At 57.6% G+C, this 115,687-nt stretch overlaps 6 protein-coding genes across 10 annotated transcripts; 4 read left to right on the top strand and 2 right to left on the bottom strand.

Annotated features, from left to right (window-relative positions):
- Positions 1-5,354: 5,354 nt before the first annotated feature.
- On the top strand, positions 5,355-22,411 carry MIER2 (MIER family member 2). The gene is given in 15 exon segments (XM_086627654.1): positions 5,355-5,375; positions 9,958-10,045; positions 10,591-10,739; positions 11,500-11,625; positions 12,286-12,394; positions 12,397-12,408; positions 13,069-13,178; positions 13,853-13,922; positions 15,444-15,610; positions 16,355-16,415; positions 16,418-16,435; positions 16,535-16,629; positions 17,434-17,666; positions 18,574-18,710; positions 19,554-22,411. Coding segments are annotated over 15 exon segments (1,860 nt in total). The 5' UTR covers positions 5,355-5,366; the 3' UTR covers positions 20,030-22,411.
- A 3,876-nt stretch (positions 22,412-26,287) lies between these two features.
- PLPP2 (phospholipid phosphatase 2) lies at positions 26,288-31,409 on the top strand. The gene is made up of 6 exons (XM_086627597.1): positions 26,288-26,398; positions 28,813-28,964; positions 29,314-29,591; positions 29,785-29,842; positions 29,996-30,172; positions 30,274-31,409. Exons 1-6 carry the CDS (start codon positions 26,347-26,349, stop codon positions 30,409-30,411), a joined length of 855 nt encoding a protein of 284 aa, XP_086483723.1. The 5' UTR covers positions 26,288-26,346; the 3' UTR covers positions 30,412-31,409.
- A 9,102-nt stretch (positions 31,410-40,511) lies between these two features.
- Positions 40,512-52,610, top strand: LOC104383712 (transducin-like enhancer protein 1). The gene is made up of 20 exons (XM_086627878.1): positions 40,512-40,535; positions 41,178-41,326; positions 42,021-42,084; positions 42,569-42,613; positions 45,715-45,777; positions 45,952-46,026; positions 46,665-46,860; positions 47,347-47,363; positions 47,607-47,711; positions 47,854-47,898; positions 48,186-48,341; positions 48,651-48,780; positions 48,871-49,055; positions 49,129-49,205; positions 49,499-49,748; positions 50,923-51,170; positions 51,417-51,564; positions 51,647-51,797; positions 52,186-52,262; positions 52,503-52,610. Exons 1-20 carry the CDS (start codon positions 40,512-40,514, stop codon positions 52,608-52,610), a joined length of 2,313 nt encoding a protein of 770 aa, XP_086484004.1.
- Positions 52,611-54,297: 1,687 nt separating this feature from the next.
- Positions 54,298-70,666, bottom strand: TLE2 (TLE family member 2, transcriptional corepressor). 4 transcript variants are annotated; one of them, XM_086627851.1, is made up of 20 exons: positions 70,637-70,666; positions 70,436-70,533; positions 69,666-69,729; positions 68,269-68,313; positions 66,264-66,326; positions 65,959-66,033; positions 65,321-65,495; positions 63,914-63,930; positions 61,044-61,145; positions 60,740-60,784; positions 59,336-59,476; positions 58,121-58,262; positions 56,820-56,980; positions 56,354-56,430; positions 55,767-56,016; positions 55,341-55,588; positions 55,083-55,230; positions 54,850-55,000; positions 54,646-54,722; positions 54,298-54,561 (listed from the first exon to the last, which is right to left on the bottom strand). In XM_086627851.1, the coding sequence occupies exons 1-20, from the start codon at positions 70,658-70,660 to the stop codon at positions 54,454-54,456; spliced, it is 2,211 nt and encodes a 736-aa protein (XP_086483977.1). In that variant the 5' UTR covers positions 70,661-70,666; the 3' UTR covers positions 54,298-54,453. The 4 variants fall into 4 exon arrangements, with proteins under 4 accessions (XP_086483977.1, XP_086483976.1, XP_086483978.1 ...); XM_086627850.1 differs by having other exon boundaries at positions 65,321-65,498; XM_086627852.1 differs by having other exon boundaries at positions 65,321-65,498; positions 70,436-70,521; positions 70,637-70,660.
- Positions 70,667-80,213: 9,547 nt separating this feature from the next.
- Positions 80,214-88,699, bottom strand: TLE5 (TLE family member 5, transcriptional modulator). Of its 2 annotated transcripts, none has more exons than XM_086627854.1 (7): positions 88,636-88,699; positions 88,034-88,131; positions 86,509-86,572; positions 84,072-84,116; positions 82,531-82,593; positions 81,068-81,142; positions 80,214-80,444 (listed from the first exon to the last, which is right to left on the bottom strand). In XM_086627854.1, exons 1-7 carry the CDS (start codon positions 88,660-88,662, stop codon positions 80,226-80,228), a joined length of 591 nt encoding a protein of 196 aa, XP_086483980.1. In that variant the 5' UTR covers positions 88,663-88,699; the 3' UTR covers positions 80,214-80,225. The 2 variants fall into 2 exon arrangements, with proteins under 2 accessions (XP_086483980.1, XP_086483979.1); XM_086627853.1 differs by having other exon boundaries at positions 80,214-80,447.
- A 14,104-nt stretch (positions 88,700-102,803) lies between these two features.
- GNA11 (G protein subunit alpha 11) lies at positions 102,804-115,315 on the top strand. The gene is made up of 7 exons (XM_086627784.1): positions 102,804-102,940; positions 107,302-107,486; positions 109,023-109,177; positions 110,204-110,332; positions 111,763-111,892; positions 112,648-112,801; positions 114,495-115,315. The coding sequence occupies exons 1-7, from the start codon at positions 102,805-102,807 to the stop codon at positions 114,683-114,685; spliced, it is 1,080 nt and encodes a 359-aa protein (XP_086483910.1). The 5' UTR covers position 102,804; the 3' UTR covers positions 114,686-115,315.
- Positions 115,316-115,687: the final 372 nt, after the last annotated feature.

Here is a 115,687-nt window from a genome sequence, read left to right on the forward strand (position 1 = left end):
ACCGCCTCATTTAGCTCCCTCCTGGAGTCACCAGCTCGAGGTGGCACGCACGCAGCCCCCAGGCAGCGTCTGAGGCTGCTCCCTTGGCAGCAGGGCAAGGCGGAGGGTGTTTGCAGGGGTGAGTGTGCAGGGGGGTACCCAGGAATGTGTGCGTGTGCAGGCACAGGTATACGCACATGCGCATGGCCTGCGTTTCTTATCAGGCTTGTCCCATATCTCCTTTCTTGGGAAAGGTTTGGGGTCAGATTCTGCCCACCAGAGCCCACCCTGGACCATGCCTTTGGCTGCAGGGCAGTGATGTTGGTGAGTGTGAAGTGGAAGCGGGGATTTAGACGGCTCCGGATGCCGCTGCGTCCATCCATGTACACACCAGCACGTTTATTCTCTGCTTTTCTTTGCAAGCAGCAGTTACAGTCGTTACTTACACAACACTTCAGTGCAGGCAATTAGGTAGGGAAATCACGGGATAGAAACTTGCCCTCAGCATGTATTTCAAATACAGGAACTTTACCAGATGCAGGATCAATGCCACCAGCACCAAAGCAAAGGGTCTGTCGGAGAGACTGGGATCGGGGAAGGCCAAGAGGGTATTGCGTGATATGCCAGCGAGCTGACAGCATGTCTCTGCTGTTGCAGGAGAGGCTTTGTGCGGCTTTGCCGTTCCCCTCGGCTCCAACTCCAGCCGTTATCGCACCAGCGGAGTATGCTAGGAAAAAGAAAACGTGCCTTGTCCGTTCTCTTGGCACTGGCCTTTTCAGAAAGTCGACATCTTGAAAGGATTTGCCATCCCATGGCTGGATTATTTGGCAGACTGTGCCGACGCGAAGGCTGCGTAACTGCAAACTCTTGGCTATTCGAACTGCTGTCACATTACATCTTCCAGCCTGTGCCTGTGATGTCATCCTACATCCCAGCACACACGATGGCAGCCTGGGTATTATCTGACTTGTGGGACTGATCCCTGGTGTGCAAGCCCGGCGGCTGCATCGAACTGCCCGCTGCCATGGCAGTGCCACAAAATCAATAGTTTGTCAAGAGGGTACTGAAGGTGAATACAGAAAGTTATGGATTGTTGCAGGAGGGAGGGAAAAGAAAATACTATCCACTTGGGATGGGAATGCGGGCATGATAATTCTGGAAGCAGAGAGGCCCCAGCCTTGCATGGGAGATCTCTGCTCCAGACATCTTTCCAAAACCTCTCAACTGTTGGAATGAAGAATTTTTGAATTGGACGAGGCTGCTGTGTCAGGGCTGTGGTATCATCAACTCTGAGAAGGATAAGATCAGTAATAATTGGATGGAATGTTACAGGGTCCTTGATAGGACAAGGGGCAATGGCTTTAAATGGAAAGACGGCAGATTTAGATTTAGATAAGGAAGAAATTTTTCACTCTGTGGGTGGTGAGGCACTGGCACAGGTTGCCCAGAGAAGTTGTAGATGCCCCATCCCTGGAAGTGTTCAAGGCCAGGTTGGATGAGGCTTTGGGCAACCTGGAGTAGTGGAAGGTGTCCCTGCCCATGGCAGGGGGTTGGAACTAGATGATCTTAGAGGTCCCTTCCAACCTAAACCGTTCTATGATTCTGTGATTCTAGGGTCATTCCCCACAGGAAGCTCATCGCTGCACTGCAATTAAGAGTGAGTGTCTACCCTGCAAGAGAATCGTTAGCACGGGGTCAGCAGGAATCCCACGTTAAGAGCTGTCGGTGTCGCCAGGCTGTGTGAGACCTGCTCACCTGTTACCGATACTGCCCTGAGGTGACAGATGCCAGGACCAAAAGACATCCACTGTGTGATCCACAGGCTGAGGAAGCTCAAAAGGAAGGATGGCCTCTGTTTCACGAGCCGCTCCTACGGGACCGCTGACGCGAGCTCCGTAAGCCCGGCCTCACGCTTGTAAAGGGCTCTCGGGCACTGGTGGCTGATACAAGCATCAGGGACAGAAGTACCTACTTATGTCAGCAGGTATTGCACATATTTTTGTGAGCCCCGTGCAGACTATTACATAGTAAGTATTTTGACTGTGAATACATTACATTTGTGGATTGTGATGACATGAAGTGGAGGTCGGTCAGAAGTGAGGGAGGGAGAAAGGAAGGACAATAGGTATGAAAAGCAAACTCTAGGGCCACGACACATCACCTTGATCCACCCATTCTATCGACCGGCCTCACTCGGGCGCGCAGGCTGCCTTAACAAACCTGGGAGAGGACTGGGTAAATTGTATGTTGAATACACAGCTGACAGCACTGGTGGATCCTGAGCAGCACGTTTCAGAAGTATAAATGCTTGTCTGAAAACCTAAACTAGAATGTTATTTGTGAGTAGCATAGCTCCATCTAGCATTCATGAAAACTGATGCTTCTCTAAAGCTTAATTCATAATTACTTTGGTAAGTGTTAAAAGCTGTTCTTCTGGCTGTTAACAGCCACAACCAAGAGGAAACCAAGTGTTTCTTTATAGTCAAAGCTTACACATCCAGCTCAATCGCCTCCTCTGCATTTAGACCATCCTTCGCTCTGCAGATGCTGCCCTGCGGCAGGACGCATCCACACACAAACCTCTACTTTTCCTTGGCAGCGGTTGGTCCTTTCCCAATACCAGTATAACTTTTTTCCTGTCAAAATTGCTTTTTGAACCCATGAAATCTTTTTTATATCTACAACCCCTTGTGGCTGAAGATCCCATCGCTGAACTACAGCAGGTGAAAAAGTATTGCTGTTTGTCTCAGGGATGTAAAGATTTTCCAAGAAGCAGCATTGCTGACCAGGTAGAGCACAGGCAGAGGAGAGAAAGGAGGGCAAGACCTACGTCCGCCTGTTTTGCAGCCAAATCGACCCTGGATTCGGCCAAAGCCACTTCACCCTTCCTGTGTTCTGCCTTCGTCATCCACGAAGCAGCAATTGTGAACCAGCGAGCTGCTAGAGTCACGACTAATCACTTGCAAACACCTGGAGAGTCCAAGCCACCCTATTATTCCAAAGCCCTTTGGGTTTTTTTAAAGGCCTTTGAAAATTTTGAACTCCTGAATGTCAGACGCTAAACTCTGACTTACTGTGCTGATGTGGGGCTGCTTTTGCATCCACACTGGCAGCTCCGGTGCCCGGCACCACAAACAGCTGTGCCCTGCCTGAGTCTGGTGGTGGCTGCAGGACAGAGAATCGCTGCACCTGGTAATTCTGAGGACAGAAATGAACATACTGGGCAGTGGAAGTGGCTACTGAAAAGTGTTTCACCACTCCCTCACGGAAGCACAGCTGCTTGGAGAGACTCAGGCTGGCAGTTGTCACTGCAATCATCAAATGGGGCAGCAGAAGTTGGCATGGACACTGCTCAGGGTCAGTAGAGCTGAGCTTCTGCCACAGTGCTCAAATAACGAGTAGAGCTGGGCAATTGTCACAAAGATTTGAATTAAATTTGCTGCGATGAGTCCTTCCCTCCAAATATTCAGGAGAGCAAAGCCTGCTTCGTGAGACCAAGGGAAAGGTAATGCCAAACTGTGACCGTGAGTTCAGGCAGGAGCCCGCGCTCTCTGCGGGTTTGAGCACCGAGCACTCGTGCGGCGGGCACAGCGGTCGCGGGTAACCAGTCCTGTGGGCTGCCCGAACCGCTTCCCAGATCACGCTGGATATGCAGCAGACCAGCAAGATGGCTCCTGGAGCAAATTGTGAACAGGCAGAGAGCCCGAAAATTAATGCCACGGAGCAGCTGAGACTCCCCAAGTTTTGACCCCAAATCCAGACCTTTCTGCTTTTTGTGGTGACAAAACACCTGGATGCACTGTTGGCAGCAAGGCGAAAGCAGCAGGTTTTGTAGAAACTTCTCTGAAAGCTAGAGACAAGGTTACTTTTTTAATTGAATAAACAGCATCTGCTGTCTGTCAGTGCTCTGAGAAGAGCCAGACAGATCTGTGCAAGGGAACAAAGGCCCGTTGAAGTGCTCTGGTTCTCAGCTCAAGGGCCACCACCACTTCAGAAGCACTTGATAGCACTTTGCTTCCTGAGCTCAAAAGCATGAGCAAAACCCAACACAGAGCAAATTGCCCGGGTGCCGAGAGTGGAGGCTGCTCCCAACCACTGAGCACTGGGAAAGCCTCCACCCCGCAGCTCCACGGCTGGATCGCTGCTGTCAGGGGCTGATCTGGTCACAGCCGAGAGGCCTCGGCTTGAGCTCAACGATCATCTACAGGACCTGATCAAACAGTGAGATCTGGTGGCAAACGTAGTTGTGTGTCCTGCCAATCCCGTTGGCAGCTCATTAACACAAACCTTGAGGAAAGCGCTAGCCTGCTGGCTGTGGCCACAGGTTCCCGAGGGATGGAAGGGTCTCCTGGCAGGGTGGTTTGCTACAGGAACAGAATTAGAGGAGAACGAAGCGTACTGGAGGCATGTAGCTTGTCATAAGTCAACCAAACTTAAAAGACCCATCAAGCAGCTTCCATAAGCGCGTCTCTGGTGTCCTCCGAGCACACCACGGCAAGAAACCTCAACGCAGCGTTTACATCTCGGCCCTTGCAAGGCAGGGACCGCTCCTGGGCTACCCTGAACTCCCTCTTTTGTGACCGCCGCAGGACACACTGACTTTTTACCAAGACGCTGCTCAGGCAGAGCCGCCGAAGGTTCGTGTCCTGCAGGTTCGAGCTCGCTGACCCATTTATTCCGTACGAAAGCGCGGGCTGCGGGTGTGAGCGCTATTTTGGCCCCCGACGCGTGCCGGGTGTGCTTCCGCGGCGGGACCCGGCTCCAGGCTCGGCCCAGCGGGGCTCGGCACGGGGCTCTGCCGGGCCGCGGGCCCTCCCCGGGCCTCGCGCACCTCCCGCGGCCGCGGCCGGTGAAGGGGACCGGCGCCGGCGGCTCACGGGGACACCGGCGGCTCACGGGGACACCGGCACCCACCCACGAGAACCTCCCTGCTGCAGCAACCCGAGCCCCAGCGCGGGCTCCGGGGTACGGGAGCTGTCGGCCGCCCCGGGCCGCGGCTGCCCGTGTCCGGTGCACGGGTACCCGCTCGGGCTCTGCCGCGGGGCCCTTCACAGCGGCGGCCTCGGAGCGGTCTGGCCGTCCGAGCGCCGCCCCGCACGGGCCCCGGCTCCTGGGCCCTCCGTGCGGGGTACGGGGGGGCTCCGGGAGGTGACGGCAGCGGCGCCCGGGCTGCCGGCAGCGGGGAAGGGCCCCGGGCCCGGCCACCGCCCCCCGGCCACCGCCCCCCGCCTTGGCCCCGCCCCCGGCCCTGGCCCCGCCCCCTGACCGGCCCCGCCCCGCCCGCCCCGCCGCGCCCCCGGCGCTCCCCCGCCCTCGCAGGGCCGCAGCCAATCAGCGGCTGCCGCCGCATCCGGGGCTCGCGCCCCCCCCGCCGCTCTCGCTCGGCCATGGCGGAGGTGAGTGAGCCGCCGCGGGGCCGGGCCGGGCCTCTCCCCGCTCCCGGCCGGGCGGGCGCCCCGAGGGCTCCCCGGGCGCGGGCAGCCCGCGGCCGCCGGGAACTGGGGTCGTGCGGCCCCGCGGCCCGGGGTGGATGGGGCGGCGCGGAAGGCCGGAGCGGGGCCCGCCGGGACGGGGCACTCGGGCCGAGGGAGCGCGGCCCGGCCCGCGGGAGGCAGCGCGGCGCCGGGGGCCTGGGGCTGGGCGGGGGGCACCGGCGGGGGCGGGGGCGGGGGAAGGGGCGCCCAGGAGGGACCCGGCGGGAGAGCCGGGGCGGGCGCCGGGCAGCGGCACCGGCTCTGGCTCCCGCCGGCGCCGGAGGAGGCAGCAGCGCGGCCCGCGGCGGCGGCCGCCCTGTAGCCGGACCCGCAGGAGAGGGGCTCCGGTGGGCGCCCGAGCGAAGCGCTTACGGGGGCTTTGGGCCGGGGGCAGCGGGCGGGCCGGGGGGCTGGAGCGTGGCCGCGGTGCCTGCGGCCCGGTGAAGGGCGCTCCCGCCGCAGCGCAGCGAGCGTGCGGATCGCCGGTGGAGAGGCGCGGGGGCAGAGAGCGAAGCCGGAGCCCCGAGGCTTTAGCACAGCAGCGCCCGGCAGCGTTGGGGTCAGAGGGTGCGAAGGCTGGAGGTGAGTGCCAGGGCCTGAGCAGCAGCAGAGCGCAGAGACCGGGAACGTGGGAATGGCAGAGGGCTGGGGAAGGCGGCAGGAACGGTGCGGCTCGGTGGCTGGGACTGGGAGAACCGTCCTGCCAAGGCAGCAGGCACGCAACAGGGGCTTGTGCTCCGGTGCTGGGTCCGGACACCCTTGCTGCCTCTCCCATTGCGATGCCACGTTCGTTGTGGTGCAACGTGCCAAAACGTTACCACTGTTGCCCCACTGCACTTATGGTTGGTGATGCCATTCCCTGTCGGGTCTTGACACATCCTTGAAATATCCCCATCCTGTTGTAGTAATTGTCGTGGCACATCTGCGCTGTGTTTCCATCACAAGATCCTTGTGATGACCACGACATGGGAAAAGGACGTTGGGAAGACATCGGGGTAGCTGGCTGCGCTGTCGCAGCGTCCCGGAACACTGCTGGCTGCAACAGCTTCTGTTCAACAGCAGGGCTTCGCTTTCTGGGTCCTTCAGCGTTCCGTAAGAGCAAGGTGCCTTCTGGCCCACCTGCCGTCCCGTCCGGAACAGTGCGGCCTTCGCTGCCACCTTTGGTGCAGTGTGAAGGGTGCTGCATTCGTCTGTGCCAAGTGTTACTTGGGCACCTCGTTGGGCTGACCTGGCGCACGGAAGTGCCGCTGGCACACCGCACCACGCCACTGTTGTGTGCACAGGTCTGTCTTGGGGAGATCCAGGAGCCATCACTGTCTCACAGAAGAGGTTTGGACTGTGGAGTATCTCATCTGTGATGTTACAACGGTGTGTGATTTGGGTGCTGATTTTCCTGAGCAGTGGAGGAGATTACCTGCGAGTCTTGTCCTGTGTTCATGTTTTGCTCTTTCAGGTCCATAGCTTACAAGATGAATCCGTTTCCATCCATACCACTTCCCTCTGGCTACAGCTGGAGTTCACAGAAAACAGACGCATGTCAAGTAGGATGGAGAAGGCAAAGGAACAAGGAATGCTTCTCTCACTGAGCCTGAAATATGTGTTAAACTAGCTCAGGAAAACATGTTACTTATTAAAGTAGTAATGCTGGAAAGGGAAAGCTTCCTTCTTTTCTCTCACTTTCTTGCAAGAGTGATTTCAGCCTGAAAGGCTTTCGTAGTTCCCTGGACAAACAGTCTGCCTTGCACTGGAAAACAGCTTTGTCAGTGCAAAAAGCCCAGGCTCTTCCTCTGCCTGCGTTTTCTAAAACATGGCTGTTGCTTTGTTCCCTCCGCTCAAAAACTTGAGCCCAGAATTACGGAGGGAGTGCTGGAGACACCCGGAAATGCAGACGTGGGAGTGAGTAATTGGTGAACCCCTGTGTAACTTTTGAGAGGAAAGTTATTCGCATGCTTGAGAAGCAGAGACTAGTGGAAGGAAAGCAGCTGCTGGGAAACTTAAAGTGAGATTAAAAGAATTTAATCTTTTTACCCGTGCAATTAAGTGGCCCGTGGATGTAGAAGCCGTTTTTCAGCATCGTGCTGCACTGTCAAAACAAGTGGAGTTCACAGCTGTCGCCTCTCGTGGAGGCCAAAACTGTCACCAGGAATAAGAGCATGTACACCTCGGCCAAGAACCATTCTTGATCTGGAGACACCTGGTAGTGCCTCAGTGTTGCTGCTGTCGTCTTTCTGACGTATGTAATGCTGTCGTATTTTCTACCTCCTGTGTTACAGTTGAAGTGTCGGACTACAGCTACCTGACCTTCAGACGAAATAACTCCACATCGTGTGGCGTTGGCAGTCAGTGTGATCAGGAATATTCTCTCTGTCATCGTTTACACATTTAAGCCAGACCTGCCTTTCTCCCCTACTCCTTTGGCTTTTGTTTCTGTGGTCTTCTGGACTTGTAAATAATCTGAGGGACTGTTCTGTTTCATGCGTCTACGTTTGGCTGTGGAATGGGCCATTTACTTTGTCTGTCACTTGTTTCTTCTTTTCTCAGCCCAAACACAGCAGTGCTAGTTATTTTATGGTGTCTGCAGCTCACAGCAGTTCCTTCTTGCTCTAATGGCCGTTACTGCTTTGGGGCAATAAACTCGTGATTAGTTACGGAATTGTCATCCTGTCGTACTGACTATTACTCTTCATTTCAGCACCTGATCATTAATATCAGATCTCATCATTCCTGAAGTGTTCTTGACATCTCTTCAAGCCAGCCCATCCGCTGCCAACAGTTTCAGTCTTTGTTTTCAAAATCCTTTGTATACAGCACCGTATTGACCCCCGTGCGAAGGAGGCAATGGATATAGAGATCATTGTTTCAGGAAGGAGCGCTCAGGACTAGAGGGAGTAAGGGTAGACCTCACCCTTATCCTTCTCCTGAAACTGGGGTGTGTGCATGGAAGGATTTATCTGGGAGGGTTTTGTACTTGGTCCCGTTCGAGCAAGGCCCAACAAAGGGGCATTGACACTTTTCTGAGTGACGAAGCTATTCCCCAATATGACCATCCTCAAAATGGAGGCTGTCCGAATCCTTCCTGTCCCCTTCTCCTTTCATTTTCCCATAAACTCCTCCCTTTTAGTGCGCACGGTCACTGGGCTCTGCCTGCAGCCAGACAAAGTGGTCTCCAGTGGGGTTATCTTGCTGCCAATAATCAGACGCTCGGGGGTGGCAAATTGCAGCTCACAGTGTCGAGCTGGACTGGAGGCATGCTCTTTTCACCGATCCTGGTAGAGGAAGGAGCAAGAAGTTCACAGCTTCTTCACAGGTCTTTTACCTTCTTCCCTCTCAGTCCTTCTCCTACATGGCAATATCTTCTGCTGCCTTCCAGGCCAACCATATCTTAGTGGTAACGATTCCTAGAAAACAGCTGCTTCTCCAGTTGTTACGGAATTTGCAATATACTTGTGAATACCTGAAGGCACTCACTTGGAACCCAAAGTCTGGGTGGCTTTTTTGGTGTATACTTTGCTCTGTTGTTAGAGGATGAATTTTGATGTGAAGCTGTACTACGTTTTCAAGTCGTTAAGAGCCTCATTCCAAAGCATTGTAGATGTCCTGGCTCCCACTGAGTGAGAGAGGAGTGATGATGCACGGCTGAGATTATTAATGGCTGAGGATCGTAAAAAGATGTCGTTGGTGATCGGGGGACTGACACTGTGATTTTCTTCCGCAGTCGGATGCTCTCAGTCACCCAAAGGCATTGGATAATTACCTGCTTGCTCCCCACCTGTGCTGAACTTGATGAGCAGCGTTTCCGTGCACAGCAGCCCAAGGAGCAGCAGATGTTCTGGGTTGTGTTCCGGGCCTCAGCCCATACTGCTGCCTGAGCTTCTGACCGAGCACTGAATGCCAGAAAGCGGGTGCCTGCTCTTGGTGTCGACCTGTCTTGCCCTTTCCCACCTTGCCTGTGCCACTCACAGTCCTACCAGACTCCTTCGCTGCCTGCTCAGCTCTGAATTTCTTTGCTCACCCCTCAGAGCCTTCTGGACGCGGGGAGGCATTAGGGAGAAGCCTGTGTGTTGTGGCTGGCGGCCTCCGATTGCGTCTCCAAGGAGGGGTCAGTTCATAAAGATGCCGTGTTCAAACGAGCATGATGTGTGTGTGTAGGGTAAGGGCTTAGGGTCAAAGTCCTTGTATGTGAAAGTGTAAGCCGTAAGGATCTGAGGTCTTAAACTGATGAGAGGATAAATAATTAGTGGAGTGCTGAAAATAAAAGAGATAAAATGGAAACACCGCCGTACACAGTGAGGGACTGAGGGGAAGGTGATGAATCCGGAGGAGAGGAGCCCTGGAAGAGGTGCAGAATACACTTGACCAGAGCTCCTTTTGCACAGCACAGTTTCTAATGCAACCGTGTGTGTTTTTTTGTAACTTTTTGCATTTGCTGATCGGGTTAAGTGGCTGGAGGCGTGTTACGTTTTACAAAGAGATGTCTCAGCTGTATTTTTCTCTTTTCTCAAAGGCCTCGGTCGGCAGGCAGAGTCCGAGGGTGGTGCCATACCCAGCCCACAGTCTATGTCCTGGAGAGCCTGGCCTTCAGAGTGCAGCAGGTAGCTACAGTTCAAGTTTGCTTCTGTTTGTTGGTCTGTTTTCCAGAGGAAACAAGGCTCCTGTGATCAGCCTGTCTGTTCCCTTTTCTTTCCAACATTGTCCGAACCTGTTGGTTGATTCTCATCCCATTTGACACAGGAGGCAAGTCTTAAAGATGCCAAAGCTCCTGCAAGTGGCTCCATTTGCCTGTTCTTGCAGTAAGGGGTAATTATCCTAAAAAAAATGTCTCGGGCAAAAGAAGGGCTGCAGTGCGCTTTCACATGGTATGACATTAGCAAAGCCTGTCAGGAGAGACACATAAATACTATGAAAACCTTCAGATTCAGCTTTCGGTCAGGTGGGGGACCTGAATGTGCAGAGGACCAGGCTTTGCAGCTCACGGAGTGACTTCTTTCAGTTGTGTTCCCAGCCCCTCTCACTCCTTTCTGCCCCATCTCTTCCTCTGGCTTACCGTGGCTGCACACAAGGGAGGTCGTGAGCTTCGTTGCCTCTGAAGGTTTGGCCCGCGGTGGTGCAAGTGTCCAACTTCTTCTAATCCCTGCAGTTGTGTCAATGGGCTCAGCTGATCATCGACTGAACCTGGCGGAGATCCTTTCCCAGAACTATGGCGTACGGGAGGAAAGGGAAGAAGATGATACTCAGGAGAAGCAGAAATCATTAGAAGAGCTGGAGAAGGGTTTCAGTGCCCCTCAGGTAAAGGCAGGAAGGGAGGGGAAGGGAAGTTACCTGCTGGGTTTTCTTGTTCGCTTTACAGTTCTGGTATCAAAGATCTTTGTGTGAAACTCTGACTTGCTTGTTCAGCTGGCCGTGTGCCGTGTTCTGGTCCACCCATCAACGAGTCCTAGGTTTGCATTTGGATAGGAAGGAATGGTTTTGACAACAAGTGACAGCAGTAGATTTTGGTGTCTTCCTTTGCCAAGCAGCCACTCTGATGAAGTGGCCTTCACTCACCTCGCTGAGGAGCCATCACTCATTGGTGTGTGTCTGTTTCCCAGTGGAGGAACCACAAAGATGAGATGATGTGGTCCTACAGAGGCCTTGGTGGAACACAAAGCATGTTCTTGGTGACAGAGACTGTCTCTTCAGGTCAGGCACAAGACTAACATAGTGATTTGCTCCTTCCCTTCCTCGATATAAATAGGTTCTGCTGTCTGGCATCTCTTCACCAGCGTGAAATCCAGTATAAAAAATAAGTATATTTTTAAATTGCCCTTGACTGTATTGCTTTGGTGTGAAAGTTCCTAGCTTCTCTGTACCTTTGAGAAGAACAGGCTATGGTGGGTCCTGACAGACTGTGCCTCCTTCTGTACGCAGCATTGCCCCAGGCAGTTCAGAGCCCCCAGAAGAGCAGAGCTGCCTTGACTGCCTCTGCATATCTCTGTGTTCACTACAGCTGGTGTTGTACTCGGTGATTGTTCCATTCCTGATGAAGCTTTGTCCTCCTCTTGCTCAGAGCAGTGAAATGCCATTTGAGGAGCTGCTTGCACTTTATGGCTATGAGGCATCTGATCCCATCTCGGAGCAGGACAGTGAGAGCAATGATATTACTCCAAATCTCCCAGATATGACTCTGGATAAGGTAAGAGCAGCTGCCTGTGTATATGTGTTCTGTGAGCCTGTGCTGTCTTGGAGCTGGAAACATCTAGTAGCTCTTTGCAGGTGGGGTTTGACTAATGCTGGGGGAAGGGACCTGCCTAATTCTCATGTTCCAGTGAGAAACACCAGGTGCAGAAATTGAATTTAAAGAGTTTAGAGGTCACTGGAGAAAGGATAACTGTTTTTAAAAAGAACACTGTAAAAACTCTGTGGAATTTGGGTTACAAATCTTTACACATAGATGTGGACCTGTGGAGAGTCAGGGGAGGTTTGTATCTTCCCAGCTGAAGCCATGGCGCCTCCTGTTCTAGCTGAAGTCTGTAGAAAGCTTTTTTTTTTTTTTTTCCCCAGGATCTTTGAGATATTTGCTCTGGATGGGGCTCTACAGAAAGGGCCACTTGCTCGTCCTCTCTCAGGCTTCCACAGGAAGCCACTCGTGGCACTCATAGAAGTGCTTCTAGGGAAGATAATGTAGGGGTGCGGGGGAGTGTGAGAGGGACGTTGTCTTTGGAGAAGCTATGGGAGGGTGAGGAGATCTGTGGATGTGGCCGCCTTTGGCCAGAAATGCTTTACTTTAGGCCTCACTGCCCCCATATTTTTTTTAATTGAAAAATATTTTTCACTTTCTTGTTGTTGTTAAAAGGAACAAATAGCGAAGGATTTGCTTTCAGGGGAAGAAGAGGAGGAGACACAGTCCTCAGCTGATGATCTGACTCCGTCCGTCACGTCCCATGATGCATCAGACCTATTTCCAACCAGCCTGGCTGTATGTGTTGCTAATTTGGAAGTAATTGGTTTTCACTTAGATGTGATGTGCAGAACAGGGCAAGAATGATTTTCTTTATTTCATCACTAAGTTTCTTGACATCATTTTTTCCACTTTCCTTCTGGGGGCTGCAAATAAACCTGAGTGCCAAGGGTGTTACCGAGCATCGGACATGGTAGAGCACAGATGAGCAGTGGGACAAGGGGAGAATTGTCTTTAGTTGCAACTCATAACATTGAAAAAGTGAGAACTGTTTTGCTACCTGCTGTAATTGCAGCCTGTAAGATCAGTACCTGATCTGACTTCTCTAGAAGTGAATAAATCCAGTAGTACTGGTGGTGTGATATAGTGTGGCAGTTCCTAAGCACCAGGATACGCAGGAAGCCAAAGGCATGAGGAGAGACTCAGCATAAACTGATGTTGTTCCTCTGCTAGCCTGCAAAATGAAGGAGCCCGAGCTCCCCGGGTTGGCACCACCCATGTGGCAAGCATGCAAATTCTTTTATTTAAAAGGAGAAAATTAAAATAGGGGTACGTTGTCACTGAGGTGCATGCTGAAAGTAGCTTTAGGACAGAAAATAAAGGGAAGAAGAGGGAACCTAGAGCAATAGGAAAAAACCCCACATTTCATAACTACAGATCTTTTCCTTTCCTACAAAGCAAACAACTTCCTTGCTGATGAGGACAAAGAGCCCTGTTCATCTCCATGTGCTTCCTCCATGGCTGAGGATTCGGAGGAGGATTCCATCCCATCCAACGAGTGTAAGAAGGTAACCGATCCGAGCGCGTTGGGAAGGGAAGCCAGTACAGTGCGCCCGGGCCTGAGGGAAGCACGGCACCAAAGCGCTGTGGTACTTCCTCAAGAAATTTTCTTCCTTTTCTTTCTTTTGCTCAGTGCCTTGTGTTTTGTGGAATGCAGCGGCAGATATGGGTTGCAAGATGCTTTTTAATACAATCCTGAAATCTGTATCTGACATTATCTTCTGCTTCAGATATGGAGAATTCTGTGGTGCCTTGGTAAATTAAAACTGCAGCCTGTAGCCCCTATAAAGGTGAAATGCTGAGCAATATTCCCAGCAGGATTTACTGAGAAGGAACCATCACACGAAAGAGAGGAACAGACTTCCAAATTCATCCTGGTTGTGAAGGTTGCAGGAGAGCTGCTGCATTTCTTTATCTCCAGTCTTAGCTGTTTGCCATATATCTTTAACATTAAAACTATGTTAATGCATAAGACCCTCAAAGTGGTGTCTGGTTGGTAGTAAATCTTTTTACTACCCTATAAAATAGCCAGGGTTCCCTCGCAGTAATAGCAGCAGTGGGGACTTCCAGTGTATAAATGGGCCTCGTGGTGCTGTCATCCCTAAATCATGAAGTACACCGCAGTGCCTGCGTGGAGCATTTTCCGTTTCAATTCACCCGCTTCTCTGTGGTGATGTTTCAGGAGATCATGGTTGGACCTCAGTACCAAGCCACTGTTCCCGTCCTCCACTTAAACCGGCACGGTGAGAAAGGTAAGGCGACCTGCCTTGTGTATCCCGTTTGGATGGAGAGCTGCTGGCCTGGGCATCTGGTGGGGCCCTGGTTCACCATTTCTGCTCTGTGTCTCTGGGCTCGACACCTCTCAGTGTTGACAAGGCAATTTACAGCTCCACTTGAGCTAGCTTGAACTGCCGGTGTGAACGGGGCTGGGGGTACAGCTGCAGAAGCTACGCAGCTCAGTGAGAACCGGGTTGGTGGGACAGGTTCGGAGGAGGGGGTCTCAGCTGTAGCCAAAGAGGAGGAGTACCCTTCTGGAGATAGTCTGATTTATTTTTCTCTGACGTCTTCCTTAAGTAGGCAGAGTTACTTTCATTCAGTGCTCCCTGGAGCTGCTGAGTTCCAGTTTGATAGGATGTCTGCAGAGCAGACGGAGGCGCCTCGATGTGCAGACTGCGTTTGACGAGCGCAGTGCTAGCACCAGCTGCTTGAGTTTCTGAACAAGGTAGCTACCAAAAAGCCACCTCTTTAGAACTTCTTCCCTAGTTCTTTTATCCTAGCAGACACTGAGCAAATTAGTTAAAGGAGAAAAAAAGAGGTACTATTTCAGGCTTACCCAGTGTAGTTCTCAGAACTTTTCACTGCTACTTCATCAGTGCTCTCAGCATTCTGCAGTGAAGGACACAGATTTAGTGGGTGTTTTCCATAACCTGTATGTTCGCATCAGTGTGAGATGAAAGGAAACTGACAGTAGGTCCTGCAGGGGTCTTTTGTGCCCTATCTGTAGTTCCTCTGACCTGATTTTAGTGGTGCTACAGGGCAGAATAGTTGGTTCCTTTGCCTGTAGAAACGAATTAAGTATGGAGGGTGCTAATGTTCTTGTCTGAATAGAAAAATCTCAATATTTGTGATTATTTTTTTATTACAAAGATTTTTTTCTTGCTTTTCTCTGCGCTATTATTTTGCTTAAACGTTTCTCTGCATTGTTGTGCACTGTGTTCTCATGGACTGAGAGCCTTGAAAGCTGAAAGGGGCAAGAATCACTTAGTGATGCCGCGTGCTCCTGCTGTTCTGTGTGGGTGGAGGACAGGGGAGGGACAACCTTGTAGCTGCTTAGTTTTGTGTCTAGGACAAGGAGAGGGTCTCCAGCCTAGGCCAGGGTTGCAGCTCAAAGCTGCCTTCACCTCCCACTCCTTTCGTTTATTGTGTGCTGGGAAAGAGACCTTAGAACCTAAGTTTTTTTAGTTGCCAGAATTAATGAATCAAAGCAACAATCTTTAAGAAGATGGTAACAAAACCTTGTCAACCAACCCTTCTGAAGAAGTGAAAGCAAGCCAAGCCTGTGCTTAGGCTCTAAAAAGGATATAAAGAGTATTAAGCTTATCTGCCTCCAAAATCAGGAGGGAAAATGCAGGACCTTCACAGAGATGGTTGTCATCTCTGGTGCCAGGTTGCAGTACCAAGCAAAGATTTCCTCCCTCCTTCTGTGTCTCCCGTGCATGTGGAAGCAGGCTGTTTCTCAAAAGCAGCAGAATTCTCTGGTTAGCTTATTTCAGTGCTTTTTCTGTTAGCCTATGAGAACGAAGATCAGCTGCTTTGGGACCCAAACGTACTCCCTGAGAGAGAGGTTGAGGAGTTCCTGTACCGCGCAGTGAAGCGGCGATGGGATGAGCTGTCTAGCAGCAGCCTGCCAGAAGGAGAGATGGTGAAGGACAATGAGCAGGTAAGCGTGGGGGCTTCCTGCAGGTCCTCTCATGGTGCTGGTGCAACAGCGCAATGCTTCCCACAGAAGTCCTGACTGAGAGACCCACTTCAAAGGGAGTGAGACCTAACCCAGTGACCCTCTGCTCCTGCTCTGTGCTCAGTGAGAGCGTGCCTCTCAGCTGCAGCCTCAGGATGCTGTTCACCCTCCTGTTGGGAAGGCTGGGAAACGCTGCAGTGGATTGGACCACAGGCCTGTCTAGCTTAGTGCTTTTCTTCCAACACAGTAACAGATGTTTGTGGAAAGCACGTAACAGACTGGGCAGGTAGAGAATGGGTACTGTTTTGACTGTATTCTCGCAGTATCCCATACTATCTGAGCCAGAGCTTGCAGCAGGAACATCCTTTTGGATCTGTCCTCTACAGCATTGTCTAATTCTTCTTTGAAGCTACCAGAAGATCAAACATTTGGCTAAGAAACTTCAGAGCAGTTGTTTTCTCTAAGCTACCCAGGTTAGATTCTCACAGTGAGAGGCATACCTGTAATTTGCAGAGCTGTGGGTAGAACTGCATCTCTTCAGTCCCAGGATTTGTTATCCAGTGCCTCGAAAAGTGGAATAATCTGTGCTGGTGGTCGAGTTAGGGTTAGTGGCGAAGTGGCTCCCGGGAGAAGTAAGTTTTACGAGATGAACGTGAGTCACGAGCAGGTTGGTTTGTGGTGTGTGGCTCAGGTACGTGCTTTCAGTAGTTTTCTTCTGTTTCCCAGGCTTTGTATGAGCTGGTTAAATGCAACTTCAATGCAGAAGAGGCACTGCGAAGGTTACGGTTCACGTGAAGGTGATCAGAGGTGAGAGCCCCCCATGTTTGGGTTCTACCCCAAATGTCAAGGCACACGTAACTCTCTCTGGATTCTGTACGTCTCTTCCAATTCCTTTTTCTGCTATAGATGAACTTTGTGCCTGGAGTGAGGAAGAATGTAGAAATTTCGAACATGGCTTCAGGGTCCATGGGAAAAACTTTCACCTTATCCAAGCAAACAAGGTAAGGACGCTCACCCCTGCATCCCACTAAGACAAAGGGCAGGAGGCACGCGCCTTCGCACCAGAGCCTCCTGGTTTTGAGCCTCGGCTAACGCAGGAAGTTCAGGACTGCTGAGTTCCAATCCCAGGCTTTGTGTTGACTCATGCTAGCAGGTGATGGGCTGTTCACTGCCCTGCTCTGCCTTATTTTCCAGGTGGGAGAAGTCACAAACAACACTGACCTGCATGAGTGATGTCAGTTAATTACTGATTAGCCCTTTCTGGAGTTTCAAAAGTTCTTTCCAAACTCTCAGCCCTTGCAGTACTTCTGTGAATGAGTGAGTTGAGCATGTGGATGTTTTGTAAAGTCCCCTGGGGTCCTCTGGAATGAAAGATGCTGTTGTAGGGAGAGCTGGGCCCAGGACATAAGCTGCTGTGCAGGGAGTTGGCAGAAGCAGAGAGTACAGTTCTACCGCTGATTAATTGTGGGCATGTTGACGCTGGCCAGTGAAAATGGATGTAGGTTTGCTCTCTTGATGTTAAGTGTGCTACTGGAAGCGCAGGCAAGTCCTGCTCAAATGTACCATGTGTGAACCCACGCTGGGGTCTGCAAGAACAATTGTGCACTGTGGGGAATTCTTTCTCTGGCCGTTTACCACCATGGAAATCTCAGTATGTGCTTCTGTTCTGCAGCATAGATGTGTCCATAGCAATATAAATTACTGTAATGCACTTCATTTTCTGTGCTGATTAAATGGGAGAATAGTCCTTGCTCCACGAGATACATCTTGGTGCTCGGCTTTCCGACTGTGATGTTTCTCCTCAGGTCCGCACCCGGTCGGTGGGCGAGTGTGTGGAGTATTACTACATGTGGAAAAAATCAGAGCGCTATGACTACTTCACTCAGCAGACTCGTTTAGGAAGGAAGAAGTACGTCCTCCACCCTGGAGCCACGTGCGTGGAATATTCTCACACTAAAATTAGTAATATTAACCTCCCAGTGAAGATTCCTGCTGCAAAGCACCTCTGCTTAAAAGACTGCCCTTTCTGCTCTAGAATGTTTCTTGGGTGGGAGCGTGGGGGGATGCACTGGATATTCCCAGAACATAAACACTGTTAGTGTGGGGAGGGAAGATAAAGCAATTATTTGCTTGGATGTGGATTTTCTTGTGTCAGAAAACAGTGATTTGTTTCAGACAAAACTAAGGCTAGGGTCAGGTATTTAGGACTGATCGTGGGGAAATAACTCAGTTCAGTGAGGTTTTGGGAAGGGAGCTTTTTAAGTTCAAAAATACACGATTTCTGGTGGTTTAGAATCTGAAGTAATTTCTTTCCCTGCTTGCCACCCTTGGAGGCAAGTTCTTCTTGTTGAAATACATGCTAATAACAGAACATACTTTTCAAAAAGGCTGAAACTGAAATGTTTTAAAAGGTCAAAATTAAATACTTAAGTTGAACCAATTAAAAACATGAGATGAAGTCTTAGATTTTTTTTTTTTTTCTTCTGATGCCAGAGAGGAAAATACCTAAAATCTCAAATCCTCCAGGGTGGGAAAATATTTTCTCATCACTTGCTCTTTGCTGGCACACTGATGTTGCCACAACCCACTGCAGTCATTCCATGAAGCTGGCTGTTCCCTGGGGAGAGCGTTTGACCATTTATTGCGTTAGGGAAGGGCTGAGGCTCAGAGAGGTCTGGAGGGCAGAGCTCTGCTTTGGAAAGTTACCGAGCACGTTCTGGTTCATCATGGGCTGGTCTTGGCCACGCTGAGGCAACTGCCATCGCCTCAGTGCAGAGCCTGAACTGGGCTCTGCAGACCAAGAAGGGATGGACCTTCGTTCTACTGAGGTCTCTACAGTCCTGTTGCTTTATTTTTTAGTGGCTTTTAGTCTCAGTCACCGTTTTCCCTGCCTGCATCTCTCTGCTTAACGGGTGGTGGCAGTGCTATCTTGTCTTTCCCCACAGGGATTACACCGACAATGACTTGGACGGGGCTGAAGTAGAAAACACCAGTCGTTCCCGGAGCTCCCCACCAATTCCCTCTGCGACTAGCTGCCTGGATTCCCACTTTGGCCAAGATCAGCTCGCCATAGAGAGCACAGGTAACTCCCTTTTCTTCTGTCTGCCGTGGGGTAACTCGCCTCCCTCACGCAGCAGCAAGACCCTCCTTGGCCTTTCTCCTGTTGCTGTTTTCCAGCTGTTGCTCTTCTCCACGCACCTCGCCTGCGTGCTCGCCTTGACCTGTGTCACCCACCAGCCCTGGGCAGGTTTTGGTGTGAGCAAAGGAGACTCGTCTGCCTCCTGTATTTACCAGTAGTGACTTTTAAAAGAGTTATTCCTGCTTCAGACTTGGAGGGGTGGCCGAAGTCATTCGCAAACCTAAAAGATTTGCACTAACTTTGGGCACCCAAGTCAGGTGCTGCCAGTGCACTGACACCCAGGCACACGCAGCTCCTCCGGAGGCTGATTTAAGGCCGCAGAAGTCAGGCTGTGCCTGCAAACTGCTTTCAGAGAGACCTGGCTGTGAGAAGACTCACAGGGGGCCTGAAATAGGTTAATTCCCCCACCATCCTACGGCAGATGAGAGCCTTGTGTAGGCACCTCCCAGGGCCTGTCGGCATGAGGGGGCAGGACTTGGGATTTGTCTTATCTTGGAGTGTCTCTGTGAGATTTCCTTTAATTTCCATAGAAGCACTGATGGCCTCCCATCTGCTGTCTCCATCTTGCCTGTCTTCAGTACATGCTGGCAAGGATCTTGGTTGCTATAATAAAGAAACATTTGTGCCATCAAACAAATACTGTTGTGATTAGGTGAGACTGAACTGGATTATTGGGTTTTTTTGTACATTAAGGACTCACTCTAGCTTTCTTTCATGTTCTGTCCCCCACCCTTTCTCCCTCCCTGTATGTCTGTCTCCCACGCTTCCCTGCGGTGCGCGGTGCAGAGCCCCTGAGCGTGGAGAGCACAGCCTGCAGCCTGGGCAGCATGAGCGAGTCGGGGCAGGGCTACGAGTGCAGCACTCCTTCGGAGACAAATTGCTCCTTCGACCCCACGGAGGAGACGCCCTCAGGCGCCATCTCGGCTTCCTGCACCCAACACACTGTCGGCCCCTCGGAGTCGGGGCTCTTTGCTTTGCCGCCAGCAGGACCAGGACTTGCAGAGAAGCAGGAGACGTTGCAGAGCTCTGGTGAGACGATAACCATGGACTTCACCCTCCCTGCAGACATTAACGAGGGTTTGCCTTTACTTGCTGGCCCTGTGGATTTGGACAGAGACCCAGAGGCAGCGGTGGCCCCTGCGCAAGTGTCCTTATCGGTCACAGATTTTGGCCTCATTGGCATTGGAGATGTAAATAGTTTTCTGACTGCTCATCAGGCTTGTGCAGCACCTGTGGCTCAGTCAGAGCCGTTGTCACAGTGAGAGTCTTCAGTCACAAACTTGTCACAGACCCAGCAAGGACTTTGACCTGACTGAGTGAAATCCTGGAACTTCCACTGTTCCACAGGGACAGTTTGGAGCTGTTGGTCAGAATCCGTCTTTCCATCCTCCTTGATCCAAGGCTACAGTGAAACCAAACACCTTTCTGCTCCAGTGTGTTCTGACAGTCACGCAGAGCTGGTGGCTTTAGTAGGGGGGGAGTTCCATCGCCCCCTGTTCCGTTGACCATGTGTCACCCCAGGTAATGCCAGGCTGCTGGGAGAGCCCCTGCCCTCGGGACAGGGGAGATGTCCCGTGGCCCCCGTGGGACAGTCTGAGTGCAGAGGTGCTTTGGGAGCAGGGATGTGTCACCAGTGCTGCGGGGGCTGGGACGGAGGATGCGATCTGGAGGTCCAAGAGCTTAGGAAATCTGCAGGGAGCACATTCCACTCAAGTGGCAGGGCAGTTTGCCTGTGGAGATGGGCATGGTGATGCCAAAGGAAGTTGAGGAGTCGTGGCCCTTCGCCCACAGACAGTGTGTTGCAATAGGAGTCGTTCCCTTCCAGACAGCCATCCTGCACTCCTGAGCTGGGGCTTGTGGCAGGCAGGCACTCTGCTGTTTTCCAACCTCTCACAGCTGTGTGTGTCTTTCTGCCCCCTCCACCACCAGCTGCAGGTGGGAGGTGGCCGGGTCCAGCCTTTGGCAGAAGCATCCGGCCTTGGAAAGGGATTCTGCGTGGTGCAGCAGCACTGTGCACTGAAGTCCTCCTCACCTCCCCTTGCAGTGCTGCACTGTGTGGAAGTTGTGCTGGGAGTAAATGGAGTTTGCAGACCCACAAAGCAGCGTTGGCCCCACAGCGGTGCAGTGCTGCCGCTTCTGTTACTGGCAGTGAACGGCTTGATCCTCGCTGAGGGCTGCAGTACCAGAGGGTAGAACACAGATGAAGACGTCCGTCACTTCCCAGCTTGTTCAAATAGTTGGTCAGCTGTGGGAGGAGGAGGCTGCTCAGCTCCCGGGGCACCAAGTCCAGGACACTGGTGCTGGCAGTCACAGGCAGGAGAGCACACCAGTCTCTGGGCATCCCTGCCCCGTTCTACATCACAGAAAAGCTCTCTGTTTTCTGAGAGGAAAGTGTCTTTACTGCCATTAGCAATGTTTGAGGAGGTGACCGTGGTGGCCCCGTGTGGCAGAGAGGTGGCCAGCTGCTGTGCAGAGGGCCACAGCGGCATGTTTGTGGGTGTGCAGAGTCTGGAGCTGCTCAGCCTCCCGGCTGCATTCCGAGTCTGGGGTTTGCCACTGGCTTAAATCCACAAGTTCTCATTCCCCTTTTTTCCACGCAGGGAATGCTGTCTGCTGACTTGCTGGGCAGGCTCTGGTGCAGATGTTCCCTTCCTCCAGCCGTTTCTGCATTTGGGAAGGGGTTTGGGTTGAGGTTTTTTGCTTGTTTTGGTAGAGGCCTCCGGGCTGTGATCCTGCAGCTCGTTCTGCTGCCAGTGAATTTGGAAGATGACTAAAGCCATTAGCCTGGATCCTCCTTTTACCCAGCCCTGTGAAGTTGCGCTCAGCCCTGCAGTGGGAGCACGGACACAGCATCGGGCAGCTCCGTGGGATGACAGGAATCAGACCTCGTCTCTCTTCTGCCCGGCCCCAGCCCTGTAACGCCTCCTGCATTCGTAGGGGTTTGCTTTGGTCCCCGGCCAGCGCTGCTGCGCGCTGCGGAGCTCCAGACACATGCAGCTGCCTTGACCAGGCACCACTGTGTCAACGGGAGGTCTCCCCTCCAGCTGCTCCCAGTTGCTGGAAACAGAAAGCAAATACGAGTGCCCGCTCCATAGTGGAACTGCCCGGGCTGCGATTCCCCTTTTCTGGGGGAGAGGAAGCTCCTTGGCTGAAAGGAGAAGAGGAGGCAGGGTGAGAGCACGGGCAGCCCTCCCAGGGAGGGCCAGGCCTTGGCATCTCCTCTCCATCAGCCAAGAACATTCTTAGTTTTCCTAAAACCATTTTTTCTTTGGTTTGTTTCAAGCCCTAATGAAAGGAGAGGGGAGGCTGGGGGAGGCAGAAATGTCTCTTATTTATGTTCTTCAGTGTTGTTTACAGATTCGCATGGGGTCTTTCAACATGAGTGCGGCGCTTTTTTCCACATAACTTTAAGGGAGAGGGGTGGAAAGGGCTGGGACAGGGAGGGGGAGTCGCTTGGGGAGGAGGTTTGGTTTTGGTTTTTGTTGGGGTTTTCTTTTTCCTTCTTACAAAGCACATTCACTTTGAGCCGCTCCCAATGCTGGACTCTTTCCCCCCTTCCCCCCCCCAAGCCCTACACTGTGAAGTGATACTGCCTTGAAGACCCCTCGCCGTTATTTATTTAAATAAAACCTAATTGAAAGTGAGCCGGAAGCCTGTCGTGGTTTTGGAGACTGAGATGCCACAGTCCTCTGCATCGTGATGGCGGAAGCAAGAAGAGGGGTCCTTGCCTCTTCCGTCTGATCCTCCCGCCCTGGCTGAGTGTTCCATCACTCCATGGGCAGGATGCCTGGCACAGTGCTCGGAAGCTGTCGGCAGCAGGTGTTCAAGATCCCTAAGAGAGAGTACGTCCAGGGCAGGGTGTGTTGCTGAACGCTGATCTTGGGTCTGTCCTCAGAGAGTGCTGGAGCCCTGCAGGATTGCATCCTCCTGTCTTGGGTGCTACAATCGCCTCTTGGAACAGCCCCGAGGTCATGGTGCAGCTCTCGACCTGCTCGTGAGCGCAGCTGCTTCTGCTTGGCAAGGAGTATCATCATCTCAGGATGGGCAAAGAGCTTGTGCCTCCAGCCCGCCCTGCCAGGGCCAGGTCCGTGGTGCAGGTGGTCCTCACAGCCAGAGCACGTGTGAACCGCGCCGGCGCCTGCAGCCCCTGCCCAGGGCGTCTGGTTCTCAGGGTCCCTGCCTGACTTCCTGTACCTTGTAGCAGGGATGCCATCGCAACCCGGGAGGAGGCCTGGCTTCCTTGGCTGAATTCACCCTCCCAGTCCTGTCCATGGAGGGGAGGGAGGTGTTCGCTGCTCTTGCAGGTGCCCCCAGTCCTCTGAAACCCTGGCAGCCTTCGGAGAGCCCGTGGCAGCAGGAGGCAGGGGTCCATCCACGTCTCGCTGGCTTCAGCCAGAAATAACATCCTGGCAGTGAGAGAAATGTTCCTGCTGCAACTGCGTTGTAGTTTCTGCGAGAAGGTTCGTTCCTCACCACAAAGCCCCTCTGTTTTCTCAGAAATCCCTTCGCTCTGTTCCCGGCTCTTGCCTGGCTCTCGCCTTCTGTCCCAACGCCTTTGAGTGGGACACGGGCCTTCCATCTCTCTTGCTCGCAGATGGAAAATGCCACCTGGAAAACCAGCAGGAAAGGGGCAGCGTACCCCTCTGTTTGGGAGCTCTCCCCCCGCTGCGTCCCTCCCAGTGGCAGCTCAGCAGGGCTGGTCAAAACCCGCTCGGCCGGGCACCGGCTGGTGGTGCTGCCGCGTGCCGTGGCAGCGGGTGGGACTGGGCAGAGGGTGCCAGCTGCTGGGGCCGGGGCTCAGCTCGGCCGTTAGCTGCTGCTGTGAGGGGCTTCGGCTGTGCAGCCCCCCGGCTCCCCCAGCAGAGGCCAGGAACGACGGTGGGTGCAGCCCAAGGCACGAGGGTCGGGAGTGGGCTCCCCACTCCCTTCGAGGCCCTGGGGAGCGACAGGAAGGGCGGTGGATGCGCTCGAAGCCCTCGGGTGGGATCATTGTCCCTTGTCTCATCGCATCCTTTGAAATGCCTTTCCCGCCCCGCGTGACTGGAGTGACGGTTCCGCGGGTGTAAGATCAGTAGGACCAACACCCCCCGAAGGCTCTGCCGCCCCGGGGGCGTCGGGGGGAAGTTTCCTCTCTGCTTCCAGGGCGCAGGAGGCGAGCAGTGACCCACGGGCCCCACGCGCGGCCCCGCGCGGGTGCGCGGCCGCTGCAGCCGCGGCGCTTCGACGGCAGAGGGGGCCGCGGCTCCGCGCCGGGACCGGCTCCGCGCCCGAGGGTCTCCGCGCTCGGGGGTGCCGGACCTTCGTCCCCTGCGTCGCCGAGGCGCGGTGGGCAGTGGCAGGGCCGGGGGCTCGGCCCGCTGCGGCTGCACGGAGCCAGGCAGGGGGCTCGGCGGCCCCCAGCAGCCCCCGCTCCCCCAGCTCGGGCCCACGGGAGGCCACCGTCCCCCTCCCGTGAGCCTCCGTGCGAGGGGGCGGCGCGGAGACGTGGGCAAACCTCCGGCAGCGGAGGAGAAGGGTCCCGGGTACTTGCCGTGGAGCCGAGCATCAGCAGAGCCCCCGGGATGGGGTCCCAGCACTCACTCTGGGGCTGGGAGGGGCCAGGACCAGCGTCCCGCACGACACCTTAGAAAGCCCAAATGACGTTGAAGAAAATTTAACGAGCGGGGCCCAAATGGCGCCAGGCCAGGGCAGCATCGCGGGCCCCGCACGGCTCTGCAGGGCCCTTTGCCGGCCGGGGTCTCGTGCTGAGCAGGGGGGAGGCTGAGCCCCTCTGCCCAGCGCTCCGGAGGCTGAGCAAACAGCGCGAGGCCGAGCTGAGGGCAGGGGCTGCTTTTTGTCTCTGTGACACCCTCAAGTGCCGGGCTGAGCTAAGAGCAGCCAGTCCTGCCAGGCCGGGCCATTCCCGGGTTGCTCCCGCCACCCCGGCACCATCCGACAGCCACGGCACCCTGTGGGGCAAAGTCCTCCCTGCTCCGCGGAGACGGGCTGCGCAGCCAGGGAAGCAGCAGCCTTATCTTGCTCCCCTCTGCCCTGCTCCAGCATGGAGCCACATGCCTGCAGCACAGCCCAGGCCCCTGCTGGGCCATATCCTGTCGTTGCTGAGCCCCACACTGTGCCTCCATGATGGCCCAGCCTGGAGCACTTCCATGCCAGCTGTGGGGGTGGCTCAGCATGGCTAAGGACTTCTGGCAGCTGTGATGAGCAGGGGAGATTTATCGTCAGTGGGATAAAACCTGTTTTAAACCCCACATCTCCTCTTTGACACAGCCCGGGCATCCCATAGATGCCAGCCAACCTCTTCTCCTGCAGCCTCGGGGCTTTTACCAGCCTGCCACCAAGATTCGGGGCCTGTAAGCAGTATGTGTGGGACAAATCCTACCTCGGCAGCCCCATGGCACCGACAGGCAGGATCCGGGTTGGATCGGCTCAGATTGGAGCAGAGGAAAAGCAAGCAAGTGGTTCTGCCCCTCTCCTTAAATCCCAGGGCAGCCTGAGAGCGTTTCCAGCGCTGCTGGCTTCCCACAACAGCTTTGACATTCTCCACAGGCCACTCACACTGCACTTAAATACCAGCCCAGTAGCTATCATTTGGGTGGTTTCTGTATTATTTATATTTCCTTCCGTTCCTGACCAAGAGTCAGGCCCGGAGCAAACAGCCAGGCCGTGTCTGTCCCTGCTCCTGCCAGCGACTCGCTGCGGGGACCCACGCTCAATCCCCTCCTTCCGTCCCCGCTCCGGGTGCCACCAGCTCAGCACGTCCCCAGCTCCAACAGGCAACACCGGGAGCCTGTCCTGCTCCGACAATGTCTGAGGCTCGGGAAAACCTGCCCGGCGTTTCAGTGGTTAAATCACAGCTTAGGACAAACACGAGCCCTGCCTGTGTTTAAACCCGGGTGCTCTGCTCCCCGCCGGCCTCCGCTGCGCCTAAAGGCTCCCGGGGAACCCCCATCCCCCCAACAACCGGCATCGCGACTGAGTCAGCCCCGTATCTGCTCCGCAACAAAGAGCTGCTGCACCCCCCGATGCAGCCAGCGCTTTTCCATGGCCGCGTTCTTCCACTCTCGGATTTTTCTTTTTTTCCCCTCTCGGATTTTTCTTTTTTTCCCCCTTTTTTCCCTCAGGAAAGAAGTTCGAGGCTGGCGGGACACACGCGGCTCCCACATGCGGCCTCGCTCCCTTCCTTCTCCCCCTTCCCCTCCCCGCAGCGACGGGAGGCAGCCGCGCCGGAGCGGGGCGGGGAGACCGGCCAGGCGGAGCGGAGGGACGGGGGGGCCGGAGCCCAGGGCGCTGGAGCGGGGCCCAGGAAAGTGGCTGGGGGCGAGGGGGGGGGTCCGGGCCGCCCCCGGCGTGACCGGACGGGGACTCGCTGTCCCCGGCCCCTGCCGCGCCCCACACCTGCCCCGGCCCCACAGCCCGCCCCTCGCCTCCCGCCCCGCCCCAGCCCGCGGGCGGGGGCACCGGTTGCTGGAGCCGCCCCGTCCCGTCCCGTCCGCCCGGACTTTACCTCCCGGCCGGTCCCGCACCGTTCCGGGCCATGTGAGCCGCGGGGCCGGGCCGCGGGGCCGCCACCGGCAGCGGGATGGAGCGCAGGAAGGTCTTTGTGGTGCTCGACGTGCTCTGCCTGGCGGTCGGTGAGGGCTCGGTACCGGCGCGGCCGCGGCACCCCCGCTCCGGGCGGCTCCGGAGCGTCCCTGCGTATCCCCGACACCCCGCCCCCGGTGGGGTCGTGTCGCGGGCTGGGTCCGGGTCCGCGGGCGGTACCGGAGGTCCGGGGTGCCCCGCGCCTCCGCCCGGGCCAGACCGTTGCCGGTGCTGCGAGGCCGGGCCGGGGGCAGCCCGGACGGCACCTGCCCAGCCCCTGCCCGGGGCTCTGGGCCTCTCCGAACCGGCGCCGCTTCGCTCTCGGGGCGGCTCGGCTGGAGGCGGCGGGGCTGGGCAGGCACCGGCTACTGCTCCGGAGCTACCGGGCCCCGTCGTGGAGCTGCCGCCCCGACGTGGGGCCGCCTTGTCCGGGCCCTTTCGGGGGAGTCCGCTGCGTCCCAGGACCTGCCGGCGCCGGGCTCCGCGGCGCGGCCGAGGGGGAGCCGGGGAGCGTCGGGGGCCGGAGCCCGGCCCGGCCCGGCCCGGGAGGCGGCTGGCGGGGCCGCGCCGCGCTGCTCGGGGAGGGACGTTTCCTTCTGCCGCCGCGCTGGCTGCCTGCCCGCCGGCCGGGCCCTGCGCTCCGCGGGCGGCCGGAGCGGGGCCGGGGGGCTCCGCAGCGCCGGGCGGTTGGGTTCGGGGTGCCCCTTCCCAGTACCTCGACAGCCCGTGTCCCCCCCGCCCCCCGGTGCGGGCAAACGCCCTTTTCTAAAACTGACGCTGACAAGCACCTAATTAAGACGGGCTAAAAATAAAGGCCCAGGTCGTAATTTCAGCCTGAACCTCCCGGGCCGGGAGTTGCTTTCTTGGGCTTTAAGCACCAGTGGGAGAGGCAGGTTCCTGTTTTTGTTTGAGTCGCTTTTCTCTCTTGTGTGCCGGTGTCTTTTATTTTTAGGGGAGCTTTTTTTGAGGATGAAATTATCCAGAAGGAAAATTGGTGTCTAATTTGAGCTGCAAATTAACGTTTGAGGTGTACACGGAGGCGTTTGCAGACACCCCTGCGCCGGGCGGCCGGCTCCCCGCAGCCGGAGCGGGGTGGGAGAAGCTGGGGCTTGTTCCCAAATCCCTGGCAGTGCTTTTTGGCTGCTGCTGCCGCCGCTCGCAGGGAGCGGGGGGCGGCGGGGTGAGGCCGGCGGGCAGAAAGCTGCTGGTTTATTGTCGTTTTCCCTGCTCCCTTGGTGAACGCGGGAGGCGGAGGGTCCGGGCGTGGAGGGACCCCCCCGGCTGCGCCCGGGGAGGGGGCGCGGGGGAGGAGGGTGCGGGCGGGGACAAAGGTGTGTGTGTTCCCGGGAGACGGTGGAACAAGGGAAGGCGGAAACCACTGGGAAAGGCGGGAACCGGGAGCCCGGGCTCAAGGTGGACTGCGGGCCGAGGGAGGACCGCGCTCCCTGGGGCCTTTCCCCGGGGGAGAGCATCCCCTGGGCGGCTGCGCCCGTGTCCCCCCACGCCGGGTGCCTCCAGCCCTTGGTCCTGCTCTGGCTTCCCGCGGGGCCTCCTGGCTCTGCCCAGTTGGGCTCTGCCAGAGGAAGCGTCCCCTGGGCAGGGTCAGAGCGGCTGCAGGGGCAGGAGGTTCCCTTTCAGCGGGGGATTTGGCATGCCTGCTGCGCGGGGCAGAGACCCCCAAAACCCCTTTTGATCTCAGGGACGATCCTGTCCAGAGACGAACTCTAAGATGCCTGTGGCCAGAGCTGGGGCATGCTGGGTGGAAAAGCCTCCTTGGCTGGACTGATCCAGCTGGTCACAGCATCTCTCCAGAGCCCTGGCTGGGAGCCGGGGGAGAGGAGAGGCTGGCAGGAGCAAGGGCTGCCAGAGGGCAACGGTGGGAAGCCACCTGCACTGGGGTCCGACTGTGCCTGGGCTGGATCACCCACCAGCATCTCCAGGCACTGGCTCTCCCAGAGCTGGAGTGAGGGTCCTGCTGGGACCATCTGGGGCCTAGGGGCCGTTCCTCGCTGTAAAACAGGTTTGCAAGATGCCTGTGCTCGTTAATTCTAATGAACTCCATCCTCCTAGGGCGAAAGACCCTGGGGAGTGTGAGGAGAGGGTACAAGATCAGTCCCAGTCTCCTGCACCAGGCCCCGTGACTGCTGTGGCTGGGAAGGAATGGGGCAGCCGTGGGGGCTCTATAGGTGCCCGGTTGTTGCTGTCTCGGGTGGTATCTGGGCGCCGCAGGCAGCTGCAAGCTCCGATAGGACCCTATCAGCGGCAGGGCTGGTGCGCTGACGGGTGCGAGTTCTCCTGCCCTGGGTGCGGGTGGCTCGGGATTGCGTCCCCAGGGGGGGGTCCCTCCCTGGCAACAGGGAGCAGAGACCCAGGGGCGAGGGATGGGGAGACCGCACGCTGCTGGGTGCCTGCGTGCAGCCTGCTGGCAGGTGTCCCCAGTCCTTACCTTCTTTCTGCCTTGCAGCATCTCTGCCCTTTGTCATCCTGACGCTGGTGAACTCCCCGTACAAGCGGGGCTTCTACTGCAATGATGACTCCATCCGCTACCCCTACAAGGCGGACACCATCACCCATGGCCTCATGGCTGGGGTCACCATCACCTGCACTGTTGTCATTGTAAGGAAGCGCCATCCCCTTCCCTCTGGGCAGGGACATCCTGGCATCTTGTGTCCAGGAGCTGGGTCTCAGCACAGCCCACCTCCAGAGCCCCGGCAGGGCAACAGGACCCTCAGGCTGAGCCTTGCTCTGCTGGGGGTCAGGAGCTCCCTCTGGGGCAGTGAGACCCACATCCCAGGGGGCTGTTTCCCTGCAGGGAGGGAGAGAGGCCCCATGAGCTCCTGTGGCGGGTGGGCGCTAGGGGCTCCTCTGCTGCAAACCCTGAGAGCCAGAGCATCCTGTACCCCTGGTTCTGGGGAGCTGCTTGGTAGCCCCAAGATCCTCACCTCTTGCCCCTTGGTCTCTGCAGATCTCGTCAGGGGAGGCATATCTGGTCTACACGGAGCGCCTCTACTCCAAGTCAGAGTTCAACAACTACCTGGCTGCCCTCTACAAGGTGGTGGGGACCTTCCTCTTCGGCGGGGCCATCAGCCAGTCCCTGACCGACCTGGCCAAATACATGATCGGCCGTCTGCGGCCGAACTTCCTGGCTGTCTGCAATCCTGACTGGTCCAAGGTGAACTGCTCCATCTATGTGCAGCTGGAGAACATCTGCCAGGGGGAGAGCAGGAACGTCACCGAGTCCAGGTGAGCATGGGGCCACAGGACATGTCCTCTCCACCCACCTGGTGGTACTGGGCTCCTGCTGTCCGGCGGCAGCCCCAGACATGGGTATTAATGTTCTCCTGCTGCAGGGCAGAGCAGATGGGGGGCGTGAGGGGGGCCAGCTGGGCACTGGCGGCTTGTCCTTGTTGCCTGACCCATCCCTTTCGCCCCGCAGACTGTCCTTCTATTCTGGACACTCCTCCTTTGGGATGTACTGCATGATGTTCCTGGCGGTAAGTGCCGTGCTCCAGGCATGTTGTGCTACGGGAAGGCAGTGAGCCCCTGCAGGTCCCGTCCCCCAGGGTGGGCCGGTGCCCCGAGCACCCTGTCTTCAGGCCAGTTGGTGCCCCTCGCACTGGCTGATTGCTCCTCCCTTCCCTGCCCAGCTCTATGTGCAAGCCCGGCTGGTGTGGAAGTGGGCCCGGCTGCTGCGCCCCACCATCCAGTTCTTGCTCATCGCCTTTGCCATCTACGTGGGCTACACCAGGGTGTCCGACTACAAGCACCACTGGAGCGATGTGCTGGCGGGGCTGCTCCAAGGAGCTCTCATTGCCGTCCTCATCGTGAGTGTCTCCTGTGCGACCTGATGCTCTGCTGGCTTGTCGTTGCAGCTCAGCCTGCCGGAAGGGTCTCCAAACCCTCTTTCCCCATCGGTCTTTTCCAGGTCCGTTACGTCTCTGACTTCTTCAAGCACCGTCCACCGCGGCAGTGTGACGAGAAGGACCTGGAGCGCAAGCCCAGCCTGCCGCTCACCATGAGCGACCCCGACCGCAATCACTACAGCTACCGGGGCGCCCCGTGAGCCACGTGCTGGCCACGCGTGCCGGACTGCAGACCTGCCCTTCGCCGCGCTCCGCTCCTGGCGCGGGGGGGACGGGGACACCAGCTCTGTGTTAACCATTGGCTCCACAGCTCCCATGCGTCTTGCTGCCGCAGGTACCTGCAGGACAGCCCTGCCCATCGCTGCTCCTGCAGCACCGCGGCTCCCGGCTCCGCGTGCCCGCAGTGCTCTGTGCCTGCCAGTGCTCAGCGATCCCAGCACCCTGCCTGCGGTGAGGGGAGGTCCTTGGTCCCCTGTTTGCCTGAGTCACGCTCCAAGGCTGCCGTCCCAGGGAAGGGAGGGGCAGGCAGCACGTGGGGGTGGATTTACCAGGCTGGCAAACCGTGCCAGCAAAGAGCAAACTTGTCGGGAAGTCTGAGGTTGCCTGTGCTGAGTGTGTGTTATCTCAGTCAAATTATCCACCCTTATGAGTGCACATCTCACAAGCATGGGAGGGAGGACAGCTGCCGGGCTAGCAGTACTTTTTTGGAAAGGATTAAAGCAATTCAGAGCTCTTCTCTGTTCCCTGATTACCATTAACAACAGTCCTGGCTGCCAGCAGCTGTGTGAGCTGAGGGTGCTCGGGCTGGCTTTTCTCTGGTGGTGCCTGATGCCGCAGTGCTGGAAGCGAGGGGGTTGCACCCTGACTGCTTCACGCCTGGCTTGGGGGCAAGGGGGATGCTTGAGCCTTTGTCTGTCTTGCAGCTTCAGCTGATGCTTTGGGGGGTGTGGGGGGAGGGTAGGGGGAAAGGGAGAAGCTTTCTGTGGTAAAGGAAAATAATTGGGGATGTTGAGCTGGACACAGGACTCCAAACTCCCTGGGAAGGTGAGGAATGGGCCACAGAGCAGTCCCATCGCTGGCTGACATGCAGCTGCCTCTGACACTGGAGCGCTGTGGGCCTCCTTTTAAACTACATGCATTTTCATTGTGATGTGTTTTTATAAAAATGTGTTTTTTAAATTAGATCATCCTTAAAGAATGTCTGTGTCAGGCCTGTTCTCTTACTCCATGGATGCTCCTGGCCTTGGAGTAGACAGGGTTAAGCCTTTAGGGTTTCTTCTTCCAAGGGAAAGAGGTCTGAAGCCCTTTGCCGGCAGGGAGGTTTGCTGTGCCGGGGGCTGTCAGGGGTGCTGAGCCCCTTCCCCTGATTGTCCTGAGAAACTTTGACTCAACCAGGGCTGATGAGACAGCGAGGGGCCGACAGCAGCAGCGTCCTCCCAGGGGAGCGAGCCCTGGCAGCGCTGGGGCTGGCCAGATGCACCTCGCCCACGCTGCCTTCCAGAGGGCTGCCCCTCGGCTGGCTCTCCAAGGGGCGAGGAGAGCCGCGGACAGTGCAGGTCGCATCCTGGCGCTGACTTCACCGTGTTCCCGGGAGCCTCCTGCACTCCCCGGCACGGCGGCCGGCCTCTGCGAGGGGGAAGGGAAGGCGGGGAGAAGCTCTTGGAAAAAGTGACGTTTTGTGCCTGCAGCTCCCTTGGCCGCTCCAGCAGCTGGAGCAGAGGGAAGGCAGAGTGTCGAGGGAGCCTTGGCACAGCCGGCCCACGTCCCTGCCGCCGTGGGAAGGGCTGCGTTGGGGACAGGCAGTGCCCCCGGGCCCTGCAGGGCAACGATGGGGGGGCCCTGGGAGGCAGCACCCTGGCAGTGCCCGGGCAGGGCCAGGCTGCACAGGCTCGAGGGTCAGCCTGGGCTGTGTCTGCTCCACCATGTTGCCACAGCGTCAACGGCCCTGCCCCGTCCTGGGCTCTTGAGTCCAGGTGGGGCGTCTCAGCTCTGCCCACAGGGCCCCTGGGATCCTGCCCGCAGCTTGCCGGAGGTGGGCACAGTGAACCCCGGCTGCACCCCCTGCTAGTCCCAGCTGCTGTGAACTGCTTCCACCTGGGGCATCCCAGGCTCTGCAGGGTACCAAGGCCTGGAGGATGGGGCCCAGGAGCAGCCAGGGTCACCCCGGTCCCTCGGGGGGTGGGATGGCCAGTGCTGGGGTGGGCTCTGCCTCCAGAGGCTCTTGCCCACTCTCGGACAGTGCAACCCACCCTGTCCCGGCTGGGAACAGCAGGCAGCCTTGCTGCGTGGTGCCGGTGTGCTTACGCAGTGTGGGTTACTCCAGTCTAGACAAGCCCTGACCAAAAATACCTTCCCTGTGCGGAGGGAACTCCCTCACCACACGTTGCTTTTCTGTTTTCCTCTGAGAGCTTTCCTCCCGCAAGCCCTTCCCTGGTCCCCCAGTGGGGTCCTTCCCCCTGTCCCAGCCCTCCAAGATGGTTGTTTAATATCTGATGGTGTAAAACAAAGCTGGGGGGAAGTGCCAGACTGCTGCAGGGTTTGCAAACAAAGGTCTGTAAAGCAGCAGCAGCAACTGCTCCTGGGGTCAGGGACAGGGAGGCACAGCCCAGGTTTGGGAGCTCCTCTGCTCGGTTCTCCTCTGGCCAGGCTGTGGTGCCCAGCAGCTGCCCCAGTTCCTGGCATTGCCTTGACAGCTCTTCTGTGCAGCCAGGAACGTGCTGCTCCCTTCCCTTGAGATCTGATTTCGCCCCTTGGATGCATCTCTGGAAAACCAGCTGGGCCACAATGCTGCAATGTGCGGCTCCGAAGGGCAGGGCAGCCTGGCGTGCAGCGGGAGCTCGGCTGCTCCTTGCCCGGGCAGACGAGGCTGCCTCCCTGTTCACCACCTTGCCCCTGCGTGGGACAGGGGCTGAGACCTGACCAAATTCATGGCATGCCAAGCTGTGAGTAACCTGCAGCTGGAGGGAGCTCGGGAGCTGTGTCTGGACACATTGAGGGGCTGTGAGCTGCAGCCAGCCTCTGCCCCATGTGTGGTCCCCCACCCCTCTCTGGAAGGACAGGGGATGCTCGCAGGGAGCTGCCTGCGTGCCGGCTCCTCAGCCCTGTGGATGCCAGCAGGGCACTGGGGAGGGCGAAGCAGGTCCAGTTTCCAAATGCTCAGATTGCAAAGTCTGCAATCCCGCCTTTGTTAGCCCTGGTCATGGCCGAGCACCGCAGCGTGCCGTCCGCACTGCTCCAGCTCCAGGCCAGACCCCACTGCCTGCCAGGGGTCTGCGAGTCCCCTGGGCTGAGCGCTCTGGAGTCTGGGCCGGGCTCACTGTGTTGCTGCCATAGTGGGGCTGGTACCGTCCTCGAGAGCTGAGGGTATGGGAGCAGGGTCTAGTGGGCTGGCCAAAGTGACTCCCACCAGCTTGTGTCCCTCAGTTTCCCTGTTTGAGGTTGTACCAGGCCCTGTGGGTCAGAGCTGGTGAGAGCCCTGTGCATCCTGCTTGGTGGATCCCAGGCAGTGCTTCTCCCTTTCAAGGTGAGCTGTGGCCCTGGGCATTGCTCCGTCTTGTGACTGGTCTCTGCAAACCCCTTTGCAGTGGGTGACTCAGGAGTCAGGGATCCAGTCCTGGTTGCACTGGGGCCGATTCAAGCCGTGGGCTGAGCCAAGTGGCGTTGGCCCGTGGGGCATAGCTGGGACCTGCTTTCTGAGCGCCATCCTGTTCCCCAGCGTCAGCAGCTCCACGCATGAAGCGCTCAGCCAAGATGCCTCCTTTCCAAAATAAGCTGCTTCTGGCAGCGCTCAGCCGGGCTCTGGCTTCCAGCCCTGCTCCTGAGGGGGCCCTGGGCTGCCTTCCCCAACCTGTGCCTCCTGGCTGCCTCCTGCCTTGCCACGAAGCATCCTCCCTCCCCTCTCCGTGGCACCTGGGACTCTTCCTGCTGATTCAACGGGTTTCATCTGGGTTCGTTTGCCCTGGCCCCATCCCCAGGTTGCCTCCTGCTCTTGGCTTCTTTCCTCAGCTCACTGGGGCAAGAAGCAGGCAAAGGGGCTGAGCTTCCCGGTGCCCGCAGCACGCTTCCAGGAGCGGGCAGAGGCCTTGCCAGGAAGGATGTTACTCATCCCCTAAACATCCCCTTCCCTGGCCGGCAGCCACAGGAGGAGGCTGCCGCCAGATGGGCCTGTGTCTGAGGGGTGCGAGGTGGCCCCCGCTCCGGGACGCGCTGGGAGCGGGGCCGATGCCTGCGGACCCAGCAGGTCGCACCTTCCCGCCAAGATGTTCGCAGCTCCTTTCCCGAGCGCAGCCTGCGAGGAAGCGGCACGAGGGCGGCTGCCACGTCGCACGGACCTGGTCGGCGTGGCGAGGGCAAAGACGGGCTGGCCGGGCCAGAACCCCCGGGCCGCGGCCCCCGGAGGCGGCAGTGCCACCTAGAGAGGGGCCGGTGCCCGGACCGGGCTCCCGGAGCGGCCCGTGCCCCCGGCATCAGCCCTCACGTTCCTCTGGGGGCACCGGCCAGCCGGGAGCGGGTACCGTCCCACCCCACCGCCGGGCAGCGACCGCCCCGTCCGGTCTCACGGAGCTGCCCGACGGGGCGCTGCAGGGAGGGGGCGGCGGGGAGCACCGGGCGGCACCGGCCGCGGCCGCGCTCGGCGGCAGAGGGCAGCAGGAGCCCGGCGGAGCCGCGCCGCCGCTGCAGCGAGGCCGGGACGCGCGGGGCCGCCCCGGCAGCCCCAGCCTCCCGCAGCCCGGGCCACCGCCGCCGCCGGGGCCCCCGGGGCCCGCTCCTCTCCCGGGCGCTCCGCTGGCGGAGCCCCGGCGCGGGGCCGGTGAGGCCTGGGACTGCCGAGACCCTGCGCGGAGCCGTGGGTGCTCTCTCCAGCCTCCCTCCTCCTTCCTGCTCCTCCTCTTCTCCTTCTCCTCCGATCCCACCAGTGCCGCCTCCTCCCACATCCTTTAAACGACGATTCCGATGAAATGTGCCCAGTGCCACAAAGACTCCTTTGATCTCACTGGGTAAGGGAAGGAGGGGGCTAGAGAAGACATTAAATAGCAAAAGAAGGAGGGAACGAGGGGGGCAAAGCTCTCCCACGGGAGGCTGGTGAACGATGCCTCTTTCTCGTTACGGCAGCCAGGCAAGAGCCGGTCCCAAGCTGGTGCCCTGTCCCGCTGGAGCACGGGAGGTCATCCTGCTTTTGGCTCTGGCACGGGGGTTGGAGCTGGCTGGGGATGCCCCTCCGTGGAGCAAGTGGCTGGGGTGGCAGGCAGGGGTTCCGCTGGGAACCCTCCTCACCGCATAACCCCGGCCTCTCTGGAGCCGCTCTGGCATGGAGGAGCTGGCAGCCAAGCCTGGAGAAGCAGCCAGAGGGTACGAGCAGCAGTTTGTTTTCTGCCGCTTGCCAGGAGCCGCGCGGAGATGCAGTGCTGCCAGGGACGTGCTCTCCCGAAGCACGGGGCTGACGAGCCTCAGCGGGGCTGCCGAGTGCCAGCCCTGCCGTGGGATGGCTGGCCTTTCCCCACCGGCCCTGGCTCTTGCTCAGGGGAAGGCCTGACCCGTGCAAGGTGGGTATTCTTGGGGTCCTTTCCTTTCCTGCCCCTACCATGACATTCCCACCAAACTGAAGCTGCCTTGCAAGGCCACTGGGAGCAGGGCCCCTGTGAGTGCCGGGGGCTGCAGGTTCCTCTCCACCATGGTGGGGATCACCTCGCTACCAGCCTGTCTCTGCCTCGGAGCTGTTGCATGAGAGCTGGCCACTGGACAAGAAATGACCTGCTCCGAAGCAGCCCAGAGAGAGCTCCAAAGCAGTTCTCCAAAGCAGAACAAATGCTCAGCCCCTGCCTCAGCATCTTCTTACCCCTGTCTGCCCCTCCAACACTCCACCCCATGTCTCTGGCCCCCCCACCCTGCACAACCTCAGCTGCCCAAGGCAGACAGACCCGCGTGCATTGCAGGCCATGGGAAGAGAGTGGTCCCCGCCCAGACCTGGCAGACCTGGGCCGCTCCATGGCCGCAGGCACAAAGCAGCGCTGGGCACCACCTTGGCTGCAGCGGTTTCTGACTTCAGGGATGTGCCCTGGGCCGAGCTGAGTGGTCCCTGGCAGGCATTTGGCTGCCTCTTGGAGCCAGTCCATCCCTGCTGGCCCTTGCTCTCCTGCACCCCCTGCTCAAGCCACTGAGCCATCCACACTCACATGGCTTGAGCAGGTTTGGCCCTGCCAAGCCTGTGCCTCTCTCCTGCCTGCTCTGCCTCCACCTGGGACAGGCAGGGTGGGCAGCTGGCGGTGATGGATGGTGCTGTCAGAGCCCCGGCACCCGGGCCTGGATGGGACAGAGGGGCTGCTGCGCAGCTGTGGGTGGATGAGGATGAGGGAGACCACAGCAGCAGGGCAGGGGGATCTGCTGGTGGCTTTGTTGCCTTCCTCAGCAGTGTTGCAGTGGCATTGCCCAGCTCTGCCACCATCGTGCCCTTGCTTTGGGGAACAGTGCAGCCAGAGGGGGAGCCCAGCTCTCCTTGCAACAGCCCAGCGCTGCCTCGAGCACATCATCCCCCCAGCACACAGGGGCACAAGTCTGTCCCTGGTCCCACACGCTGGCACACCCAAGGGCTCTCGGCACATGGCACTGGGTGCCAGCTCTGCCGCAGCCGGGGAGGGGGACTCAAGGGGGCTGCCAGAAGGGGCTACCTGAAGGGGGCTGCTCCTTGGGGTCTCTGTTCTCCTCTGCTCCTTCAGCCTCTCTCACCCAGCCAGTCCTTCGCTCATGTCTCAGCCCCCTCGGCCCCATGGGATGATGCTGGGAAGTGGCAGGGACCAGCAGGGCAGAGGGGACAGGGTTCCCAGGCTGGGAGGGGGCTTGGGGTGGAGGCGGTGTGTCAATCTCGCTCTCGACTGCCTTTTTTGTTGTTATTGTAATATTTCTCCCTTTTACACTCTTGCTGCCTTAACGTGACCTTGGCCAAATTATTTCCCCTCCCTTTGAGATTTATGGCCCCCTTCCAGAAATTATCTGTTCTATCTACGAAAATAGACATCGCGCTGTTATTACATTTTAAAATATAATAAGGGCTGAGAGACTGCTATTCTGCTGCTCTTTCTTGTCAGACCCAGCACCCTCTCTCCACAGAGCACAAACCCCACAGGTCTCTGGGGGCCAAGAGTGGGTGCAGCAAGGGCAGGGCCGTCCCCAGCCCCTTCCAGTTCCAGAGAGAGGGGGGTCTCCCTCCCTGGCTCCCCTCGGCAGAGCTGGGTAGTGGAAGCTCTCCCATCTGAGACCACAGCTGCTCTCAGAAAATGCTGGGACTGCCAGAGGACAGACAGGGCGAGATGAGTCGGGCTTCCCACGGGGGAACTGGGGTGGTCCCTGGCACTGTAAAGGCAGCAGGACCTGGTTCATGGCTGAAAAACCCCACTCGCAGCCGGAGGGGACAGCATAGCGCACTGCTCTGGGACTCCCGAGCCCTTCGGGCACGTGGAGGGTGGCCCTTGCGCAGTCACGCTCTGTTTCAGTGGTTATGTTGAAGTTATTACGATTGTTCTTTTCCACCAGGGCCGGAGGCGCGTTGGGAACCGGCGCGAGTGGCTGCGTGCTCTGGTGTGATGGTGATGGGGAGCAGGGGCAAAGGCAAGTTCGAACCCACCTCCCCAGCCCCGTCTCAGCCGGAGGGGGTCCGGGATCGCCAGTGTGTCCCGGAAATGCAAAATGGCTGCAAACTAAACCAAACATGACAATCAGCTCAAACTTGGACATTTTGGTTGTTGCTTTTCCTCCCCATCACCCCGTTTGTTTCCTGACTTGTGCATTTGTGTGTTCATGTGTGCGGCGGTGTCTCTGTACACATTTTGGGATAATTTACTTTCTGGTGCATTTTTCGCCTCCTGTTGTAATGCAGAGCTTTGTGCTGTCCCTGCTCTGGGCAATCTGCAGATGTGAGCCCTTAAACACGGTTGCCCTTGGGTGCAGGAAGGCTGTGCAGACATCAGCTCAGGTAATTTAAGGGGTGCTTTTAACAGCAAATTTTAACTCTGCAGGATGTGGAGAGCTGATGTCTCCCTGGACAAACACCATCTGGGCAAAGGAAAAGGGGCTGGGGAAGTGTCTGGGTTTGCTCTGCTTTCTGCTCAGAGGAGTCACTTTGATCATCCTAGACAGCCTGTGCCTGCACTCCGGTGAGGACGGGTCCGTCCCACGGGCCGGTGGCCTTGCTGCCTTCCTGAGCAGTGATGGGACCGCAAGGACGGAGCTGCAGTGGGGAGGGAAGGGGTCGGGTCTGCTCGTGGATTAAGGTTAAACAGGAGGAGAAGCTGACCCCTCACAGCTGCTGCTCTTCAAATGTTTTATTTCCTGCTCCGTGTAAGCCCGGATTGACCCACGGGCAGCAGAAAACGTCGAACAACAAATGATCTCCCCGAAAGGAGAAAACCACCAGACAACCCACGGAAAAAACCTAGTGGGTTGTACGGACCCCAGCCTGCTGGCTGGAAACATGGGCGGCTCTGGGGAGGACGGTGGGCAGAACTGGGTGGGGGCACTAGGGCTGGTGTAGGGCAAGCGGGCTGGCAACGTGGGGTCCCTTTCCCCGACTCAAGTATCCACCCGTGCTTGAGTTTTCCCAAGGAAAGCAGCTTTGCAAGGGGCCTCCTGGAGCAGCATCCCCCGGGGCTGCATCATGGATTGGGTGATGGCAGGGAGCTGGGGGCCGGGGTGCTGGCAGACCCCTGTGCTGGCAGGCGAGGGATACGTGAGGGTCCCTGACAGGGCGCGGGAAGGGGGCTCCCGGGGCCGTGGGAAAGGGCCAGATCCGGGAGCCCTTCCCGGTGCTGTCGGGGGAGAAGGATGCTGCCGCTCCCCGCCATCACATGATGCAGGGAATTCTCGGTGAGCCGAGACCCGCACCCGTAGGGGGAGGATTTCGGGTTTCGTTTCTTTTCTTTTATTTTCTTGATTAAAAAAAAAAAAAAAAAAAAAAGGCGGGGGAGGGCGGGACGACTTCTTGTGTTGAGTGTTTGTTAGAAAAAAGCCCAAAATACCGGAGGGCTGCCTGCCCGGGAAGGGGCGGCGGCAGGGCGGGTGGCGCAGCGCCCTCGGTGCAAACCTCACGGCTCCGTTTTGCGGGAGAAGCTGCGGTACCGGGGGGGGCAGTGTCCCCCCGCGGGGCTGCGAAGGGCCCGTGCGCCGCCGGCCGGGAACCCCGCGCACCAGCAGCGGGGCCGGGCCCGCGGGGCGCGGCCTGGGGTCGGCCCCCGCCGCGCCCGCCCTGCCGGTGCCCCCCCGCCGCGCCCGCCCGCCGCCCGGCACCGCACGGGTTAACCGCGGCTCCCCGCCCGCGCCGCCTCTTCTTTGGCTGCTCGGCCTCCGCAGATTGACACCTTCCGCGGCGGCCGGCCCGGCTGGCTAATGGGAAGGCAGCTCCGCGCGCCCCACGTGGGGGCGGGCCGCTCCTGCGGCGCTCCTATTGGCTGGCGGCCGCGGCGATTGCCCGCACGGGCCAGGCCCCACGTGGAGCTGGCGCTGGCGCTCGTTCATTGATCGCGCTCCGCAGAGCGGCTGCCGCGGCGGGCGGGGCGGGGGCGCGGGCCCGGTGCGGGCCCGGTGCGGGGCGGCTCGGCTCGGCTCGGCTCGGCTCGGCCCGGCCCGGCTCGGCTCGGCCCGGCCCGGCCCGCCCTGCCGGGGGCAGGGGCCGAGGCCAGCAGCGCGGTGAGTCCAGAGTCCCGTCCCGTCCCGCGCCGGGCCGGTTCGGTCTCCGCCGCGCCGGGCCGGGTCCGCTCGGGGACTCCCGCCGGGCAGGGTCCGACCTCCCTCGGGGCTGGGGCGGCGGCGAGGCCGGTCTCTCCCCGCGGCCGTACCTGCTGCGGGCGGTGGCGGGGCCATTGTCTGCGCGGCGCGGGGGGCGCGGGCCTGGGCCGTGCCCGCGGCGGGGCCGGCGGCGGTGGAGCCCGCGCTGGAGGCGGGGAGCTGGCGGGGCGGGGGGTCCTGCGGCGGGCGGGTCCCGCAGCGCCCGGAAGGAGCCCCGGGGCCCCGCGGTCCCCGCAGGGATGTGGAGCGGCTCGGCCGGGGCGAGCGGTGCGGGGGTCCTGGGTTCCGGCGGCCTCGGGGGAGCTGCGGACGGGGCCGGTGCCCCGGAGCTCTGCCCTGCTCCGCTGTAGCTCCCGCAGGGCCCCGTGCCCCGGCCAGCCGCGTGAGCGGGCAGCAGCGGGCACTGACTCCCCGTCTCTCTCCCAGGGCCTGATCCGGAGCTGGGAAGCGTCCCCAGGCCCCTGTCCTGAGCCCGTATCGGGGCCCGGAGCAGCGAGAGGGATCCTGGATCTGTCCAGTGACAAAGATGTTCCCGCAGAACCGGCCCCCGGTGAGCCCATGGCTTGGCCTTGTCCCCTCTGGACCACGGGCGAGCACGTGGTGCTGCATGCGCTGTGCTGGCCGGGCCCATAGCGGGGCCTGCGCCCCTAGACCGAGCTCCCACCTGCCTCACACCACGGGGGGCCGGGGGTGTCGACCTTGACTTGGAAAGTTGTGCCGACAGCATGTAATGCGCTTAGGAGCGTTGAGGTGGCTCTTCCCAAACTGATGCTGAGCCCCAGTGCTGTGGGGATTTGGGTTTTAAGATGCGCTGGAAGCTGGATCTCAATGAGGGCGTGACGGTGGGACTGGTGAGGAGCAGGCAGGAAGCTCTGCCGCGTGGCATGCAGGCGAGGACGGACCCCTGGGGCTGGGCGGGAGGGCTGGGGTTGGATGCTCTGTGCCACCCGTGGTTGATAATCCTCCTCCTCTGGCTCAGTGGCTGAACCGATGCTGAAAAGGTGGAGATCGGTGTCCCTCGGTGCCGGGCTGTAACTGGTTTCCTCTGCAATAACTCTCTCTGCCTCCTCCTCCGTGTGCTGTTCTCCCAGACATGCCTGTAGCCTCTTTCCCTGGTGCAGGAACCCTCCGGGGACTCGCGAGCCTCGCTGGGCCAGCAGCAGTGACCCCGGGGGTCCCCTCCTCTGCCTAGGCCCATCTCCAGGCACCCTCCGCCGCCTCCGGAGCCACTGTCGCTGCCAGCGCCATCCCCAGCACCCCCCAGTCCCTCAAGCTGACTTACCCGGAGACCTTGGACCGCATCAAGGAGGAATTCCAGTTCCTGCAGAACCAATACCACAGGTGAGGAGCTGGCAAAGTTTGTGTGCCAGCAAGGCACTGGGCACTGAACTGATGCTGGCGAGCGGCAGGCTCCCCCTCAGTGCTGGGCATTGCTGCGGGCTGGTGGGAAGTGCTGTCCCATGCTGCTGCAGGCACTGGTCCATCTGGAGGATGCCTGTGCCAAGCACCACCTTGGTAGCTTGAAATGACGCTGTTTGAGGGGGAAACTCGCCCTCCTCCTGCCAAAAGCCCTGGGATGAGGGTGCTGGCTGCCAGGGCCCGGCTTCTGGGCTGAGCTGGAGCCGTCACCCAGCAGACCTGGAATCCTTCTGATCCCCCGTGCTGCTGGCCAGGATCATCTCCCATTCCCTGCATGGTGCTGGGCAGAGCAAGGTTTGAAACGCAGCTCGGCTTCGCAGCTCGCTCCATTTGGGGAGCAGATGCTGGGGAGGGGGTTAAAACTCGGTGCAGTTTGCTCCCTGACACCTCGATCCCTTTGCTGTCCATCTCTCCCTTATCAGCCCCTTCCCACTCTCTTTCAGGTGGTTTTCTTGGCTTGTGCTGGGAGACAGGGTTGAATCCGAGAGCAGGAGGCTGAAGCACGTGGGGTGCTGGGAGGGCTTGTGCTCTGTCCAGCCTGGGAGATCTTGTCTAGGGGGAGAGCAGGGGGTCTTTCCCTCTTCCTCCCTCCCTCTCTCTCTTTTTATTTTTACAGCTTGAAGTTAGAATGTGAAAAGCTGGCAACAGAAAAAACAGAAATCCAGCGTCATTATGTCATGGTTAGTGAGCTCCACCTGAAAGGAGGATGGCGGTGGGGGGTGTCTCCTCTGAACCATCAAAAGACACGCGGCCCCGGGATGCTTTGGCTTCCTCTTGCGTTTGGGTTGTATGGCCGGGCCCCGAATCTGGTTCCTGTGGCTCTTACTGTCCGTTTTTCCCCTGAAACGGGCTGTGGTGTTTGAGCAGGGCTGGCTGCCGCAGCTCCTGGTGGTGGGTGGTGGCGAAGCTGCTCCCATCTGGGTTGTCTCCTTTCCTGCGGGCCATGAGCAGGAGCCTCGGGAGGACCGTGTCCATTCTGTGGGCTGTGGCCATGTGCTGGAGAGCTCTGCTGCCAGGAGAGCAGCTGGGGACGATTTTTTCCTTCTGGCCTGACCACAGCACAAGTGTTTGTAGCTGGGCTGCCCCCGCACACCAGCACTAGAGAGGTCGCGGGTCCCCCCCGCGCTCCCCAGCCGTGCTGATGCTGCCTTTTCTCCCTCGCAGTACTACGAGATGTCCTACGGCCTGAACATCGAGATGCACAAACAGGTGAGCCTGGGTGGGATGGGAACGTGTCCCGGCTCCCCTGTCCCTGCCTTGCCATCCAGGCCCTTTGGGGTTGTCCTTTCCCATGGGAAGTGTGGGAAGTCGCTCCCTGCCATAGCCCAGGGAAGGGACGTGCTCCTTTCTCCGCGCCTTGGGAGCTCTGCCCCGCTCTGCGTCGCAGGGCCTTGGCCCGACTCCTTGGCTCTCCGCACGCCCGTGTGCGCTCCGATGGCAGCGGCTGTGCGCCCGCTGGGTTCAGGGGGGTGTTCCTGGCGTTTGCGACGCGCTCGTTGCGGTGGGGAGAGAGCAGTGGTGGAGGACTTGTGGGCTGCTCACGCCAGTTGCGAGCGGCTGCTGGAGGACTGCGGTGGAGGTGAGCAGCTCCCCCGGGGCAAGGGGTGCCGCAGCCTCGCGGCGGGGCGACGTGCAGAGGCTCGCTGCCCTCGCAGCAGCGCGGTGCCAGCTGGCCCAGGGGGCCGGGGCTGAGGTGGGGAGAGGGGGGCTGGGGCGTATGCGTGGGGTGAGCTCCCGGAGGGCTCGGGGCCGCACATCTCCCCTCGCTGCCTCCCGTCCCTCCCTCCCTTCCTCCCGCTGCGCCGCGCTCCGGGTCACCAGCTGCTCTGAGACAGAAGGTTTCTTCTCATCTATTTTTAAAGAGGCTGCGGAGGAGCCTGGTGAAGCTGCTGCAGCCGCGGCCGCCTTCCTTCCCGCCCCGCCGCCGCCAACTGTTGCATGGGAGCCGGCTCGGCTGGGCGGCATGGGGGTGCTGCACCCTGGCCCCCCGGCACAGGGCAGGCCAGCGGCCGCTCTCGCCAGCTTCGCGCGTACTGGGTGGGTGCTTCTGCCACTCCAGTCGTTTCTCGCCATGTGCCCTGCCCTGTGTTGCCATCCCCGCTGCACAAAGGCGGCCGAGGAGGAGGCGTGAAGCCGCCCTTCCGAGGGGCGATGCCGAGGGTCCCCGAGGGCTGCGTGCTCCTCTCATCTGGCTGCCGGCTCTCCCCCGGCCCTCATGGGCTGTGTTTTCTGCCAGTCCCAGGTGCCGCTGGCCGCCTGCCAGCGAGCTGTCCACACTTTTAACGGGGGCCCGTAAGTCTGCTCCGACAGCCGGCGGCCATTGCGTGAAAAACGGGAACTGCGTGCGCGGGAGCCGCAGGTTATCGCTGCCGTGGGGAGGGCAGGTCACCGTCTTTCCTCCCCTTCTCTCAAACGCGGTGCCGCTCGTGGGCGGGCAGGGGTCCGGGGTGCGCTCAGCTGCCGCGGGACCCCCGAGGAAGCACTTGCCCCGTCACCGCTGGTGAAGGCAGGGTGGCACTCGGATGCAGTGCTGCCGCCGTCCCTGCTGTGCCCAGGGGCTCCGCAGGTGCCCGGCTCCCGCAGTGCCGGTGTTGGCAGCGCTGGCACGGTGCGGATTTGCCCTGGGTTTGTTTGGAGGGAAATGGGGCTGGGGGCTGGCTGTGGCGGTGCAGCTCTCCAGGCAGCCGCAGGCTCAGCAGGGGAGGCTCAGGATGGGAACGAGCAGGAGATGTTCATTTTTTATTGTTGTTTTGTTTTTGGCATGGAAGGGGCCTGTAGCTTTTTATAAACCCACCTCCCCGAATCTGCCTGGCCTTGGACTCGCTCACCGCGCGCCAGAGGGGAGGTGACGGTGCTGGTGGCTGGGGGGGCTGCAAACAGCGTGATCATTTTTCATGCTGAGAGCGTTAAAGTGCCAGTAAATTGCACATTAACGAGTGCGAGTGAATTGGAGGCAGCTCTCCCCAAGGAGCTGCTGCCCATCAGTGCATTAGGGAAGAGAATCCATCACTGCCGGCCCCGGGAGACAGCTAAATCCTTCCCAGAACTGCCGGCTGCCAAATCTCCTTGCTCCCCCCCCTTTCTTTCTTTTCTTTCTCTTTTTTCTTCCCTCGGAAGGGGAAGCGAGGGCGGGTGCCAGATTGTTTCTGCTCTCTGTGGGTCTGGCAAAAACAGGTCGGTGGCCGCTCCAGAGGACAGCACGAGGTGTCCCTGGGTCTGTGTCCCTGCACCCACTGGGTCGTGCTGCGGCCCCTTGCCCTGGCACCGCGGTGCCTGTGGTTCTGTGATGTGCCCGAGGTCCTAGTGAGGAGATCTGAGTGTCAGCTCCATCCTTGGCCTCTGATTTCTTCATGGGGCTGACGAGAGGGTCCTTCCTCTCAGCCCCGTGCTGGCTCCGTAACGCTTTCATCCTTCCCAACGGGTTTAGGGAGAGCTGCTGATCTCTGCCCCCTCTCCAGTACTGGGGTGGGGTCCCCAGTGCTGTGTGATGAAGAGCAGTGTGGGTGTCTCCCCTGTTGCCTCGAGCGGTGTCTGCTCTCCCGGCTGTCACCCACTGGTGCTCGGGGCAGGGGCCTGACTCCGCAGACCCTGAGGATTCTCCCCAAGGATGTGTCTGTGGGGCCGGGAATGTCTTAATGTCCATGCTCTCCTCTGGCCTGGGATGTGCAGCGTGGGGCAGCTGGGGCCCTGCCCTGGCCCTGGGCTGCGATGGGAGCGTAGCGCGGCACGGTGCCGCGCTCCCTTCCTGTGCTGCTCCCGCACTCCGTGCTCCTGATTGCCTCTGGCACTCAAGTGTTGCAGAAAAAACAGCAGCTGTACGGAGAGCATCTCTCCAGGGCTTCCTGCGGGGCCGGGAGAGCGGCAATTAGCTGCGTGGTGCTAGCAGGAGGCTGTGCAGAGGGTGGAGGGGAGCCTGCCAGGGCCAGGGCTGTGACCCGTGGGGCTGGGGTCTTGCTTGGGGATGGCCTCGGTGGAGTGGGGCTCTGTGTCACTGGCAGCGAGGAGGCGGTAGCCATTCCAGGATGCTCAGGGTGGAGATGGAATATGCTGGGCTCATGTTTTTGGAGAGGGTGGCGTTAGGAAGGAGAGCTTTCCTGGTCCCCCCTGGGTGTTTCTGCTGCTTGGTGCTGAGCGGCAGCTCTCGGGGCCAATGGCAGTCCCATGCCTGCTTGGGTGGCGATGGGGAGGGGGCTGCTGTCTGCCCTGGGAGTGTCTTTGGCTGGAGGGGTCCCCCACAGCGCCAGGGCCGCTCAGCGCGGGGGCAGCTCTGCACCTTGCCCTGACGGGCGCTGCCTCTCTTCTGCTGCCAGACGGAGATCGCAAAGCGGCTCAACGTGATCTGCGCTCAACTCATTCCGTTCCTGTCTCAGGAGGTGCGTGAGCCCTCGGGCACAGGAAGCATCCCTGCTCGGGGAGCCTGGCCCTGGGCTTTGGGCAGGGCTGGGGGTGCTCCATCCCCTGAAGAAAGGAGCCCGCTGCAGCCCCGCTGGCCGCAGGAGTTGGCGGAGGCATCGCCCGGCGCTGACGCGCTCCTCTCTTCCCCGCAGCACCAGCAGCAGGTGGTCCAGGCCGTGGAGCGTGCGAAGCAGGTGACTATGACCGACCTGAACGCGGTGATCGGGGTACGTCAACCCTCTGCCCCCCTCTTCCTGCCACCCGCAGGCCGGGGGTGCTGAGCTGCCACAGTCGATGGCACCTCTTGTCCTCCCAGTGTCCCCCACGGGCTGGAGAACCATCCTGCCCTGGGGCACGTGGGGGTCGGCTGCAGCCCCCTGCCCCCAGTGCCTTCTCCCACCTGTGGCTGAGTTGAGGGGTGGGGGCTAAGCCAGGCTGGTGTGGGGGGCTGCCAGTAGCACTCGGGGCAGAGGAGGCACTGCTGCCACAGCAATGTCAAAGCAGGGCGCAGGGGTGATGGCTGATGCGCTGTAGCCTGGGTGGAGGGGGGGTTGCCACTGTCCCCATACTTCAGTTGTCCCCTCAAGACCACAGCAGTACAGTAGTATGGATATGGGCAGAGTCTCCCATCTGTATAGATACGAGTAGGGACCCCCATCCATCCCAGTAGCTCCTGTTGCAGGGTGGGAGGGATGGGGTGGCCCCTGCAGCTTGGCTGGGGGCACCCTGGGAGTGTGCCCGGCCCCTCCTCACCCAGCTCTTGTCCCCTGGCTGGCCCAGGGCTGCTGGTGGGGAGGACCAGCTTTTTCTCCCCTTGCCCAGCGGCTGTCCTGACCCAGCCCTTTGGCTCTGCTCTCTCCTCCAGCACCAGCTCCAGACCCAGCACCTCTCGCACCACGCTCCCCCCATCCCGCTGACCCCCCACCCCTCTGGGATGCAGCCCACTGGCCTCGCTGGCATCAGCAGTGCCTCGGGGCTGCTGGCACTCTCGGGAGCACTGGGGGCCCAGGCCCAGCTCCTTGCCAAAGATGACCGAGGAGTCCATGACACTGAGCCCAGGGGTGAGCATGGGGGGGACAGGAGCAAGGGACGGGGTTGGGGTGTCGGGTCTGGCGTGACCCTCTTGGCAGCGGGCAAACCTGGGAATGGGTGGTGCTGGGCCCCGGGGCTGCTCTGCTCCCCACGCTCTTCCTGCTTGGGTACTTCCCTGGGGTGGGGGCTTGGGCTGGACTAGGGGAGGCTTGTCGGTGCCTCGGGGCTCCTGACTGGGCTGGCGAAGCTGGGGGCTTGCTGGTCACAAGGGGTTTGGGTGGGGAACGTGCCCTACCGAGCAGCACCTCCTGGGAGGGCAGCGGAGTAGGCCAGAGGGTGTCATCCCTGGTGAGGGCTTGGGACCACCCTGCTGCTGTAGCCCTGGCCTGGCTGGCCACGAGTGCCCCGGCACCTGTGGGAGGAGTGGGCGGCTCTCCTGGGGGGCTCGGCGGTGGCACAGTGTGTCCCTCCTTCCCTCCTCCTCCTGCTGCGCCTCTACGTGTCTGCGGTGACAGAGCGAGACCCCGGCCCCGTAAGTGCTTTTTCCTTCTCTTGCACCGTTTCCCTCCGGCTGCTCAGGCTCCAGCTGGGACCCTGGGAAGCATCTCCCTCCGTGCTCCTTTGGTGGGAGCTGAAGCCTGAGCTGGCGGCGCCGGGGGCTGCACTGGAGCCCTCTGTGCCCCGGGAGCTGGCTGCAGCCCCGCGTTGGTGCTCCCTGTCCTGGGAGCCGGGCTCAGCAGCTTGTGGCCCCTAATGCTGCGTCCCCCTGCCCCAGAGCTCCCTGGCGCTGCCCAACGGGGAGCGGGCACGAGCCATCTCTGAGTACCTGAGCAGCAGCAAGAAGAGGAAGGTGGAGGAAAAAGACTTCGTGACGGACTACGTGAGCCCGGGGCTGGGGGGCTTGGGGCGTCCCCATCCCCTCTTGTGGGGAGATGAGCGGAGCTGCCCGCGCCTCCGGCACTTCCAGGCAGGAGCGAGGGCAACCTCAGCCCCTTCGGCTCTAACTGTCCTCTGCGTTTCAGGGCAGCGACGCAGACAAAAGCGAAGACAACTTGGTGGTGGATGAGGTCAGTGTGCCCGGGCGCCGGCACTGGGAAGGGGCTGGGGCTGGTGTGCGCTGCCCGTTCCTCCCTGAGGGGAGGGCTGACAGACTGGTTACGGGCAGAGGTGGGCAGCAGGGGGAGGTGGTGGTGGGACCCTGAGTCGTGCTCACTGGCCCTCGCTGCTGACAGCGATGAGCCCCAGGATCCGGTCCCCCAGCCTGGCCCTCGCTCGACCCACCGGCTCACCGTGGCCTGGGATGTCCTTGTTCTCCTGCCTGCTCTGCTGCCTGCTGATTTCTCTCCGCCCCCAGGACCCTTCTTCCCCGCACAGCGTCCACTCCTACTCGTCCCGGGAGAACGGAGTGGAGAAGGTCCCACTGGGGAGGAAGGAGGCTGTACCACTCAGCCCAACCTCCATGGCCTCCTCGAGCAGCACGTCCCCGTCTCGGAGCAAGGATGCACCCACGGTACGCGCGCTGCGTGGGACAGCACTGGGGGCTGCGTGTGCGTCCCCGCTGCCCGGGCTCAGCTGGCGGAGCTGCCGGATGTGGGTCCACCTGCCTCCGAACCCACGGGGCAAAGGCAGTGCTGGGGGGACAGCAGGGGCTCCTGCTCCATCAGAGCCCCTCTCATGTCCCATCCCACAAATGCTGCCGCGCTGGCTGGGCTGTCGTCAGGGGCGAGGAACGGGGACCAGCTCGCTGGAGGGGACCTGAGAAACCCTCCGGCCGGGCAGCAGTGCGGCTGCCGGATCTCCCCCGCTCTGTTCCTGGCAGGTGGAGAAGGCAGGGACACCCAGTCTCAAGTCCAGCACCCCCACCTCCCAGGGCGATGCCGCAGCCCCGGGCTCCAGCGTTGCCCAGCAGTTTCGCCCTGCTGCTGCCAAGGCCCCCGTGGACCCCCTGGGTGAGCTTGGCCCCACGGGGGTCGGGGCGGGCAGCTCCGAGCGCGGTCCTGCCCAGCGCCGTCCCTTCACGCCGCCTCTGCCCCCGACAGCTCTGGGCCTGAGGAACCCACTGGGAGTGCAGAGCCCCTACTCAGCCGCCTTCAGCATGGCCCACCCCGCGGTTAACGGGGACGTGGCCGGCGCCGGCGCCTACGCCAGCCTCCACCTCATGTCCCCGCAGCTCAACGGGGCTGCGGCCGCCGTGGGAGCCAGCAGCTACGGGCGCTCCCCCCTGGTGCGTGAGCCTGTTCCTGCGGGGCTGCGGGGGCCGTGGGGCGCGAGCTTCTCTCACCCGCCGTCCCCTCTAGGTGGGCTACGACCCGCACCCCCACATGCGCGTCCCAGGGCTGGCGGCCACCATGCAAGTGGGGACGTCAGGGAAGCCGTAAGTGAGGCCGCGCTGGGTGAGGGGCCACACTCCGGGCATGGCGGGGTGTCCTGCTGGGACACGTGGGTGGGCCGGGGCTGGCAGGGGTGAGGAGCACAGCCGTGGTGGAGGGCACCCGTGCCAGGCAGCAGCAGGCTGGCACGTGCCAGCCAGGCTTGGCTGACACCGCTCCGCTCGTGGCTGGGACTCCGAACCGTACAGCCTGTGTCGGGCACGCGGGGTCCGATGCTGCGGCAGCCACTCTCCGCATCAGATCCTCAGATGGTTCTCACTGCTCTGTCCCCTTCCAGTGCCTACTCCTTCCACGTCAGCGCCGACGGGCAGATGCAGCCGGTGCCTTTCCCACCCGACGCCCTCATCGGCTCTGGCATCCCCCGCCACGCTCGGCAGCTCCACACCCTCGCCCACGGCGAGGTGGTCTGCGCCGTCACCATCAGCAACTCCACACGACACGTCTACACGGGGGGCAAGGGCTGCGTGAAGGTGTGGGACGTGGGGCAGCCGGGCACCAAGACGGCCGTGGCTCAGCTGGACTGCCTGGTAAGGAGGAGTGTGCTGCCGCCCTGGCACGGCTTGTCTCCCCGTTTCCCTGCGCTGTGCCACCATGCTGTGGTGAAGACGGGCTCTGGGGTCCCCGTTGGGGACCTCAGGGGTGCAGGGGGCGTCTGAAAGCCATGATGTGCTCCAAGGAGAGCCTCCGTGTGCATTTCTGAGTGGGGGCAGTGTGGAGCTGCTGGGGGGGATGGGGGCTCTGTGCTGCCAGTGTGCTACCCCCCACTGCCCTGTCCATTCCACACGTCCCAAGCCGTTGGTGGGCTTTTACCCCAGCACCCCCCGGGACTGCTTTGTCTGACAGCACCTGCCCTCGGACCGGCCGTTGCAGCATCAGCGCACGGGCCAGGTGCTTCCTCCGGGCCAGAATCACACGGGCTGCAGCATCACTGATTCAGCTCAATCCTTGTTTCTGCTTCTGCTTGTGTGAGTCTGGCTGGAGGGAAGACTCCTATTTCTTTTAAAAATAAATGAAATGGACTGTCAGACCACAGCAACTCACCAGAGCCAAGCTGGAGGCACAACCATCACCTGAGAATATTTTTAACCTGTGTTCTTTGAGGTTTATTTTAAATGGGCTGCTGGAATCGGAGTCCCTCTGCCTGCTCTAAACAGCCCAAACCCAAGTCCTCTCCTCGACTTGCTGGCCCTGGGGCCTGGGCAGCCTGACAAATGCTGACCTTGAAGATAGATGCACAAACAAGGAAATGACTGAGTCAGGATAATTTCAAGCTGCATCAGAAATTCAGGAGCAGGGGAAAATGGAGTTTCAGTGCTCAGAGTCACGGGCTGTTGCAGCCTTGGAGCTGCCTCCCTGGCTGCCCTTTGTCTCCTCCAGGTCCAGCTGTGTCTGTTGGGCAGCTGCTGGCAGGGACGCTGTGGGGCGAGGGCATCCCCCGGACCATTCATAGCGCAGTAACAAACCGAGGGGCTCCTGGGGGGCTGCAGGTGGGGTGGCTGCTCTGGCAGGGTGCAGGGAGAGCTGTGCAGCTGCCCCTGCCCCAGCCCTGCTGTCCTGGGAGGGTGGCTGGGGGTCTGCCCTGGTGCTGCTGCTCCTGCCCTCAGAACAAGCTGCTGGCCCCAGGCAGACCAGGCAGTCTGGGGTGGGTGCAGAAGGGCTGGAGGGAAAGGGGTTAATGGGGTCCTCCTTCCTGCACCCCAGAACCGCGACAACTACATCCGCTCCTGCAAGCTGCTGCCTGACGGCCGGAGCCTGATCGTGGGCGGGGAGGCCAGCACCCTCTCCATCTGGGACCTGGCAGCCCCCACGCCCCGCATCAAGGCCGAGCTCACCTCCTCTGCCCCCGCCTGCTACGCCCTGGCCATCAGCCCCGACGCCAAAGTCTGCTTCTCCTGCTGCAGCGACGGCAACATCGTGGTGTGGGACCTGCAGAACCAGACCCTGGTGAGGTGAGCCCGGGGCAGAGGGAGCGTGGGCAGGGCTGCTCGGGGCCCCTCACACCAGGGACCACTCGGTCCCCTCCGGCGTGTCCCTGCCTCTCCCTGTGGTCTGGCCCTGGCCGTGGAACAGTCCCTGTCCTTGCAGCAGCGGTCTTCCGCCCCTCACTGCTGGTGCTGCCCTGATCCATGCTCTGCACTGCAGGCACTAGCAGCCCTGATGCCTGTGCCCTCACCCTCTGTCCCCCTCCTTCCCAGGCAGTTTCAAGGCCACACAGATGGTGCCAGCTGCATTGACATCTCTAACGAGGGCACCAAGCTGTGGACAGGGGGGCTGGACAACACGGTGCGGTGCTGGGACCTGCGGGAGGGGCGTCAGCTGCAGCAGCACGACTTCAGCTCCCAGGTAGGGGCTGGGGCTGACTGGGAGCACCACAGGGTTGGCCGGGACCTGCTGTGCCATCGCCTGACCCTGTCTCTGCCTGCAGATCTTTTCCCTGGGGTACTGCCCAACGGGAGAGTGGCTGGCGGTGGGCATGGAGAGCAGCAACGTGGAGATCCTGCACGTCACCAAACCTGACAAGTACCAGCTGCACCTTCATGAGAGCTGCGTCCTCTCCCTCAAGTTCGCCTCCTGCGGTAGGCACGCCTGTCCTGGCTCCCTGGCTCTGGAGCTTCGTGGATGTGGTCTGCTCTCCTGGCTGTGTGTCCCAGGGTTCATTGTGCTGGAGGCAAACCCCGGCTCTGGTAGCCAGCTCAATCCTCTGTGGATGCCAGTAGTATCCCTCAGAGAAGGGACATCTGTCTCTCCTGGAGCAACACCTGGGGCTCCACTCTCACGCTGTTATCCTGGGGCTCCGCTTTGTGTTCCTTAAAACAGCCTCTTGGCTAACGAGCAGCAGAGATGTTGCCTTCTTGTCCCTACCTCGTGTTACACAACCTGGGTACGACTTGCCACATGAATCCAGCTGCTGGGCTTGGTTTGGTGACACGATGCTCCTCTTTGTGCCTTCTGTGCCTCCCACAGGGAAGTGGTTTGTGAGCACGGGGAAGGACAACCTGCTGAACGCCTGGCGGACGCCCTACGGAGCCAGCATCTTCCAGGTGTGGGGCACATGCAGCCTTCTGGGCTGGGGGACATGTTCCTTGGGGTGAGGCTGCCCAGAGCTGGGACTGCCCAGTACAAGCCAGCTGTAACTATGTCAGCGCTAATGAGCCCCACAAACGAACTCACCCCTGCAGCCTCTGGGGGCAGAACTCGAGGCCCCAAGTCCCAAGGGGAGGGAGGGGGTAATGTTGCTCTGGGGCTGCTTCTGCTCTTACCCCCTGCCCTCCTCTCCCCAGTCGAAGGAATCTTCCTCCGTCCTCAGCTGCGATGTCTCCACGGATGACCAGTTCATCGTGACCGGCTCAGGGGACAAGAAAGCCACGGTTTACGAGGTCATTTACTGAGAGCGAGAGAGGTGCCAACTGCGGGGAGAGTTCCCAGGCCCCATGGCCAGGTGGACATCCAAGTGGACTCTACCTGCCCTGCTGATGACTTCCCAAAGAATGTGCAGCCCAGGGCCAGGGAGTCTGAGCTGGAATAGAGGGGTGAGGGGCACAGGTGGCCCTGGGGCAGCAGCCAGACCCCAGGCTGGGCTGGGAGATGGCGGCTGCTGCTCGCAGTGAATTTCCTGGGGATTTTCTCCTTGTTTTGTTCTTTATTGGTTTGTTTCGAAGTCTTGACTGGGAGAGTTGAGGGTGGGGTGGGGGGGGGGGGGGGTCTGACATTGTTAGGGGTTTTTGTTGGGTTTTTTTTTGAGGGTTTTTGTTTGTTTTCTTTTAAACTTTTTGTTGCAGAGTGGTTTGTTGGGGTTTTTTTTTTGTTTTGTTGAGGCAGTGGGAGGATGGGCTCTGTCCTCATCTCCCCCTGTGGCTCGCAGGGTGTATTTAATAATAAAAGAAAGAGGAAAGCACAGCCGTGCTGGGTCCTGGGCAGCAGCCTCGGTGCTCCGTGGCGGTGGGATGGAGCCAGGTGCGGGCTGTCCCCTTTGGCGGCCGCAGCTCCGTTCCCATTGCTGCACGGGGCAGGTTTGCGGGGCGGTGCGGGGCGGCGGGGCGGTGCGGGGCGGCGGGGGCAGGGCGGTGCGGGGCGGCGGGGCGGTGCGGGGCGGCGGGGCAGGGCCCGCGCCGCGGGGCGGGAGCGCGGCGGCTGCCGGGGAGGGGCGGTCGGTGCAGCAGCCTCGGGCTCTGCGGGCTGCGGGAGGAAGCGGTTTGCGAAGGAAAGGGGATGGGAGCGGTCGGCGCTGGCTTATCGGCCTGGCTGCCCGCCCGCGCTGCCGCGGGGGAGCGGCTGCCACCGGGCGCCGCCCGGCGTGGCGAGGGCTGGCGGGGAGCGGCGACCAGGATGGGCTCCTGCCCGGGTGCACCGCTCGCCATAGCCACCCTGCAGACCGGGCTGCTGCCTTCCCGGGCAGGGCAGGAATGGCTCCACCGTGGCAGGAGAGGCTCTCCAGCGCTGCCGGGGAGGGTGGGTGCCGCTCCCGCAGCCCCAGCTGCCCTTGCCCGGGAGCCGGCCCAGCCGGGCAATGTGGGCTGGGGCAGCAGCGGCCAAGGCAGCCCTTGCTCCGTAGCCCTGAGGGGTTGCAGGATGGAAGCAGCTCCTGCTTCTGACCCCCACCCTCCCGCAGGGCCGTGCACCCCAACTGCACTGTGGGAGGGGGCTGAGCCCCCACCTCTGCGGGCACAGCTGAAGGTGCCATGTGAGGGACAGGGCTGGCGGTCGAGCCCCTGTGATGGGTTTCCATCGGTCCTGCAGTGAGATCAGCCCACCACCAGACGAGCCACTCTTTTCTTCCTTTTTATTAGTAAGGGATTGAAAACACAGTTAAATACACTTCTTTACTGATAATTTACAGCTGTTTCTGCAGCAGGAAATGGGTGCTATTAAATCAGTAGCAGTATTTCAGGAGCAATGCTATCTCGGTCACACTTGGCCTCATCTCACCACCCTTCCAGCTCCCCGCACGTACAGACAGACAGACTGTGGGACCGTCCTGACCAGCCCCAGCCTGCTGCCCGCGCGTCACCTCCAGTTCTGCCCTTCACCTCCACAAGACGTTGGGCAAGAACTGGGGCCGGGGAGCAGGGCCTGGGCCGGGGCCTTGGTTTGGCAGTTGAAAGGAGAGGAGGGAGAGGGAGAGCAGGGCTGTGGGAGGGCTGGCACAGCACACGTGGCCACCACTAGCCCCAGCTGCTTCAGGCAAAGCCTGGCCCCTTCCCTGATGGACGAGGGACAGTGACAGACAGGGTCTCAGTACACCACCTCGTACACTGTGGCCTTCTTGTCACCAGAGCCCGTAACGATGAATTTGTCATTGATGGAGATGTCACAGCTCAACACGGACGAGGATTCTTTAGACTGAATATGAGAGAGGTGGGCGGTGAGGGCAGCGCTGGTGGCTGAAGTCACCATCGTCCCCTTGTCAAAATGCCTCCCCCGCACCTGGAAGATGCTGGCTCCATAGGGCGTCCGCCAGGCGTTCAGCAGGTTGTCCTTCCCCGTGCTCACGAACCACTTCCCTGGGGCAAGAGACAGAGCAGGTCAGCAGTTGGGACTTCTTTCAGGGGAGCTGAGCATGGGGGGGACCCCAAAACGACGTGTCTGGGGCTGTACGTAGCCCAAACAGAAACCACGGCGCTCGCCTACCACAGGAGGCGAACTTGAGGGAGAGGACGCAGCTCTCATGGAGGTGCAGCTGGTATTTCTCGGGTTTGGTGACGTGCAGGATCTCCACGTTGCTGCTCTCCATGCCCACTGCCAGCCACTCTCCCGTTGGGCAGTACCCCAGGGAAAAGATCTGCAGGCAGAGACAGGGTCAGGCGATGGCACAGCAGGTCCCGGCCAACCCTGTGGTGCTCCCAGTCAGCCCCAGCCCCTACCTGGGAGCTGAAGTCATGCTGCTGCAGCTGACGCCCCTCCCGCAGGTCCCAGCACCGCACTGTGTTGTCCAGCCCCCCTGTCCACAGCTTGGTGCCATAGTTAGAGATGTCAATGCAGCTGGCACCATCTGTGTGGCCTTGAAACTGCCTGGGAAAGAGGGGGATGGAGAGGGTGAGGGCACGGCCATCAGTTCCCTAAGAGCCAGCATCCCCACCACGTTCCTGCCCTGTGCCACCAGTTGCCTGCCCCGGGCTCACCTCACCATGGTCTGGTTCTGCAGGTCCCACACCACGATGTTGCCGTCGCTGCAGCAGGAGAAGCAGACTTTGGCGTCGGGGCTGATGGCCAGGGCGTAGCAGGCGGGGGCAGAGGAGGTGAGCTCAGCCTTGATGCGGGGCGTGGGGGCTGCCAGGTCCCAGATGGAGAGGGTGCTGGCCTCCCCGCCCACGATCAGGCTCCGGCCGTCAGGCAGCAGCTTGCAGGAGCGGATGTAGTTGTCGCGGTTCTGAATTGGGATTACAGGGAACACGGCAAGTGAAGAGCGAGCTGATGTGCATGGAGGGGTGCAGGAGATGGAGCTCCTTTTCCCATCACAGACATAAAAAGACCCTCTGTCCTCCATTGTAACTGGGGTACATTCCCCTTCCCAGCCCCCAACAAAATGCCTTTCTGTTCCTCCTTACCAGGCAGTCCAGCTGAGCCACGGCCGTCTTGGTGCCCGGCTGCCCCACGTCCCACACCTTCACGCAGCCCTTGCCCCCCGTGTAGACGTGCTGCGTGGAGTTGCTGATGGTGACGGCGCAGACCACCTCGCCGTGGGCGAGGGTGTGGAGCTGCCGAGCGTGGTGGGGGATGCTGGAGCCGATGAGGGCGTCGGGTGGGAAAGGCACCGGCTGCATCTGCCCGTCGGTGCTGACGTGGAAGGAGTAGGCACTGGAAGGGGAGCAAAGAGAGGACTGAACAAAACCCACACGACGTCCGAGTGCAGGAGCTGACCTCTCCGGTTAGGCACGCGCAAGCCAGGTGGAAGGTGTCCAGTGAACTCTGTCTAATGAGGGATATAATTAACCAGCTCCTTGTTACCATCAGCTGCCCCGAATGAAACAGCAGTATTGGACTCAGAAGTGGAGAGAAACTCCGTTCATGCCCTGCACGACACCTGCTGGGTGATAGATACGAGCCCTTGGGAAGGACACCCTCCATGCCCACCCCACACTGTCCGGCTGGGCCCCTTGCTGCCCACCCTGCCTGCAGCCCCCGCCACACTTACGGTTTCCCTCCGGGCATGGTGGAGAGTGAAGATGAGATGGTGGAAGCCCTCAGGTGAGGGTGCGACTCAAACGCCACCTGCACAAAGCAAAGGGCACATGACAGCAGAGGGGACACGAAGGCTGGGCTTGTGCCTCCCCCCGCACGCCCCGGGACAGGACCAGCCGCCCGCCCCCCCCCGGCTCTTTGCAGGGTCCCTGCTTGCTGCTTTGCCACATACAAGTGACAAGGGCCAAAATGGGCTTCCAAAGACACAGCTGCACACCAGTGGGGACTTCTCCGGGAGCTCTGCTGCCTCCACCGGCCTCACAACCCAGACATCTCCTGAAGGGAGCCCTCCCCATGGCTGCGACCCCCGGCCTGAGCTCATTGCAGGCATGCAGATACTGCACATGAGGGACAGTGCATGACCCGGGCGGCAGAGCCAACACATGCCAGGAGACCAGGGCTGTCCCTTGGCGACTCACCATTGGGGACCGGCCGTACATCACAGCGCTACTGACTTGCGGGGAGAGGTGGATGCCCATGTACATGCTGGGGGTGGGGAGCTCCCCGTTGAGGGTGGCGTGAGGCACCATCCCGAAGGAGGACGTGTAGGGGCTGGACATGCTCAGCGGGCTGCGGAGAGCTGCACAAGGAGAGACCCACTCGTTGGCCCCGGACGACACGTGTGAGAGCACATTACCCACGGGAAAAGGGCATCTAGCAGAAACCAGGCAGTGCCACCGCCATGCCAGGCCCAGCCAAGCCTGGTATGAACCAGCGGATCAGGAGGAGGGCAGGTAGGTCATGGACTGGGAGCCAGAACCAAAGGAGAGGGGCAGCCCCTGAGTCCTGTCAGTCATGGACTCGAGTTGCAGATGCAGCACAGGAGATCAAATGGCTCCATCCCTCCCCAGGATGCACCACGGACCAGCTGCTGACCCACAGCATCCCTCATCTCTGCTGCCAACGCCTTTTCACTCTCGGCCAGGCCACATTACCTGCAGTTGGTGGCTAAGCGGCTCTACCCCCAGGGTTTCAATGGTTTATCGAAATCGATTCCAATTCAATTTTTGCTAAACTGCTGTAATTTTCCAGCCCCGACAAGGGCTTAATGTATCCAGTCCTGGCTCTGTTTCTCCCTTGGTCTAGCTGTCCTCCCACCACCTTCTGGTCCTTTTGGCTAGACAGTGGCCAGGCTGTTCCAGAGACCTCTTTCCAAGGCCTCCCTGAATGTCTTCAAGGAAACTGAAGCAGGAAAAGGTGTGTGACCAGTTCACCATCAGCCACCTCAGAGGCCACTACTGAACCCTCATCCCTCTCCCTAGTGCTTTCAGAAGGCAGCAGCCATTGATGGGGGCTCCTGGGTCAGCTGGATCTCACCCACATCCTGGCCTGCTCCGTGCTGGTGGCAGCACTCAGCCACCTCTCCTACCCCTGCAGCCAAGCCCTGAAGCACACAGCTTCATGTAGCAACGCCAAAATGACAACTTGTCAGAGAAAACCAACGCTCTCCAGACAAAACATCTGCCCCCCCTCCCCGAACCCCTGTAGCAAATAGCTCTGCACATCAGCCCACCACCTCCAACGGGTCTGAGCCCACCAGGAAAGCACCGGCAGTCAGGTGTGTCGTCACTGCACACAGGCGCACACGTTGGCCACGGTCGATACGTTTGATTGCGCCAAGCAAAACGGTCCCCCAGCCCTGCTGACGGGAGGGAGCACCCCGCCTCCCCCCCCAGCCCCACGGCACCACCCGCAGCAGAGCGCGTCCCTGGGCACTCACTGACGCTGTCGGTGGCAGGTGCCCTGGCAGGCGGCTGCCGGAGCAGGGCCGCCGAGCTGGGCCCGGGGCCAGGCGTGACGGTGTCGCGCGGTGGCGAGGACGCGGCAGGCTTGGAGGCAGGAGCGCCGGCTGGAGGGTCGGTCTGCGTGGCAGAGGGAAGAGCAGCCTCATCAGCGGGACCGCTGCCCAGGACAGTCCTCCCAGAGCCATGACCCGCCCGCAGCCTCCAGCCGCCTGGGAGGGCAGGGAGCACCTGGAGGCACTGCTCCCAGACAGAGCTGGACTCGGCATCCGGGGCCCGATCCCCTCCCCTTGCGCCCTTGCCATAGTGCGAAGGAGCCCCGCTCCCGCTGCCAACGCCCGATGCAAGCCCTGAGTCACCCCTGACTGGCACAATCCTGCACCCCTACAGCACCGGGCATGAGGTCCGTCGGGGCCGTTACACAGAGATTTGCTGCTCCGCTGTGTTCACCCCCCCCGTGCCGGGCGCACCCCCATCCCCAGCCTGGGCGGAGCGGGACCAGGAGGATGCCTGGGACGAACCGGCCTCTCCGATCCCCACAGCTATTTCGTTCCTTTCTTTTTTCTTGCCTCTCCTATTTCTTCCCCTTTCTGCCTGGGGATTTTGTCGACAGCAGCAAAGGAAAAAAAATTAATAACAGAGAAAAGCTACGTGCTGCGCTGGCAGATTGCTCAGGGCGCTTTGTCTGCTCTAATCCGATTGTGCCGAGGAGCCGCCGCGCGCTGCTCCCCGCGGCCCCCCACCGCCTCCTGACCCTGGGATGGTGGGGACGCATCGCTTTGGTCCCTGCGGTGCCTGGGAGGGCCCAGGAATGGCAGAAACGTCCCTCCCCCTTCCTGCACACTGATGTTTCAATCTGAGCGTTGGGCTGGTGCTTGGCAAGGAAGAAGTGGGGGGTGGGGGGGGTGGGAAAAAGAAAAATCGATTGCTGAGAGCAGCTCTGGGTAATCCTGCGGGCAGCTGGATGGAAAATACCTGCAGATCCAGGCCTCTGCTCAGCAGATGATTAGCCTTCCTGTGCGGGCATGGACCTTTGCTCCCAGTGCTGGGGGTCTGGTGGTGGGCACCAAACACAGCACCAGCATCTCCTCGCTTGCCTTTGGGCTGCGGCAGACAGGCCACAGAGAAACTGGGGGCTGCATCTCTGGCCCCGCTGCCCACCCACAGCCCAGGCTGCCCATGCTGCTCCCTACCAGGCTCTGGTCCTTCGGCTTGAGGGGTGTCGTGCTCCGGCTTGAGGCGATGGAGGCAGGGCTCTCGGGCATCTCCCGGTGTGCGGGCAGGAGCCGGCTGCTGGGTGCATGACCAGGGCTGCTGGGTTCCGAGGAGGGGTCCTGGGGGAAGAAGAGGTCTCTGGGGAGCAGGAACCCCAGTCCCTCTGCACAGGAGGGCAGGCACAGCAGGGGCCCCAGTGACGCGCCCCTGGGCACAGTGCCCAGCAGGCACCGTCAAACCCCGATTCACTGCCCGCCGCCTGCCAGGCGAGCGGCTCATCCAGCCCTGCTGTCCCACATCTGCCTGAGCAGCATTAATAAGGAGCATTTGCTTAGAGGCCTCAGCTCTGCTCCATAGTCCTCTGGATGAGAAACCTCCATGATTTTTCTCTTTGAACAAAACTAGAGGTGACAGCAGATTTGGAGGTCACTGGTGGCCACAGAAGCCATGACAAGGAGGGATGGCGACCAGCACATCCAAGGAGCTGAGAAAGGGCCTCTAGGCAGCCCCTTAACAGCATTTCAGAGGCAAGGCCACCCATCAGCTCTTGCACCCCTATAAAAATCACAGCCCTAATTGAATGGTTATCACCATAATTACACCAATGAGCAGTTTTTATAAGTGTCATTTTCTGCAGAAATCCCTGCTGATGTTCCTTTCAGGGCTTGTATTTTCTTGGGAAGTGGCAGGCGGAAAAAAAAAATCATAAAAAAAATCACGTGTGTTGTTCCTCCCCCCAGTCTTCCAGAGGAGGAAAAGGGATGTCCCCGAAAACATCATCTCTGCCAAGAACAGCTGTGGCTGAGATAAAGTACTGTTGTATCTGCCTCAGTGGTCAGGGAAGATGTACCAGAAGCATCTTGCAAGAGATAGAAATTCCGTGTACCCTCTGCACCGAGCCATGGACACGGGCTCAGTGTGTTAAAGTCAAGGCTGCTCCAAGGCCGTATGAGACCCCCAGACGGGGGCCGGGCTGGGTTGGGGGTGTGTCGCCAGCACATCACGCCTGCCTGCCACTGCCACCTCCATGTGCACGAGCTGCCAGCAGAAGCCCAGCTCCCTGGGGCTCTCATCCCAGCTTATCTGCCTCCCCATATGGGATGCTACAGGAGAAGGGCTGAAACGGGATTGTGAAGCGGAGCCAAGTCTACAGCTGGCACAACCTTCAACCTGGAGCGCTGCGAATCGGAATCAGCCTTGGCTGGCATGAACACATCCAAGCAGGGCTGGCACGTGTCCTCGCTGGCCACTCCTGCCCAGCAGCAGTGTCCCAGAGCCTAAGGAACCCCAAAGCCTGGGAACCAGAGTCCTAAACCTGATGACTCCAGCTTGAGCTGGATACCCTGCAAGGCTTTAGCACGCCCGTAAGGGTGTGCGCTCACCTCATCCACCACAAGGTTGTAGTCGCTCTTGTCCCCGTCGCTATCCTGCAAGGGGGGAGAAAGGCTCAGTCAGGAGTGGGAGAGGCTCGACCAAGCTCTGGGCTCTGCCCCACAGGACCTCAGCCAGCAGAGACCCCATTTTTTCCTGCACATCTCTTCTCATGGACCGACACCATGCCCTGCTGGCAGCGACTCAACCCTCTGGCTGAGGGGCTTCCCCAGGGCTCTACATTTTGTTCCTTTCTTTTCGCGACCTCCAACACCCAGGCCCGGCTCCCGCGGCCACGCGCTTTGGTGCACTCACATAATGCCCAGGCAGGTCCTTCTCCTCCCGCTTCCGCTTCAGCCCCGTGCCTCCCGTCCGCTCCTCGTCCTGAAGGCTCTCGGGAGAGGAAGCAGAAACGCTCTGAGCCAGAGAGGGGGAGAGGAAGGCGTGTGAGCAGCCTGCAAAGCCTTACGAGCTGCGTTTCCTCTCTGGAAGAGACCTCCCAGTGCTGCTGGCTGCACCCAGTCAGTGTTCAGCACCCAGCCAGCTATCTGTGCAACCTGTGCTACAGCCGGTTTGCCCCACTCCCCAAGGGCAGAGGGGTGGGCAATGGGGGAGGACGAGGAGCCGCAGCCATGCCCTGGCCCAGCTGCTGGCATGCAGGGCTGTGCGAAGCCAGGAGCTGAGCAAGGCAGCATCCCCAGCGTGGCTGGAGAGCAGATCCACCCCTTTGGGAGATAACAAGGCACGGCGGAGTGGAAAATCCCCATCGGAGCTGCTTACTTCACCTCAACCCTGCCACTGCAGGAGCCAGCGGGCTGGGAAGCAGGATGGGGCAGAGCAGGACGAACGTCCCTTCCCCGAGATGCTGCCAGCAGCCACAGGGGTGTCTCAGATCCCCTCCCTCCCGACACTCGATGCTGCTCAGATGATGACAATTCGATCGAATGGTGCCTGCCCACCCCCAACCCCCTGGCTCTTGCACAAACCAGAGGAACACCAGGCTGGCACCAGTTATCGTGGAGGCTGCCCTTCCTCCCAGAGAAGCCAGGGTGCTTGGGCCAAGGCAGTTTCTGAGGCTCAGCTCCCCAAACTTCCCAGGACTGCTCCACAGAGCTGTTCGTGCCAGGGGTCTGGGAGAAAATGCCCCATCTCCAGCACAGTAGGATTAAGAGCCTCGACACATACAACCATGGAGCATAATGGATGCTCCTGGTGCCCTGGGTGATCTCCAGAGGAAGTACCTGGGTGTATGCAGCATCACAGGGGTGATCCATCCTGCACAACACAGCCACCATCTCTCCCTCCTCCTCTCCCACCTGACTGAAAGCCTATGAAGATTAATGCCAGTTGCTCCGCAGTGGAGGGGCTTCTTAACCCTTCCTTCCGCTGCCTGTACCCGCAGCTGGAGCTCTGGCTCACTGCAGCCACCGTGCCTGGGAAGGGAGTCACAGACCTGGGACTCACGACAGGCTGGGGTGGTATCTTAAAAGGGAGAGTGCAGCCAAGGGTTGCAGAGGGGCTGGCAGCACTGGGCTTAGGTAAGGAGACCTGTTCAGCCTGTTTCCTAAACTGGAAACTCCTTGAAAAGGACAGAGCTGGTTATTCTGGGAGCAGCCCTTGACCTTTAGATCCTTGCATCAGCACAGACTCTGAACTGAGGTAGCCCAGAACCTTCAGCTACAAAACCCCCATGAAAGCGCAGCCGCCCAAGCCAGAAAAGCAAAGGGAATGGGGGCCACAATAGGCAGAGCCCCTTTGTCTTATGTTCTCTGCACAGATGTTCTCCTGGACTCCCCTACATCCCTGTACACACATATCCACCACTTGGCTGCTCCCACCCTCCAGGCTGCAGCTGGATTCACTCCCCAGCCTGCAGCTCCGTGCAGTCCAAACACGGCTCTGTTCGGCCCCAGGCACAGCTGCGTTTCTGCACCGCCTCCGCCACGCATGTGCCGGCGCCGCGGATGCCAGCTCCGGTGCAGGAGCAGGTCTGGAGCCTGTGTGCTCACAGCCCTGCAGCTCAGGCTGGCTTCGCACATGCAGTGCTGTGCCCAGACGGATGGGGCTGCCCCCGGGGCCGGGGCAGCGGCGCTGGGCCGTGCTCAGGGCCGAGGGCAGGACTGGGCACTTTGCTCCGAATAAACAAGGGTGGGAATGCACAGCTGGACGCGGGTCAGGGCCCCCTGTGTTGAGCTGCCCTGGAAGGAGGCTCTTTCTAGCCCTTGGGGAAATCAGCTCCACTGAGAAATAGAGATGACCCAAAAATTCCTCGAATCCAGAGACATGGCCCAGCCAGCCTCATGAGGACCCCTGCGCTGCCTGCGGGAGAGGGCAGAGCTGCCCTGAGCCCCTCTCCCCACCTATGCCCAGCTTCATGGCTTGCCCTTACCTTCCTGCCATGCTGAGCTCTGGCACACTCGGTACTGGGGGGAAGGCCACTGGTCACCCCGCCACCTTGTGCGCAAACACAGCCAGCTTTGCGAGGCGACTCACACTGGCACGGGGAGAAGTGCCCTGCCCTTACCCACCAAGCTGGCGATGGAGCGGGACGAAGGGAGCTGCACATCAGGAAAAACGAATAGGAGACCCAGAGCCCACGGCAGGAGGACAGCAGGGTGCCCGGGCTGCGGTGGTGCACGAGGGAACAACACGGACCTGCACTGCCCACACAGCCGCCTCCCCTCCTCGAGGGTCCTGGCGACCCCCACCCAGCCCCACACGCACACAGAGCCCCGGTCCCTGCCCCGTGCAGGAGCACGGCCTCGCGGGCTGCCACCCGACAGAGGACAGCGCGGCTGCCTCTGGGCTGTTTGCTTTGAAAAGGTCAGGAAACAGAACATTCCTGGAAATCCTACTGCCAGCACTTGCCAAGGGAGCCGGCTGCAGCTCCAGCAGAAGACATGGCCCCTGCACCTGCCTGCACCGCCAGCCCCTGCTCGGAGCTGCCCCGAAGCCCCCCAGTACCCTCCCTGCAGCTGGGCTCCCCCGGCACCCGCAGCCCTTCCCGGGAGCCGGCAGCCAGCTCTGCTCCCACCCGGAGCACGCTGGAGACACTCGCGGTGACTCTCGGGGCTGGCAGGCTGCCGGGCAGGGCCCGCGGAAGGAACGTGTGGCCACTTGCCTGCGCGTCAAGGCCAGCCAAGGCCACCGGCCCGGCCAGAGCCAGGCGTGCCGGTGCGACTTACCCGGCTCGGGGTGCGCTCTGGAGCCCAGGCGGCAGCAGGGAGAGTGTCCGGGCAGGTCCGTGTTGGCGAGGCAGAGGAGAGGAGAGGAAGAGGCTGTTAATGTGGAGGCTGTGCCCCAAGCACCTGGGTAGGGAGGAGAAAGGCACTGCGGGGCAACACAGGAGGAGACGGTGGGACATGAGCTGTGATTTTCCACTTTGCCCATCGCAGCATCGATTCTCTGATGTCTAATAGGTGGTGAGCACAGCGGTCTTCCTCGGGGACAGGGGGAATCTATAGCCACCCACCTACTTTCAAGAAATTCACTCCAGCTTTGGAATCTCTTCCCTGGACGTGGTGATGGGAGGCTGCCAGGATGGGACGAGCCAGCCGGACAGCTAAGACCTCCTGAATCACACCCATCCTATTTCCTTAGGAAGCCATGCTAAAAAGCCCTGCTTGGAAACCCTTTGAGGTTTTTTCACATGCACAACAAAACAGGTCCACCTCCCTGGGCTCAGCGAAGAGCCTGGCGTTTGCTGCAAACCTCAGCCCTCCATCTGTGCCTCAGTCTTCCCGTCAGCAAAACACCCCGATGTCTGCAGAAGGTGACTTGAGCTCAGAGCAGCTTCTCCTTTGTGCAGCCCTTCAATAGCAACAAGCCCCCAGCAAAGCTGGGTGGTGGTATTAATTTGGCCCAGGCCTGCCAGTAGCATTCAGAGCACTGATTTAATGATGATTAAATATTGATGATGTTTGTAAAGCACTTTGTGATGCTGATAGGAGGAGGCACCCATAAGGATGAGGAATTACAGCTATTTACAAGGCACCACACACGCAATAAGACTTTGCTTTCTAAATTCCTTGCCACAGACCCGTGGTTCACACAATTTCTACCAGGAGCTTGCAACAGTATTTTCCCTTAAAGTCTCAGCTTTGGGCATCAGATCTTCACCTGGTGTAAAGCCTGGTGTAAATAGAGAGGGTTTCTCTGCGGCGGGGATCTCGCACCCTCCCAGCAGCCTTGTAGAGTGGGGACCCTCACGCACCGGAAACCCTCAGAGCCGCAGGAAGACCCACGTGTGCACACACGCATGCCCAGAGCCCTGCTGCCCAGCGTGTGGGGTGCACACACAGCTGCCCCCCACACCACCTCATGCCAACACTGCATGGCAGCTGTTCCCATGGTCAGAAATATAGCCAGCCCCCGGGGCTGCAGATATTTAATTAGCTGGATCTGTCATTCGCAGTGCTTGTGGTTCTGCCCAGCCCCAGGAAGCAGCTGCCGGGCATTGGGGAGCCCTGGGAAACAGGCAGAGCAGGCAGCAGGATCCTGCCCAGCGCTGCCCATGCACCTCGGGGACGCCTGTCTAGCACTGACTCAGCCAGCCTTCAAAGGGTTAATCCAGCTGTGCTTCTTCCCCTTACCTCTGTTCTCCCCTTCCTGGGCCACTCTGTCCTCCTTAGCAGCCATCAATGCCCCCGAGAGGGCCAGGAGCCCCGAGGTGCCGCCGACCCCGCTCAGGCTAGAAGGCTGCATGCTGGAGGGGTGGGGTGTCAGCGGGATGGGGGATGCGTGGTGGGAGAGGTGCTGAAGCTGCTGCTGCTGAAAGAGAAAGAGCAAATGGTTCTGGATCCGCGAGGAGACAGCCGCAGTCAGCCATGCCCAGCACCCCCGGCTCCCCGCACGAACCGCGATGCAAAGCGCGATGGGATGAGACGCAATGCCAGGACAAGGAGGGGAGCAGAGCTGCCGAGGCTGCATGGTCCAGGTCACATCACCTGCTCCTTCCACCCAGGGCACCTCGGGCACCTTCCCGCTGTGGCTGTGATCCTGGCACATGACACAAGCCCAAGCGGTGGTTCTGCCCTGCTCTGCTCAGGGCAGCGGGGGCCAGGGAGGATCCTAGAGGCCATTCACTGCCTTCGGCAAACCCCCTCACCACAGGAGACCAGCCCTGGGCTTATCGAAGTAGTAGAGACCCTGGCTTCCCCCATCACTGCGCTGCATGGTCTGAACCCCTGAGCGGGAAAGAGCTTTTTGCCGCAGCCAGGCAGCGACTCACCCCGACGATGCTGTTCAGCTCCCCCATTGTCACCTGCTTGGCCCGCTCCACAGCCTGCAGGACCTGCTGCTGGTGCTGGGAAGGAAGAGCACAGGGAGGTCACACCACGCTCCTGGCCAGAGGGACCACGTGGTCCAGCATCACCCCAGCCACCCCGGGCTGCGCAGCCCCCTCTCTCGTCCCTCCAGCCCAAGTACAGAGGTTTTCACCCCCTAAACCTCCTGCCGTTCAGGCTGGACTCAGGTTGACCTCTTCTTGAGGGCCCCGAGAGGAGCCCGGTGCACATCCCCTGCCTTCTCCCTTACCTCCTGCGTCAGAAAGGGTATAATCTGGGCGCAGATGGCACTCAGCCTCTTGACAATCTCTGCCTGAAAGAGGAAGCAGGTATCACCACGGACGGGAGGGCTCTGAGCCCTGTCCTGTCCCCTCCAGCGGGGAGGGGGGCAGCCGAGCATCCTGCAGACGCACACGGCCTCCACGGAGGAGTGAAACTCTTCCCACCCGCACCCGCTCAGCGTAAATACTCCTGCTGCCTCTGCATCCCTGCTGGGATTTCCCAAGCTGCCGTCAAGGGAGGACTCTGCCCAGGGCTGTGGGACCCTCCCAGACTGTCAGGTCCCCTCAGGCACAAGGAGGGAACCCAACTCCTAAATCCCTCTGTGGATCCAGGCCAAGCCGAGCTCTGAGCTGTCACTACTTTCGCAGCCCAGCTGGCTTTGCTCAGCCCAAACCCATCTCGGCTTTGTGGGCTGCCGCACTCGCAGCCAGCGGGCAGGCTGGCAGGGAAGGAGGAGAGCCGAGCCACAGGCGCTGGCAGCGGGCCATCGGCACGCTGCTTGCTCTCTCCCTGAGCATCGCGCTCGAAACCCGGGGGAGAGCAAGGCAGTCACAAAATTCACACAAACGAATTCAGCCCTCTCTGCATCGCACCAGCAAGCCCTGCAAAGCACTGGTGGTGGCACCTGCTCTGCCCTCCCTGCCCCAGCCAGAGCAGGGCTCCTGCTCCCACCCTGTCGCAGCCCAGGGCCAGCCAGTGGCTCTCCCTGCTCCTTCCCGAGGGGGAACAGAGGCACAGAGCACCTCTGTACCTGTTCCCACCCAGCAAGCAGCAACAGGGAAACGCAGAGCACCTGGCACCTCCTCTCCTCAGCCCGCAGTTACAGACAGACCCACAGCCCAGCCGCATCCCCATCGGGTAAGCGGCACTTCCCAAGGGAAGGAGCCGTGGCTTCCAGCCCAGCCTGTCCCGGGGAAAACTTGATCCCCCCCACCCGCTGCAAATCCACCCTGGCACTGGTGTGGGGATTGGCTGCTCTGAAGTGTTTTTCTCATCTCAGGTTTCTGACAATCCCTGACAGCACTGACGAGAGGTCAAACCACGCACAAAGCTGGCAAAGAACAACGGGAACGTTTACCTGCTGCGCCCCAGGAGCACGTCTGCACCCACCAGCACCCCGCTCACCCGCAGGTCCCAGCTGCTGCATCAGCCACCACCTCGATGCCCACACAGACCCTGGGAGCCAGAAACCGCCCCCCTCCTCCGGACCTCTCCTGGCCACGCAGAGCACGGAGCTGGATCCAGGTGGGCCAAGGGTCCCTCTCCCCAACCACTTGGCCATCGGCTCTGTCACCCCAAATGGCTCGGGCCACCCCTGGGTCCCAGTCCCACCAAGGCTCGGAGCACATAGGGATGGCAGGAATGTGCTCGCAGGCTCTGCGACTCTCCCTGCTAACAAAAGGAGCAAACTCGGAGGGGCTGAGCCAGCTGGAGGAATATGGCAGTTGACTTGCCACTTTGTCAGGCATTGGTCCAAACTAATTTCCCTGGCAGAGAGCCCGTGATGACTAGATTGATAAATATGAAGAGGGAAAGCAAATTAACGCTGGAACAAAAGGGGAACCAGGGAAGGGTGAAAACACTCCTCTGGCTTCAGGAAAGGAAAAGGGGATTTTAAAAAAAGAAAATAAGAGAAAGACAATCCATTTGTCTCTGGGCTCCAGTTCCTGCTGTTTCCTCCACACTCCCTCCTCCATCTGGGGCCTCAGGGAACTGCTGCAGGGAGGTAGGTCCGCAGGGCTCATGGCCAGGCTTTGAGAGGTGCTTTGGGATGGCAGGGAGGCCCTGTCCCAAGGCACCTACCAGAACTCAGCACCATGTGTCCTGACAAGTGCTGACACACAGAGCCATGCTACGTCTCCCATGCCATTACAGCTACAAGGGGATGAGGGATGTCATTTTCCAACCAGGGCTCCATCCTCAGCCTCCTCCCCGCCATCCCCTGCTGCTGGCCCGGACCCCAGCTCACTTACCTGCTTGTGCATTTCAATGTTCAGCCCGTAGGACATCTCGTAGTACTGAGAGCAAAATCACAACGCAGTCTGGTTAGGGGCTGCCCAGAGCAACCGGCCCGTTCCCAGCCAGGGCTCGGCAGCCAGCCCGCTGCCGAGGGTCCCTGCTCCCCCCAGCCCATGAGAAACAGCTGTCCAGCACACGCCATGTGCGGAGGCCCATGTCACGAGCCTGGGACAAAGTAGGGAGCAGCCATAGTGTAGATTGTTTCACACCTGTGATGATTACACTGCAGTTTCTGCATTAGTTTAAGCCAGTGTAAGCCAGCCCTGCTGCCCCTCCTTCTGTCCTGGCCTGTTCCTTCCCGCTCCTAACCCTGACCCACGCCCTGATGGAGCTGCCCATCCAGCCACACGGGTGGGCACACCGGTGCAAAAGTGAAGATGACGTCGGGTTACACCTTTCATCAGTCACTAGTGACTTTGGAAGCGGTGACAGCAGCAGACCTTGTTCCCTTGCCCCTGGGGACAGGGAGAAGGAGGGGGACCAGAGGACCTGCCTTCTTCCAGCAAAGCCCAAAGGTGGCAGCCCACCTCTGGGAATCCCTGAGCCTCCTGGATGCGGGAAAAGATCCCAGCTGGTGGGTGACAGGAACATGGCCTGCGATGCCAATAAAGCCTAGCCCACCCCGGCCTCACAGAAGGCGCTGTCATCACCCAGGGGATGGAGGTTGCCCAAGTTTGCCTTTTGGATGGCGTAATTTGGGGTTCCTCCTTTCCCTAGAGGTACCAGTAACGTAGATGCTGAAGGAGAGGGAATGCTGCTCCAGCTCTGCAATTCCCATCTTCTCCCCTTCCTTCCAGCAGCTACCTCGACTCCTGCCAGGGCTGCCGGCAGAAGGCCTGGCACTGGCTGGTGCCCGGGGTGGGTCGGTGTCAGCGGTTATTAACCCCATGCTGGCACCTGCGGAGGGGTCCTGCCCTGCTCCTTCTAAAGACAGCTTCCCCTTCCACCCAAAACACCAGCCTTGAGATATCACTTCCAAGACACCCTCCCCTTGGGAGAGAAGCAAGAAGGAGGGAGGGAGGAAGATCTCTTAAAAGGCCATACAGAAAAAGAAGAAATAAAAGAGACAAAACCTATTGCACGATTCCTGGGCTCAAGCAGCACTGAGTGGCAGCAGACATCAGCAGAAGAGCCAGCCGTTGCTAGGAATAACGATTAACTCCTTCCTGACTCACAACCCCCTCAGACCCACCATCCAGGTCAGGCATCTCCCTGGCAGGGGTGCCTTGGGAAGGCCACTGGACATTTGGGTGAGCAGCTGAGTGGAGCCCCAGAGCCTGGGACCTCACCAGAGAGCAGCAGTCAGGGATGCTTTGGGAGAGGCAGGGGGACGAGGGCAGGGGTAGCTCACCATGACATAATGTCTCTGCATCTCCGTCTTCTCACTCACCAGCTTCTCACATTCCAGCTTCAGGCTGCAAAGAGGATCCACGGTTTTCATTCACTCACCCACATCTCCTGCCCTGTCCCTCCAGTTCCCACTTTCTGCCCCGTGACCTCAGCGAGCTCGGCACTCCTCCCGACTCCCCCAGCAGACTCATGGGGGTCTCACACACCCACCCCTCATGTTGCCATCCCTGGGGAAGCTGAACCCCTGCGGCTGTGCTGCCCACACGGCCCCTGCTCCCCCCTAGATGGTCCATGGCACCCACCCAGTGCTCTGTTCCCACAGCATCGCTGCCAGCACCTCCACGTCGTCCTATACCCAGCTCAGCTGGAGGAAATAAACCATGAGTGGTCGCCTCCTTGGGACCCCAGTCAAGACCTGGCGCCCCAATTCACAGCTTCATGCTACCCCTCAGCCTACGCCCCTCTCCTGTTCTTCTCCAAGCATTCCTTTCACCAGAACCTTTTTCTCCATCTTCTCTTTCCCCAATTCACTCCCTGATCAGCACCTCCTCCTCCCCTATACCCAGACCCCTCTCTCCCCGAGCCGTCACTCCCCGTTACGCCCCTTCTCCAGATGCTCGCCTCTGCCCGCAGCCCTGCCTGACCCCCGACCACCGCCTGCCCCCTAAGCCACTCGCCTCCCCACCTCCCGCCGACGTCCCCACCTGAACAGGGGTTCCCTGCCCGCAATTCCTTTCCCGACCCTGCGGCCCCGCTCCGCCCGCCCCTCACCTGTGGTACTGAGCCTGCAGGAACTGAAATTCCTCCTTGATGCGGTCGCAGATTTCCAGGACGGAGAACTTGAAGGGCTGCCCGGGCTGGAGGGGGGTCTGGGGAGAGACGGCCCGGCTGAAGGCTGCGGCTCCGCCGCGCTGCCCTCGAGCTGCCCTCGCCCAGCCCGGCCCGCCGGGCCCGGGCCGCCCCCGCACTCACCGGGTGCCGCCCCTGCGGGAACATCCTGAGTACCCGGGCCCCCGCCTCGGCCCCCCCGCTCCCTGGCCCCTGCTCCCCGCCCGTCTCCCCGCCCCTGGCGGGGGAAGCTCCCCTTGCCGGGCTCTGGGGGTCCTCGGGGTCCGTTGCCTCGACGCCGGCAGCGGGAGGGCTGCGAGGTCCGCGCGGAGGGAGGGGGGGGCTCGGGGGGGGGCGCCGAGCGGCTCAGGCGGGGCGAAGCCGGCTGCCGTCGGGCTGGTGGGCACGGGGTGCTGCCCGCCAGCCGCGAGGTCTCCGCCCGCCCCCCATGGGGACTGGGGGCGGGGAGGAGGCGGGAGCGGGCGGGAGGCGCCGGCGGGGCCCCGGCGGTCCCCGGCTGGCGGAGCTGCCGCCCGGCCCCGAGCGCCCCGTCCGCCAGCGCCCGCTTAAGGTGGCGCGGGGGCCCGCGGGGCTCGGCGCGGGCAGTCGGTGGCCCAAGGGGGCTGCAGCCCCGCTGCCCTGACCCCGCGCGCCCACGGCGATGATGGAGACTGGAGGGGTCCCGGGGAGGTGCTGGCCCTGCAGCTACTGCCCCGGGGCCGAACGGAGCCACCCGGGAGGCGTCCGCCGACTCCGCTGCCCCAGCCCTCCGCGCTCGCCGGAGCCCAGGTCGCCGCCCTCCCGCACGGCCCCAGCCTGGCCCCACTCGCACCCGCGGCGGCTCCGTAGCGCCCTGCCCTGGCGCCGGGCAGAGTCAGGCGCAGAGCGGCGCCGACAGCCCTCGGGATCGGGAGCGTCCCCGTCCCCCGGGAGCGCAGCCGGCCGCAGCCACTGCCCGACTCTGCTCCGGGGGGGGCACGGCACCGGCCGCCGGCAGGGAGGCGCGGGGGCACCAGTACAACGAACGCGGCCTGACAGCGCCCAGGCGAGCCGGGGACCCGAGGGGCTGCGGGCTCCCAGTGCGCAGGGACGCCGGCTCCCAGCCGAGCCGCCACGCTGCGGCCGCGCTCGCCCAGCGGAGGCGACGCGCGGAGCTGCGAAGAGCGCAACACCAGCGAGTCCCTCAGGAGCGGCTCCTCGCCTGCCCGGGGCGGCGGGGACCACCAGCCGGCCGGGCCGGGCCGCCCCGCCGGGGACGAGGCGGGAGCGACCCCCCCGCAAGCAGCGGCCCCCCCCGCTCCACCTTAACCAGCCTCTCGGCCCGCCGCGGCGGCGGCCGCACCTGCCATTGGCTGCCGCTGCGGAAGGGCCAGCCAATCGCCCTGCATCGTTCCCACACGGGTTCGTGACGCCACATCTGCGAAAGGCCAATGAGAAACGACCGAGTCGCAGAGGCCCCGGCAGAGGCGCCGCGGGGCACGCTGGGAGTTGTAGTTTGTCGTTCACATCGTCTTTCGCGGCGGCCGCCGCCCGGCACGGGACCGTCCCCCTCGCTGCCCACCGGGGGCCCGGGGAGGCGAATCCCGCCCCTCTCGGGCGGGCCCGGCCCAGGGCCGCCGAGCGGCTGGGGCTCCTGCCGCGGACGGCCTGGGCGGGCGGACTGCGCGGCCCATAAGGCCTTGCGGCGGCCGCCAGCTGCCACTCAAAGTAACGTGGGGCGGCGGCGGCCCGGGCGGGCTGAGCGTCCCCGCGGGGCCCGGGGCGGCCCCGGCCGGCAGCGCGGCGGGAAGGGGGCAGCCGCGACCGGCCCCGGGGCGGGAGCGCTCGGCTCTGCTGCGGGGGGCCCGGAGAGCGGCAGCGGGGGCCGGGCCGGGCCGCCCCGCCGCGAACAGCTCCGCACCCGCCGCCGCTGCAAGGCCGCGCCGTTAGCCCGGGGCCGGCCGAGCCGGGGACCACCCCGCCCTGTGCGGCAGCCGCCGCCCGCCGGGCGCGGAGCGCTGGGCTCGGTGCCGCCCCCGGGCTCGGGGGACCGCTGCCCCCTCCGCGGAGGGGCCGGCGCAGGCCGAGGGCCGGGAGCCGCGCGGGCCCGGGAGCCGGTCGCGCAGTCCCCGCCAGTATCGCGGCCCGGGTCGCTTGGCCCGGCCCCGCTCCGAGCCACGGGCCGTCTCCCCCCCGCCAGCCCGAGGCCACGGCCGGGGCGCGAGGGCAGCTCCGGGCACCGGCCCCGGCCCGGGGGCCCAGCACCGTGTCTCCCGTCCCTGTCCCCCGCCATCCCGCCTCGTGTCCCGCAGCCGCAGCGTGCCGTGGGGTCACCGCGTTGTGGGGCGGTAAAGGGAGAGTGCGGAGCGATTCTTAAATATTGCAGGAACCAGCTGTACCTGGGCGCTGCGTAGGCAGGCACAAGGTTAAATATTTAATGCCTCACATTTCGTCCTAATATTTTATTAATTGCGTTATTTACTTGCTGTGTGCTGGCAGCTGCCAGGGCAGGGGCAAGGTGGTGGGCACACGCCATCTCAAGGCTGCCTGCCTGACTGTGGCCCTTCCTGTGGCCGTGGACAGGCTGGGTGGGCTCAGGGCCCTCCAGCCCAAAACAGTCTCTGAGTGAGCAGCTGGCCCCTGCCCGAGCCCAGCCTTTGCGCCTTCCCCTTTACCTTCCGTGGCCACTGGTGTTCCCTGGCCAGATCCAGAGCCACAGGCAGGGATGACCACTAGCCCACCACCTCAGCTCTAAAGCCCTTGAAAAACCTTCCTTTTGTGTATGCATTTATATGTGTGTGTGTATCATATATCTGCACATATGAATATACATATTTTAATCCAAATGTAAAGTTTCAGAGAATTTATTTTTGGTTTGTTTGCCTTATTGGGGGAGTTGATTTTTATTTTTGTTTTATTTAAGGAAAGTGTTTTTCAAAAGCTGGAAACATTTCAGATCATGTTTCAAGGGAAAAAGAGACTGAGAAGACATTTCGCAGCATTTTTCAAAACTACTTACCAAAAATTGCCGGTTTTCCTTAGGCATTTTCTCTGCTCTCCTGTCTCAGAGAGTGACACAGGCAAACCTGGAACAGGCAGCTCCAGAATGATGGATGTCACACGTGTCTTCATCACCCTCCATTAATGATTGACGTGGGCCCTGGAGCAGGACAGCCTGTAACCCAGAGATTAATTTGCTTCAGCTTGTGCTTGGACTGGGGAGAAAACAACTGCAGTTAACCCTTTGCACCCACAGGCCTCTAGCTGCAGCAGAAAAGGGAGCTGGTCCCACTCCTCCCTCTGAGTGCCGGAACCAGAGGCGCAGGGCAGAGGATGTGGCTGAGACCAGCCAACAAAGCCGGGCTGAGCCCCAGCTGCCACCGCCCGCTGCGGGATGCTCAGCCGGGGGCCCAGCCGCTCCCCATGCCAGCCACGCACTTGTGCCTGGTAGCGGCAGCACTTGGAAGAGCCCCAAAGGACGAGGGTGTTTGAAATCCACGCCAGGATCGAGAGGCGAGCGCTGTAAACAGCCGTTCTGCTTATAACCAGCCGAGAAACCAAACAAGCCTGGGCTTTGGGAGGCTCAGGAGCTCTGTTTGAACCCACATCCAAGCAAAACAGGTTGCTGCTGCTGGAATTACCTCGGAGATTTTACCCTTCAGCTCCCTCCCCAAACGTCAGCCTGGGGCGCGGGGAACACGCAGCCTCCTGCCCTCACCAGGACAGGCAGCCCCGACTCTGTCCCAGCTCTGTGCTGCAGGTCGAGTCATTTCTCTCCTCAGGCACCTCCTTTGTGCAGCCTCCCACACCCGGCACATCTCCAGAGTGGACCATCAAGGGCAGAGACCATTACGTTTCTGAGATGCCTACAGGCGACCAGGGCTTGCCGCTCTTCGGGCAGCCGAAGCCTGCACACACAGTCTCTCCTCCAGCTCCTGATCCTCTTGGGTGCCCCTTCTCCCGCTGGCTCTGCTGAGCTCTGCTTTGCTCCATCCCTTCCAAACACAGGCACGGGGCAGGTCGGTGGCAAAGAGCCACGTGGCCACTGTCTCGCAACCAAGGGGGCTGCTCCGATAGCGCAGAACCGCTGTGTGTCCAGCTTTGCAGGTGTATTTGGTGGCCTGCTGGAGACCATCGGGGAGGGGAAGGGAGCAGCAGGCACGGCTGGGACCCAGCGCTGCCTCGGAATCCTCGCAGCAGCCGGGGATGCCTCATTCTTTGCAGACTAATTCCTGCACCTGCCTCATCGGGTCCATGCAGGTTCAGGGCCTGTTGGGTTTAAGCACATGGGCAAGGCCAGCTCAAGGTGGGCTTTTCGGCAGCCAGGTGGTGATGGGTCTGCACACAGGATTTTTGGGTTGTCTAGGGGTCCTCTGCGGTAGGGCCATTATGGGATGGGGGGAGCAGAACTGTGGTCACCAGATTTAGAAGATTCAGATTTTCCCTAAATCAACCAATTTGCCTGGCCTTTGGAAGCAGGGAGTAAAGGTGACTGTGATGTTTCCAAACCATCCTGTTTTCAGCTTCTCACTTGCACATTTGAATGAGGGTCTTTGAACTCAGCAGAGCTCTCAGAACCAGGTTCCTGCCACCCCTAGACAGGCAACGTGAATCTCCCTGGACATTTATACCAGCAGCTGACACAAACAGGGGTCTTATCCTGGCTGGAGTCTGTCCTGGGATGAACATGAGATGAGAAGGGAAGCTGAAGGAAGGGACTGTCAGCAAGAGCTGAGCCAGAGCTGTACTAGAAATTAAGGCTCTCCAGCGTCCTGAGCCACGCTCCTGGGATCAAACCACAGGTCCCCATCCCCGGTACCCCAGTGCTGCCGGCTGCTCGTTAAAGCCACGTCTCCCCAGAGCCTCTGCAAGGCAAACCGTGCGCGGAAGCTGGGGAGTCCCTGCTGCCATGCCCAGGCAGGGCCCCGGCACGCTGCAGAGCCGACGCGCTCCCGCCCGCAGCCCCCGTGCTGCTGCGCTCCCACCGTGCCAGGGACACCTTGTCACCGCAGGGTCAGGGCTGGGGGGGACACCCGCAGGAAAGACGTGGGAGCCCTTGGAGCAGCCCAGCAGCTGACAGACTGTGTCTCTGGCGCTGCCTTCGATCTGTATGTTGGCTCCTGTTTGCACTTACCGGCTTTGAGTGGTTTTTAATTATTGATGCCTCTTTTAGCTTTTATCTCATGCTCGCTGCAGCCAGGAAGGGCTTGACGTTCCTGCATTAGTGATGAATTGGGAACGAGGCCCTGCTCCACCACGCTGCTAAGAATTCCTGGCTGGCAGGCTGTGCCATTGTTTCAAGCAAAGCTTCACTGAAAAATTAGGCGGGTGGGAGCAGGAGGGGGTGAGGCGATTCCCGCTGCTGCCACAGAGGCGACAGGGATCTGTCCTATGGGAAAAAGCTGAAGGAAATGGGCCGAGAGTCAAACCGGTGTGGAAACCTCCTCGACCCAGTGAAAAACTGGCACCCGCTCACCTCATCGTGGAGGAAAGATGCCATTTTAAGACCCCCCCAGTGACCGGCAGGCAGAAGGGGCAGAGGTGTGAGACAGCAGAGTTTCGCCAAGCCCCGGGCAGCTGCGAGCAGGTGCCAATGTCAAACCTATGCTGAACGCGGTGCTGCTCTGTGGTCAGGGCACAGGGCGCTGGTAGGCAGGGTCCTGCCCTCCAGACCTGGCCAGCTCTCCATCCACTGAGTTTTTCCAAGGATCCTGGTGCCAGCAGAGCTGTTTCTCAGCCTGTCTGTCTGTGTCCCTCTCCCACTATTGTATCACAACCTCTTGTGCACAAAGAGAAGGGGTTTCTCTGCCAGGAGCCAGTCTTGAACCGTCCCTGATCAGTCGTGCTTTGGAGGCCCCGTGTCACCCACCTCTCACGAGCATTGAGCCCAGGGCAGGAAAGGGGCTCATGGCTTCAAGCATGAGCGAGGTTACAAGGCAGAGCCACCTGTTTGGAAGGAGAGAAGGTGTTTCCTCAAGTCTGCAGCTACTGGGAGAGTCGAGGGAGGTGTTTTTAACCCTTTCTTTGCTGCTGGTATGGGTTAGATTTGCAGATTTTGGTATGCAGTTTGATTTGAACTCGAACCTGGTAAGGTGCCCTATGAAATTACTCTCTTCAGAGATCCAGAAGCAAATCTGGTGGTTGCAAACAGAGCCATGCAAACAGCATGGGGAACCACAGCACTGCTCATCCATGGGATGAGATACCAGGATGCCTCCCACCACCCAGAGAAATGCTTCTGGCAGGAAGCCAGCATACTGCAGAAATGGGTCATCATGGGAAGCAGGAGTGGAGCACGAGGTTCAGCTCAGCATCTGCTGGAAGGTGCAGGGAATTTGGAGAGCCCGAAAGCTCTGTCTTTATACTTTACAGTGGGTTAGTCTTCTCCGGAGACGAAGGAGATATCCACAGCCCAGTCAGAAGCAGCTCCCTGTCCCCAGCCCACTGGCAGCCGAGGATGCTCAGCCAGCAGCCTCGTGGTTTGTTCGAGCCCTTGCCCACCGAACCAAGGCTGCTAATTAGCTCTAACAACAGGGATGTCTGTTCCTCCGAGATTGCCTGCCTGAAAATACCCCAGACCCTAAATTGTCCTCCCTTGCACACCCATCAGGAATAACATTCACTTACGGTTCTCCCTACCCCCGGGCTGAGTTTGAACCGGTGACCTCGAGGTGAAAGCGCTTGAAAAGCTCCAGCCCTCCCACAGCCAGCAGCTCCCAGCGGGGTTTTCAGCAGCACTTACGGAGCAGAGATGGTTTTAGCAACTGTCGCATCGCAGCAGCCCTGGCCCAAAGCCGTGTTGGCCTTTCACATCAGAAACCCGCTCGCTCGGTGCCAGCGAGGCCCTCGGAGCAGCTGCAAGACGGTGGGGTCAGACCACAGCAATCGGTAGCGTTTCAGCCGGCTCTGGAGCCAGACCCCTGCTCAGTGCAGGGGGAGCTGGTGTTGGACCTGCCTGCCCAGTGCTGTGGCCCCCAGGGTGCCCCTGCCAGGTGGCAGCTCCGCTCTCACCACAGGCTCTGTGTTCTGGACCTGCCCCGTGGCAGCTGAGCACCCAGCAGCTTCCCAGCGCACAGGTGACAGCTGCAGCAAGAGCGTGGAGTGCTGCAAGGGGCACCCAGTTTGGCAGGGACAGCGCTCAGAGCCCTGGGGCAGCCCTGCAGAGTCCCAGCCAGCAGCCAGAGTTCGAAGACCACCGTTGGAGCCGCGCTTCTCTGCCGACCGCCCTGTTCCTTGCAAGCTTGTGCCCAGACCCCTGCCCCAGCCATTCCCAGTTCGTGCTGGCGAGGCAGCACAAGCGGGTAACGGGAGCACTGTCAGCCCCTCACGCTGCCCACAGGCTCTGTAACCCATCCTGGGCTGCGGCACAGCTGTGCCAAGCCTGGCTGGCACTCCTGGGACAGTGGGACACAGGACCAAGCCACGCTCCGGTCCCTCCATCCCCTCTTCTCAGCAGGCTGCTCCGCACCAGGAGCAGGCCCATCAGAAGCAGCTCTGGCGGGTGTTCATGCAGCACCGTGCACCTTTCCTCAAGTCTCTCCCTCTGTGGACCCACCGCAGCAGATGCAGCCCCCCCAGTCTGGAGCCAGAGGTGGTCCCAGGCCTGAGCCAGTTCAGCAGTCCCCGTCAGATCCCACCCTCGGGCGCTTGGCCCCATCTTTGCCCAGCGCCAGCAGGACGGAGGCGCGTGGTCTGCTGCTCCCCTTCTGGCTTCTGCCCAGGCTCCTGTCTGTGCCACCACAGTCCTCTGACCTGGATGGGCAGTCAGGGGCACCGAGACCCTCCCTGCCCCCCCCTCCCCCTCCCCACTCCCCCCCCAGCTTTCTTCCCAGGGGAAGGAAATTTTCCCACTCCAGCTGGCCTGGGAGATACGGAGGGGAAGATGTTATCAGGGCAGAGCAGGCTCTGAAGCCAGAGGACAGCGCTAATTATCGAGAACCAATTCCATTACAGCAATCTCAGCCCCAGGGCAACACAGGCCAGATTTTCCAGAGGGGCCGAGTGCCACAGAAGCAGCTTATCCTCTGCACCCACAGGAAAAATGAATTATGCACACGCAGAGCAGACCTGCGGCAGCCCACAGGGACCGTTCTCGTGCATTATCCAACCACGCCGCTCCTGCTCCGGCAGAGCTGATAGCCCTCGGTGGCACTTGGCTCCAGCCCTCCTTGCTCTTCATTCAGAGAGCTCCCAGGTCCCTGTCACCACTGCCCACTTTCGCCTCGCTCTCCAGGTTGTTTTGGCTTTGCCCAGGCATCGTCCTTGCCCTGGCTCCAGCCAACGCTCCGGCGTGGGCACATGGCTCTGCAAGGACACCTGTGGGAGGGACGGCATCCCAGAGTGGGACACAAGCAAGGAAGATGGTCCTTGTTCTGCCAGCAGCCAGGGAGACACAAGCAGCAGAGAAGCCGAACTAGAGATGTCCACGCTAACCCACGTTCTCCCGGCTAATCCAGAAACTCCTGGAGAGGCGGGGGCCCTCCCGGAAAGGCAGCACATCACACCAGGTAAGGCAGGGACCAGCCTGGGACACGCTGGCCTGGAGGAGGGAGGGCAGCTCTTCTGGCCACCTCCCACAGCCCCTAGGAGCTGTGGCACCAACAGGGAAACCGAGGCAGAGTCCAAGGTTAGCCAGCAAAGCTACCTGTTCTGCCGCACCCAGTCCCCTGTCTGGGGGCACTCTGAAGTCATCCCAAAGATGGCAAGAAAGCAGGCAGCAAGTCACAGTTTTAACCAACCTTCTTATTTCTTTATTTGAAAGGCACAGCTTGTACGTCCTTGATACAGCATTTTCAGTTCCTCTTATTATAGGTCAAGTGATTAAACACAAAAAGCAAAACAAGATCTTTCTAAAGGACTATATACAAACACCAGATTATTATTTAATTTTATTTTTTTTGTTCCATTTTTGTTTTTCTTAGAAGACACGCTAGCGCACGGAGATAAGAACAGAGAAAGCTGCTGTATCCTCTACACAGGGGTGGGGGAGGACCAGGAAAGGCTCTCGGTCTGCCTGCCCCTCTGCCCAGCCGCCCGAGCCCCCTGAAGCCGGGTGTGATGCTGAAGGAGAGCGGGTGGCACAGCCTCCTCCTCCAGCCCGAGGCCAAGGAGCAGCCAAGGAGGAACCCTGGCAGGCAGAGCCCGTCGTACTGCCGCAGGACTGGTTTGGAACAGATACATGCAGAATAGCGAGGTGCCAGCCTGGTGTTAGTGCAGGGGGGCGCGGGGAGGAGGGGGCCAGGGCCAGGGCGATGCGATGAGATCAAGAGCGCTTGGGGAGGGAGAGACAGTTTCGGGGCAGGGATCCCAGCAGGCAGTTGTGCAGAAACTGTTAAGATCAAGGGGCATCTTTAAATACCACGGGGGGAGCGGCGGAGGGGAGCCACGAGGCACCGAGGAGCCGGGACAACCAGGGGGAAGCGGCCCCAGAGCAGCCCCAGCCAGGCTGTGGCTCAGCTCTGTGCCGGAGTGGGAGGGGGGACAGGGGAGCCAGGCTGGGCACAGGGAGAGCACAATCGGCCACACGGTTACTGCTACGGCGCTCGCGTTGCTGCGGAGCAGCCCGTTCGCGGGGGGGGTGGCGGTGGGTTCGTGCCCCAGGCACTGCTGCCCGCGGAAACAGGCCCGTCAAGCTGCCACCAAACACACGCCCCCGCAATTCTGCTGCGCAGCAAATAGAGAGAGATACTGCATCTTGTGTTAACCCGCCCCCCCGCCCCCCAGACAGCCCCCTCCCCCCAGCGCCCCATTCACTCTAATCCGATTTCTCCCCGTCATCATCTTGGTGGGCGTCCCCGTCGTGGCCGTTCTTGTCCTCCTTGGAGAGGTGAGCCTGGGAGCCCAAGGCCGAGAGCGAGAGGAGCCCGGTGCCGGCGCTGACCGCGGGGAGGGACGGGGGCTGGAGGCCCACGGGGAGCGGAGTCAGAGGCAGAGCGAGGGCTTGGAGCTGCGACAGCTGGTGAGCTTGAAGCTGCTGCTGTAGAAAACGATGGAGAGGACAACAGGAGAGGGATATTGTCATTTTGAGTGAGCTTGGACCCCCACCCAGGGGCCCGGGCTGCCCAAACTTGAACCAAGGACCCCAGTCCTGGAGAGCACTGCAGCCTCAGGGAGGGAGGGGGCACGGGAAGTAAAAAAAAAAAAAAAAAAAAAGAGATTCTAGAGTCTTTGGGCTGCAACAGCCTCAAGAGAAGACTCAACAGCGTGTCCCCAGCGCGACACACAGCCCCTAACCCACAGGACATCTGGCCTCAGACTCTGGCACGCTCCAAGGATGTGGTTAAAGCCCTCCTGACCTTGACCAAGAACAGATGGTGTTTTCATGTCAAGGAGCTGCTGCACTTCCTTCTCAAAACCAAAGCTGGGACAGAGCAGGAATCTGCACTCCCCTGCAAACCCATGCCCACATCTTTAACAAGTCTGGATAAAACCAGCTCCGCGCCGGCAGGGCCAGCATGGCTGCAGCACTGCACGTGGAGCAGCCTGCTCCCAGCACGCGGAGCATATCCCCCGCCACGAGCCCCTGCCCAGCTCTGTCTCAAAGGCCAAAAGCAGATTCCTGACCCGCGGAACCCAAACTAAACATGCATCACGTACACGGATGATGGAGTTCAGTTCTGGCGCTGTGACCTGCTTGGCGCGTTCAATGGCTCCCAGGACTTGCTGCTGATGCTGGTGTGGAGAGAAGGGAGGAATTCAGGATCACTTCTAGTATCACAGGGAAGAAGAGGGACCCAGCCCTGCCGGGTCTGACACAAGCGTGCGTTATCTCAGCTGCTAGGGCCACGATGTCAGGGCACAGAGGCTGGTTAACCCCACAGCTGGGGACACCTGCACCACTTCATTTGTGACAAGGACCTTATAGCACTGAGGACCACGGTAGCGAGGAGCAGGGAAGGAGGCACGCTTGTCTCATTCCAGTTCCTCAACACAGGGTTAAGCAGGTCCCCTCTTGCTCCCATCCTTGTCCTGCTCTGCAAAGGCACAGCAATCTGTGGCCAGAAGGGCTCTAAGGTGGGCAGTGCCTCTCACCCTGCCTCCCCTCTCCTACCCATAGTTGACACAAAACAAGGCCTCCTAACACAAAACAAGCCCTAAAATCAGCAGCTCTTCGGAAGCTCTTCACTCCTTGGGACACATTCCAGGTCCCAATGGCAGCAGCTGGAAGATGCTGCTGTGGAAGAGCCCAGCACGGCTGCTCCAAACACAGGCAGGAAAGACAGCTGTATCACGTGCCTGAAGACTTAAAGGACAACTGTCCTTGCTCCTCTGAGAGCACAAGCACACTGCACTCCAGCAAGTGGATTTTTCTTCCCATCTTGGCCGCAGGACAGGGTTGGGGCAGGGGACGGGGCTGCATTAAGATGCAAAAGGTTTCGTGGTGGCCTAGTTAATAGGCAGCTCCGATCTGATCAGCAAGCCACTTTGTTTTTCCGGAGAACAGGTGGGTGGGAACAAACAGCCTGTCCCCCACCTCCACAGATAACCCAGATCAAGAAACACAGCCTCCACCCCACAGCCAGTCCTGACCAAAAAACAGCCATGGAACCTCTGTGGGGTTGTGTGGGGAGATGGACAGATACCAGAGGTGCTTCATCGTCCTCCTGCATCAGGCAGCAACTTCCGAGCCCTCCCCATTAACTTCTCAGGGGAGTGGGAGGAGCCCATCAGCTGCATTAATTAATGAGGCGAAAGAACCAGATCTCAAGGAGGAGCCATATGGAGGTATTTTTTTAAACGCGCCCCCTCTCCCCCAATTAGCTCCCACCACCCATGCAGAAGTGGCCAATGACTCAGGAATCATGGCAGGAGAGAACAGAGCCCATCTTTGTCCACAGCCATCAACAAAGGGGACGGATGGACACGTTGGCCACTGCACCACACCTGGGGAGCTGTTTGAAGGCTTCCAGGCTAAACCCATCCTGAAGGGCTGGTCCTGCACAGGGCTCACAGCAAGCAACAAGGTTTACCAGACCGGGGCTGCGGCGTCTCACACTGCCCCGCAGCGGGACAGGGGCCTCTGCTCCCGCTGCCAACATGCCCCTGAGCCAGAGACTCACCTCTTGTGAAAGGTAGGGCAGAACCTGCGCACAAATCCCATTTAGCCTCTTGACGATTTCAGCCTAGAAGGTGGGAAGAATAGAGAGGAAAGGCATCAGGCAGCTCAGGACTGACCACCCTCAGCAGCAGCTGCCTCACCTTACCCCCTCCCCAGGCAGGGCCCGAGCCCCCAAATGGCCCTAAGAAAACACACTGCCCCTCACGGAGGGGTCATCTCACTCCCAGGGCCCTTCCCTGCAGAGTTAAATGAACCAGTGCTGCTGCCTGCAAAGAGCAAGTTTTCAATGTTCTCTTCCCTCTCCAGGTCTCCGATATTCATTTAACAAGTTGGGAGCAACCAGAGATGAAATGGGGATGCGTCGAATTACGTTTGCCATAAGGACACAGACAGACACGTGTGCTGCTGCCACCAAGACGCCCACTCTGTCCCAAAGACTGGCTGCTCAGCGTCCTCAGCCTCCCCCTCCCCAAAGGCAGGCGTTTGCCCGCTGCCAGCCTGCCCACGGCTGAGCTGCGGGCTATTCAGGGAGACCACAGGTACCAGGCAGCTTCTTCACCAGCCTTTTACAAGCAAGTGGCAAATTTTAGGGTGTTAAATGTTTTTCTCCTGAGAAAGAGCAAAGCCACCAGCCCTTTGCAACCACTTTCCAATGGAGTCAAAAGAAACACAGGGCCAAAGGGTTTAGGTGTGCACCAAAACCAGCCGACGGCGCCTCACCAGCACCACAGGGGAGTGGACGAGGCTGGGAGATAGTTCCTGTGACAGCAGTGAGGATTCGCGGCTCAGATCCTTTACTGGGGAAGCTGGTCTGGTGAGCTTAACCAAGGGTGATGGGATTGGAGGCACCAAGTGCCTTTGTGGGGGGCAGAACTGTGCTAAGAGGCTTATAACTGAGCCACGACACACAGATGACTTTATGACTGGAAGCTGAAGCCAGACAAAGTCAGGCTCAGAGGAGGCTCATGTTGTTAACAGCACAGGTAATTAGCCACCAGGGATAATTAACAGCTTAAGCACCAGTGAGGGTAATGAACAAACTTATCCAGGCTGCAGCAGTCTCCATGACAAGGAGGCCCTTAGAAGGTCTGCTGTCACATCACCTAATCGCAGCCCAAGAGGAGCGCGCTCTGGTCTGACTGCAGCAGAGCCTGGTGGGAGCCAGGGGTGTTTCTCATGTCACGGCGATAACAAGCAGCCTTCTCGGGCACCAGGGAAGGTGGCAGGGCCAGGAACCCAACCGGGGCCTAGGAGGAGGGTTGGGAGGGACCCAGGATCATCTCCTGCCCTCCACACCAGACTCACATCTGCTGACCAACGCTGAGCCACAGCTGCACGCCCTGCCTGGTGCTCCAGCCCAGGGTGAGAGCCCTCAGTCTGGCACTGCGATCCTGAAAGGTGGGGGGTCCCTGCGTTTTGAAGGCAGCTCCGGCTCATGCCATTTCTAGTTCCTTAAACACCACTGAATCGACAGAGGGCAAAGCACAGCAGACAACCCACCCTCCTCATGAATTAGAGCACTTGGAAATGCCGTCCCCCTACCTGTTTGTGCATTTCAATATTCAGCCCGTAGGACATCTCGTAATACTGTAGGGCAGGGAAGAAGAGAACAAAAGAAATTGTAAGTCAAGACTCCACCAGGTAAAGAGGCTCCATACAGCAGTGCTGGGAATTGCTACTACTTTCCTAGCAAGGTCTTCTACAAAGGCTGGGCAAGGATGGAAGGAGGGAAGAGGCCAGCCCTAGGAAACAAAGACAGGAGGCAAACACAGACAGAAACCCTCTCCAGGTCTAAGGCAGAGGCACCAAGCCCAGGCACTCCCTGTGTGCCCTGCTCCAGCCTCACACTGCTGCAGAAAGAGACCCAGGAACTTGCTGACCAGGCCTCATGCAACATCCCTCGCGGGCAGCTTTCAGCAGTCGGCACCAAGGCGAGGTGAGCAATGCTGCTTCAAACCTGGAAAAAGTCTCAGGGCTTTGCAGACTTCCATGTCCACGGCCAAAAGAGAGGCAGCCTGACTCTACAAGCTTTGCCTGGCGAATATCCTAAAGCCCACGTGGCTGCTTCAGCAGCAAATAGAAGAGATCACAAACTGGGCTTCATCTAGCAAGTAACACATCCAGCTGCACATAGCTCCAGCTGTTTGGAACAACAAAAAACCCAAACATGCACAAAAAACCCACAAACGGCAGCAACATGCAGCTACAGAGCAATCTATTGGCAGGAGAAACTAATTCCTGACCCATGGAAGAAGCTGTTTTAAGGCTGATGTTTGAGAGTTTATAGAAATCTCCTCCCTCAGCTTGCAGGCTGCAATCCTGATTCTTCGGAAGGGAAAGAAAAATCCACATCTGTGCTCATTTAATTCAAGGAGAAGATCACTGGCATTTTGATACCAACGCCACAAGTCTGAGAAGTGCCCAGCTTGGTATCACCACAATCTCGGTCTGCTCTAACACTGCTGCTGGCTCTTGAGGCTTCTTTGCATTCTGAAGACTGAGCAGGAAGCAGGAGGCTGACCCCGAGCTGCTAATTGTGACTTATTCAAAATCAGAGCAGCTTTGCACATTCACAGAAACCCTCCTCTTTGCCTCCCGTGACTCGCCGTGGTGCGGAGCGACAGCAGCTCTATGCGACTCCAGCTCAGTCACGCAGACGAGCCAGGAGCTGCTGCACCTGCAGCACCTCGAGAGCTGCACGACGAGCAACAGCCCTTCCCCTCTGCTGCCCACCCGCTGATGGTATCCTGAATCAATTCTGGTGACTGTCAGCATTAAGGGAAAAAAAAAAATCTCAGACACACCTGGAGATGAGTCTCCATGCAGGCTGCAAAGCCCAGGAAGCAATCACTTATCAGTGAGAGTGGGGCAGCTTCTCCATTAATCTACAAGGAAAGCTGTGACCTCTTCTCCTTGGCCCCAGCCCCAAGCACACCTTGGTCCCCACAGTCTTGGAGACTGGACACACAGGCAGTACAGGAGGATGGAGGGGCCAGCTCCCTTATTTCAGATTTTAAAGTCCTAACTCTCCTCTGAAGAACTGTTGTATTAATTTCTACATCTTATCTCTTCCTTCCAGGGGAGGTGCAGCAGCTGGCAAGCAGGCACCAGCTCATCTTTACGGACAGTATCACAACATTCTGTTAACTCCTTGATAGGAAAGGAACAGACCATGGCCTTATCTGGCATCCCTCCCCTCTGCTACAAGGGCTCTTCCACACGTGGGAAGACAGAGGCCTTACCTGGCAGGTGAACCATCACCCTGTCTGCAAGAACACAGCTGTTTCCTGACAGATTTCTCTTCAGAGAGTTATGGCTAAGCCTGCTGCCCACACGTGCCACCACATCTCCTGCCTTCACCAGGCACTGCCCGGAGATGCGCACACTTTGTGCTGGGACACGTGCATGGGTGAGACATGCCAGCACTTTATACCATGGCTCTGCAAGGCTGCCTGAGTCACGAAAAGGCGCAGAGGGTTTAGCTCTCACACAGCAGCTGGTTTCTGCTTCCAACTCCCACCAGGCTTGTGGGGTTTCCCAGCTTCCCAACTTCTCCGAGCACTGCTTTGTCTTTCATTGGCCACGACCTTCCCCGCGTTCCCAGACACCTGCACACCAGCACCTTGCAGCTCCTTCTCAGTGTGTAAGAGCTGTCAGTTCCCCCAGGGCGCAGGAAGGACAGTCAAGCAGCCAGTCAGTGGCACGGTCAAGGACTCCACCACCCATCAAGCAGCCACCACTGTGTCCATCAGTTTTCTATCTCCAACAATTCTCTGCTACTTGCCCACATTTGAACCATCCACTGCACACAGACAATGCAGAACAGAAATGCCCCGCTTGCAGAGACGCCCACACCAGCCCTGCCGCTCCGCGGGGCGACGGCTCCCTGACAGGCACAACCCAGGCACAGGCGCCTGCTCGCCGCTGGAGTGCCCACCCGCACGCCCACGCACTCTCGGTTGCCGGGGCCGGTCCTTACCATGACATAGTGACGCTGCATCTCCGATTTCTCACTGGCTAGTTTGTCACATTCCAACTTCAAGCTGAAAAGCCAGAAAACAGAAAAAAATAACAAACCACAAACAGGAGGTGAGAGAGTTATCGCCATGGAACAGCTGCTTCCTGCACGGACCCATCCTGGCCAGGCTGACTTCTCAGACACCACCGTCCAGACTCCAAGGGGTGGTCGGAGCTGGGTCACGCTGTGCTGTCACAGCAGCGACCACAGCAAGGCCCGCTCCCACCTTCCCAGCTGGAGTCCTACCAACTCACGTTCAGAAGCAGCAGCACAAGGCCATCCACCAGCTGGACACTGACCTCCTCCAAGCAAAACTTGCTGTGGCAATCGGTTCAGAGGGAAGCAGAAAGCTGGGCAGAAGCAGAGGTCGCTGCCCAGGGAGGGGTTTGCCTTTCCTCAGCTGATCGCTGGCAGCTAGGGACAGCTTCTGGCACGGGCCCATCTGCAGCACTCAAGGGATGCTCCAATACAACTTCAAAACCAAAGCCAGATCCATTTCTGGATGGTGGGAAGGAGGCCCAAGTGCAGCACATCCCTCCAGAAGAAAAGATTTTTTTCTCTCCCCTAGGTTCTTCACACCCTTCAAAGAAAGTGCCGCTGCTCCCAATGTTTTATGAGACTCCAACTCACCAGCCGAGCAACTGCAGCCAGCATGTGCTGCGGTTTTATGTTTCAAACAAGAAACAGCTTCACCTACACAAAACCTGCTGCTTCTCGAGTAGATTAAGTCCAAGGCAGTGGAGTAGGGTGGGGGGATGCCTCCTTTCCAGCAGGAATATTTCTTGGGCTCCCCTGCTCCCTCACTGGCACTGCCCAGAGACACAGGGACACCAGGAAAAAGCCATTTCCCAGCAGTTTTTTCTGCCTGCTTGTGCCAGAACAACACCACTGCGAACCTGTGACCTGACGGCAAAGTTGCAGCCGGAATGGCACGGAGGCAGGTGCCACAACTAGCACCTCAGGCAGAGGGCATCATCCAGTCAATTTAACCCAAGAGCTTCACGTTTATTTCAGACACGCGCACACAGCGACAGACCGTCACAAGCCAGCTTTCGGGTCAGCAGCAGCATTTCCACACACACACCCACCCCGAAAAGCAGAAGCTTTCGGATTTAAGTGCTCCCTGCAGCATTCGCTGTCCAAGAACCGCAGCCAGCAAGAGGAACCAAGGAAAACTCCCAGCAAGACACGGAGGCCTGGCAAGCCTCCGTGCGGTGCTGGCCGAGCCGCGCTCAGAGGAAAGACCTTGGCTGGAAAGGGAAGATGCACGTGCTCCTCTCGGGGCTCCCAAGTGGACATGACTAATCCCCTGCCTTAGGTCCTCTCGAGCCAAAGGTGGCCCAAGCTGCGCCGCTGGGTCCCCTCCCTGGTATTCCCGTTCAGCCTACGCGGCGGAGCAACACTGCAGAAGAATCACGATGATGCCGGCCCCTCGAGCCGCTGCCCCCTGGCCCAGCAGGGCAGACCCGGGCCAGGCAGCGCGTACCTGTGGTACTGGGCCTGCAGGAGCTGGAACTCGTCCTTGATGCGGTCGCAGGAGTCCGAGGTCGTGAACTTCAGCTGCTGCGGCAGGTGAGAAGAGCCCTTGAACAACAGGAGACAGCGCTGGGCGCCAGGACAGCAGCTGCCCTGAGCCCGCCCCGGTCCCGCCGCCCCGGGCAGGGCCGGGCCGGGCCGCCTCGCACCAGGGGCTGAGCCCCTGCGGGGGCGGCCGGGCGGGGGGCACGACGGCCGGCAGGGCGCCCCGACGGCCGGCGCGCTTCGGCCCGGGACGCGCCCAAGGTCACCCGCGGGGCTCTTCCCCGGGCGGGGACACTGGCCCCGCCGCCCCCCGGCACCGCTAGCGGCCGGGGCGGCTCCGCCGGCGCGGGGCCCGGCCGGGGCTGCGGGGCGGGGAAACCCCCCGCCCCCCCGCTGCCGGCGGCGGGAGGCGCTCGGTCACCTCGGCCCCGCCGAGGCCGCCACAGGGAGGCCGGGCCGCCCCCGCGCCGCGCCCCCCCGCCGGGCCGGGCCGCCCCGCGGCCTCCGCCGCCCCCCCGGTGCCCGGCCCCGCCTCGCTGCCTCGCCGCCGCCCCGGCCCCGCCGTACCGAGTGTCGGCTTTGTGGAAACATCATGTCAGGCTGCGGCTCGGCCCCCGCACGGAGCAGCCCAGTGCCGCCGCCCGCTCCCGCCGCGGCTCCCCGCGCCGCCGCCGCCTTTGTCCGCGCCGGGCCCGGCCGCCCCGGCCCCGCGGCCGCCCCGCCCCGGCCGCGCCGCTAGCCCCGCGCCGCTCCCGCCGCCCCGCCGCCGGCGCCTATTGTCTAATGGCGGCTGCGGCTCCGGCTCCGTCCTGCGGCTGCTCGGCACCACCTGCCGCCGCCGCCTCCCCGGGCCGGGCGGGCCCACGGCCGCCCCCGCCCCCGCCGGTCCCGCCCCCGCCGCGCGGCGCCGGCGGCCGCGGGCACCGGCCCAGGCCGCGCTGCCGGGATCGCTGCGAGCTGCGGGCGGCGCGGGGCTGAGCCGGGCCGCGGGAGCCAAGCGGGGGCCCGGGCCGGGTGCGGAGCGCCGGGCCCAGGCCCCGCTGTCGGGCGCGGCAGGGCACGGGGCCGGGCCGGGCCTTTCCCCCACCGGCATCTCCTCCCCGCGCCCCCGAGGTCCGACGCCCGCAGCCTCCCCGAGCCCCGGCCGTGGCAGCCCTGCCGGGGCTGGCCGGCACCCCGCACCGTCCCGGTGCTGCGGCTGTTGGATGCCGCTCCCCTTTCCCCACGCCCCTCCTCGCCGCCGGTGCCGCGGCAGGACCCCCGGCTCGACCCCGGCCGCGGCGGGGGTGCGGAGCGCTGCCCCCCGGGGCCCGAGGTCCGAGCGCAGCCGACCGAGCCGCCGCTGCAGCCCGCTGTGGAGCGGCCTCGGGTCTGCCCCGCAGCGGGGCAGCTCTGGGACTGGCGTCGGGCAGCGGTTTGTGGGGGAGCGCCGGTACCCGCAGGCCCTGGCGCCAGGTGTGGGCGGCGCTGGGCTCCGCGGTGTGCCCGGGGTTCCCTCCGCAGCTCTTTGCTCGGGAGAGCCCGGGCCTGCCCTGCAAAGATCGTTCCTGTGGCTCCTGGCGCTGCGTCTTTATTATGTGGTGTTGGAGGGAAGGGGAAGCTCCGCTGTTAACGAAGCCACCGCTCCAGTGTCTTACAGTTTCTTAAACCTGGTGTTGACGCTGCGGGATCTGAACCGAGCTGGCGATGCAGGGGACGCCATCGGATGCAGCTCATTTTCACACCCTTCCCCAAGAGGGAGAACAGGGTTTGTTTACGCGGGTTTTGGTTTGGTTTATTTCAACCTTGCCTTTGCTGAGCATGAGGGAAGGCAGAGGCCAGGGAATTCACCTGTAACTGCCTCCAAACAAAACTCCCGTCTTCAAATAATGCAAAATTCTGCTCTGGATGCAAACTTTGGTCCCAAACCTGCTGCCGGAGGAGCAGACCCTGCAGTTTGTGTCCCGGGAGATTGATTGTATCCCTGCAGAGAGGTGGTGAATTTGGCCACAGACTTTATTGCTGGAAGGAGTTTGTTGCCATGCGGCCTCTTGAAAGCCACACACACAAATGTGGCTGCGCTGAGGTGGGATCAGGTCCTTGGAAGGCAGCATGAGAATAACAGGCAGGAATACAGCTGGTGGGTATTAGCACACAGGGAACTTTCATCAATTTCAGATGCTGTTCTGTGTCTTATCTTTAAAAATCTGCGTCTTCTGATTAACAATAAAACCCTACACATCATGACTCCAGCGATGCGGGCTGGGCTGTTGTGGTATTTATTTTTTAAGAGAACAATATAGCAGCTGAGTTATTGTGACACCTCCTGCGTATTGTGCAGTAGCTTTTTCACTTTGACATCTCTGTATTAGTGAAAACTGTGACAGTGTCATGCCAAGGATCATTAACAGAGCAGGGAGGCTTTATCTGCAGAATAAAGGTTGGAAAACAGGGTAGACAGTCTCCCCTGAGCTGGTCAGCATCCTGGCCCCCTTTTTATGTGTAGAGACACTGAGCCTCCCGAGCTTAGGCTTTGCGCTGGGGCAGTGACATCCAGTTTGTAACTGGTGTGTGCAGGAGACCAGACTAGGTCACCACTGTCCCCTTGCAAAGCTAAGGCCTGCCTCTCTGGTGAGCTCTGCCCTCAGTGGGAAGCATGGAAGCAAGTCTGGAGCGTGTCTTGTGTTCCCTGCCAGGCTTGTCACCTTGCTGCCCTGTGGGGGAAGGAAGGGACAATGGGATGCAGAAGGGTTTGGCCCTCAGCTAAGTGATGATTCAGGTATGCAGTGCCTGGGTTGAGAGCTTTACCGTCCCTGGCCCCCAGCATGGAACAGGCTGGCCTTGCAGGTGATGGTCTCCACTGCATTATAGGAATTTGGTATCTATTATAGAGGTGATTATGTTAAGTGCAGCAGCAGTGTGCAGCATGCAAATGCCATACTTTAAATCATGTGTTCAAAATCAGAGGCTGTGGGCTCTGTCCTGCCTTCTGCAGTGGGAGTGCTCGTGCCAGGTCCGTCACTGTGAGCCCATGCATGTGGCCGCTGAGAAGCTTCGGGGTCAGGCCAGTTCATCCCAAGGGGAGCACCGGAGTTTGGGATCCTCTTGCACAGCTGCTGCCTGCGAGGTTTGCGCCATTCAGACCACTCCTGCTTCATTTGCAGAAGGGCTCCCATGTTATTATTCTAAGTTACTCCTTTTAGTTAAAAAACCTCTTTGAGCATATGTACGGGTCAGGAGGCTCACATTTGCTGCTAGTTTGGAAGAACAGATTATGTGTATTCCTGCAGCAGCTAAAGACTCGAACCACAATGTCAACTGCCCTGTGCAACATGTACATGCACACAAGAAGAGATGGCCCCTAAATACATGGTAGGTTGTTTCTCCCATTTTACAGACTTCACCCTCGTTAGCACCCGGTGTGCTGTGCCTGCAGAGCAGTTGCCGTCTGTTAGTATCTTCCCATCCTGGATATTGCAAGGGTTGGTCATGATGCACAGCGGGACAAGCTTTGAGATGAGATCTCCAGAGTGGGTGTCTTGCCTTCAGTCCCCTCAGGTAAGACGAGGAGGGCAGTCGGGGCCAAAGGCACGTTCTTCACCCAGTGGTGGCTGCCTTTTAACACAGCCATGTACACGCTTTTGTGAGACACCCAGGAATATCAGTCTGCCTGCTAAGCCAGGTAGCATCTCTGCTCTCCTTTTCCATCTCCCCCTTTCATTGCTCACCTAGATATTATAATTTCTTCTTTAACTTGAATGATTTTTTTTCCAGTTGAAATAGGGCAGCAAAGTTGCCGTGTAGCAACCTGAAAGAACAGGTATTCCTGCTAACGATGGTACTGCCAAAGCTGTGAAGCATTTGTCCTGGATACAAACAGGACTGGGCTCTTCCTGTGATTGATGGACTTCTTCAAACAACAATAACAATTGCAAGAGTAGATTGAACTTCCCAGAAGACGAGGCAGAGGCACTCTTCCCAGGCCCCAGGCTGCCAGTGTGCAGCTTTCCTCAGCTCAGCAGCACGTACCCTCCACAGCTCTGCCACGCAGCCCCCTGCTCAGGTCGTGCCTGTGGCCTCTGGGGAGGGTTCGCGGTGCCAGGCTGAGGCACGTGGCAGGGGAAATGGCCGGCAGCCCCGCTGCCAGCTTGCTGGCGGCTTTGGCCCCAGCCTGGCTCCCCAGCAGCGGGGAGCAGCAGGCATGTGCATCCCCCACCCTCCCTGGGTCACGGCGAGAGCGCGGGAGCCCTGCTCACACTGCCCGGTGCTGCCTGCCCCTCTCTTTGCAGCAACTCACGGTCGCTCCCTTCCAAGCGGGAAATGAAACGTTCCTTTATTGGCTTTTATGTTGGCTACAAAATGTTCCGTTTTATCTTTTTTTTTCTCTCTCCTTACTTTCTTCCAGGAAACATGCTAATTTATGGTATAATCTTGGCAAATCCCAATCCAGGGGAACACAAACTCTCTTGTGCCTAGAAAATGAGTCTTTAATGGGCCTGTCTCCAGCTGGGCAATAGATCTGCATCTGAAGAAGGGACAATTATAACCTTGCCCAAGCAGTGGGCCTGCGTGTGTCAGCAGGGGTGAATATGGCCTGGGCATGGCAGCAGATCAGCGCATGGAGGAGCCTGCCTTAAACACCCCCTCGTAAAAGGAGGGGATTCCCACTGCCCACCTCAGGCCTGGCTCAGGAAATGAAGGTTTTTCCAGCACAAGAATGGAACTCTGAGCATGCGTGTAGGGGATGGTTAGCAGTTAGATGAAAGTACTTCATTTCTCCAAGTGAACCAACATTTGTGTGCTCTGAGGCTGTTTTATCGCAATGGTGGAAAGCTGCAGCTGAAGCAGATGGGTCCCCCTGCACCCCCAACACCTCAGCCAGGAGCAAGGCCGTGCCAGGCTCTCACCACACTGAGGGCTCGGTCAGGGTTGGGCTGAGCTTGCAGGTGGGTTTCCAGGGAATGTGTCTGCTCCTGGGGAAGCTGGACCACCCTTTGGAGGGGCCACAGAGTGTAACCAGGGAACTTGGCTGCTGATATTGACAGCTTAGTCAAGGGCCTGATGCTGCTGGGCAACTTGGTGTGAGAGGCTGGCAAAGGGGTCTCTAGGCTGGAGCGACCGGGACACAGGGGCTGGAGGAGCCACTTCCACCTCTCCTGTGGCACCCTGCTTGGCATCAGCCTTCCAGGGAGGAAGGTGCCGTGCCTGCCTTTAGCATGGCTTTAAGGTACTGTAGTACATATGATGATCTGCTGACATGCCTGCTGGCCTCGCACCTGCCCCCAGCCGTGTGCCCTGAGGTTCTACCGTACTGTGTCCATGCTGAGTTTTGCCTTTCACCACCTTCTGAGCTTGCCCAAGCCTGTGGGCTTGTCTGGCTGGAGAGTCCCAGTCTCCAGCCTCGGCAGGAAGGGTTTGTACAGGGATGCCCTAATGAGACCAGAGCAACTTCCTATTAGATCCTAAAAGGAGCAGTCTAACAAAGCTGCCAAAAATAATTCTGTTTAATGAAGAGGCTTTGTAAATTATTCAGATATTATACCTCACTCCAGCATGGAGTTCAAGGAGAAAGGCTGTACAGACACTTTCTTCTCTGAAGCTCTGGACACACGATGAAAGTCATGGTGTCATTGCAACGGAAATGCAGGCTCTAAGATCCTGCTTTTAGCCTGAGAATTCTGTCTCTTTTACCTGGAATTAAAGAGAAAGGGATAAAAAAGGCACAGCAGCAATTCAGGCCCTGAAACAAGGAAGTTTTTCCTTCCTCTCCCACCTCAGGACCACTCTCGAGTCCCAGTACCTAAAGTTGGCCACATACACAAGTGCTTTGCAGGACCAAGCCTGAGAAATTTGGGCTTCCCTGGGCACTGCATGTCTCAGTGCGGTGTGGACAGGACCTCGCGGACAGGACCTCGCTGGAGGTGGCGTGATTCAGCCAGCAGTTCCTCCTTCGGTTCTCAGTTGTGGTTTGAATGCTGTGGACTTTTTCCAGTAGAAACAGGGCTGACCCACCAAACTCATTAAACTTCAGCTGCCATCCGTACACCAGCTGCTAACAAATCCCAGTTCCTCTCCAGGCTGTAAAGCCTGGCTTTGCAGAGTGCCATCCCCCTCTGCCAACCCACGTTCAGACATCTGTGAGGCATTTTATCAGGCACAGCAGTTGGCAGCTGGCGGGCGATTAGCCACAGCCTGCCCCATGCCATGCTGCTGGAGCTCACAGGGTTCTCCCCTTGTGCTCTCCCTGTTTTCCCAGCCCATCTTTGCCAGCAGCAAAGCCCTTGTGCAGAGTTTCCCTGCTGAATTTAGTGGGGAACCAGGTGGTTTCCAGTGCTTCAAAGCTGCAGGAGTTACTTCTGTGTTTTGCTTCAGCCTCTCAGGACTCCATTCAGGTTTCTCTTCCTGTGGTTCCTTGCACCCTGCCACCAGCGGAGCGCTGCTGCAGGCTGTCGGCAGGGGCTGCGTGCGGAGGCACCTCTGGGGGCACAGGGAGAGGCGCTTGGGCCACGCGTGGCACTTTCACAGAGCACGTCCCGGCCAGAATCTCGGTGAGTCGCCCGTGGGCCGTTCCCACGCGTGCCGTGACGCAGCCCCGCCGTCCCGGAGCAGCGGCCGCTTTCTCCCCTCTCCACATGCCACCGCGATGGGCCTCGCGCAGACTCATTGCCCGTGGCTCGAGTCAGGCCCCCGCAGGGTGTCAGGGTCCTGCAGGACGCCGGCAGCGTCCTGGGACCCAAGCGGGCTGGCAGGAGGCTGGCATCCCGGCACGGGGATGCGGCGTTTGGACGGCCAGCGCAAGGCAGGAGCCCAGTCCAGTCACCGACGCTTTACTGGAGCTGTAATTTGAGGCTGTCTGAGCCCGAAGCCGGGCGGGCTCCTGCGGTCAGTCCCGTTGTACCCACTGCAGCACCATCTGCCCAGCTGAGAAGAGGCGACCAGCAGGTTCCTGCCCCCAGCCTGGATGGAGCACAGGGTCGTGGTGCAAAGGCTGCTCTGTCTGCTGCGTCCCCTGGGGGGTCTCACTGCTCCTTGCTGAGATTCCCCTGCCAAAGCTGGGGCCCTGAGCCTGACAGAGGGTCAGAGCTGGAGGTCAGCAGCCAGGGCCAGCGCTGGCTGGGGCGGCTTTGTGGGTCATTCTTTGTCTTGAACTCCAAGGAGCAGCTGACAACCCCAAGAGCTGGCAGAAAGTGTGTGCCACCCTCTACAGCAGCCAACAGTGCAGCACTGCCCGCCCCGTGAACACAGCCATGGCAGTGCACCTGCCAGATGCCATTCTGCAGTGCTGTCCCTTGCCCCCACCGCTGCCCAGCCCCAACTGCTCTGTCCTCTGAGACAGCCCGGTGCTCATGACAAGACACAGCAGAGCCCCAGCAGCTCAGCTCCCACACAGGACAGCAGACAAAGTGCTGTTCTGCACCGCATCCTCACACTACTGTGCTCTTTTCCTGGGGAAATTGTCTTGCTGCTTGCCCTCGGAGGCAAAAATTAACCACATCCCAAATTCCTCACCTGTACCAAGAAGAAAAATGAGAAACTGCCCCAGGGACGTTCACAGGTCCCAGCCAGGGATGGCCTGTGGGCAGACAGGGCCTTTCTCCAAGGAAGAGCCTTGGTCTGGGCAAGCTTTTTACAGCTGGTAAAGCATTTCTACCCTCTTTGATTCCATTTTATCAGTGACCTGGAAAAATTGGGTTCCATTCCTCATGATGGCTTCCCCCACTTCTGCTGTGGCCTGCTTTTGCTGCAGATCGATTAGGGGTAAGTATCATCCTTTTTACCAGCTGAAGTGCAAGGAACAGTTAACACTCCTTGCAGGAAGCAGGAAAGGGATTTTGCAGCTGAGGCGTGATGAGGAACCACATGGCAAGGATGCCTGAAATTGCCTGCCACCAGGCCAGGGCTGAGACAGCATCAAGATCCAGAGAAGGGCTTAGCTCCAGGTGGTGTCTCTGCGGCATTCGGTGGGAGATAAATAGGAAGTTTGAAGATGTAACATGGTCAGGAGGTCCAGGGGAATCCACTAACCCTTTGCTCATGAGGAGGCTCCTGGGCCAATTGGTTTCCAGAAGCAGCATTTGAATCACTCTGCATACGAAACAGAGGCTGAATCTGATGGAGGGAGCCATCAGCTGGGGCTGGAATGGGCAAAGGAGGGGCTCCTAGACCAGGCCTGCTCTGTGCCATGGGCATGTGAAGGACTCTCACCTTTCTCCTCCTCCATTTCCCTTATTGGACAAAGGGAGTAATGAGATACCTGTTTTAAGGTCAAAGCGATCATCCAGGCTTTCCTCCTTCCTATCGTGAGGCAGATAATCTCTCCCCTGTATCACATTCCTCCTGCCCTTGTGCAGGATCAGTGCTCATCTACTGCATGGGAGCTCCGTCAAATGGATATTTGCAACAATTTCTGAAATTTGCACAGGGAAGACAGATTACTTCACCCTTAAGTGTCTTCTTGTACTCAGCTAGTTTAGCAGTGCTGCGTTCCAGGTAGGGAGAACATTTCTTTCTGACCTCAATTTACGACAAAACACCGAAGCATGAGGCTGGATTGATTGCACAAGGAGATTGTGTCTTAGTAACTTGTGTGAATGCTGCAGCAGCTGTGCTAATTCATCATTCCTTTATTTACGAAATCTATGTGCAGGTTGAGTGCAATTAAATGATGTGCTTTGGGATCCTAGGGGATGAAAGGATCACAGTAAATGTAGGTTTGTTATCCTGATTTACTGTGCACTGAGCCCACCTACAAGAGCCATGGCAAACCAGATGAGAAACATAAGGTTTAAAAAACTCTAATCCAGCAATTTCTGTCACAGGCTGCATTTGTCAGTGTGTTTGATCTGGGTGCCTTTCCCCCTCTTTTCAGAGAACTCAAGTCTCCTTGTGGCATCTTCCTGTGACAGGCAATTGAAGAGCTTGTAAAAATAATTTTGGGGGAGGCTGAAACATTTGACACCTGCTCTGCAGTAATGACACCTGGCATGCTCAGGCTTTAGGAAGAGACCTTATGCACCTTGAAAGTACTTGCTAAGTACCTCTTGTGGCCTCCTGGGCAGCATTTACAGACTGGGACCTGCAGCACAGGAAAGGAGATGATGCGGGAGGAGTCCCGGCTTACGCAAGGTTCGCACTACTGCTATGACTGTACTGGTATAAAGGTGCTTTGATTTATCAAGCGATACATGGCTTTCCCTTTCCTTACTGCAAGAGCTGTGCTGGCGTGGGATGGGAACTGCTAACCATGCCCTAGCCGGTGAGGGGGCGTTAAAGAGTGGCCGGGACCCGATGCTGGCCTGAAACACCTGGGTGAGGAGAGGAAGGAGGTATTAAAGGGTGGAGCTGGCTAGAGGCAGGCTGGCAGCATCTCTGCGGGCCTGTGGTGTGCTGGTGCCCTCCTGCGGGAGGCGAAGCTGACAGCCAGCGGCTGCGCAGCGCGCTGGGACCAGTGGGTCTGGGGGGTGCCCAGGGCTGGGTGCTGGCTGGGGCCGGTGGGACTGGGGGGTGGCCAGGGCTGGGTGCTGCTGTGGAGACCGAGGTAAGGCAGTTGCAGGGTGCTATGGGTGAAGAGGTGTGCTCAGGATGAGGTGCTGCGAGACAAGCCTGGCTGTGACCTGCTGGCATATGTGGGTGTCTGGTATGGGCTGAACTGACCCAGCTTGTCCTCAGCTCTTGGTAGGCACCGCTGGACCACCCTCTGGCTGTGGGTCCCAGTGACCCTATCCTCCTCCCTGTTGGAAAATGTGCCCTGTTTTCTGTTGGTCCCTGGCTTTCCTGCTTCTCTGTAATGGCTCTGCCTCTGTTCTACTCTTCAGAAAGCCCTCTTAGTGCCTGAGTTGTGCTCTCAGAAGTTCCAGTTCTGCTAGTGCAAACCCAGAATGTGCCACCGATGCACAAATAGGTCCTCGGCATTGCAGACATGACACAAAGGCCCTGGTATTTTCTTACGGAGCCCTGCTGTTGTGGCCTGCCTCACAGCAAGCACTGGGCATACAGCTCCCTCCCAGAGGAACTTGTGTCTCCATCCAAGGTAGTGACGGCAGGGAGTTTGGGAGAAAGGGGTGCACTTGCCTTCCTGTGTGCTTTGAATGTCGTTGCAGATTAAGAAGGGAGGGTGTTTGACACAGCAAGGTTGCACATCATGCTGCTTCAGTCTGCCCACATGGAAGGGCTGAACGCTGATGCACCTGTTGTCCAACAGCAGCAGGACCTTGCTCTTGCTCCTTCGAGGACATGGGCAGCTCTCAGAGTGCTGGTAAGGGATGGGGGTGAAGGGCAGATGGGCCAAAGAGGAGTCAGGGTGGATAGCAAAAGAAAACAGAGGAGAAGGAAAGTCTAAGGAGCAGTGGTGAACCTCTGTGAGAAGGGGAGAACTGGGGGTGGGAGTCACAGGCTCAGTGTTTACAGTTGGGGAGGGAATGAGACTTCATTAAAAGAAAAAAAATATAAATTAATCCCACCCAGGTTAACTGAAATGGTGTAAGTCACCCCATCACCCCTAAACCTGCAGATTATGGTCAGTGGATCTCCAGGCTGGATGGAAACGGTGCTCTGGCCCTTAATTGTGAGCTCACTTTAGAAACACACATATGAGAAACAGCTCGTGTAGGAGTTTTCGCCTTGTTCCTTAAGCACCTGAATGCACCAGGAATTCAACAGTCCTTATCAGCTGGTTTGCCTGGCCCTGAGGGGCTGACCTGGCTGGTGGCACAGCTCTGCTGCATGCATGATGGATGCTCCCAGGGCTGCTGCAATCCCTTCTCCTTGCTCATTCCAGAGACTACTTCAGTGATCCCAGTGGTCCTGGCCACTCATTAGTGCTGATGAGACCTGATGATACCACCTCTTCCCAAGATGGTGTGAGGGAAATGCTGCAGGTGTAGGCAGGAAACCTTAAAAGGGATAAGGGAGGGGAGCAGGTGTGAGGTTACTGAAACACTTGGGAGGGGATTTAAAGTGTGGTTGGCTTGTTTGTTTGTTTTTAATGGAAAACAGCACCAACTCTGCTGCTGAAAGCTCATCTGAGAGGTGAATTGTAGGAACTAGTTCTTTCCAACAGCTGAAGGAAATGGTTGTTCAATTTTCAAAATAATCACAAAGCAGAAGATACAATCATGGTCCTGATTCAACAAAGCATGTGCTGAAAGGGGCATGTGCTTGGCTTCCAGAATATCCCTGTGCGCATGTGTGCAGCTGAACTGGGAATCCTGTGCTCAGAGCACCTGGCTCTGGCATTAAGATGAGAGCACATCATCTGGTTGCAAGCTGCTTTTCTTTAAGCTAATGAAAATTTTCTTCAATTAAGTTGTTGATCAAGCAGCTGCAGCGAAATGCAGCTGGGCTGTCCCTGCTTCCCTCTGCTCTCCAGCACCTGGAACTCAAAAGCACCCAAGAAACAGGGCCAGAACAGAGAAAGGGACTCTGAAATGTCGGTAATGCTATCTAGCAAGGTGTGCTCGCACCCTGATGGCCCCAGTGACTAAATACCCTTTACAAGTGCTGGGGCCTTCTTCTCTATAAATGAATGGGAGTCATATTTGTGCTTAATATTAACTGTTGCAAATGTGGGCTGTGAAAGTGGTTGCTCTGAAGCGGCCTGACATGCTCAGGATCAGCTTTCTGGGAAATGCTGCTTATTAAGTCCTTCATGCAGAACTTGGGAAGTCCCAAAAAACACAAGGATCTCCCCGTCCCTTGCCAGCCTGCTGGAAAATAGAGGTGAGGCTAGACAGATTGGCAGGAACTCCCTCACTTAGGCAAGCAGCTGCTAATCAAAGCAAATACTATTGGAGAATGTGCAGTAATAGGGAACTAGGGAGAATGCCTGGAAGTCCCTCTCATCTGTTGATGGCAGCAGTTGCAAGAGGCTGCAAGGGAAGCGTGAGGGGAGAGAAAGGTAAGGAGAGGAACATCTGAGACTACAGACACAGCAACCCAGGTGGAGCAGGGAAATGGAGAGGCTTAGGGAATTGCACAGCACACTGGTGACAAAGCTGAGGGAAATTCCAGGCCTCTGTTTTCTAGGTGACCTGTCTGAGCACCAGAACTTTTTCCATTAGGGCAGAAAGGGAAAGAGTGGACGGACTACTGTTGCTTGGAGACTATAGGTTCTGTCATCCTTAAATCGACAGTTTGATCAGGATTTGTCAGAATTGATGTCTGTCAGCAGGGACTAAGCAAGTGGTCCAGAGGATGGATGCAAATTTTATTTTTGGCAAGCTGTGGAAGTTTCTTCAGGATCTTCTGGCCTTTAGATTTTGATCCAGCCCAGGGGAAGGTAACCAAAACAATAGCCTCTAGCACCTTGTGGTTCAAAGCAGCCTAGCAATCCTAACTAGGTAACTCTTTAGCACACCTCTGAGACACAGTATCTATCCTGTATTTGCAGCCTGAGGACGTGCAAAGAGGTTGAGTGACTTGCCTAAAGTCAAAGCAATGTTGCAGTCTTCGTGCCTCCTTACGCACAACCCATAGGTAGATTTGAAAAGGGCAGAAAATCACACTGAGCAGCTCACTGTGACTTTGGTTCTGGACATCCTGAGCACCTCTGTCTGTAGAATAATTTTTGGCTGCCAAAGCAAAATGACTATGCCTCCTCCACCAGAGATCAGTAATGAGGGAGCAGCAGGTGGAATTTAAGTGGAAAACAGAACCTGTTGTTTGTGAGTATCTCATGTTTCTGTCTCAGCCAAGACTGCCAAGAGGTAGAGACTGGCAAACCATGGCACAAGGCAGACAGGTATGTAACAGCTCTATCGTGCTTTTTTGGACCTTCAAAAAGACTGGTTACATACAGACCTCCAGGCAGAGTAGACTAGGAAAGGTGAGTGAGCCCAGCCCAGGAGGTGTGGGAACACACTGCAAGCAGATAGAATGGGCAGTGTTGGAGCTAGGTGTCCACAGGATGCCAAAACACCAGCAGAAGCACCTACAAAAAGAAAAACAAGAGACTGGGTAAACTAAAGAGTTAGGGAAGTTGAAAGTGAGACGAAACAACACCAGATGGAGCAAGAGAAACCAAGACAAGCAGGGGGAGAGGAAGGTGGGAAGAGACTTCTCCTTTGGAAAGTTATGTGTGCATTTGTCTACCTTTCCACGTGGAATACGTGGAGGGGAGGAGGCAAAGCAAGACCTCTTTCTTGAAGGAGAGATTTGAAATGAGAAGCATGTTCTAAAGCACTTACAGCTCCATAGGGCTGGGATGGACCAGACACTGCTGAATCAGGATACGCAACCAGTACAGCTTGTAACAGCTGGATCTCTGGCATCCATCTGAAAGGAAGGTGGGAGCTGCAGCACGTGGATTTTGGCAGCACCTGCTACTGCACGATTTGGCCATGGAAAAAGGGAATCTTCTAAATTTTTGGAATTTTTTCTTTATGTATGAAGGGCATGGGGAGAGCACGTGGCTGGCCAGGGCACTCTGCTACTGGGTCCCCAGGCCCTGTCAGTGCTCATTGCTCTGTGGGTAATGCCAGACCTAAGGAAAACAGTGCTGGGGTGACTGGGATACAGGGACAGGACTTGGTCTGATTTGACACACACCCGTTGCCTCCAGCTGCTGCCACTCCTCTTCTGGAGGCGTTGGGGATGAACTGAGGTTGGGAAACTGACTCTGCAGGTAGAGAAGTGGAGCTGGGGGTCCCAAGCAGCCATCCAAGGCAGGGCAACGGGTGTGCAGCCACGAGCACTCGCAAACGGTGTGTGCACGGTGGGGTTGTTCAGAAAGATGAAGCTTGCCGTTGGCAGCAAGAGGACGAGCACGTGGCAGTGGCTTGGAAGGGCAGCCTCAGGCTGCCAGCCGGGGTACCTGTTGCAGGGCAACAGGGACTTAATGAGAAGCAATGGGCAAACCAGGGTTAAAGACAGCTTCGGGACTCCTGTCGGGGAGCTGCAGAGCGAGGGAGGGCTCGGAGGCGCCACCCGGAGTGCTTAGTTGCGGCTCTGTCCCTGTCTGGCCCCGCTCTGGCGGGACATGCTCCGGAGACGGCAGCAGCCCGAGCCTGGGAGCGCTGGGCTGGTGCTTCTGGGCCTCGGTTTTTTTTCCTGCTCTGCATCGCGGACTGCCGCAGCCGTGGGCGGCAGGAGGAGGCCGGGCCGACGGGGTCCGCGGGGCCGACGGCTGCGGCTGGCCCGGCGGGCTCCGCCGAGGCGGCACGGGACGCCCCCGGCTGGCGGGTGGGCCTCGAGGGATGCGGGAAGTGCCGCAGCGCCCAGGGTCCGCCCCGCGCCGCCGTCCGAGCGGCTGCCGCGGCCCCGACGGCGCAGCGGCGCCAGGCCCGGCCCGGCCCGCCACCGTCCCACAATGCCCCGCGCGCCCCGCCCCGCCCCGCTGCGGGGACGAGCGCCCTCCCTCCGCCCGGCCAACCAAACTTGCGCTCCCGTTGGCGGCGGCGCCCCGCCCCGGCCGCGCCCCTCCGCGCTCTCCCACTGGCGCCGGCGGCTGTCAGTCAGCGCTTGTTTTCGGCGGCAGCGGGTTAGGCTGCGCCGGCTCGTCGGGCGGTGTGAGGAGGGAGCGGCGGGCGGCGCAGCCGGGCGAGGGCAGCGAGCTGAGGGGGGGCGGCGGCGCTAGGCCCGGCCGCAGGGAGTTGGGGCCGAGGCCGGGGCCGGGCCGGGCCGGCGCCGCGGAGGGAGGGCGGGGTGGGGAGGGAAGGGGGCGCGGGGCCGGGCCGGGCCGGGCTGCCGGCCGTGCGGAGGACGGTGGTCGGTGCCGGGGGGTGGGGGGGAGGGCGGGGGCGTCCCGGCCGCGGCGCGACCATGACTCTGGAGTCCATGATGGCCTGTTGCCTGAGCGATGAGGTGAAGGAGTCGAAGCGCATCAACGCCGAGATCGAGAAGCAGCTGCGGAGGGACAAGCGCGACGCCCGCCGCGAGCTGAAGCTGCTGCTGCTGGGTGAGGAGCGCCGGGGCCCGGCCGGGCCCGCGGGGCCGCCGCTCCCGCCGCGGGGCCTGGGCCGCCCGCCCGGCCTCGGGCTCGCGGCGGTCTCGGGGCTTGACAGGTCCGCGCGGGCCCGCGGGCCCGGGCCGTGGCGGGGAGCGGGTGTGGCGGGGAAGCGGCGGGAGCCATGAGCGATCCGCGCCTCCGAGCCGTGTGCTCGGGGCGGCCTTCCCGTCGGTGCCGGGACCGGCTGTCTCACCCGCCGCCTTCTGTTTGCTTTCCGTGCGGCGTTCTCTGTCAGGGTGGGCTTTGACGCGAGCGGGAGCCATGGAGCTGAGATCGCTGGTTCCAAATGCGGGCGCGCACGCACACGCGTGAAGATCGTCTCGAGGAAACGCTTCCCAGAGTGTGCTGGCCTTTACTGGTGAATGAACGTTTCCTGGTGGAGTTGGTGCTTTTCAGTATCGTCAGGGAACTTCTGGGCCTTGAGTGAACATCTGTGGAAAAATTCGCCTCCAGCTCCTGAACCACAGAGTTCCCCTTGCGCAGTCCTGGGAGGGCCTGGGGTTAGGAGCTTGGTGTAGCAAACCTGAAGGGAGACAAAGCAGGAAAAATGCACGAGTTCTGTGTCTGATGGTAGCATTGCCTTCAGAGATTGCCAGTGCAGCGGTGAAGATATAGGTGTGCAAACGGAAATGTAGTAGTGTGTTGTGGTTGTGCAGATCGATAACTATTGCATGTTTAGATAAGATTTATAGGGATGGGTAATTGGTTACAAGAGCAGCCAGCTAAGATTTCAGGCATTCACGTCCTTTTTCAGCAGTGAGTTTGATGTTCATGTCCAGGCAGCCCCCATATTAAACTTAAGTTATGGTTTTCATGGGCACTGCAATTTATCATTGCTCGTGTATGTATCCTACTTTGTCTTAAATACTCTGTCATCTCAAGCTGGAACGTGAAGCAGGTCTGATGGACTGAGTTTATTCACTTTGATCTGTTGTGAGTTGGCAAACTGTTAAGGTACACGTGAAGAATTAGGATGATTGTCGCAAAAACAAATGTAAAACTTTGCAGAAGTGAAGTGAGGCCCTGTCTGCCCAGTCCTTTGGAGGTTTCCAGTACTGACATTGTGGCATAGTGATAATTGTTAAGGGAATGCCAGGCCAGGGCTTTTCTTCTCACCATGAGTCCTCCGTGATTAACATGTTGCTGTTCTTCAGGTGAAAGGTAAAATCGAGGACTTGACACTTGTGCTCTTTGAAGATGCTGTGTCAATTTCTGTAACACAGAATTCTGCTTCTTGTAGACTAGAGAATGTGTGCCTTGCTCTTATGCTTCCCTAAAGCAGTCCCACAGAAGCAGCTGTTTGAAATTAGGTTGGCACTATAGGATAGATCTGGGTTAAGAAGGTCCCACTGGATCTAAAGATTTCACTTTAGAAATAATTAAAATTGCTCAGGAATGCTTTCTGCTTTTCTAAAAGATACAGTTAAGTAAGATTCAACATCAGATTTAAAAAAAAATAATCTATATGAGGTGGTTAACATTGGATAAGCAGCAATCCCCGTTTTAGGACGTGTTTGCTAGATGCTTTTTACTGGATACGGCGTTGCACATTGCCCACCTTAAGTTGTGGCAGGTAACGTGTGTTCCCTCTTCTTGATGAAACTGCTGCTTGCAGGGATTTCTTCTGTCTTGCTCCTGTTGTGTGCAGTTCTTACATTCATAAATATTAGTGATCGTATTAGCGGGAGGGCTTTCCCAAATCTTCAAAAATCTGAAAAGAGTGTGGAGGGAGTTTCTGCCTTGTAGGTAATTTTATTTTTTGTCGTTCCATCTAGTGACAGTTAGTTTGTTGAAGCCTAAAGCAGAAAATTGGGGTGAAGAATAACAGTGCTAATCGATGATCAACCTGATAATAAGAAATTTGATTTCAAGGTATTGGGCATTGTCCTCTGGTACAAGGTAGTCGTTCATCTTTTTACTCTGTGTGTGTGTGAGAATATTTTATACAAAAATTACTTGTGATTAAGCATGGGATACTCTTGACTGAGTAATGTTTTTACAAATGCCTGTCAGGTACTTGGGGGTCATTAGTAACTTACTGTGAACTCTGCTGCTTTCATGTGTTGTCAGAAGAAATGGTGAATTCAGATTATCTCTTTGTCTCAACATCGGCATATTAAAAAGGGTTATTGTGCTCTTGTAAATGCAAGAGCATACATGCTCACCAGAGCTTATAACATTCTGGTGTAGTGCTGTTCTGTATTGTTGATGGCCGAGGTAGAGGCAAGAGGCACCTTTAAAAAAAAAAAAAAAAACAAACAAACCAAAAAAACACACCAAAAAATGGGTGGTGATGGAGGGACAGGAAGAATCTGTGCTTGAACTCTTAAGTTCTGAAGTAAGTGAATGGCTGGTGCTGAGGTTTCTCTTACGTTTTCGTAAGAGAATGCTTTAAATTACCACTTTTTTTTTTTTTTTTCTCAGTTTTGGTCGCTGTGGTAAAAGACAAGGAAGTGTTTCTCACCACAGTGTGAGAAACCACAGAAGATTTCAGTTTCCATTTTTTCCCCCCGTTTATGGTGTAGCTTTCTGTTTAAGATGGAGATAGCTTGCTGTATATTAATGATGTTTATAATGTTAATTTCTAATTTAGATGACATAATTTCTGTCAGTTCTTGGATATGGGAAGAGTTTGTTTATTTTCAACATGCTGCTTCTAGTTATGTGCTTGGTGCTTTTATTTGAGGTATTTATTTGTTTACCTTTTAGCCTGACACTATAAACATGAGTAATTGAGAATTGTGATGAATGAGATCCTGTCTTAACATACCTATCCCCTGGTGCCAGGGGAGGACCTGGTGGTTCCGTGGACAAAGCCAGGGCTCTGCCAGGCTTGTTTGTAACTGCGGATCAAACAGATTTGTCACTTCTGTGACACACTGTAGGTTTGCTCTCAGTAGTCCAGTGAGCTGGGCCACTATCTTAAAGAGCTGTGTGGCGTTTTTAAGTATGTATTCTGCGTATTGATAGCAAATTTTAGAAGGCTGAGCAAAAGTACTCCACAGAAGTGTCGATGGTATACACCTAGGCTGTTGCTTGTGGGATGAAGTGTGGAGGTATGCTAATCACGTGCGAGACTTGACCCGTACGTCCCTTCCACAAAAGGTGCTGTGTATATGTGGAATGGAAGCCACTGGGTACTTTCCGTAATACCAGTTGAATCATGAATTTAACAAGGCTGTGTAACAGCACGGGTACTTTGTCGGATGATGTTTTTCTGTCATACTTACTGTGTTAGAAAGTTCTCACTGTCTCTATATCGTCTGTTGGCCTTCACATGTTAAGTGGCACTTTCTGGGGCCATAAATGTAGGAGTGGGAGGATCTGCCCAGCTGACTGTGCAGGAAGCGGGTGTTGAAAGGGCTGGAGTGTTCCGTGTGCTTCGGCCTGAGCGTGTCTTGCCCCGACGTCTCTCTGGGAGCCGGCGTCTCTCTGGGATCCAGCTTCTCGGGGGCAGCGCAGCCGCGCGAGGAGGAAGCGGCAGCCTTGCTGAGCAGCCTGCTGTCCGTTAGGGATCCAGACGGAGTGCAGACAGCTGGGAGCAGCATCCTACTCTGTGCTCCCTCTCAGTTGCTATTTTTAACTGTGTAATATCCAAACGCTGCTAAGCAGTATTTGAGGTATCTTGCCACAATGATGATTATCATTTCAGTCCTTAAAAGCAAACGTTATGTTTGCACAGTAGTTTGGGGTACTAGGCAGATGCACTGAGTTGTTCACATCAGGTGGATAATTATGCAAGTAGTTTCTTGAGCTCCATTCTCCTTTAGAGTTGATTTTTCTGTTGCATTTGGTTCTTTTCTGTGAAAAGACACGTAGTTTGTAAGGGAAAGAGCATTTTGTGACAAATCACAGCAAAAGAAAGTTCACCCTTTACTGCGCAAACAGGCCCACTCACACACGTCTCAGTTTGCAGCGCTCACCAGTCGAGAGCACATCTGGGCCCTCTGACTGGTGCTGTGACTGTAGCATCGCGCTGGAGTATCTGGGAATAGGTCAGGTGTGACGGACAAGGGCTTTTTGACGCAGAACGTGTGGGAGTGGCTGTAATGTGAGATTTGGAATAAGTACCAGAGCTGCTTTTGAAGGCTGTTGTAAAGGACAAGATGTCTCTTCTGCTAGGTTTGTTGTGGGGATGAGCAGGACCACCCAGGCTGTCTTTTAGTAGTCTGGAAAGTGGATAAAAGAGTAGTTGGAAGTAGTGTGTACCTGGGCATAGTAAGAGTATGATGTGATTGATGTTAGCTTGGTTTCTTCTGTAGCAAACCTTGCTTGTGATGGCTCCTAACTCTCTCTCTTGCATTCTGTAGGCACTGGGGAGAGTGGAAAAAGCACGTTCATTAAGCAAATGCGTATCATTCATGGCTCAGGCTACTCCGAAGAGGACAAAAAAGGCTTCACCAAGCTGGTGTACCAAAACATCTTCACTGCCATGCAGTCTATGATCAGGGCCATGGAAACCCTGAAGATTCTGTACAAATATGAACAGAACAAGGTAAGTTTCTCACAATTTTTGCGTGTATCTTTAGGCAATGGGGATTCTAGAGTTTGACTCATAAGTTTCTATTTGTTTGTGTCCTTCTGCATTGCAATCTTAACCTCCCTGAACTCTTTCCTGTAAATGTTTTGTGCTTAAGGACTGCTTTTTCTGACATTTTGCTGATATCTGACTCAATTTACTTGGCTGTACTAAGGGACAGAGCAACTTTCTCAGGATGGTTTGTGCACTGGTCTGCATAGTGAGTGGTGGGAGCAAGGGATTGGGATAGGATATAGGAGAGGTGTTCTTTTTACTTGTTTCAAGGATTCAGTGTTGTTAAATGTGTCAGGCTTTTCTTTGCCTGAGTTACTATTCACATCGGAACTTGAAGGTGACAAAATACATCCTGGACCCAAAAGACATCTCTACTGGTAGATATCAGTATTACTGCAATCTCTCAGTTTTTCTGATTGGTACTGACCAAAGGTACAAACCTTTCTTGAAGGATTTTGGTCTCAGCCACAGAAATGTGGTTTGAACTGAAGCCTGGCTTACTGATTTTGGGTCCAGGAATAAATTTTTCAGCCAGATCTGGTCTAAATTATTTTAGCTTTTTTGGAGGAGGACAAGGAGGGTGAGGGTGCACCAAGAAATTAGATTTTTTTATTACGTTTGGCTTCTTTAATGCTTAGTACCTTAATATTTTTAAGTTAAATTACTTTTTATCTGTTCTGTCGCACAGTATCTTGGAGCTGATTTTTAACAGCTGTTTGTAGGGACTGAATGGTGCACCTGGAGTTCTTGAGTCTGAACACCCGTTTTGCCTTTAGAGAGGTTCTGCAGTCTCAGTGATGAGAAGAGGCAGGGTGTGAGGAAGCTTGTCTAGCCTGCACTTTACCTGGGGCATGGTGGAGGTGTTTCGATAGGTATAATCTGCCAACTTTTACTTATGATAACATGTGCAGAACTTGGCTCTGTTTTTTATTTTTTCCTGATATAGGTGGTGTAGGCAAAAGCCCCTTCCTGTGGCAAGTGTACTAAAGATTTCAGAAAGCAGCTTGGTGTGGTTAATAACCTCACAGATGCCACAGGCTGTTGTAGTGACTGTAGTTCTTCCTTTTCTTATAGGTTGTAGAGTGGACATTTGTATTTTTTTTCTCAATAGGGATCATGACTGAAGTAGGCTGAAATAATGTCTCTATTGCTATTCAAAATGTAGTTTAATTTTTTTTTTTGCAAGAAACCTGAGATAGCAACTTGTTACCCAACTGCAGTTGAACATCCTCAGAATTTGGGCAGTCTGTGGTTCTTCACAGTGAATGCTCTGCCTTGGAAACCACTGTGTTTCAAAACACTTGGTGATCTAATGACAGGTGAAACCTGCTGCTGTTTTACAGCTCACTTTGTGAAGGACCATGTGATGCTTTGGGGAATTTTGCTGATGTCTGCTATGTCTTAGATGGATACTTCGCACTGACCAACCCTCTGCCTCCTGCCCCCCCTTCTTTTTTTTTTTTTTTTTTTTTTTTTTTTTCACTTTTCAATCTCCAGGCCAATGCAGTGCTGATCCGGGAAGTGGATGTAGAAAAGGTCATGACATTTGAGCAGCCATATGTAAGTGCAATTAAAACATTGTGGAATGACCCTGGAATACAAGAGTGTTACGACAGGAGAAGAGAATATCAGCTTTCCGACTCAGCTAAATAGTGAGTGTATAATCACTGGCATGCACTGGTAGACAGTAGTTATGGTCTAAGAAATAATGCCTGTCCAGTTTTTTAAATTGAAATCTAGAGTTTGTTTCAAAGGGCAGGAACACTGCTGTAGGTTTCACTACATAGTTTGTTTAAAGTACCTTTTATTGTTTTCGTTGAGGCAGATGAGTCTTGCTAGTATTTTAGACAAGCTGCACGGTCTCTGCTCACTATGTGCGTTGGGATAAAAATCATAGGCATATGAGAGAGGCACTTTGCCTCTATCAGCCTGAAGTATCCTTGGGAAAGGTTAAGATGAAAGAGCAGTGGGAGCAGGTATCTGTTAACTTGTTTGAATCTGGCTCAAGAAAGGCAAAGAGCTTTGTTGGAGACCAGGGAAGCTATGTTTATTTGGGGATAGGTTTAAATCTGGAAATTCCTTTACCATTTGCTACTTCTCATGAGGCTATGAGGTGTTCTGGTGGGTAATAAAAACAGTTGTTCACACATCTGCTTCTGGATATACCTGAGGCTAGAATCTCTCTCTACCTTATGTCATCTGTGTTGGTTCTGGCTCTTAGGCAGCAGAAGTGTTGCTCTTTTTCTTCAGATTTGTCCTTTGGACTACAGGTGTATATGGACGTGTAACTTAAGGGATTTATTTTTAACAAAGTCTGACTCTGGTGACATCGATTTGTTTATAAACAGAAAACCTCAGATGAGACTTGATTCTGAAACATAGGCATCTACTGTACTTAAGCTTCCTCTCTATTAAAGGTTGTCTTCCACACTCGTATGCAGAGTTGGTTGAGTTGTCCTTAATGTGTCTGTTTATCCTCCAAAGGGGATGGCTGGTGAATTACTGTTCCCCAAAGATGTATTCTGTTACTTTTCCACATCATGTTTTAAATGGTTTGGGTGACGTCTGACTCCCTTGTTACACTAGGGAAAGACTAAACGTGGCAGTGTTTAAATCTGTATATTTATGTGCTCCAACCTAAGGTAGTTTTTTTTTTTTTTCCATTGTGCTTCTTGTAGCTATCTTAGCGACGTGGATCGTATTGCTACCCCGGGATATCTACCAACTCAGCAAGATGTGCTACGGGTTAGAGTTCCTACGACCGGGATCATAGAGTACCCCTTTGACCTAGAGAATATTATCTTCAGGTACTGAACGTGTATTCGTGTTACAGCTGATCTGAGAGAGGAGTGACACGGTTTCAGGGAGGATGAGTTCTGGACTGCTTTAGAGTGTCCAGGTGCTTAGTTAAGAGGCTTGAGTGGATGTATGTGCTGTGAAATGGTGAAGTATCTGCTGACAGGTGCTCCTATGACGGGAGTGGTGTAACATTTTATTCTGATTAAGGGAAGACTCCAAGCCAAAGCATGGACTGTCACAAAACAGAACGTGCTTTTGAATCGGTGACACTTAAAGCCCAACTCACCATCTCACAGGAATTTGTGTCCTTCTTGGGAAGGATTGCATTACTGGTGCCTGAGGCTGAAGTGGTGGCTTGTGAGGCAGCTGAGTAAACTGTTGGTAGCTTAAACCACCAAGCGGAGGTGGGGGAAGCTCGCTTTGGGCAGTGTTTGACTTGAAATGTATTTCCCTTTAAGAATGCTTGGCTCAAACAACTTTGACCGTTTATTACTCGTTCAAAAAGAGATCACTTTTTGTGCAGAAATACTTCCTTGTTTGTGGCACCTAATATTTGCCTTCCGAGATGATTTCTTTGCCTACCTCGTGCTCTCAGGATGACCCCAAAGCTTGCTGCCCATGCTGCTGCAGCAGTAGATGGTATTTGGAGGCTTAAGGCAGCAATCGAGCATAGCATAAAGGACACAATGACATGCCTGCCTATTGCAAAGCAATTTTCTCCCTAGCTCTCTGGTACTTAAATGCTCCCTGCCCTTCTCTACCACTCTCTTAACATCACAAGACAGGAATAAAGAAGCCTGCATCCTCTTTCTTAAACCGTTCAGTTACAGAGGTGCAGAAAGTTACTCTCCCTGTTCTGGTTTGCTGACCTATGAAATAAGTGTGGAGTTTTAGCAAAAGTGGACTGTTTGTGTTGCACTTTAGGTGAGTGACAAAATAGTTTTAGCGTACTGTGCAGGTGGGACTTAAAACTGAGGAGCTGAAGCACATTACTGTTAAACAGTGCATTCTTAGAAAAGGTTAATAACTAAAGAAAGCTCTCTGTACAAGAGAAGTTCTGAGGCAAGCAAATGCTTTAATAAAAAATAAAAATACTTCGCTCATTTGACAGAGCAGGGTTTTGAAGGACTTATCTTTTCAGACTCAGGACTGCTAATTGGAAAACCAGAGCAGAACGCAACTAAAAATGGTAATGCTGATATTTGGGATTTGAATTTGGCGTCACTCGCCTATGGCCATCTCTTCAGTTTGATATATTTCTGCAACAGAATATTTTGTAAACTTGATGGTTGTTAGCAAGCTCGTAGCATTACGTCCTCGTGCCAGGTTAACTTGAATGGTAAAGAGCCGCATTTGTTCTCGTCGTGTGCTGGTCCTTTGCGTTCAAAGAGAGAACTGCAGCTACTTCGGTGGTACTTTATGTGTTTCTCTTCCTTAGAATGGTGGATGTTGGAGGTCAAAGATCAGAACGAAGGAAGTGGATCCATTGCTTTGAAAACGTGACTTCCATCATGTTTTTAGTAGCACTTAGTGAATACGACCAAGTTCTGGTGGAATCTGATAACGAGGTAAGCCAAAGAATGGGTACTCTGCAGAAAGGTGGAAGGAAAGGGGGAATGTCTTTCTAGCTGCTTGGAGGTTCGTACCAAAGTGCTTGGTGCCAAGCTGGATTAGCAAGTATTGTGGTTTTGGCCTTCAGTTCTTCTTATGGCAAAGGGAACATGAACCTCAGTGGGTCATGGTGTCCCTGAGAATGGAAAATGCACAGTGCATTCAAATCATCTGTACTTCTCAAGTAATACTGAAATGCTCTGAAATTGCGGAATTCTGTGTGCCTTGGAAGAAACTGTGCAATGTGATTGCATGCTCTTAAAAATCACCTGTTCCTCTTTTCCACGTTACTTTGTGCTGTGACTGTTGTCTTGTTCGATGGTGACTAGTCTCTCTGAAGGTGCAATACAGAATTTTTGCACTTGCTAATAGATTAAAAAAAATGCCATTAGGTAACAGCCGATACTCCTTTTCTACTGGACAAAACGTGTTCGCAAAGTATCATGGCCAGTCCTTTCACGTGACTGTCAAAGCACAAAATGGCTTTTAAGCCTTTCGATATGAACGACCGCTTAAACGAAGCTTGAGTCCATCAGATTTTGCATTTCCTTTCCGTTCACTGGCGCAACTTGAGCCGGAACCGACTTGGGGCCAAAGTATTCTGTGTACAGCATCAGAGATGCTTGATTGATACGGACAGTATGTGTGCAGGTAGCAGAAAGGCATCTTAGTGCTCATTTGTGAAAACAAGACTTTCTTTTTCTTGCTTCAGAACCGGATGGAAGAGAGTAAAGCTCTCTTTCGAACCATTATCACTTATCCATGGTTCCAAAACTCTTCTGTTATCCTCTTTCTCAACAAGAAAGATCTATTGGAAGACAAGATTCTATATTCCCACCTTGTTGACTATTTCCCGGAGTTTGATGGTGAGTGGTTTTTAAGAAGGAACATTCTATATGTAGAAGAAGGGGTGGAGGTGGTTTGGTTAGAATTTTTTTTTTTAGAAAAGAAAACTCACATCTAGAGGTGGGGAAAACATCTTTATTTGAGAAGGAATGCCTACCACAATGAGGAAATGTCACAAAAATATCTTAATCATATGTATTTAACTGGAATCTGATCAAATGATCAAATAATGATCCTCTTCTAGAGGAAGAATTATTCCCCACCCTCTCCCCTGCCCCCCAATACGTACTTCAGAGTATTAAATAATGGAAGTCTGACTTTCCTACCTGTATGCTCGTGCATACAACCCATTTCATAAACATGTGGCAATTCCCCGGGCATTTTAACCCTTTAGTCAAGAGGTGACTTGAGTCCTTGTTTTGAGAAACTGAGTGGTCAAATACCCAAGTTGTTCAAATGATGGTGCTGAAAAATCTCAGCTAGCATGAAATTCTTATTAGCGTGTCATCTGCAGCTGTGGACAAATGGTATCTATGTGAAACAGAGAAATTCCCATCTGAAACAAAAGTCCTTAGCCAAAATAGCATTCCAGGCTCTTCAGTTGAGTGCACTTAAAGTTGGCTGGTAACACATCTGCACAGGGCTGAAAATACATAAAAGTAATGGAGAATGAGATCAGGCAACACGCTTCTTGCCACGCTCTCACGTAGTAACTCTGTCCTTATGTGCTTTGAAAATACAAGGTAAGGGAAGAATTGCCATTCTGCAAGTAGCTTGCTGCTTTTAAACGACTAATGAATTGCTCCTTATTAGTTGTCCTCTCACTGCTGGAGCTTCATGCCCCCTGCTGTCTGAAGGCACGAGCACTCTGGAATTGTCAGTGGTGGAAAACAGCACGTTTTTACAGCAGGCTGGGGATGGCTGGTGACCTTATCGGTCCAATAGTGCATACTTCTAATATAACTTAACAGCTGGAAACAAGATAGCAACATCAGGAAGTATCATATACTTCCGTTTTTTTCATGTAAGTGTTTACTGTAACTCCTCCACGGATGCTGTGTGGCTTGTGAGTGGGAGGTAGCCCATCAGACCACCTCTTGAGAGATGGTCCTTGCCATGGGGAATGTGACACCACCAGTACTGTGAAAGAAATATCAGTAGGTGACTTTTTTTCTGAGGAGCTGTCAGCAACACGAAGTAAATACTGGCAAAAATTCCAGTTTTTAGCTCCCGTGAGTTTACCAGCCAGTTAGGACAGACCACAGTGTCGACTAAACGTGACTCTTGATTGCAAAACATACACTTGTGTCCTTTAGTACATAACATCCATCTATATGTTAGCAAGAAATATACATCCCATCTCCAGAGGAGAGCATCGTGTTACATATATCCAGCATCTGTCACTGTTTTCTAGGGAACGCAGCACGTACTGGGTTATACCAAATGCTGTATTTTGAAGCACCATCTGAAATGACACCTTGGTGTCTGTCAAAACTCTCAGCCTTGGAAAAATGCCTTTCGTGAGTTTTGGTTAGATAACTGAAAAGTAGAAGACGTTTCAGCTCCTGGGACTTTTATGCAATAAATGATCTTAATTTCTTCTTTATAGCTCTGTAACCCATAAGAAAAAGTGTGCTAGCAATTATTCCAATGGATCGAACTGGGGGATATGCTTAGCATAAATCCATTAACTGGTTTCCTTGTTTTCTGCAGGCCCACAGAGGGATGCACAGGCAGCCCGTGAGTTCATTCTCAAGATGTTTGTGGATTTAAATCCAGACAGCGATAAAATCATCTATTCTCACTTCACATGTGCCACAGACACAGAAAACATCCGTTTCGTCTTTGCGGCTGTCAAGGACACCATCCTACAGCTCAACTTGAAGGAGTACAACCTGGTTTGACCTGTTCTGCTCTTGGCCCCTTGAGAGGCTTCATTGTGGAGAAAAGACAAAAAAAGAAATTTTAAATATGACAGGAAAAAAAGTTTTAATTTTTGATGATGTAATGATTGCAAATTGTCTGATCTGTGGAGTGGCAAGTGCTCAGTGTTATCCTGGAGTCTCATGTCTCTATCCACAGAGTAGTTGATTTCATATTTTTAACAAATTGCTTTTATTTCACAGTTAACGGGGATATGCCTCATTTCTTCAGCACCTTGCTTACTTCTTAATTTTTGCCAAACAGCTAAGGCAGTCTCATCTTGAGCTTTCCTTTGTTGCTTAGCCACTTTTTTCCCCCCTTTTCATTCCCATGGTATATATATAAAAAAACCCCTTTCCAGATGAGATTGTGAATTCACTGGACTGTGGGAGTGCAGAATGCTACTGGTCCCTTTGCCTTGTGCTATAGGGTGCCTCTGTTGTAATTTGCAAATCCTGCTTGCTTTCTCCGTCACTCCCTCCCTTCTTTCCCTTCCCCTCCCTTCCCCAGGACACGCTCCATGGTTCACTGTGATGAAATGTTGGGGAGGAGCGATTGCTCTCCAACTATTGTGCAAAAAAAGAAAAAGGCAAAACAAACAAAAAAAGCCATCACTGTTCCATTCTTTATATGTTTTAGTTCTTTTTTCTTATCAATTATAAAAGGTATGGAGACTGTGATTTTTTTTTTTTTTAAATTATTGATGTTCTATACATAGTTTGCTACGTGTTGCTGTATTTTGTTCATGGACTACAAATGATGGAAGCTCTTGGAGCAATAGCTGCTGAGCCTGGGGAAGTGCCTGACTGTAATTGTTCTTTTTTATTTTATTTTCGTTTTTATTTTCTTCGCACACATACACGCATTCCCCCTCCGTGCCACAAGCGCATGTGCGCGCATTCAAGGCTCAATTTGCAGAGAGAAACTATGTTTTGTTGAGTAGAATATATGACATCAAGTGAGCAACTTCTCTATGCAGCAAA

The sequence above is a fragment of the Tauraco erythrolophus genome, chromosome 28 (genome assembly GCF_009769465.1).
Source record: "Tauraco erythrolophus isolate bTauEry1 chromosome 28, bTauEry1.pri, whole genome shotgun sequence".
Classification (NCBI taxonomy): domain Eukaryota; kingdom Metazoa; phylum Chordata; class Aves; order Musophagiformes; family Musophagidae; genus Tauraco; species Tauraco erythrolophus.

Excerpts from the sequence above, each read along its gene's own strand:
- PLPP2 (XM_086627597.1), top strand. The coding sequence starts at position 26,347 with ATGGAGCGCAGGAAGGTCTTTGTGGTGCTCGACGTGCTCTGCCTGGCG. Across the intron at positions 26,399-28,812 it reads CGTGCTCTGCCTGGCGGTCG|CATCTCTGCCCTTTGTCATC; the intron begins GTGAGGGCTCGG and ends TCTGCCTTGCAG. Across the intron at positions 29,843-29,995 it reads ACTGCATGATGTTCCTGGCG|CTCTATGTGCAAGCCCGGCT; the intron begins GTAAGTGCCGTG and ends TTCCCTGCCCAG.
- LOC104383712 (XM_086627878.1), top strand. The coding sequence starts at position 40,512 with ATGTTCCCGCAGAACCGGCCCCCG. Across the intron at positions 49,056-49,128 it reads GCTACGGGCGCTCCCCCCTG|GTGGGCTACGACCCGCACCC; the intron begins GTGCGTGAGCCT and ends CGTCCCCTCTAG. Across the intron at positions 49,206-49,498 it reads GTGGGGACGTCAGGGAAGCC|TGCCTACTCCTTCCACGTCA; the intron begins GTAAGTGAGGCC and ends GTCCCCTTCCAG.
- TLE2 (XM_086627849.1), bottom strand. The coding sequence starts at position 70,660 with ATGTTCCCGCAGGGGCGGCACCCG. Across the intron at positions 66,327-68,268 it reads ACATTGAAATGCACAAGCAG|GCAGAGATTGTCAAGAGGCT; the intron begins GTAAGTGAGCTG and ends TTCCTCTTTCAG. Across the intron at positions 55,589-55,766 it reads TGGCTCAGCTGGACTGCCTG|AACCGCGACAACTACATCCG; the intron begins GTAAGGAGGAAC and ends ATCCCAATTCAG.
- TLE5 (XM_086627853.1), bottom strand. The coding sequence starts at position 88,662 with ATGATGTTTCCACAAAGCCGACACTCG. Across the intron at positions 81,143-82,530 it reads TGCCCTACCTTTCACAAGAG|CATCAGCAGCAAGTCCTGGG; the intron begins GTGAGTCTCTGG and ends TCTCCACACCAG. Across the intron at positions 80,448-81,067 it reads AACTGAACTCCATCATCCGT|CAGCAGCTTCAAGCTCACCA; the intron begins GTACGTGATGCA and ends CGTTTTCTACAG.
- GNA11 (XM_086627784.1), top strand. The coding sequence starts at position 102,805 with ATGACTCTGGAGTCCATGATGGCCTGTTGCCTGAGCGATGAGGTGAAG. Across the intron at positions 102,941-107,301 it reads GCTGAAGCTGCTGCTGCTGG|GCACTGGGGAGAGTGGAAAA; the intron begins GTGAGGAGCGCC and ends TGCATTCTGTAG. Across the intron at positions 110,333-111,762 it reads CTAGAGAATATTATCTTCAG|AATGGTGGATGTTGGAGGTC; the intron begins GTACTGAACGTG and ends TCTCTTCCTTAG.